The sequence below is a fragment of the Aplidium turbinatum genome, chromosome 10, assembly GCF_918807975.1.
Source record: "Aplidium turbinatum chromosome 10, kaAplTurb1.1, whole genome shotgun sequence".
NCBI classification, from domain to species: Eukaryota; Metazoa; Chordata; class Ascidiacea; order Aplousobranchia; family Polyclinidae; genus Aplidium; species Aplidium turbinatum.
Window position 1 is genome coordinate 8,605,347 of NC_137481.1, and position 144,179 is coordinate 8,749,525.

The 144,179-nt window shown below is 36.7% G+C and overlaps 8 protein-coding genes across 9 annotated transcripts; 6 read left to right on the forward strand and 2 right to left on the reverse strand.

The window, feature by feature from the left end:
• Positions 1–2,053: 2,053 nt before the first annotated feature.
• Positions 2,054–5,082, reverse strand: LOC145778680 (protein arginine N-methyltransferase 9-like). The gene has a single exon (XM_082590227.1). The coding sequence runs from the start codon at positions 5,001–5,003 to the stop codon at positions 2,583–2,585; it is 2,421 nt and encodes an 806-aa protein (XP_082446353.1). The 5' UTR covers positions 5,004–5,082; the 3' UTR covers positions 2,054–2,582.
• Positions 5,083–12,898: 7,816 nt separating this feature from the next.
• On the forward strand, positions 12,899–22,507 carry LOC145778319 (histone-binding protein RBBP4). Its single transcript, XM_082589784.1, has 3 exons — positions 12,899–13,494; positions 19,701–20,127; positions 20,866–22,507. Exons 1-3 carry the CDS (start codon positions 12,956–12,958, stop codon positions 21,199–21,201), a joined length of 1,302 nt encoding a protein of 433 aa, XP_082445910.1. The 5' UTR covers positions 12,899–12,955; the 3' UTR covers positions 21,202–22,507.
• Positions 22,508–22,879: 372 nt separating this feature from the next.
• LOC145778867 (uncharacterized) lies at positions 22,880–26,993 on the forward strand. The gene is made up of 3 exons (XM_082590458.1): positions 22,880–23,112; positions 24,554–24,643; positions 26,356–26,993. The coding sequence occupies exons 1-3, from the start codon at positions 22,880–22,882 to the stop codon at positions 26,633–26,635; spliced, it is 603 nt and encodes a 200-aa protein (XP_082446584.1). The 3' UTR covers positions 26,636–26,993.
• A 3,000-nt stretch (positions 26,994–29,993) lies between these two features.
• On the forward strand, positions 29,994–46,755 carry LOC145778831 (uncharacterized). The gene is made up of 10 exons (XM_082590416.1): positions 29,994–30,148; positions 30,706–30,880; positions 33,312–33,838; positions 34,544–34,806; positions 37,167–37,245; positions 40,599–40,771; positions 42,389–42,476; positions 42,932–43,111; positions 44,552–44,691; positions 44,903–46,755. Exons 1-10 carry the CDS (start codon positions 30,102–30,104, stop codon positions 45,106–45,108), a joined length of 1,878 nt encoding a protein of 625 aa, XP_082446542.1. The 5' UTR covers positions 29,994–30,101; the 3' UTR covers positions 45,109–46,755.
• A 9,233-nt stretch (positions 46,756–55,988) lies between these two features.
• Positions 55,989–83,263, forward strand: LOC145778927 (uncharacterized). Its single transcript, XM_082590516.1, has 24 exons — positions 55,989–56,297; positions 57,496–57,585; positions 57,678–57,859; positions 58,507–58,693; positions 59,452–59,536; positions 60,285–60,448; positions 60,893–61,054; positions 61,426–61,533; positions 62,190–62,277; positions 66,274–66,795; positions 67,968–68,114; positions 68,701–68,775; positions 69,895–70,052; positions 70,452–70,527; positions 71,383–71,563; positions 71,697–71,859; positions 72,438–72,526; positions 73,027–73,148; positions 73,610–73,757; positions 75,553–75,655; positions 76,561–76,634; positions 76,961–77,098; positions 77,609–77,711; positions 81,826–83,263. Exons 1-24 carry the CDS (start codon positions 55,989–55,991, stop codon positions 81,958–81,960), a joined length of 3,609 nt encoding a protein of 1,202 aa, XP_082446642.1. The 3' UTR covers positions 81,961–83,263.
• A 2,888-nt stretch (positions 83,264–86,151) lies between these two features.
• LOC145778634 (uncharacterized) lies at positions 86,152–93,544 on the forward strand. The gene is made up of 8 exons (XM_082590165.1): positions 86,152–86,287; positions 87,253–87,459; positions 88,241–88,446; positions 88,851–88,958; positions 89,339–89,458; positions 89,808–89,879; positions 90,187–90,246; positions 90,892–93,544. The coding sequence occupies exons 1-8, from the start codon at positions 86,269–86,271 to the stop codon at positions 93,364–93,366; spliced, it is 3,267 nt and encodes a 1,088-aa protein (XP_082446291.1). The 5' UTR covers positions 86,152–86,268; the 3' UTR covers positions 93,367–93,544.
• A 582-nt stretch (positions 93,545–94,126) lies between these two features.
• Positions 94,127–103,439, reverse strand: LOC145778740 (sperm microtubule associated protein 2-like). Of its 2 annotated transcripts, none has more exons than XM_082590301.1 (9): positions 103,300–103,439; positions 102,553–102,595; positions 101,640–101,726; positions 100,429–100,558; positions 99,439–99,584; positions 98,558–98,699; positions 96,538–96,669; positions 96,162–96,337; positions 94,127–94,363 (listed from the first exon to the last, which is right to left on the reverse strand). In XM_082590301.1, exons 1-9 carry the CDS (start codon positions 103,313–103,315, stop codon positions 94,249–94,251), a joined length of 987 nt encoding a protein of 328 aa, XP_082446427.1. In that variant the 5' UTR covers positions 103,316–103,439; the 3' UTR covers positions 94,127–94,248. The 2 variants fall into 2 exon arrangements, with proteins under 2 accessions (XP_082446427.1, XP_082446426.1); XM_082590300.1 differs by having other exon boundaries at positions 101,640–101,729.
• A 33,987-nt stretch (positions 103,440–137,426) lies between these two features.
• Positions 137,427–142,467, forward strand: LOC145778423 (dynein regulatory complex protein 12-like). Its single transcript, XM_082589904.1, has 4 exons — positions 137,427–137,622; positions 139,315–139,502; positions 139,670–139,801; positions 140,636–142,467. Exons 1-4 carry the CDS (start codon positions 137,496–137,498, stop codon positions 140,786–140,788), a joined length of 600 nt encoding a protein of 199 aa, XP_082446030.1. The 5' UTR covers positions 137,427–137,495; the 3' UTR covers positions 140,789–142,467.
• Positions 142,468–144,179: the final 1,712 nt, after the last annotated feature.

The window sequence follows — 144,179 nt, forward strand, 5'->3', positions numbered from 1 at the left end:
GAGATTGGCAAAGTGAAGTTTTCCGACTGTTGAAGTGTTCTTGCCGAGGAAATTATTCCATTCACTAGGTGCCGCTGAATGGAGAGCAGTCCTGAAATGCGTTGCTTAAGCGCACACCCCGAGAGTCGAACTTGCGCCGCGTGATCTTGAGCCAGGGCGGACTATTTTTTATCCAATTAATAAGCCAGTGTTTTTCACCATTTAACTTATTTTATTGTACCGGTGTTGTAACAGTCAATCTGTTTTTGGCAGTTTCGCATAGCCTACTTGTAGAAGCTTTAGACCACTGACGCAGGGTCAGTTCTTAGTTTGGCAGGGTGAAGTTTTCGCTAGGTGTTGAAGTGTAGTTGTCTATGAATTATTCTATCCGCTAGTAGCCGAGCCGCGGAATGGAGAGGAGTCCATTTCTGACATGGATGTAGCCTAATAAGTTAAGCAGATTACAGCCATCTACCATAACCTACAAGAGGAATTTAAAATTTTTTTGGCATGTTCTCATAACCAGAGTGCAAACACGATTAAACATGTCAGCTACACAAGGGAATGCATTAGGCACCGATGCCGAATCTACAATGTCTTATTTACAGTAGCGTTGGCAGAGGATAGCCTACTTTTGGAACCAGAATGATTTTAGGGGCTGGGAAACATAAAGAAACAATCTCGTCAGCTCAGTGGTTAACCGTGGGACTCAAGCTGCGCTGGTTCGGCTCTTGGGCAACGCATTTCAAGACTCTTCTCCATTCAGCGGCACCTAGTGAATGGAATAATTTTCTGGCAACAATCGGAAACTTCACTCTGCCAATCTCGATAACCGGCCCTTCGTCAAAAGCTTTTTACAATTATGCAAAACTACCAGGAATAACCTATCGAGGCTTTGTCACTGTCAGTCCGAGGATAAAGACTCAAACCCAAACCACCTCGTATAGGCCTACTTTGGATATAGATCTAATGCGTTTTTCTTAGACCTGTCTTGATTTGGGGTCTGAGGATCTCATTGGTAGCCTACCAGGCCCATATTATCCTCTCAACGCCCTGCTTCTTTGAATCATTTGTAAACTTATTATTTAAAAATGATGCTCATCAAAAACGTTCGTTTGCAGCAGAAACTTAATAAGTTTAGTGAAACTGTTGGTGAATCAACGTTGTTGGAGACCAAAATTCTAAATTCTTTTGAATTCTAAAACTTTTCAAATTCTAGAAAATTGTATTAGAAATTGAGCCGCGAAGAATCCAGTAGCGTTGACAGGGGCTTTTTTTAAATTCAAAGAAAATAAAGCGGTGTACAAGCAAACATCTATAGGATTGGCCCATGATACAAGAGAAAGGATCCACAGAGGATATAAACTGATATGCATAACTCAACTAGTGAATAAAATAATAACAGTAACCTCTCAAGTACATGTAGCTCCACACAAAGTGAAATTTGGATAACTTTTTTTTTATTACTTAACTAAGTATTAGGCTACAGTCTTCCGGGAGAGCTCAGTTGGATAGCGAGTGACTTCGTGAAATAAGCATCAAGATCAAGCAGCGCTGGTTCGATTCGATTTTCAGGGTGTGCGCTTGAGCAACGCATTCTAAGGACTGCTCTCCATTCAGCGGCACCTAATGGATGGAACAATTTCCTGGCAACAACACTTCAACAATCGAAAACTTCACTCTGCCAATCTCGGTAACCGGCCATGCGTCAAAAGCCTCTATAAGTGTGAGAAACTACCAGGAAGAACCTATCTAGGCTTTGTCAGTCCGAGGATAAACATTCAAAAACTAATAATAAGTGTAGTCGCAGTACATATTATAAAACAATAGTAAGTAATACAACATTAAGATGATACACTGAAGACTGCCGCTGCATGCTTTGGTGGAGCCACGGTGTAATTTCATGACAGTTAAAAACAAATTGATGTCTTCATTTTAATGCAAAAAATAAGTAAAAAAACAGTGACACTACAGCTCGATAGTAAACCAGAAACACTACCTTGCTGCAAAATAAGAAAATTCCAAACTTTATACAAAAGTTATCATACCACAAGGCTATTTCACAGTGACTGAAGTCGGCAGCCGTGGCCGAGTGGTTAGCGCGTTGGGCTCGCAGTCGAAAGCCTGCATGTTCGACTCCAGCCACCTGCACTTGCTGTTGTTTCTCTGGGCAAGAAACTTAACGATAATTGCCTCTACCTAGTGATCGATTTCGAGTAATGGGTAGTACCAAATTTAAGTCATAAGTAGAGTAGACAACCGGAAACAGACATGGCTGCAGCGTGGGTCAGGTGTATGTCGGAAGGCGTACACCGATGCATAGCGTTCAAGTCCGCTTTCCCGCAATGCAGGATAGAGATAAACAAACAAACAAACAAAACAAAAAACTGAACAGAGTGAAATCTCATGAAAGAAAAAAATTGAGAAAAATTAAGAATTATATTTGCTTTATTTCACAATCAATCTATTTCAAACGTAGTTGCACCTCAGAAGCATGAAAACGTACGGTACTTCAATTGCCTAAGTGGGAAAAAAATGGTTAGCATAACTGGAAAAACAGTAGTCTGGAAAAACATGTCACTTTTGCAATATCCGTGCTGGGATCAGTGCGATTTAACTTCACATTTAGATATAAAAAATAATTGTGAGTCGTTTGTGCTTGTAGCTTTCAATTCCACTTCTTCTCCAGCATTTAAAGCCAAATGTTTGCATGAAGGAAACATATAACACGCTTGCTTCCAATGGTTCGACGATTCGCTTGTGTTGATGGCAAAGTCATCATAAACATTTATTTTAAACCAAAATAACACCCCATGTGCAATTCCAGTATCAATAATTCTGATCTTGATTAATGTTTGCATGTTTAACAGATCGCTGTCTCTCGAATTAAAATTATAGTCAAAGACAAGTTGAGGGAGAGAAAGTTTTGTATGAGAAAGTGAATTTAAATCCAGGTCACTGTGAACCGACACTCGAAAATCATTTATTGCTTCAGCAATGTTTAGTCCAAGAGTATTTTCAGGGAGAACCATGCATTTCGAAACCAACTCATTGGAACAAATGACTTGGCATATCAACGATACACGATTGGGAATGACAATACCAGAAGATGAAAGACATGATGTGGCTTGTGTAAGATTGCTTATGGCTCTGGGTGACATAAGCCCACTAGGCTCAATAACATGTAAAAAAATTACGTCGAAATTAACTGTCTGAAAGCAAGGAATTTCAGAATGAAACGTAACATCAATGTGGCAAACTTCACAAATTTTTGACAGGGCTTTTTCGATAGCTGGAGTTTGACAATACTTGTGTACTTGGGCATTAAGTATTCGAGCAAACTTTACAGCTAACAAATCAAATTCATTAGAAATATCTAATACAATACATTTTTGAGATGACATCGACAAACTGGAACAAATTCCTTGAAAACACATGTTGGAAAAGGAAGAGTCGTTCATTCGTAAAACTTGTTCTTCACGTGCAGCAATATGCAAAATGTCATTTTTAGGTTCAAAAAGAAATGGAACAGCAAAGAGATTTGGGAATTTAGAAATTGTTTCACCCTTTGCAAAAACATTTTCAACAGAACTTAAAATCAAACAATCAGAATGAACAGCAAAGTTGGTTCTTACAACATCACCTTGATTTACATCTAAGCGTTTGAAAATTACTTTCGAAGTAGTTTTGTTAGAATTGTTTATGGGTTTGCAAACTATTTTTTTACACGCACGTACTGGATATACAGCTTGGTCCCAACAGTGTCTACTTTCAATTGAAGTATTAATAACAGTTGCATCTTTTCCACTATTTTCTAAGATAAGGTCAAACCACAATACTACTGCATCAATATGACCTGGCTGTGTGACACAATGCGTACATGTTACATTTCCAAATGCTTCAGCAAAAATGGTTTCAAGTGCTTTTGGATCATTAAAGCTTATGTGCAGTAATTCTTTGCTGTGTGATAATACTGTGTGATCAATTTTCTTGAGCTTTTCAGATGTGTATGGTTCTAAAGTACAAGTTGCAATGCTTTCAGATCTCACACTGAAATTTTTGTGCTTGTCTTTGCCAGCTAAACCCACCCCGCTTGTGATCACAATACCGGGTAAATTATTCACTTCCATAACTGAATGCTTTTTGGAAATTTCTTCACATTCTATCAAAGCACAGTAAAGGGTAGCAGAACATGGAATTACTTTACCACCAGAATCTGGAGGCAACAGCAAATGTTTCCAAGCATGGTTTAATGTTTCAACTATACCTTCTCCGAACAGACCCGCATCAACTGTTTCAGAAATAAGTAGAGAGCATTTTTCTGATATAGTTTCCTTATAGTTGACCTCACCAATGGACTGATTGATAGAAAGCTTTGTTGAATAACATGGTAATAAAGATATATCACTTTCCATTTTATTTAGTTTAATGCATTCATTAGCAATACTATGCATAACTGTTGACACTTCACAAGCAAAAACTTTATTGGGTTTTTGTCGCGCCGCCAGCATACTGAGAATACCAGTTCCTGTTCCAATATCCAATACAATGTCATTTTTCATAACAAGTTTTGAAATTGCTAAATTAAAATTGTTGTTTCTTTGAATATCATTCAGCATTGCAAAATGCCAGCTATCAACTGATCCTCGACATGCGTTTTCTAAACTGATTCTGGCTTCATGGCAGTGTCTATTAGCAACGAGTGCCTTACGAAACATTCCAATGGCTTCCATTTTCATGTTTAATTGGAATAAAGCATTTCCCATGTGATAATGCAACATTTCATTTTCAATAAAAACCTCACACCCTTGCTCATAAACAGTAAAAAGATCGGCAACTCTTCTAATCTGTAGCAGTTTAAAGCTCCATTCTTTCCAGGCCACAGAAAAGTCCTCTGCAAGTGTATGTTTCATTTGAGGACACAACTTTAAAATTAGCAGGTAAAATGCATATGCTTTGCCATAATCAAAACATAAAACAGAGCGTCTAGCTTCTTCAATATACTTTTTGATGACTCTTTCCATAAATATAGAAGATATTTGCAAGATTCACCTAATTAAAATTACTTAAATAGTTATATAGTTATGATATATGATAAAGAGAGAATACCAGCTAAACAAAAGTTAAGTAAGATTTAGCGTTCTACACAACACGAAATATCATGTTTCTTTTGAAACACAAAACATTTCTTAGGAATTTAAAATAATTTTCCAATTATTTTAAACTGAAAATTTTTATATGATTGATCGAATCTTTATCCTCAGACTGGGAAAGCTTCTTTGAGAACTTGATCCTGGTAGTTTCGCATACTTCAGTTCAGTTCAGTTGTTTTTTTATTTCTGACCATCATATCAAAACAATACACATCATCATAGCAAAGGTCAAGAAAAAGGTAGAAGCGACAAAACGCGAACGTTAAAACGTGCTTGTGATCGAAGTAAGTTATTGAGTTGAAAAAAATTTGGCACGGTTGCAACACCTTCAGAAAAATTTAAGATATAAAAGGAAAATAAAAAATGTTACAAAACAAATAAACATATATAGGCTATAACTTTATTAGCCTACATAACTTTAGCTGATATATTGAAGATTTGTATGGACAGTTGCTATGAAGATCGGCCATGGTGCGTTATCAAGAGTGCTGATGGTCGTAAGGGGAACACGTCTTGATGCGTTTACCTCATAGTAAAGAGCAAGGCAGGCAAAGAAAACCCCACAAAGAAATCCTACCACGGGCAAAGCCATTTCAAGCGCAACGCACCAGGCCTTGCACGACTCACAAAATAGATAGGCTATAACTTGACGACATGAAACAATGACAAAAAACAAATAAAACAAACTAGCAAAAATTAATTATAAAAGCTTTGAGCCGCTCACGCAGGCCCAGTAATCGAGATTGACAAAGTGAAGTTTCCGATTGTTGAAGTGAAAACAAGCGCCGCTTGATCTTGAAGCTTCTTCGTTCATAAAGTCATGTGCTAACCAACTGAGCTATCACTATCAGAGAGGCACAAAACCTACCGTATCAACTCCACACAAAATTTATTTTGTCATGTCTATCACGCTTTTAGAACTGTGAGAACTGTAAATGTAAATAATCTGTCCCTGTATTCTGTCCCAGGAAAAATTTCACACTGAAAATGTCTGCCCACTGCATTGTAAAAATTTGTTCATACCCTTAGATCTTTTTGCGCGATGCCTGCATGGCGCAGTTGACAACACTAGAGGAAATTAATCAGCATATTCGCATCCGCTTTGGCTTACAGACAAAAATTCAGGCTTTGGTTGAAAACAGCCGGACTCCGATTACTCCGGAAATCCATAATGACGCAGAACAGCAGAATCGGTACCGGTAGGCACTTTGACATAGGACAGTTTTCCTTGCAAATCAGCTGATTTCAGTCATATGCAACTCAGCACAGGATATTCTGACCGATCTACTCGAAAGCTTTTTGATACAAAGAAAATTAAGTGAATGTATCGCCACAAGCAGCGAGGCCTAATGGGTTAAGGTTAGGGCAAGGAAATAGTCATTTTGATTGCGAGGGTTTGATTACCAGATACCACCCTCTGCTAATGTTCTTTTTTCTTCTGCAACTGAACTGAGAGAGAGAAACCTTTTATTTCGTCTGTTGCGACAATAGTACGGTACAATTATAAACAATACGAATAAGATAGTACCATAGCTATCTAAATACCACAACAGACAGGAAGCAGCGAAAGACTATATCAGTCATCGAGTCAGCTGCTTCCCAGTTCTTAATGTGACAAATGTCAAGCATCGGCAAATTACGTTGAAACAAGATAGGCTGATGTTCAGTAATATTAATGAAAGAAAAAAAATCATGTGCTGCTGCGATCCGTAAGTGAAGTCCTGTGGTTTTATTCAAATATAAACTTTATTCCGGGTGATTAAAAATAGGAAAAACTTTTGAAATCAATAAACTCTTGTAGCAAGGGCGTTTAAACTTCAGTGCAACCAGGAAAAGTTCAAGCCAATAAATAGTTCAAGGCTACGAGTAAAAACATTTTCAGTAACAGTATTACAATACAAAAATAATCACAATTTAAAAAAAAGGTATAGCCTAGGCCTATTGTTCTGTCATAAAAGAAATGGCTGAGGTACTCTCAGTGGTACCTGTTAGGCTGCATGAAACTAGCGCAATGTGACCATATAATTTGACAAACAAATTGAATAGAATGTAAATGAGAAATAATTGAGTGTAACCGAATAACACAATAGGTCAATAATGTTTTCTTCAGACGAAGTTTAACAAAAAACAAATCCAGACGACGTATCATTACAAAGTTTGAGCCCAAAATAACAATTTATGACAATTTTTGTCACTTTTCCACTGACATAAAGCAACAAAATTTAAATTCAATTAAAAAAATCAAACACTTCGCATTGAAATAAAAGCAAAAAAAAAGCATTTTTGTCGATTTAGGCTAAGTGCGATTGATCCAAACTTGTCTGGCAGCCCTGCTTAAAAACTGACTAGGCTTGATTGCTGGCCAACGTTCGATTTTTATGTCAAAAACTAAGTAAATTATCATTAAAAACTCTTGCGCTGGTTTAATTAAATTGATTTATACCGATACAACACACACTAATCCAGAAAAGTTTAAAAAACAACTGAATTTAAAACAAAAAATTTTAGGACAAACTTTGAACCGATTTGATAATGGGCAGCAAACAAGATGTTACACAATAGAATGTAAAACAATTAATCCACATGGCTTACTAATGGTTGTTTGATAAATTTTCTACCGTACTGTACTTCAATTGCTTCACTGGATAATAATTTACTTTCCTCATCCCTATTCTTTCAAAGCTGAGGCTGGCGAGTCAATTGCTTGTTTGTTACATGCGGCAACCGCAGACTTGAATTCTTGATATGGGTTTCTTTGAATTGTTCTGTCTTTGCGAATTCTTTATCGATTTCGAAAATTTTTGGACTGAAATGACCACAATTAAATTCCTTTCTAAATTTGACTAAAATTTGCTATTCTCCAGGCCTAAGTTTTTCTTTAATCCAATTTATATACGGTATTTAGACCTGGAGAGCAAAATCTTTGCTGCTTACTTTGTAAAAGCGCGGGAAAAAAAAAAAAAAAAAAAAAAAAAAAAAAAAAAAAAGAAGTGAGTGCAAGAAGGATCTTAATGACTGTAATCAATTGAGTTTATAAGGAAAATTGTCCTACCTTTCCTAACCAATGCGCCGCGGCGCAATGGTGGTACCTGGTTTGCACGGAAAACTGTCCTATGTTGAAGTGCCTAGTTGCCTACCGGCAGAATCAGATATTGATAACTGAGATAAGGCATTTTTTCTGTGTAAGGTTGCCAACTTGCCATATACATTCTCTTTTTAAAGGACGTCTCTGAATGTCTTCTTTTTTGATGGAAATTATTTCATTTTTATGAAAGCATTCAAAAGTGCCAGTTTTTTCATCAAAATAAGATTTTCCTCAAAATATGATTGCAAGCCGTCCTGGGCAATATTCTGAAGAGGGGATTAGAGATCTGAAAGGGAGGGAAGAGAAGGGAGATTGTATATTTATCTTTTAATATCAGTCAATAGTCAAAGACAAACTGAGCATCAGTTAGTTAGTTAGTTTGTTTTTATTTCTGATCATCACAACGAAAAACAACATATGTCAAACATAGCATAAGTCTAGAAAAAGGTAGCAGCGACAAAAAAACGACGTTATGACATGCATGATAGGCCAACCAACGAGATATAATTGGTTAGCGCGTCACTTCTGGAACGAAGAAGCTTCAAGATCAAGCGGCGCTGGTTCGACTCTCAGGGTGTGCGCTTGAGCAACGCACGTTAAGGACTGCTCTCCATTCAGCGGCATCTAATGGATGGAATAGTTCCCCGGCAACAAGACTTCAACAATCGGAAACTTCACTCTGTCAATCTCGGTGACCGGGCCTGCGTCAGTGATTCAAAGCCTCTACAAGTATGCGAAACTGCCAGGATTAAGCTCTGCAAGAAGCTTTCCCAGTCCGAGGATAAAGATTCAATCAATCAATCAATCATATAACACAATGAGTGGAAACTCTTCTTTTTGCTCCGTTTTACATGTCGGCCGTCACGCTTCACTACAGACACTTGCGCAGTAGTTTAAACGGACATCACAAGAGTTTTAGATGGGATGTTCCTTCGATTTTATGTGCGTTGAGCTCTACCACTGAGCTATCTCACCGCCTAAGGTGCTTGGCTAATTAGTAATATAGTTTTGTACCATGGGTAAGGTGCTATCCACATGTTAGGCTATTTTCAACCTATTATTTAACATTATGTTATTGTCAGAAGCCTAAAATTAAACTCTAGTGCAGCCCTAACAAAATTCGACTGAGTATAGTTTGTTGCACAGTAGCCTTGATGTAAAATCACTGGTATTGCCCACAACACTAATTCGGCGCTCGCTAAAAGCGGCCACTCCATGAAAAGTACCTTATGAAAAATGACGTTCCATGAAAAAAACCGTAGTCTAAAGCAATGGGAAGGCGTGGCACTACAACATAAAGTACTTTCATTTACATTTTATTGTAAAACAACGAGCAATATTCCGTACATTAGTGTCTTTACTGTAACGCTTTACGCAGACTGATGTTGTTTTTCTGAACATCACCAATGACTTTGAGCTTTAAAATCTTCGTTTTTTGATAGGTACGAATTTTAAAATATAGCTTGCAAATGTGGTTTACAATATATGACACAATGTCCCAGTCGTTGGTTAATAAATACAAACTGTTTATATCAATCTCCTTAAACACAGTCTGCATTGTTTTACAAAAGCTGAAATGTTTTCGAAAATCCACTTCTAGCCTCAGCAAAATTTTCATCAGAGTAGGACTTGGCTTCAGTAATGTTCCGTATTTGTCGTTTTGTAGTGTGTCAATCATAGATGAACCCGCTGTGCAACTGGTGTCACTTTCTAGTTTAGACAAAATGCCTTGTTGTTCATCTGTGGCACTGCGCTTCAATTTTTGTAACACGTATCCCCCAATATATTCTATTATGTGTATTTCATCAGTTGTAAGCACCGTATTAGTCGTTTGTTGTTGTTGTGAAACTTTGCTATTTTCATCTCTGAAATGTAAATTTCAAAACGTTAATGTTTGTGTATTGAACATAGATGCTGGCAAGAGTATTTAATGGTATACAAATCGTAAATTCGTGCTATTTTTTACGGTAATGTAGGCAAAGTAAAAATATGCATCTTGCCCCGTTTTATGCATCTTGAGTATGTCTCATTTACTGGCTGGTATAGACAATTGCGTTATCTATTTGGCGACTTTATATGACGTTTTTGGATATCGACCAATAAATACAGACTGAATTAAGACAAGTTTCGTACTTGAAGATAAGACGGAAAGATTGGGATTGGCTCAGTCAACAGCAATCCCACGAGATCACTGGATAAGCTGGGTATGGGCCTCCGTTTCAAGAAATTAGGGGCCTCATTTTGCTATTTTGACGTCTGGAATGTGGTCTAACAATTTCCCCTTTTTACGTCGATTCGACGTAGGCAGGTGTTGAATAGATGCAATATTTGCGATATGTTTTAATTTGGCAGACTGGATATGCCTACCACAGCAATTGTTACACACAAGTGGCTGACTGCAGTCAGATTTTAACGTTGATCCGTCGTCGCTAGACGTAGAAACAATGTGTAAATGGACGATTCAGCCTATAAAGTTGTCTTGCCGGTCTACAGGCAGGAACTACAATAAGGAACTACAATATGCGGAACTGTAGTACCATACCTTTTCTGGTGTTATTACATGTGTTTCCAGCGTGCTTTGACTTGACATGAAAACGCAATCCCCCGTTGGTTTTGTAAGTTTTCGGACATAAGTGACATCTGCAAAAATACCGGATAATATATCCAAACAATTTTATTCAGCTTTCAACACACAACTGCACAATTTAATTAGAGGTGCGAGGTCCTTTGAAACGCTTTCTTACCCAAATTCACGTTGCACTGTAGACGCGCTCGTTGAAATGGGAATACTTTGAAATTCTTCATCTTCGATTATTTCCACAAGATACTCGACGGTTAAATTATCAGAACTGTTTTCCATTGCACTGTTATAAAAAGCCAAACTTCTTCTAGCCCTGTTGGTTGTTTATAGCTGGATAAGATAAACTTTGATAACCATATAGCCTACAGTCAGTCGTTTTGTATCGTATTTCGTAGATCTTTGCTACCCTATACTAATTTAATATTGTTGTTAGCAAGAGCCTATGTATTTACCCTGCTTATTGACCTGTAGCCTAACATCCTGATTAACCTACTTCAAAATTTCACACAATAATCTGAAAAGACAAGCGGTAACGAAAATAAACTTTTAAACCACCTAACAATAATACTATGGTCGGAACAGTCCAATTGCTTCGTGGTATTCGCCGTCACTTTAGCCTTGCTTTAGTGCATTCTTAGCACGCCGTACACCCGTACGGTCGCAGTCTGTAGCCTTCCATGTGCAAGCAGTGAACCATGAAACGAACGACGTAAGGAAACGAGAGAGATAAAAGAGAAACACTAAGAGAAGAATGAGTTTCCACTCATTGTGTTATATCTCGTTGGGCCAACCAAAGCAGAACAATCACTTTAAAATTATGTGATATAAACAGCTATTGAGCAAACTCCAAACCTAATGGTTTAAATGCGTTGGTTTAAACGTTTCTGAAAAAAAGTAAACACCCAAAAATTGATCACCGTACACCACTGATACTAAGCATATAGTATATACTCTGAAAGCATCAACAAACCTTGCGGTTTCTTCATTAATGTGCTTTTTCTTAACCTAGTTAAAGTGCTTCTTCTTCTTCTTCTTCGTAGCCCACTCTCACCGGAAACAAAATCACGCGCAACGACGCAAGTCAATGTTTTTGAGCATTATTATCACTTTTTACAGAAAAGGTTTTTCCAAATTCATGTTGTATTTTTTGCCATCCACGGGTAGATCACAGAATAAACAAAAAAGTGACAAGCGAAGAAGCGAGAATAAAATAGAAAAAGTTTATTGACATATTTCATTGAAGAAAGAAGCAATATGTTGAGTTAATTTTACCTTAATATTTGCAGGAAAAATAATTTTGACGTTTTGTTTTCAAGTTCAATTCTGAAACACAGTCAAAGTGTTTCTGACGCAATAACTAACAAGAATACACAGGATGGTAGATTTTTATATGATCCTTCCAAAAAACGGTTATGGTAAATGCATGAAGCGTTGTGTAAGCACTGTGCATTATTTCTGGTCGCGGGAAGGAACAGCGTTGCCAACTTCATAGCTTTTCAACAGAATTTATGAGATTAAAGTTCATACCGAAATCAATCTGTTCTAATTATTTCTTATCTTGTTGAATCAATTTCTTTTAGAATTTAAAGTATTTATTTAAAAAAAAAAACGTTGACTAAGATTTTCTTACTGTATGTTTAGTTTCAGAATATATCAAAAAGCGATTATTTTGGTTTGTAAACACCCACACCATTAGATTATTAAAAAGACAAAACAGTATATATGGGGAAGTTCCGAAGGGGAAGTTCCGAAGTTATGGGGAAGTTCCGAAGTTGCTTTGGTGAAGTTTTGAACGGTTTCTTCATGGTGTTAAATGAACTTTAAAAGATTTTAAGTTTTTTGATAGAACTGTGGTTGTCGTATGGCAATAAATGTTTGGCACAAGCTGGGCGAAATATTTTTAGAAATTCCACTTTGTGAAGTGCAGACATTGGTTTATGCCTGTTGTACTTCCAGCCATTTGTAACTATATTTTTTTGGCATTATCTTGTAATACTGTAGTTTTGCACAAAAAAGATTGAAAATGGGAGAAAAAGTGTGAAGTGCAAACATTAGTTAATTTAATTTATGTAATACCTGTTAGTTTCACTTCCAGACATTTGTAACCATAGTTTTTTAGCGTTGTTTTGCAATTATTTTGCCCCAAAAAAAAAAAAAATGGGAGAAAAAGATGGAAACTATGATGATGCAGTTGAAGAGCGTGTCATAAATGAAGAATACAAAATATGGAAGAAAAACACCCCATTTTTATATGATTTGGTTATGACTCATGCCCTTGAATGGCCAAGTTTAACATGTCAGTGGCTTCCAGATGTTACTAAGCCTGAAGGAAAAGATTACACTGTACATCGTCTTATTCTTGGAACGCATACTTCAGATGAACAAAATCATTTAATCATAGCCAGTGTTCAACTCCCCACTGATGATGCTCAGTTTGATGCATCACATTATGATGCTGAGAGAGGTGAATTTGGAGGATTTGGCTCAGTCAGTGGAAAAATTGAGATTGAAATCAAAATCAATCATGAAGGAGAAGTGAATAGGGCAAGATTTATGCCTCAGAATCCATACATTATTGGCACAAAAACACCATCAAGTGATGTGCTTGTCTTTGATTACACAAAACATCCAAGCAAACCTGATCCAAATGGTGAATGTAGTCCAGACTTGCGTTTGCGTGGTCATCAAAAAGAAGGGTATGGTTTTGTGTATTTTATTGAATGTTTGCGTTTTAATGTTACAGTGAAAATATTTTGACAATTTAAGTAATGTTAGTATGATGAAGTGATTTATAAAGTTATATTTTGGCCACAAGTCGAAAATGCTGTCATTTTGTGCTTTGCTTATGTATATATTGCTTTTATACCGTATATAATATCCCATGTAGCTACATAGAGTTATGGGGTTTCAATCGTTCGGCATCCATTAATACACAATCTTCAGGAAGTGCTTTAACCAGTTCATTTAGATTTATTTTGATGCTATAATGTTGGATTCTTGAATTTAATTTTAATTAGTTCATCTCACAATGCACTGTAGTATATATCTATAGCAAGGGTGACCAACTTTCCATTCATGGCAATTGACTAGAAAATTTCTAAATTGGTAGCGATCGACCAGTCGGTGATTAAGTCACTGAGCAACTTTTTTCCTGTGACACCTTTACTGCAAATTCATTTATATATATTTATCACTCGTCAGTCGGCGGCGGCTCAACCTCGTATCCAAGCATTATTTTTTTCTTCAAGCTGTCAGATGTAGTCGTGGATGGTGATGTCGGATGAGGCTTTATAAGCCTATTCTATAATTGAATAGACGTGAGCAAAAGTCACATTGTAGGTGGAGGTCAGGGGACGTGTTTTTTTTAGGTTTTTATTTGTAATGTTTTGTTTGTTCTGAAACTTTTGTTTCCTGCTTTTTTTTTTAAATTTTGTACCATCCTTAGTTTTCTTTGGCAAGTTGTCCCATGATTCCAGATCAATGTTAGCTTGGTTCAAGGGTACTTTTAGCTGAACAGCATTGAGCAGCTCAGGCTATAGCCTATTTAATATTCATGTTTCAGTAAATTTATTAGAAAAAATGGGTTAGGCTAGGGTTAGGCTGCAATAAATGCACGTAACAACCTGGAGGGTAACAGCCCTCGTATATCAGTGCATGTTCAATGTAGAAACAATAATATAGATATGTTATAGTAACAGGTGTGGCCAAATCTCAACTGGTAACCGGAATCGGAGTTCGTCTGTTTTCAACCAAAGCCTGAATTTTTGTCTGTAAACCAGAGCGGATGCGAATATGCTGATTAATTTCCTCTAGTGTTGTCAACCGCGCCATGCAGGCATCGCGCAAAAAGATCTATGGGTCATTCCATGCCAAGCGTCCTAGATCTATCAGTTTGACCCTCTTCGATTTTGCTCAAACTTTGTCAAAATGTTATTTGGCATGATTTAGCCATGCATTACACATTTTAGCTCAGTATCTATTATAGTTTTGGAAATATGATGCTTTAAAGTTTTAGGTACCCCCTAAACTTTTCCGCATTCGTTTTTTTGGACCATTTTCAATTAACCATATCTTTTTCTCCGAAGGTTGTATATCATAAAGTTTATTTTTGGTAAAATGATTCACTTTTAGCTATATTACATGATTGCATTGTCAAAATGCAATTAATTTGCAGCATAATGGAGTAATCAAGCCTCAGAGTAGCTCTTTTCTTCACCAAAAACAAATTTTGTGCCATACGGTATTTGGAAGTTTGTAACCTTTTTATGAAAAGTAGGATGGTTATTATATTTATCATGTATGCTCTTTCCCTACCAGGCAACAACTTCACCAAGTTTGATAAGTAACATTATATTTATTAGAAAGTTACAATGCATCAAAATATGTACCCCAAGCAAAAAAGCCAAAATAACGCCATCTTGTGGTATAAAAATACCCCTGTAGCAAGGTGTTTACAAAATAATCTTTTTAACCATTTGAAGAACATTACCTAAGGAACTTGTGTACAAAGTTTTGACTTTGTCACTCAACCATTTAAGCGGTTGAAGTGAAAGAGCAAAAAATAACTGTAGAGACAACTATTGCTCTGAGCCATTTGGAACTGTTTTTATTGAATACATTGCCCCTGAAAACCCCCAAATAGCAATTTTCCCCACTCCTCTACCATCTATATAAGAAATATACTTAAAATCACTCATGCGTAACCAGGATTTGCCCCTCGTGTGGCCAAATTGCAATCCTCAATATCTCGAGAACCGAAGGTTATTGAATGCTAATTTTTTTTTTAAAAGAGTTGTCTCAATGACCTCTATCTGAACACAATATATCATAAAATTCTGGAACCATGGGTGTACTAATATTTTTTTCCTTAAATTAAGCATGCAATGACTCCTCTGCAAATAAGCCAATTTTTTATTATGGGGAGTTAAAAATTGGCCCCCAACTTACCTCTTAATAGTTGAGTGACAAAGTCAAAACTCTGTACACAAGTTCCTTAGGTAATGTTCTTCAAATGGTTAAAAAGATTATTTTGTAAACACCTTGCTGCGGGGGTATTTTTATACCGCAAGATGGCGTTATTTTGGCTTTTTTGCTTGGGGTGCATATTTTAATGCATTGTGACTTTCTAATAAATATAATGTTACTTATCAAACTTGGTGAAGTTGTTGCCTGGTAGGGAAAGAGCATACATTATAAATATAATAACCATCCTACTTTTCATAAAAAAGTTACAGACTTCCAAATATGGCACAAAATTTGTTTTTGATGAAGAAAAGAGCTACTCTGAGGCTTGATTACTCGACTATGCTGCACATTAATTGCATTTTGACAAGGCAATCATGTAATGTAGCTAAAAGTGAATCATTTTACCAAAAATAAACTTTATATAACCTTCGGAGAAAATAATATGGTTAATTAAAAATGGTCCAAAAAAGTGAATGCGGAAAAGTTTAGGGGGTACCTAAAACTTTAAAGCATCATATTTCCAAAACTACAATAGATATTGAGCTAAAATTTGTAATGTATGGCTAAATCATGCCAAATAACATTTTGACAAAGTTTGAGCAAAATCGAAGAGGGTCAAACTGGGATCTTTATGATTTTCAGGACGTTTGGCATGGAATGACCCCTACGGATATGAACAAATTTTTACAGTGCAGTGGGCAGACGTTTCCAGTGTGAAATTTTTCCTGGGAATATAATTTATCGTATATTTACATCGTATATAATGTAGTGCATGCTTTCATATTTTTAACCACTTGCGGACAGATGCGGAATGGCCCGTTTCGGTGAGTCTGATTCGGTGAGTCCGATCCCTTAACGGGGGATTTTTTCAATTTTTTTTTTTAAATTATCGGGGTACCGTGACGTAGCTTAATTATCATTGTCGTTTTAGGGTTAGGGGTTAGAGGTTAGGAACTCACCGAATCGGACTCACCGAATAGTAGCAGACCCGGACAGATGGGCTCGGATGGCGTATATAATATATAATCATGAGAAAATTTTTACAATATGTCAGATGACGTAGTATTTTGACAAAAGGCAAGTGCCATCCATACTTTCAGAAATTCTTTATTTTAATACAACATTATTATGCTGTGCACTGGGGAAACCACCCAGCTAAAAAAACTATTCTAAAACAAAATTACAGTAAAAATAAAAACTTTCTCTGAAATTCATCCCGACTAGCAGGTTAAGAGAGATAAAAAGAAAATCACCCCTAAGCATAGGCGTCAAAATAGGGTGGGCCGAGTGGGCGGCGCCCACCCTGCCGTGAAACGAGGGTGGGCAAAATATGATTCGCCCACCCTGTTTTCATGGGGTCTGCTACTATTTGGTGAGTCCGATTCGGTGAGTCCGATTCGGTGAGTCTGATTCGGTGAGTTCCTAACCCCTAACCCCCAACCCCCTAACCCTAAAACGGCAATGATAATTAGGCTGCGGTACCCAATAATTTAAAAAAAAAATTGAAAAAATCCCCCGTTAAGGGATCGGACTCACCGAAACGGGCCATTTCCGTTTTCATGACACTTATGAAGTGTTCGTTGCAATTATTTCCGTTTTTGTTAAACACTGAATTATCCTATGAACTGCAGCGCAACTTCTTGTTTTACGCTATATCTCTCACTAGGTATCCGACAGAACAAAGCAATTCCGCAACAACGCTGCGTTGAAAAAAAGCGTTTGAGCACGATTTGATATCAAGCCCTGTAAATGTCGCTGTAAATACCCTGTAAATGTCGCTCTTAGGACGTCGCACGTTGAAAACCTGTCTGGAGCAGAAAGCCAAGACAATTAGAATCCGCGTGGCCTAGCTTTTGGGAGCAAGTCTTTTAGGCGCTGACAGTTAGGCGCTGGTCTAATAGGCGCGCACACTGTGGCGTCTGGATATTTAGGTGCGGAGCAATGTGGCGCCCGGTCATTTAAGTGCTATTCCTAGTGAAGTCTGTAGATTGTATCAGCTTGGCAGAAAATTATATCATGGCTGCCGTGTGTGAAGCTGCTTAAACCGGCAATGCTTTTCACACAAAATGTTATATTGAACAGAAAAATATATTGTTGTTTTATTGATTTATTATTGTTTTGTTTGTTGTTAGTCCAAGTTTGCGTTGGTGAAAGCTTTATCAATAAATTATTCAAGCTTCCGAACATTATTGAGTTCATTTTTAGTTAACTCTTTCGCGACCACGGACGTATACACACGCCTTGGGATTTTTGCCATGATGACCAAGGAAGTATCCCTACGTTCAAGGTTAAAAGGTAGCTTATTTCAAGCAAAAAAATGTAAATGATGGCAGATCCATAGTCTTTGCCTGTCCTTTTTTGGCTAATTAAAAAAAAGTATTTTGGCGGTGCAGTTATCAGATGAGGACTTCTTAAAGATGGGGACGCAGTAGATTTTTTTCTTTCACTCATTGGAATTGGCAGTCAAAACTGAGTAGGCAACCCCTTACTTTGGAATTTCTCGATGAAAAAGACTAGGCTAAATTACGTAAACTTTTTGCTTAAAATTATAATATAACGTTTTGTGTGAAAAAGCATTGCCGGTGTAAGCAGCTTCACTCACTGAAGCCATGACCAACAACGCACACGCATTAACAAAACAATATATTTTCCTGTTTAATATATATTTTGTGTGAAAAGCATTGCCCTACGCCCCTCCCTGCCAAGCTGATACAATCTACAGACTTCACTAGGAATAGCACTTAAATGACCGGGCGCCACAGTGCTCCGCACCTAAATATCCAGACGCCACAGTGTGCGCGCCTATTAGACCAGCGCCTAAAAGACGTGGACCCTAGCTTTTCGTGGTAATCGAAACTGCGCTGCAAGTGTGTCATCAAACTTCAGTTCCTGGTGAGCGTAAGGGAATATGAATATGACATCATAATAAACATGACAATAAAATAACCGATATCATACAAACTAAAGACGTATCGTACTGAAACAATCGCTTTTTACAAATCTTTCCTAACAAACTTGTTGTTGGATATAAATTGGGGCACCGCGCGATGTTGTCATTTCATGTGCTTTCGGGTATGTACGTCATTTCCAACAGGTTACATTTCTTTCCGTCGTGGTTACGTTTGCTTTTTTGTATAATGTCATGCTGCATCTTGTTTCCATTTCGGAAGTTTTGAATACATTTTCGCCAAACGTGCAGTAAGTAGCGTGATCAATTGAAAAATTATTTTGAATTTGAAAAAGTTGGTCGAATAAACCTTTTTCTGTTCAGGACTACTTTACACAACTGAACTCGTGCTGCGTGATTGAATGACCACATTGTACATAAGCTTGGTGCAGTACAAAACCGCAATATTCGCACAGTCAGCAGTCACCTGTCCGAACATTTTGAGTCAAATCCGAAGGCGTCACTTTAAAGATAACAGGTCACGAGTCACGCGCTTTTTAGGGTGCAAAGGAAAACATAAAAGAAGTTTGTTTAGTTTAGCAGCGCTCATAAGATCGCAAACGTCAAACCTATTAAAGCTTAATTACTGCAGCGACGCTAAACGCAGTCTTTGTGAGAAAGACTAACCATTGCGAATTTGCGAACATACACATTCAATGAAATCTGTTTCAAAACTCTCGCCCACCCAGAATTCCTCTCTTCTAAGAAAAAATCGACGCCTATGCCCCTAAGTGGTTGTCTGGTTAATTGTCAATCTGATCCCTTTGGTATACTTCCCAGGACATGTCTTTTCAGAGAAACACTAGATTATAGGATTTGTAATTTAGTAAGGAATATCTGACCTTTTGGTATACTTTTAGTTAGTTTGTGATTTGAACAAGCCATATTTCCATAAAATAATAATTTGAAATTTGTATGATGTCTGAATTTCCTCTATAAATTGTGAAACTACTTGTATGGTACTGGTAGTGTTAAAATTTTAATTTTTAGGTATGGTCTTTCATGGAATCCTAATCTGAGTGGCCACTTGCTCAGTGCTTCTGATGATCACACGATATGCCTTTGGGATGTTGGAGCTACACCAAGAGAAGGGAGAATTTTGGATGCAAAAACTGTTTATACTGGTCATACAGCTGTTGTTGAAGATGTTTCATGGCATTTGCTTCATGAAAGTTTGTTTGGATCAGTTGCTGATGATCAAAAATTAATGATTTGGGATACCAGGTCAAATGTGAGCACGAAACCAAGCCATGTGGTGGATGCTCATACAGCTGAAGTTAACTGCTTGTCTTTTAATCCCTACAGTGAATATATTTTAGCAACAGGTTCGGCAGACAAAACTGTTGCTCTATGGGATCTCAGAAACTTGAAATTGAAACTTCATTCCTTTGAATCTCACAAGGATGAAATTTTTCAGGTGAGAAAAACACCTAGGTATTTATATCACAAGGGTCACATTTTATACTACTATATTCCAATTTTTATGTTGCACCACAGCTGCAGTTCATCGCATAATGTTGTGGCAGTTCATAATTTTACTTAAAATGTTTTTGTAGCTGTTTTGGATATTTGTGAACATTTTTCAGGTAATAGAATACAAAATTGGATGGCAGAACATTTCACTAACAACAACTGGCAATTTAACTTTATGATTTCGCACAGATTGACAATTCTGCCTTCTCCAGTCATTGACACTATTATTTTATGTAGTTGTTTAATTATGTCCAAATTTCTTTGGTGTTTTATTTAATTTGTATTAACTTATAGATGTACAAAATGAATTTCACTACTCAATTTTACAATGTTGTGTTAGTATCAAAATCCAATCAATTAAAAACAGTATTCGATAGTAGTACTGACATACTTTGAAACTTTTCATTGTCAAGTAATATGTTACATGTTTAGAATATTTACTTTATATACTCAATATTCAAACATTGTGCAAGTTTTAGTCTAAGATTAGCAATACAAATATTTGAAAATCTTCCACTTCGCAACTTTTTACTTGCGTTGTATATAGTTGTTTTTACAAGCCAAATGTAACTGAGTTTTGAAGCAAAATTATCAATATCTAAACAAATGTCAGAAAATATAAGCACCGGTAAGTAAAGTGTTTGTATTCTCTTTTCAATTTTCTTTTTCCAATATTTTTCAGGTTCAATGGTCACCTCATAACGAAACGATTTTGGCTTCAAGTGGAACAGATAGACGATTAAATGTTTGGGATTTAAGTAAAATAGGCGAGGAACAAAGCGCTGAAGATGCTGAAGACGGTCCTCCTGAATTGCTTTTTGTGCACGGTGGTCATACCGCTAAGATTTCTGATTTTTCCTGGAATCCTAACGAGCCTTGGGTTGCTTGCTCGGTCTCGGAAGACAACATCATGCAAGTTTGGCAAATGGCTGAGAACATTTATAATGATGAAGAGCCAGAAACTGGAGGAGCCTCCACTCCTGCTGCCACAGCGGAGCTGGAACAGCCAGCATCTTAACTGGACTCTTTAGCATTGTAATTACCCGTTTCAAATTCTTTTCCGTGTTGATTTTAAATCGCATGAAACCTGCAACCATACATTGCACAGGTTTCTTTGATATCACCTACTTTTCTTGAGAGAATTAGTTGCAAAATAAGTTGAATCAAAGCACTGAAATGGGAGAAAAGGATCCGAGATGTCAATTATTATATTTTCGGTGGAGTTTGCATTGTCCACCATGGGTTGTTATTGAATGTCGTAATGCAAAAATCATCTTGGATAGAACTGCCCATTAGCCAATTGGCTTGAGTTTACTGTTTTCACATGTAAATGTCGTTAACGGATAGGTGCTTCCGAAGCTTGAATCTTTTTCTCATGCTTGCAATTACAAGTTCAATGTCAATTAGGAAAGCACTGTAATGCATCTCTTTTAAAGATAAAATATTTGGTTAAAAAAGTTAACACACACCACGTGGACAATAGATTTTTATGTCGTTCAACGGAAATTATAGGCCAAGTTATCATGATAGCAGAGAAATCGATACTATCTCCCATCATGTGAAGCCGTAAATCATGAGTCTTGCGGCACGTGCTTTCAATTCATGCTCTGCGATTCTGCGTGACCGGTTTGAAATAGTGATTTGTCTATCCTAACAATTGCAGTGAGGGATTTTTTTTTCAGTTGCTGTACGGAAAGACTTTGTAAAGTCGCAACGTGAAGACTTTCTCTTCAAATTTGGAAAGTTTTTAGATTTGATGTTTGTACGTTATTCATTATGTTTTGCTTCTGAATCGGTTTGCAAAAACTCTGTACTCCTGTTAAGCTTGTAAATAAACTTCAGTATAAAGTTAATTTTCTCATGTATTTTTTCTGATAAACTTTCACAAGAGAGAAATGCAAAGCTTTAAATGTTTTGTAAAATTCGTCTTGACTGAACGTCTGTAAGATTTAAGCAAAGCAAAACTTGAGACCAGCTAATGAATCAGGCAAAACCGTTACGAGGTGTGTGCTCAAACTTATCCTAAAAAAAAATCACGATTCCTTTCAAATTAACGTGTATTTTTGTAGAGCTTTTAATTCGTTTCTGCACTATTTTATTATACAGTATGATAATCACAGAACAGAAGCGCGAAAAGGTTATTTATATATCACTTTCCCGTCATAAAGTTAGTTGGACCAATCAAGGCTATTTGTTCGTGACCTGAGATATTTAGAAACTCATGGAGAGCAGTCCTTAAATGCATACCTCGAGAGTCAAATCAGTGCTGCCCTATCTTATGTTTTCTTCTTTAGCAAAATCTTGCGTTCAACAAACTGATCTATCAGGACTAACCAATTGAGCTATCTACGTTATGGCGGCTGCGTCGCCGAGTGGCAAGAAAGTCGGTATCATGGTTTGTACCTTGTAAACTGAACCTTTCTCATGCTTAATGATTATACTGTATTTAAAAAACAAGCACGATGGTTATAGCCTAACATTGCAGGCATATTTGTTTTCAAACCTTGCAGAAGAAATTAAAAGTGTTGATGTGTTAACGATGCAATTATTTTTGTTGGATTTCGTGATACTCCCATTTCTGTTAACTTTGCTGAAAGATCATTATCGCTACATACCAAATGAAACATGCGGTACCGTGGTTGAAAGGACCTTATCTCTCATGCAAGCTTACAAAGTCACACGCATGCTCAATAGCGATGATGTCGGGATTAAACTGTAGATCTCACGAAAGCTTTCATGAAAACATTCGTTACAAATTTGTTCAACTGTGGCCGAAGGAAGGTGCTTATTTTAAATCTGAAGCAAGTCCATTGGAGAGCAGAAAAACAATCAAGCAAGTTTTTTCTCACCCGAAGAGATGTAAATGTGTGAATCATGGCGATCGCTATGGTGTGAACAAAGAAAGCTTAAGAAAATTGGACACTTGGAGGTGTAGTAAATTAACCTACAGTAGGCTTAGATTAGATTTAAACATTAAAATTGAAGTTGAATTTTTAAAAGCAGCCTAAATAACACGCGGTATTAAATCAATTGTTCTATGTGAAGTCAGTAAATTTAGATCAGGTGTAATTTAAATCACTGATGAATTGCGTGATATTGACGCAAGTTTTGCAATGGGCTGCCCTTGCTTACTGAACAAGACTTGTAGTTGTAAGCACTGCCAGTAGGCTATACATAAAATGTAGCCTACACTTTATACTTTGTTTACTTGCAAAATTGAAGTGCATGCTACGTCACTTATAGAAGCAAATAAATTGCCCTAACTTTTAAGCTCAGCACTTCCAATGATAAATGTTTGGAAAACTCTATGGGAGATTAGCCTAGTCCGCCCCGATACCTCAGTTGGTTAGCGCGTGGCTTTGTGAACGAAGAAGCTTCAAGATGAAGTGGCGCTGGTGCGACTCTCGGGGTGTGCGCTTGAGCAAAGCATACTGAGGACTGATCTCCATTCACCGGCACCTATTGAATGGAATAATTCCCCGACAACAAGACTTCAACAATCGGAAACTTCACTTAGTCAATCTGGGTAACCGGTCCTGCGTCAAAACCATCTACAAGTGTGTGAAACTACCAGGAATAACCTATCAAAGCTTTGTCAGTCCTAGGATAAAGATTCAAAGCCAACCAAGCCTTTTAATGATAAAATCCGAAAGATAAAAGTTAACTACACTAGGCCTATGATAAAAAAGCGAAGTGTTGACAAAGAAAATTACAACCACATGCTGAAACTGCAGTATAGCCTATATAAGCAATATATTGCTAACGGAAACTTCAGCATATTTGTTCGATGGATTAATAAGATCGAGTCAAAGGCTGAGAAATAGCTCACACGCAAAGAAGATTAGAGAAGCTTGTTTGAGGCTGCTTCATGCTACTCACCCGAAGTAGGTTACTAATCGAAAGTCTATGATGCATGATGTGGGCTTAATAGGGTAGACTGTGGCCAGTTTGACGATAGAAATATAGTTTGAATACTGAATAGTTCCAGAGTTGAAACTTTTTTGCTTCCGAAAGAATTTAACGTTAGGGTATAGCAGGGGTCACTAAACTATAGCCTGCTTGTGATAAAATAAGCATTTTTTCCACAACCCATCCCTGCAATGACAATATGAGTCAATTAGTGTTTACAGCTGGATAAATCACATTCTCCCTTGAATCACCAGCACAAGTTGATGACTGTACTGAACAAAATGATTATCCAGCCCGAAAGCATTTCTTCATACAGTCACCTGGCTCTTTCTAAAAAAAAATTGGTGATCTCTGTTCTATAGGTCTATATCTTTGGTTAGCATATTACTTACGTAAGCTATAGGCTACCTGTTAGTAAAATCAAAGTACGGATCTACCTTCAACATGGTTTTGGTTTATAGGGAATCCAAATGCGAAAATTCATATTGGCCAAGTTTTGGTCAGTACTCGTCACAAGGGAATGGATTTTCGACAATAAATTACAATCGAAAGTAAAGTATTTTTGCTTTTTAACATAATTCGTTGTCGCAAAACTTTTTATAAAATATCTTCCATTGTGTTTATCCATGATTCAAAATAAATGGGTAGGCTACAACGTGATCCGAGATGGGCGTGATCTTGATCTTGAAGATCACTTTTAATTTGGTGATCTTGAACTGAGATCATGTTATATTTGTGTGATCTTGATCTTGAAAATCAATAAAATCAAGATCACTTGAAAATTTAAGGTGGCTTATTAAATAAAGGCATTTTTTAGAACTCGTACCGTGCAAAGCAGGGCTCTAGTAAGCCCTGGTGCAAAGTAATCAGTGACCACTAGGCCAACTAATATTAAACTACCGTTTATATGATGCGTGCCGAACAAAGGTCGATTTAATAAGGTCCCCAATTTATTTTTATCTGTGTTGCCATTTTAAAATTAAAAAAGCCTTCTGTGTTGTTAATTATAAAACATGTTTGTTTTCTTTGACCCAATTTTAGATGTTTTACAAGTTTAGCATGACAATAATAAAAAAATTGACTCAATTAAGTGGACTTTGGTCATGTAAAGTGGCATATTGCAGCAACTCAACCAGACCAAGAAATGTTTAGCATCTGAGTATAAATAAATCAATATAAATGTAAAAATATATGCTGCACATTTTTTGTCATTTCATTTCACACACAGTTTACACACAAACTAAAGTATTGTTTGACTTGACAAAAAAAAAAAAACATTTTGTACCGCTTCAACTTCGATCCTCTAATTACTGATTAAACTATATATGCGCACCATGAACTATTGGATGAGTAACTTGATATGATATAGGATGTTGGAGCATCCTAGACTAGCACTTTATCTGGTTCAGGTCCGCCCAGATAGCTCAGTTGGTTAGTGCCTGACTTCATGAACGAAGAAACTTCAACATCAAGCGGTTCTGGTCTGACTTTTGGGGTGTGCGCTTGAACATTGAACAAACTGTTCTCCATTCAGCGACACCTAATTGATGGAATAATTCCTCGGCAACAACATTTCAACAATCGGAAGCTTCACTCTGTCAATCTGGGTAACCGGCCCTGCGTCAAAACCCTCTATACAAGTATGCGAAACTGTCAGGAATAACCTATCAAAGCTTTGTCAGTCCTAAGATAAAGATTCAAAACCTACAAACCAACCAGATCGGGTACGCATTGGACCAGTTCTTTATCAGATCTGGACCACATAAAGTGGTTGTCTGCATAGTCTATCCGTAATTACATATTTTGATTAAGTTGATCATGGCCACCTAAAGATAAGGCCTGATTTGTCACATTTTGCATAAATTTCCAGGTTTTTCTAACTTTGGGCGAACGTTTAAATAAATTTTTCTAAAAATTATATTTTTACGCTTTTTTTTTTCCTTTCCCCAGATGACACAATAGCTTTTAACATCTTCACATGTCGAAAAACAAAGAAAATTTGATTTTGAAGATTTTAGTCAGACTGTTAATTTTCAATAACAGTCTGATTTTGCGTTTTTCGACTTAGGCTACTTTTTCTCATTTGCTACTGCTTCCCCAAGGCAAGGAAACCGCAAAAACTAAAAACATCTCAAAAAATGTCAGTCAAGCACCAATAGTAGCTGTAATCAAAATCTGCGAAATGTGACATATCAGGCCGCATCTCCAGGTGGCCATGAGTTGATGTAAAAAATAGCTCTCAATCGTGCATCTATGTTGTCAGATTGTCTCAAACCAAGCCCTTAACAACGAGTAGCCAGCATCAGTCAGAAGATGGGGAAGTTGAAGTTTATGTCCTTCCTCCAATGCTGCTACCGGCCATACGCAAATCAAAATCTTTTGATTTTAAGGCAATGAAAGCAAACGCTTCTCCTCATCCACCGGTTGACCCATTTTTCTACAGTTCTCAGTCCCGACGACGCAGAGCTCTGGCTCAAAAATTGGAAGCAGAAAACTACAACATTATGAAGTACTCCGGCATATCTGGTCGGAAAGAAATGTAATGAGCTTTTGGAGTTAAATCAAGCTGCATTCTACTCAATTAAATGTTTATTTTAGTCGATTTATCAGTGTATCATGTACATTACGTATTACCTTACGTATTTGATAAACTTACTCTTATGATAAACTCTTATGATAAACTTTCACAAAAAATTGTCTCTACGCCGGCAGTATCTGATACTTTCAAGAAACAATTTGTTGTACTCTCGTTGCTATCTCCGTCACAATGTTCTTTACATGTTCTTGTTATCGATTGATTTTTCATTCAACATTTTAATATACTGTGGGACTTAGGCTATGTGGAGGTAGAAATATAAAGTGTGAAAGAAAGGTGTGAAATAAAAGCAGATTGTCACTGTATACATCTTGTGATAGTTTAGCTTAATTTGCACCAGTAGAACGCCTCATATTATTTAAAGATGTTCATCATTAGCCTTGCTTTCCATCTTGACTTGTTGCAGTTCATGATGTAAGTGAAAATGTCTTTTCGCATATGCAGACTATGTGCTACCAAAAAGGGACAGCATTCTATTAGCATGCTTGCGCTTGCCCGGGTAAGTTGAAGCTGGAATGGAGTTTTCCTCATCATCTGGGAGTTTTCCTCATCATAAGCGATATACCTTGTAAGTTATGAGCCTTGACAGAAGCGCAGATATCGTTTCTGCAAGCCACACTTTGAGCACTCCTGAGATAGAATTTTAGCATAACAATTTTTTGAAACCTTAAATTTTGCTTTGATGCATTGACTTGAATATTGTAAAAATGCTAGGTAAGAAGTTGCTTTATGCATAAGATCAACAATTATAACAACAATATTTCTATATCGAAATAGACTTCGCTGATTTTCTGGTAAATCACTGATCGATTGAAACCTGTTTTTAAAATGTAGGCTATAACTTTCAAAAGCAAAACTTCCTATGATGTTATCATTATAGCGAAATCGATTCTGAATAAATTATGCCAAGAGGTCAGATTGCTGTGCAAACGCCAGCATGCCATGCAAAATCGAACTACCATCGTGACAATCGACACTAAAGTTTTTATCAATCTTCTTTTTGTGACTTTACCAATTTTACCACAAAAGAATGTGTATTACGATAAATTAGAGTATTTTTAAAAAGTAGACAGTATCACACTAAACCGGTAAATTCAATTTTACTCAGTTTCACTTAATGTAGGGGTAGGCAAACTACGGCCCGCGGGCCGCATGCGGCCCGCGAAACCATTTTATAAGGCCCGCCGGCACTTGCAGAAACTCCTACTCATCAGTTATTGTTTTAATTAAACAGGTTGCATGACAAAATATTATTCTCTTTACGAGTGTGTTTTTGTCTTCACTTTCAGTGCGTAAACACACACACGTCAGTCGCGCATGTATTACAACATACTCTCACGCATTGTTTGATTCAATTGTTTGATCATAAAATACAAATGCGGTAGCGGCTACCATAGGCCTACCAGTGTGGGAGCTAAGAGAAGAAATCGTGATGTTCCTGGAAATGAAAAGCATTCAATGTGATTTTAGTACCAACGTAGTTGATGAAGAGTGGAGGTTGGACTTTAGGTTTGCCATTGATATCATGGAAAAGTTGAACAAATTTAATGTAAAACTTCAGGGTAATGGTTCATTTGCACACGAGATGTACGTCCACGTTAAATCATTCCAAATGAAGCTTTCATTGTTCCTCAGACAAGCTGGTAACAATAGGTTTTGTCACTTTCCTTTGCTGAAAGAAGCAAACATTTCTGGTGAACTTGCAGCAAAGTATAAAGTTCAGTTGGATACCTTGGCTATCGAATTCGGCAGAAGGTTCCAAGACTTAAAAAACCTGGAACCGCAATTTAATATGCTCATTGCTCAGCTCTCCATTCACTACAGAAGTTTATTCGGCTCCTGAGGATTTACAGCTGGAACTGCTTTACTTGCAAGCAAATAATGACTTGAAAGAGAAGTTTAAGTCAAATTCACTGCCTGACTTTTACAAGTCATTGTCTGACGATTTGTTTCCAAACTTAAAAAACTTTGCTGCTAAGGTTTTGACACTGTTTGGGTCCACATACATATGCGAACAAGCATTTTCTTGTATAAAAATAAACAAGTCGAAGAACAGGTCTTTGCTGACAGACACCAACTTGCATGATGTTATGAGGATATCTACCAACAAACTTGCTCCCAATTTGCAGAAGATTGTGAAAAACTGAACAGTTGCACAAGTTTCATTAACTTTTGTAATGATGATTGCATAGCTTTAAACGTAACTGAGTGTGAAATACAAAAATTGTGTTTAATATGAATATGCGTTTATTTACACATCGGGTAAATTTTCCTACTTTGTAATGAGAGTGTGCGGCCCTCCGGCAGCAACATTTTTCAAATGTGGCCCTCAGTACAAAAAGTTTGCCCACCCCTGACTTAATGGATGGAATTACACCTAATGGATGGAATAATTTCCGGCAACAACACTTCAACTATCGGAAATTTCACTCTGTCAATCTCGGTAACCGGCCATGCCTCAAAAGCCTCTATACAAATATGCAAAACTACCAAGAATAACCTATCAAGGCTTTGTCAGTCCAAGGATAAAGATTCAAAACCAAACCAAACTCCATAGAGCTTTCGCCACACACGTGTGACTTGGTTTGGTTTTTGAATTTTTTATCCTCGGACTGACAAAATAGTTTTGCACACTTGTAGAGGCTTTTGACGCAAGACCGGTTACCGAGATTGGCAGTGACATTTCCGATTGTTGAAAATTGAAATGTTATTGCAGAGTACAGTAACTATTCTATCCACTAGGTGCCACTGAATGGAGAGCAGCCTGAAATGCGTTGCTCAAGCGCACACCCCAAGAGCCGAACCAGCACCGCGTGATATTCAGTCGAGTGCTTAATCACTGAGCTAATATGGCTTTTTCAGTATATAGTCTGCAACAAACAAATCGAATAATAGAATACAATTGAGATTATTATAAAATATAATATAACATTAAAACAATGAAAACTATTAATACTACAAAAAGTGCTCATTGCTAAGCAAAAATGCAAAGCAGAGCGAATTAAATAATATAACATTATGTGATAATCTCAATAGTGTTCTATTATTGAATTTTTTTTTTGCAGATGATACTGACGAAGTCACACGTGTGTGGCGGAAGCTCTGTTGAATAAAATTGAATTTACCGATTTCGTGTGCTACTGCACTGTCTACTTTTTTAGGTGCTAACTGATTACTGATGTCTAATTTGTCTATTTAGGCAAATTTATGCATGCATGCTGCGTAACAAAGCTTTTCATGACGCAACAGATAGTTTCCTTACTAAGTAAGGTTCGAAGCAAGTTGGTTCCTTAAAAATCAAGTTCAGGTTTTTTGGAAATTCTGCTTGATAAAGTAGTGAAGGAAGTCGAAAATGAGACATGCCGCAATGTCGTTTTGGAAAATAACGTTATTTTTGACATGAACAAGAAAAAATGAGTTTTCCTGAAGTCCAAAGAAGAGTATATAGAGACCGAATCGGGTATCGTAAAAATCAAAAAAAATTATTACTTAATGGTGACTGGGAATTATTATTATCATTGAATACATCTGTGCTGCTTAAAAATTATTGTAGCAATTTAAAACGAATGAATGATTAAATATTCTAGTTAGTTTGTCTATTCTATAAGATGTTTGAATTATTTAAATTTGTCTGAAGTATAAGCTGCGTTGGAAGAGTGCAGGATTTTTTTCTTTTACTTTTGCGTGTAGTGCGTTGGATGTAGAATGATATCATCTTTTTCCTTTTTCAACCTACAATATTTTGTGGGAAATAAATTTTTATTAAAGTAGAAAACTTCAAAACATTTAAACTGCATAAAACAATAAATTAGATGTGTAGTAGTCAGTGACCACAAACTTCGGAATATTTTATTGCGTGTAGTTCCATATTACAACAATTTATAAAATAAATGAGCACAGTAACTTCACCACTTTTTAAAGTTTTGATTTTCCATAAGCTATTGCTGCCACATTTGAATCAATTAAGTTAGTTGGCTAAAAGCATTACGGTACCAAAGCAAAGTAATTTTTTTATAGGCTTCTCAGACCAAGTAGGGGCAAAGCAGACACAGAATATAATTCAGCATACAAGAAATGGCCATTAAATCCTACTGCTCTGAAGACTTTTCGAGTAAAAGTGCTAAAATCTTGGAAATCAGATTCACGCCCAAAGTATGCAAGCTCTGGATATCAAGATTCCTGCTCAAGTGGAGTAAGTGTTTGTAATAATTTTGAATTAGACTATTGGGGCATTGGCTAAAACTAAAGTAAATTATTGGCCTACAGATGTTTTTGATTACAAAAATTGTGTTAGAGAAGCGAGAGTTAGTTTGTCTAAAGGAAATACCTATTGCAGTTCAGATATTTTTTTCAAAACATGATAGAATTTGTCAAAAAGATTTAGGGTTTGTTCATATAAAAATTCCTCGTACAAATGCAAAAATATTAACTCCCTACCCCCATTTCTACAAAATGTTCGCACAGTGTCAACCCTTCTCCCTTTTGTCCGTGCAAACAACATTTCCCATATTCCCGAAGTGTAAGTGGCCACGACCGTTCTATAAAATTGTGTTGCTTGCGTCAGACTACAAAATACAAATATGCTATTTCTACTGGAGTGGCGGTTTAGAAACCCTCTGTAGTTAATTATTTCAGATCCTCAATGAAATACAATAAAGCTTAAAAAACTTAATCATCATGGGAGCACACTCATCAATTTTCTTCAATTCAAATTCATCTTTTTTCCTCGATTTATGAGGCAGCATCTTCATTACAAATTACAATTGCGTATGATGTGTGTTGGCTGTCTATGCGTGACTTCGACAGCGATGGAAATTACACATGACATATGTAGAACAGATACGTAGCTTCAATTTTTCTGCTGGTGTCACAGGGTTGAGCAGGTCATATGGAATTTTTCCTTTTTCCAAATATGCCTCTGCTGCTTTTGGACAACTTTGCCTTCTTGGATAATTGCAAGAGTCTGAGACAAGGAATTAGTATCGTTTATAGAATTCATAGAATTAGTATCGTTTATTCTTGCTGGACTAGAAACATAAAGTTCACCTGAGGTATGAACTACATTATTATGGTACGTGCTGGGAGGATACGGCCTCCTAAAATTACTTTTTAGTTAAATGATCTTCTCAAGATCTACTAAGCTTGCAAGAGCCATCTACACATCGAACTAGGCCAGTCGCAGAAGATACTGACTCAATTAATGCCTTGTCCCTGCGTCCTGTTCAGTCAGCAAGAATGTCTCGGTTAGGCAGTCAACATGGGGTGTTGTGGAGGATGCCTTGATCGAATAGTATGCACAATCGTCTCTTACAAACCCGCATATTTAGCCTACGTATATGCTCTTTTCAAGCTTGATGTGCAATGGCTGCTGTGAGAATAAAAAACATTTTCGTCGTATAATTGAATTATTGTCGGCTGCATAGCCGAGTGGTGAGAACACTGGAACGGCAATCGAAAGGGCGCTGGTTTGACACCGCTCAAGAGCACGCGGCTGTGTCTGTGGCAGGACACTTAAAGGCGTGCTTGAAGGTGGACACGAAGATTGGCTTCCTTGCCTCCCTGTCCACTTAATCTAAATCTTTAACCACCAGGTGTAAGCCTGGATACGACAAACAAAAAATTGAGTGCTAAAAATAAACATCTTTCTCATACGACCTTCACATTGTGAGTTTTAACAAATTTGAGATACGCGGGAAGTGTTCTCTGACTTCGCACATCAGCATCGAATTTTCGCGCAAATGGATTGTGTTCTCAGAGTCAGAACGCGACAAAGATTTGGCGAGTATCTTATTCCTGTTCCATAATTTGGATCTATATCAAATTGGAACCGGTTCTAACGAATCCTATATTCTGAAATGGACATCCCTAGGCCAATTACTGTAGGCTACATTGTTATGTTTTTTTAATTGATTTTTCTCGGTATTTCAACCGCTCCACGTTTTGCAATCAGATGAGCAACCTGGTTATAAAATTGTTATGTCGGTGTGGGAACGTGGAAATGATTGGTAAAATGATTTTGTTGTTTGTAATATTAAAAGCATGTCCGCATCCAAACCCCATCTCCCCTTGTCCACAAAAGTCCGCAATTTCGACGCCCCTCTCCCCCTTGGCTGTGAACGTCTTTTGTGGACAGCTCTATTATGACAATTTTGTTTAAACAATTAGATTACAATTGTTGGCTCCACTTCAAAAAGTCCAGTATAGAAATGTACTTTGAGTTACCGTATTTTGTGCGATTTTAGAAATTTGCCAGATTCTAAGACTTAACGCTAAACATTTAAACACATGTCTATCCAACGGTCTATCGCTGTCAATTCTTGTTCACAATCGGCTGCTGATAAACACATAGGCCTACTGTAGTTGATTGGATGGTCTTAATAACTAGCATGGAAGCTATAGCCTACCGCTATGGTTAGTGAATCGCAATTGCTCGCTGTTCTAGTGAATATGCTACTCAGCCTTGTGTTGACTGCCAAAAAGAACGCTCCTTTCTACTGTACATTACCGTACGTTAGAGGAGTTTTGCAATAATTTCGTTTAAGCAGCTTTTTTCGTTCATGAGCAGATTGTGTAGATTTTGTCCAGCATTTCCATATTTCACATGAGTTAACCTTACATTGCAGAGCTCCTGTAGCGATCTGGCAAGTACAGTATGTTCTGCTCCAGTCGAACCACCAATGCTAAGTGAAGAATGGTTTGAAAGTAACAAAATAAATTCAGCTTTAAATACCAGAACTGCTCCCATACACGAAAGACCACAAAGAAAGAACAAGAAAAAACGTATGGATTGTTGCGAAGAATATAAATCAAAATTAATACCAAAACCTTCTAGACCTTGTAGTTATTCAAAAAACATTCGACATTTAAACGAACAGATAGCGATAGATTACAAAACGTGTAGACAAAAGCAGAACGAGGCTGATCGAAAAGAGGCTTGGGGTAAAAGTAGGATTACTGGAGCAGAGAATTCTGGAAGAAATTACGATGACACACATTCGGAAGGACCCACAAGTGACCGGGTCAAGATGGGAGACCTTTGTCTTGCGCTTGACCGTATGGATTGCTGGAACCATCCAGATGACATCTGTATAGCAGAGTGTGATTATATTGATGATCTTCCATCTCAGCACAGCCTACAACAAGTTAGAAGGTAAGAAAAATGGTAATGATAATAATGCAATTAAATTTGATAAACTGAAAGCTTTCAAACTTCGCAAGGTTTTTCTGATCAATGACAAATTATTATTTTTTTTTTTTGTAATAGTCTTTGCCAACCTTAGATGCCATAAACAGACCAAACTGAGCATAACGAGAGCTACTGAGCCATAAACAAACATAACAGAAGTTTTGACTATATTGAGTTTGACCTCAATGAGTCGAGACAGTCATGTGTCCTTAAACTGCGTTTTAAGGGATTGGAAAAGTCTTAAAATTATTTACATGTCTACGAATAGCCTACTATTTAAAAAGTTACAACCGAAAAACCTTTCAGGCATGCTTTTTGAAATCCCGTTATTTCTTGCATTTTGCTGCTGCATGAGAACAATTTTATTTACTTTTTTTTTGAAAGGAACATGATATGAAACGACATGAAATTGAACATGGGAATAAACTACATTTTTTTCTGAGGAAACTCTAAGTAACCTATACCAAACTGAAAAAGTTTCTCATTTTATTTTTCGTTAGTGCTCACTTTTTAGTTTGTAAACTCTTTTAGGTTGATTGCTTCGTACCCATTCAATTCTGGACGTATCGTTGTGAGGTAGCCTACTGCTACTAGCAAACATGTTTAAGAAAAGGCTAGAAGAGTAGCAGACTAGGTTTTAGCTTGTGTAACAAATGAATCAATGTTTAGCGAATCTGTAATTTCAATGAAACCCTTTGATCCGAAGATGGAAGGGAAACCAGCTGACAGACGTTCGGCTCCCGTTGTGCGACCTGGGTCAGCCAGATCAGCGCGGACAAAGTACCCCAAAACACCTCCACCATCCCCTAACAAAAAGAAAAAAAGTATGCGATCAACCGCCAAAACCACGGAATCCGATATAAAAAAGCTGTACCACAATCTTTCCCCCGAAGAAGTTTTGCAGTTACAAAATGCATACAATGGACTTGTAGGTGAGATACCATAACGGTGCAAAAATGTCACGATATTGTACAACACACAATTTCTCTACCTGTGATTAGTCGGATAATTTCAGCGATCGCAAATTACATTGCATTAAAAACACTACAAGAAATTGAAATTTGTTTCAACAGAAAAAAGTTCTGTAGGGGAAGATGAGGTAAGTTGAGCCACTTTTTACTTAAACGCGTCTACTAAGAAAACCGCTTGATTTTCAATAAAAGTGAAAGTGGCAGCATAATGGTTGATGCTTTGGCCTTAATTTAACAAAAATTTTTTTTCGTAACTCATAAGAATATTGAAAAAAACATGTTTTAAATATTACGTCATTTTGGCTCAACTTACCTACCCCACTTGGTAAGTTGAGCCGGGGTGTGAGGTAAGTTGAGCCACTCGTTTAAGTTTAATAACAAAAGCTGTAGCGATGGTAGCCTACATATAAAATGCTATGCAATACATGTGTTCACGAAATTATTGCCCAGCTATTTGTCCCGAATTGTAACATGGACTGTGAGTCTGTGACGCAATGGTGACGTGATCATTGCGATGCACTGTCATGCTTGAGTGACAATTTTTCATTAATCTTTTCTCTATTCACTAACTCGTGTTTTCGCTGCTTGGCGAAAACGTGGTTCGGTTTTTACGATGTGCAAATCTATCGGACGGACGTATTAAAGTGTGCAGTGACTATTCCACTTCACAATTGATCCCGTCTCTTGTTGACAATATATAATCTTCACGGAACTTGAGTCGAAAGCTAGGAAGAAGACAGGTTGGGTAGCAATTAATACATAGCTGCTACCAGGAAGAAAGAACAACATGTGAAAGGATACATTTATTTTGTTGTGACTGTACAACAGGGAAATTGCGCATTTCCCAGCCGACAAATCTGCCACTTTTTCGTTGATTAAACGTCAACAGACGTTGAATCAATGTAGTACTAGCAGATCGTGTTAACTGAAAACAGAAAATAAAACGATGAATTAATACAGCACAATCTTGATTAAATAAACCTCCAAATGTGAATATTCTAAATCAATTTCCGTTGTCTGTCAGATCTTAACTTATTCAATATGCCACTGATCAAGAGAGCATGGAAACCGGAATTTCTGCTGACGGCAGAAAGTTTCGCCAAGTGGTCGTGTGAGGAAGCTTTTTCACGACATCCTCTTTAAGAAAAGCACACTCATCGTCTGCTTTAAAGACAAAGGACAACTTTTCCTCGGACTTTCCAGGCACTTTTCTAAAAAACTTGACCTCAATTTCTCCATCTTTATTGAAGCATTCCATTTTACCAATTTAATGCACAGGTCGGGTTTTCCCTTGCATGTTGCTGGTAGGCTGTAGGTTACACTACAAATAAATTCAAACATCAATAGACCAATGGACAAATTATTTTTCAAAAGAGTTAGATTATTAAAGAGTAAAATACACTTTGTTAGCTATTTAATGACTACATATATCATCACTTAACACTGGCAGCTGAAGTGAGGTAAGTTGAGCCGGTGGCTCAACTTACCTGTACATCACTGGCTCAACTTACATCAAGGCCGCCATTAAAAGTTAAACAAAATTTTCTCCAGTCATATATGAGCTAGCAACCTCATTTTAATAGTTTCTGAATAAGCTAACATTAGTGATCACTGTTATACATATCAATACTGGTGAATGCCACAGACATTTTGTACAACCCAAAATTTTTTTGTTCAAAAAGTTCAAAAAACTGCCCAAAATCACTAAAAACAGTTTTTCTGTCTTTCTACAAGACCTATATAATCTTTGCAGAACAGCTCCATATAAGATAAACGGTCAGGTAGGTGGCAGTATAGCAAGTTGATGCGATTTTTATTAATTTGTTGAGTTACGGGGAATGGCTCAACTTGCCCACTGGCTCAACTTACCTCACCTTCCCCTACTTTTCCGTGGTTAAGGCATTGTAGTTTAAAATGCCACCTAATGATAATATTGACAAGATTATTAATGAAAGCATTTGTGTAATACCGTACTTAATGTATATTTAGGCCTTTTTTAAGTTTATATGAAAACCAAAGCTAGTTTCTAATAAATTAATTTATTATAATGTAGCGGACTTCGAATAGTCTGGAGCATCCGCCCATACCTAGCTGTAACTGCTACAGCAACATCCCGAGTACAAGCATGGTAGTGGAGATCTGAGAATGATACCTTGCTTTCAAATTCCTAACAAACACAGGTTTTACAACGGCAATAAGACGCAAGGAAGCATAAGAAAAACCGCAGGCGCTACAATAGCCTACAAAGCCCCATAGCCTAAAAGCGAAAATAGTTTGTTCGATGTCAAAATCATTGATGTCATAATTTTTTACATCCTCAGGAACAAAACGAGACAAAAGCAAAACTCCTTCCAAAACTACTATGGAAGACGTCGACACATTTCGTGAAACTGCAATAAGGTACAATCACATATCAAATATTGTAGTCTGGATATTTTGGCTACCGAAAATTTACAGTGATATAACTGACAGCACAAGTTATAAACAACAACATTTCAACAAACGTACGTCGGCTTGATTTGAACAAGTCATCCAAAGTCTCCACAAATACAGTCGATAAAACTGCCAGGACTAAATTTCCTACAAGTGGTTTTCAGGCTTATGTAAATTCTCTCAACCATCATTGACCTCAAAAAGTGCAATATTAAAAGTAAATAACTGATTCAACTTACTATCATTAATAACACTGGTCAACAAAAAATTTGTTGCATTTTCAAATTCATTTGGTCGTGGGTAATTTTGGGGTGCTGAATCCGAATATGACGTTATTTTTGGTCTAGAAGCTCTAGATTTTTTGCAAATTTTGATTTTTTTCCTTTTTTGAGTAAAAACTGAATATTTTTCAAAAAAATTATATTTTGATGAATAGGAAAATAAAACATCTTTTACGACTGAAATAACTGCTTGAATGTTTTGTCTATAGCTTAGATCTATACTTACAGATAGAAATGCACCGAAATATTTGAAAAAACATTACAAAATCATTTGAAAAGCGTCGTAAACAAAATTTCAAAAACTATATAGGCTATATACATAACAAACAAATCATTTTCACAACTACAGTAGTAACCATAGCACTGCATGCAGACCTATTGCAATTACAAGCATAAATAAGCTCCTTTAAAAGTTTGATGTTGTGAGAAAAGTTCACTGGCTGAAAGTAGAAAGCGAAACCTACACTACATGCTGGGCAAAAATTGGCGTTTGAGGCTCTTGCGTTTGTAAGCTTTTGGGGAGCAGTCTCGTTTAATGCTCCAGCAGTAAACTGCCATCATGTGTTGATTCCATCGGCCTTGGTAATGTTCTTCTACTTTCATAAGATCCTGGTGGAACCGCTCTCCTTGTTCGTCACTGACAGCTCCAAGGTTTTCTGGAAATTTGTCCAGATTACTGAATAAGAAATGAACTTTAATGCTCATTCTGCATCCTAAGTCGCGGAAAGCAAAGAGCATTTTGCTCACAGGAACCTCGTAATTGTGAGCCTTTTTGTTTCCAAGAAAGTTTTTAGTGACATCCACAAAGAACAACCATGCTGCTCTTTCTTTGGTTTTCATCTTATCGGTGAACTGTTGGTCTCGCACAAGGCTTCGAATTTGTGGTCCATTGAAGACACCAGCTTTAATCTTTTTGTATGAAATGGAGGGAAATGTGTAAACAATATATTGGAAGCTGTCGCTATCAGGGCTTAAAGCTTTCACAAACTGTTTCATCAACCCTAACTTGATATGAAGAGGGGGGAAAGCAATTTTGTATCTACTTACAATTGGATCGTTTGGCATGCCGGCTTCAAGTGTTTCACGTATGGGCCAATCCTTTTGGGTCCAATGCTTGTCATTAGCTCTGCTGTCCCACATGCAAAGATAACATGGAAACTTTGTGTATCCTTTTTGCTGACTAAGTAAGAAACCAATCATTTTCAGGTCAACACATAATATCCAATTGTACTGATGATATTTCAGCAAGTCAATGACTAGCTTAATATCATCATACGATTCTTTTAAGACAGTTGAATGACCAACTGGAACTCCTCCATATGCATTACCATTGTGCAAAAGAACACACTTTAAAAGCTGTCACAGCTTCGCCTGGAACTGTCTATAAATAAGTGCCATTCACTTGAATCATATGAAGAAACTCCTAGTTGGACGAGAAGGCCTGGAATATCATTGCAGTAAATTAACTGCTTTTCCTCTGAAAAAAAAAGTCATAAACATTTCATCTCGTTTCCTGAAAAACGAAACCTTTGTGGAACGGTCCAATCCGTGTTTTTCACTAAGCCTTGATGCTGAAAGCTCACCAGCTTGCTTGGATAAGTCCATGTCTCGTACCAAGTCATTTAGTTCTGACTGGTTAAATTTCTGAATGGTTTCAGAATTAGAGCCTTCTGAGTCTGCATCTGCTTCCTTAGTATACTTGCATTCCATACTACCGTGGTAAATCTCAGAGTCTGTTTCTTCATCATCAGAGGATGCAAAACCATTAAATACAGGAGGTGGAAACGTTTCAGAGTGAAGGACCGGTCGAATAGCGGAAGGAATATTTGGATAAGAAATATTTTGTCTGTTTTTCCTGCCAATACCCTTGGTGTTAATCAAACAAAAGTAACAATCAGTGCATTGGTCCTTCGGTTCACGCCACACAATAGGGACACCAAAAGGAAGTCCGTTACGTTTTTTCTTTGTTTAGTCTCTAAGCATTTCTTCGCAATTATGGCAGACAATATGTGAAGCCCATTTCTTCTCTTGATCTCCCAGAGGAACTTGAAAATAAGCTTTGTAGGCCCGCTTTACGAATGGCGTTATATTTCGTCTCTGACGAGGGAATGAGTATACGCCACAAATATAACAAAAAGAATCAACTTTTTTTGGCATTTGTAAAACTAATCATCGTATCGCTGTAAATCGAGGTTAACTGCCGTGGTAACTAGAAATAAATAGTTGGAATTTTGTTTTAAATTTCAGACCAAATGCTGCAAGCCTCAAAATATCCACTGGTGTATTGCATAAAAACTAGAGCTTGCAGAAAAAATCTGATTGCAGATTTGGAATCAGTGGCTAAAACACATTCAGAATCGATCAAAAAATCTCTTGCAACAAGAATTTTTTTTTTGTTCACCGGTGTAATTCTTAAGTGTGTCTTCTTAGATTACGGAAAGCTATAAATTAAAAAAAAAATGCCCCGATAGCTCAGTTGGTTAGCGCGTATAGCTTCTGGAAGGAAGAAGCTTCAAGATCAAGCGGCGCTGGTTCGACTCTCGGGGTGTGCGCTTGAGCAACGCACGTTAAGGATTGCTTTCCATTCAGAGGCATCTAATGGATGGAATAATTCCCCGGCAACAAGACTTCAACAATCGGAAACCTCACTTTGTCAATCTCGATGACCGGGCCTGCGTCAGTGATTCAAAGCCTCTACAAGTATGCGAAACTGCTGCAAGGATTAAGCTCTGCAAGAAGCTTTCCCAATCCGAGGATAAAGATTCAATCAATGCATCATACGCAACTACATCTGATTTGATAAACAATCAGTGCTTTATGTAGACTACTCGCTTGACGTTCCGTTAATCATCGGCCAACATACACAAACTTACCTTTATTTAGTTTACGTGGTTGGACAGTGGGTCTTGTTTTTTCACAACAATTCTAAAAAGCTATATTCAATTCTCCGTTATCTTAACATCGTCTATCTACAAGATAAGTCTATTCAGAATTGTTGTACTTTTGTAACAGGCCACTTTATAATTCTTTTTTTTTTAGGACGACCAACTATCCGTACATATGCAGAACAGGAAAAGATTGGAAAACGAGTTACAACAGCGATTATGGCAAGCGATCTACTGCACGTGAAATATTTCAAAACGTCAACACTTTGTACAAATCTAACTTTATCGACCCCAAGCCAAGGTCAGGATCTCCCGTACCAAAATTTGGCAAGTATATCTTTTTGTTCCACCCAGACCAGTAAGGGCCGTTTAGAAAGAGGTTAATTTTGGATAGGTACTGATGACATTTTTGGACTTTCAAAACAAAATATCCCAAAAAGTTGTTTCGGAAAATGCCTAAGTAGACCAGTGGCGTAGCTAGGAGGGCGGCACTTTCAGACTACGATGTTTGATTTTGAATATGATTTGATGAAAAAATGCATTTCATTTTCACATGCTTTTTCTTGAAGGGGTGGTAAAATCTGAATCCGCCCGGGCGGCACATTCCCTAGCTACGCCACTGAAGTAGACTACTGTCACAATTCTTTCTAGTTCTTGCCCGTTAAGAGACCTTGCAAAGATAGATGAAGTAGTTTATTGGGATACCAAACGTTAAACAATCAAATACATGGTTAGCCTAAATAGTTCTACTTGTGAGATGACAAATGAAAATTCTTGAACTGACGAATGGTTCACCACTTCCCGCACATAAAAAAATCAAATTCTGAACAGCAAACGTCTTTGTCGGTTTCAAAATGAATATACACTGGCCTACTACTTACAACAGCTAGCCTACTTTACATTTGACAATAACTTCCACATTTACAATCTATTCAATATTGGCTAGAACTTTACAATCGTTTTCAAAATACTTTTCATTCAACTTCCAATCGCCATAATACACAACTCTCAACACTTTAATAATAATAAAAATCAAATTACGCGGCTATTTATAACAGGTTTGCTTGGACCAGCAGCTTCCAGAGACTAGGGTAATATTACATCATAACAACTCATTCTTCTGGTCAACAAGTCAAAAAAGTTTTTATACTCTCACGTACACAAAAGCTCCTAGAAGCAGATTTCACAATAAAACACTGTGTAACTAAAGGTTACTATCCGTCAGTAATCGTCGAAACACCTTAACAGAATTACACAATAAAATAGTTCATATTCAAGAACATGAATGTAGTCTGCCGCCCGAGCTACAAATATTGATTGTAACAGAGCAAAACTTGTCTCCAAATAGAATAGATTTTGATGCAAAAGTAATATAATTATATTTTTCTGGAATTCGGGTCCTGAACCCTGCTCCAAAAATACACCCTGTAGGGCGTAGGCTCCCACTATTAACGATGATTAATCCAATGGTAACTTTCCCACAGTTTCAAAGTAAGTGTGCAGATCTACCTTGGCCAGATTTACCTTTTTTGTAACAACTTACCGTGGTAGTTTTAAACACATTATTATGTTTAATCGAAAAAGCTTTTGTTTTGAGCATCTCTGCTTTTACTGTTTACAGTATATTTGGCCGTATAGTGTATAGCCCACATTATACAGCGAATACGTATACCGGGGCTTTGCGAAATCGTAATTGTTTATATACATGTTTTTTATATTGCAACTTTGTAATTGCACACAATAATTGATCTTCTAGTCGTTATTTTATATAGGCCTACCACGAAGTGTAAACTTTGAGTCTATGAGACAGTTGTTCTACTGTACAGTGCAATAGGTGCCAGTGCCAGCCATTACCAGTCAAGCCTACAAGATGTAGCTCAGCGTTCGCTACTTTTAACAAATTTGGTAAATATGCAGATTTTAAAATATAATTGCTTTCATCAGAACAAGCAAAAAAAGAAACGACTACTAATGGTAAGAAAACTACATTTAACACAGAGGAGCCACATCTGACAAAAGACGAAAAAGAAAGGTATAATAACTTAATTGAGAAAAAACATGAACATTGACAGTTCCTTTTTCATATTGATTTGCCTTACCTTTTTCACGTTTTCGGCAAGCGGTAAGGAGCCGTGTTGAAAATTGCTAACCTAATCAAGAACACACAAACAAAATTAGAAAGAGATGTTGAAATGTACAAATGAAAGGAATTACAAAAACAAAATGCTCTTTAATCAAAAGTTTTGTGGCACTTTTAAACATAAGGTCAGGTATTGTCATATAAATGGCAGAAATGGTTTTTAGTGTGACGCAAACAGACAGTTGATTCAGGAGTAGCAAATATAGGCCTACTAAACAGGGCTCACCAAGTGGCATATACTACGAGCAAGTTATCTCAAGAGCCCAAGACTTGTGAAGAAATTTTCGCATTTATTTTTACTTTGAATTGTTTTAAGCTTTACGCAATAATACTATGTTACTCCTTAGAATCATACAAGAGGCTGCTAAAATAGTAGACCGTGAGTACAAAGCTTCGTTAAGCCTTGATGGAAGACCAAAATTGGCAAATGAAAAGACTTCGAGCAACTATGGCGGTCACAAGGCATGGGCTGTCAAAAAGCCTATCATTCCTATTTGGGCGGACAAGACGGTTAAATCCCTAGGAAGGTAAAATCAACAATCTATCATTAAAAAGTCGATTGTAGTCATGGTCATGGACTGTAGTAAAAGTGTATGATGTGTTACCCTAATCAGGGATTTCTAGAAGTACGGGATGCGAAACTAGCATCTCAGAGTAAGGTGCGTTAAACAATAATTGTCGAAAGTATTTTTGATTTGCTCAAAAGTAAATGAATGCGTATTTATTAATTGTAATCGAGGCTTGACTAGATATTATTGGCTGACTTTTGAGCTACTTGATTAAAAATAGCTTTTCGTTTATAAATGTGTAGAAAAATTTGGCAACATTTTTTTTAATAACTCACCCTACTCTCTGAACCAAGATAGCTTAGCTGCGCTTCCCGGTACGTTCTTGATTTCTCTGAGCCTAATCTGTAATTAAAAGATCTCTATAAATGTTAATAAACAGTAGATACCGTTAATTATTACACAATATAAGAACACGATTGACGTTGTCAACAGTTTGTAGATTCTTTTTTTTTCTGGTGACTTTTTATCCCTTTCGTGATCGCTGTGACAATTTTCCATCTCTAATCTTTTCAGTCACACACTATAGTTTGTCAGTCATACCGAGAATCGTCATATTATGCGGACACGGCCTCGCCATCTTCTTCTTGGCCGTGACAAGCTTCCTGTATCGAAACACTTAAAGATTGTGGGTTTGTTTTATTAGTTGGCTCTCTTCCTTTTATCAAAACCTTTCTATACCATTCGAACCTGCACCTACAATGTTACTAATACCCAGCCATTTTACTACAAGTTGATCTTGAATGTCTTCAATTTTGACATTGTCGAATTTTGTTAGTCCAGCCGTCCATTACATCATATTTACCTCGTTAGCTTGCAGTGTGTGTATTGATCGCTTGTTTGTGGACCATGTTTCCGGCCGATTAATAGAGATGTGCAAATCACTGCCTCATATAGGCTACAAGTCCTTTCAGTTTCGGTAAAATTCGCTTCTCACAAAGTAGTCAAGTTGTTCTTCTTCGGTAATTCCAAGAACCCACATTTTTAGCAGTAACTTCTGGCATTAGATCATTTGACATGTTAAGCGCAGCTCACCCTTTGTAGATTATAATTAGATTGTTTGTAAATTAGAATACATAAGAAATGGGTTCCACAAATGGGAAAACGTCACACGGAGGTATATATCTCCGTGGCCATGCCCAGTGTACCTACTGCATTGAGGAGGCTGGAAGGCCGAAACGGTGTACACTGTCTGCAGTTAAGAAGTTCATATTTAAACTTTAACAAAAACCAAGAGCAAAAATATTATTTTTTTGTTTCTAGCGCAAACACAGGCTTTATCTAATATTTTTTTTAATTTAGAAAATAGATTTTTTACAATACTCCAGATGACCGTGACTATAAACTTAGGCTGCATTGCGTAATGATGCAAACTTGCTCCATATTTACATTATTTTGCAGTGGACATTGGAATCTTCCCTTGAACAAAGAAGAAAATTGGAGGCTGAAAGCAGAACAGGCTGCTCAATGTAATGAAGATTTTGTACCAAGCGATCGTGTAAGGCCTGCTTTCAAACTGCATATTGGTGATCCAACAAAAGGTGATTTTGTGTTATTCTAGATGTATTATAATCTATTCTAAAACGTTGCATATTATTATATTAAAAATGTTTTGCACTTGATGGATGATGTTAAATTATATAATAGACTATTGAGGATTTACACTACTGTATGTGTGTAATATGATGCGTGGCAGAAGTTAAAACAACTTTACACTAAATTTATCTTTTTACAACTGATTTCTTCTTACAGACCAATTCGGAGAGGAAGCTGAGCACATAAAAGATCTTGATGGCTTCCAAGGCCGCCTAGAAACTTTGGACAGACCTTCACAATCAACTGACGACCCTTTTATCGCCCTTTACTATCCTGATAGAAAACTTCACTCTAATTATCTTTCGGAATATTTGCGAAAGTTTCACAGAATGCCACTGCCTAAAAGACGTGATCGTGTGTAGCATTGTTCCGTGTAAATACGTTTTGTCTTTGCTCTTTCGTTTGTTATTACGATGTACTCATTGTCCAATAAACAAAGATGGTGATACAAATTTGTAGTCTACCCTGGGTACGGGAACCACTACGAAAACTTATCTTCTCCCATACCTAGGTAGGTCTGTTGAAATAAACTTGCTAACATCCATGCATTTTAAAAATTACAAAAACAAACATTTTGATCACAAATGTTATGTTCTTTATTGAATTTGTGAAAAGAAGTTATAGATTTCTGTAAAAATAATTAAATTCTTAAGAAAATGTGGCCTGCCAAAAATGCATGCATTCTTGACACTTGAAGGAATGAAAGAGCTTAATTTTAGGCATGGCGTTTTCCTGTAAGTTTTTTTTATCACTTATCAGTATCTTTTTTACTTTTATCACTATCACTGAAACGCACTTACAGCTAAAAAGTACTGTATCCGTGTAGTAACCTATACATAGTATCGACACTTGGTGACACAAATGAGCTGTTTCCTGTGTAAATTACACCTTTAAATGTGTGGATATTTATTTGCTTATTATAAGCTGCGTCTTAATTCGAAAATGGCCTGCATTTATGTGTTTGCCACAATGTAGGCTGAGGGCAAGGCTGCACCTTGTCCGAATGATGGAATTTTGACAAAGATTTTAGTTGACTTACGATGTACGAATGCTCTATGCTCAGTATGAGGCCTGACAAGATGTCCCGTTGTACTTTGTTGATTTATTTTACGTTCCAGGTGATAAGTTACCGTACATCATGCTTTAGGAGAATTGGTTAGTAGCACAGAAATTGAACAATGAACATGAATTGGAAAAGGTGGTTTATTGCTATCAGTACGTTTCGTATGACTCTCTTCATGCGTTTGTCGTTAGAATGACTCTCTTCATATTTTGTTCTACCTTATTCTGACGACAAGTTCCTGAAGAAAGTCAGAAGAAAATCACTTGGCCCCTTTAATCTTCTCCTCACCATCATCTTATTACAAACCATCATTCAACGATCAACTACTTTGCACTACCGATTTTCTTCATTTGATTGATTTCAATGTGTATTCAGAGCAAAAACAAAACACGCAGCGAATGTGTTTAAAGTAAATTATCCTGAAATAAATAATTGATATGCAATGTGGACTATGTTCTTTAAAGATCAACATATCGAGCGAGGTAACATAATTTTTTACAGTACTTGTAAACCGCTTTTCATTTTCTTAATTGCCTTTGAACAAAAATTGATAAAAATATTGATGAAAACTTTAGTTTTGCTTATCCAATTGAACATTCCAAATTTCAAAGGATGATTTATAGGCTCTCTAGTCGGCAGGCGACGTACTTCATGCACATGGTGAAGCTTTCAATTATTTATTGCATATCGGTAATGTGCTTAGAACAAGAATTGCTCTTGCATTACCCGCTTGCGTACATTTTTTCTGAAAGTAAATTGTTGAATTATATAATTTTCACTGATGGTTGTTGTTAATCATGAGCCCAATAGATGCTTGTATTTATTTATTTATTTATTTTTATCATTTTAACTGCACTCATGTGCCGATTAAGAATTGTATATGACCGCAATAATATACTTTTGCTCTACTCTGTTGTGTTGCATGACCTAGCAAGCAACTACTGGTTTTGCCATATGACTAGTTTTGCCTAAAATAAAAGAACTCGCTGTTTATTCGTGTCAGGCAAATAGCCAAAGATATTTGGTGTAGTTGCAGTTGAAAAATTGAAAGTAAACAAAGTTCTTCAACATGCAGGCTACCACTTATGATGATAGAAATCAGCTGAGTAGCAAACTGGTGAGCGATCACACCATTTGTTCTAGATTCCATAACCTTGTAGTTTGCGTCCAAGTTAGGACAAATCAAGACTTCGTTTATTGCAGTGTACATAACGTTTACAAAAAAACTGAGAATATTATCCGAGTTATGACTCAAAGAAAATTTGCTAATATTGCCACAACTATTAGGTGGCCAACGTTAAAATAGTTTAACCATGTTTTTACTTGAATGTGCGTGCAACCTTTCTCATTTTTAAACTATTTATTCGCACTTTTCTATTTACAGAAGATTAATAAATTAATTATTGAAGAATTTACCTTTATTGAAATAAAAGCCGCAAGCCAAGAGCGGGTCCAGCAAGCTGCCTTAGGGGGGCAATCAGCAAAACACACCAATTAATACGTGTAATCCTATCTTGCAATTACAGGACACTATAAATACAGTTACTTTTTGTGTTTTAAGGGGAGGGCGATCGCCCCAATTTCCTCCCGGATCCGCCACTGCCACCAGCCTACCAACAAACAGTGAACGATTTTGTTGAATGAGAGCACAATTGTCAGCGCAAAACACCGGCTTCTAGAATTACGTTCTTTGGCGTGTGCTGCTGGGACTGTCATTGTTGGTGACACTGATAATATAATTTTTTTTTCACTTTATGCATAACTTGAGGTGAAGTTATGGCCGCTAAGCAAAGAAAGCGTGTGTGTTGCCAAAATTAGTTTCCTGATTGCTGAGCAAACACGATGATGTATTTGTCCTTATTCTTTGGAAGCTGGTGTTAAAATTTTAATTCATATTCGTTTGCTTTAGCTTTTATGAATGGCAAACACAAAAGGCGAAGGGCTAAGGTTTGTTAATGTTCTACGACCACACGTCACCGTTGCAGTTGTTTGCTTTAAACAAGAAAATGTATAGCCAGTAGGCCTAATTACAAATTCAATTTGCACTTTAGGGGTGGAAAACATCACTGAGTTTGAAGTGCAGTGGTTTAAAAGCTGAAGCGTACCAATGTATGCTGTGATAACAAAACTGTGGGGAGCTAGAATTCTGTTCAATGATACTTGAAACTTTAGTGTAGTCTACTGTACATTGATCTGGGTTTTACTAGTTGTCACAATGTAGAAAGCAAGCGTTTGGTACAAGAGCAGTCGCCAAGCTGACAGTTGGCACGTACTCAGTCATATAGCAATGTCAGGTGGTCGTTTTTAACAACTGTCGCAAAACAGTGTAAGTTTACGTAATTGTGACAGCTATTGAACTGCAGTTTTCACAACGAACTTTTTTTGGACAAAATGAAAATTTAGCATTAAACAGCTCAATTGAAATGAGAAGAAATAAAACTACATGTAAAGGAATTTTGCGAAAAAGTTTGTTTACAATGAAATTTCGTTTCGTTGTAATATGGTTTGCTGTCAAATAGCCTTCTAAAACAGATGAATTTGAGTTCATGGCTTGATGAGCACACAGAATGATTACTATTATATAAAGCATGTTTTTCGTGTTAGAATACGTGGATTAGTAGGCTAGGCTACATTATGGAAAATTATATTCCATGTAACAGAATAAATGTCGGTGGCGGATTGCAACGCAGTGTTAGCGACTGGTCCTGCATCGTCTGTTCAATGCCTCAACTAGAATGCGAAACTGCTATGAGATTACGCTTCACAAGAAGGTTTCTCAGTCTGAGAATAAAAAATGTTCAACGTCTATAAATAACCTTACTTCTTATGTGAATGGGGCATTACTTATGTTAGGCCTAAACATATTGTGCTTTGTATTTGTTAGCCTATCAAAGATATTTACCAATGCAAATGTAGTTCAATTGAAACAATTTTAAGCTGAAGAAGTCGTTCATTATGATGAAACTACTCTTTCTCGTGTATCTGATATGTTTTGGTATTGAAAGTTCATTAGGTAAGTAACTGTTTAAAACTTTCCAACTTGTTTTAATGTAGGCCAAATATATTTAACAATAAAATATTTAAGAATAAAATATTAACAATAGAATTTTTAACAAGAAAATCAAAAATTCTAAAACTTTTCGGCCATACAAAAAGATCAAAATACTGAGTCGGCAAAATCTGCATAGAAGGTAAAGTTAACGGAAAGAGAAAAAGAGGCGGACTACCAAGGCGATGGCATGATAACATCCAGGCAAGGACCGAATTCAATTTGATGACTTTGGGCGAGCTAGCTAAAAATCGTGGCTGAAGGAAACGATGGGCAATCTGCTACAAGCGGAGATGGCGATTGAATATATAAATGTGTTCAGTGAGGTGTTCGTTTTTTTTAGGTTACCGCCTAATTCACTAAGTCTATACGGTAACTGTGCTGTAATTTGTTTCGATATTCTAAGGCAATTACCCAACAAGTAAATTAGACCTTTTTCGCATTGATTCATCGCATGCAGACGACTGGTGTGTTGACTCAGTAGCGACCTATAGACGCTTGGTTAATTCTTTGACTGAACCGAACCAGCTTGCGCTGATTCACGTTAGGTGTAACGTCGAGCAACTAGGCCAATGGTTGCTGGTTCGATTCCAGGTGTCAACATATGATAGTGCTCTTTAACAAGACTAATAAAATATACTCTTTTGTACTGACGTTGTTAACTTTCCAAGATTTTCTTCAATATCGTAAAAGGATCAAGTTGACTATGAATAGGTATATTTCTTGTGTGGCTTGAGTTGAGTTGAGACTTAACCGAGAGACTTAAAAAGTAGCCTATAATACCGACTATTCTTTTTTTCACATTAAACAAGAAGCACTTAAAGCAAGTTACTTGCTTTGTCAAATTGACCGCAACCAAGACCGTACTGAGTCTAAGTGGTCATAACACATGAAGAGCCTAAGGGCCAGGTTTAATCTTTAGTTTAAAATAGCTCGACCGCATTTTAACAATAAAAATTTAAAAAAATCTTAATGTGTGTCCTTTTCTTTTATTTTTATAATAATTATATTTTTTCTAAGTGTTAATCATCCTCACTCACTCTGTTCCAACTTTTCACGTGATCTTTTTTTACAGGAGCTCTTTGTGATTTTGCGCAACCGCAAGTGTCATTATCGCTTCAAGTGCTGGAATATGCGCCTGTTGGCCAAGAAATTTATACTGTAGATGTTGTAGGAATCCCAGAAACTGAAATTAGATTAACTCTTGAAGGTCAAGTGTCGACATATTTCGAAATGCAAAATAAAACTTTGATAAAAAGCGAGGGTGAAAACTTAACTCGAAGCGATCCTTTAATTAGTGGAAACATAATTTGTACTACTGTTGTTGGCTCAATTACAGAGGTAAGTTTATTGTAATTCCATTATCTATTTATTTTTATGGAGTTTAGTTTTTATGGCTTGTTGGTTTACACAATCTAGTTTAACACTCGACTCGATCATGTCTATAGGAAGAATAAGTTTGGTGAGTCTACATTTTTAAAAAAATATCAATTTTTGGAAGTAGAATAGGTTTTACTTATATTGACATACACAGAGCCGTTGAGAGTATAATTTGGGCCAGGTAGCAATGATATCGACGCACCTCAAATCAAGACACATTCTAGAAAAAACATTACTCAAAAAGTACGTGGTGGCTCGTTCCAGTTCCCGGGCACCTTGGAAAGTTTACAGGCTCCTAAAATCCTTCCGAGCCCAAAAGTATCCCCTGGACTTCCCTATCACCGCCACTGATGACATACGTAGGTTACCAGTAGCCTAATGAAAACAAGGTTTTATAAAACGTTTTTCACAAAAAGATCAGATAAATGAGGACAAGTAAGCGCTGGCCGGTAATCGATTTCTTTACCGCAAACTTTCTGCGCATCGCGGTAGCTAAAGTCACTACCATGCTACCGCTCGGTAATTATACCCACTGCCGTTAATAACTCGTAAACGATACTTTAAAAGTGTAATTGAGCACTAAAAAGCACGAATATCTAAAACCACTTCATTATATAGGAATATCACTAGCAGGGCCGTGTGAACATCACCTCGAGCCCTTCCTCCAAAATCCAATTTTAAGCAATGGCGCTTTTAAAAATATGTTTCTCAAACCATGAGCCTGTTTATAAAATAAGACAAAAAAGCATTAAGTTAGGGCTGTAAACTCTTTCAAATCAAAAAAAATAAATTTTTTTAGCAGAAAACAAACTCTTTTACAATTTCTGAAAAAAAAAATAGTTAAAATGCCGACAATGCAGTATTTTGCATTACCCGTTTTGTTTTAATGCTTACGCTTCAATTTGCTTTTGTTTATCCATGGCGCTTATGTTGCTTTTTAAATATGAGTTCTAAAGTTAGAACGAAAACATTCAAATATGACACCACAATATACTAGGACTCCATACCGTCTTTTGACTCTATTACAATGCATTGCAAAGGGCCATGAAGTTCAACTAAAAAACAAACTATACGACCTTCTTTTGGTACTTCTATTTTGAATTCATCAAATGCTGGTATTTGAACACCAATCTACCCCCTTGGCCAATCTATCCCCATTTTTCATGGCCATGAAGAGTAATCTTAAAATGTCTAACATCAATTATACAAACTGGGAAGAAACCGCAGAGGATAGGCTGCTTTGGAGATCTGCCACTCGTTAAGGTGTTGCCACGTTTGAGAAGACCAGATCTAAAAGGTTAAAAGAAAAAAGAATACAAAGACAACCAACTCTCCCAAAGGATCTTAAATGTACCAAATGTAATCGAACTTTTAAAGCCAGGATTGGACTCATTAGCCATTTAAGAACTCACCGTTAGCTTTTATTTTATTGCGAAGGCCATCATCCTCGAAGACGAGGGATAGCCATCATCCCTTTAGCGTAATTTATTCAGAATCGATTTCGCTATAGCAATAGCATCTTCTGCTAGCACATGTTAATAAGAAAAATTGAAAAATACTTGAAACAAACAAATAAAGCAAACTCCAATATCAACACTCATAAAATTTCTATTTTTAATGGATGGCTACATAGCCTAATGTTAATATCAAAAGCTACAAAACCAAACCTTAATCTGGTGTTCTGCCACGATTTTCAACAATGTAGGCCTACTTGTACAAAAGTCAAGCATTGAGTCTTTAGTTCCATCCTTTAATTAATCAATGCATTGTGGAAACTTTTGTGTTTTCTTTCTTGGGCTTTTTGACTAATGCCAAACTTCGAGAGGTGACATTTTCTCAAATTATGAACTAAGAGTATGGAAATGAAGAAGTACCGTTCATAAATTAGCCCCTACTCAATATTTTCAAGTTTTTCTTGTAGTCTAATGTTTGGCATGTAAGCATTGTAAAAGCAATGTTTTCTGAACTTTCAAAAGATTTTATTGATTTAAAATTAATTTCAAAATATTATCCACATTATAGGTTTTGTCAAAACAATATAAATTTAAAAACATGTTGCTCATGAATTCTTTCGAAACACGATCAATCGATCATACCTTAGATTGTTTTCCTCTTTTTCATCAAACAATAACTCTTCTTCTATCGCTGGTTTCAGAAGGATGTTGTCGACAGGGCCATTTTCGGAAAATGATGTGTGCCTGATTCCAACAAAAAGCGCAATTTCCAGAACTTGTCACAGCATCACTTTTGAAATAATAATTAATAATAATAACAGCATTTTTATAGCGCTACATCCAAAGAGCAAACTGTGCTCCTGGGCGCTGTACATGACGAAATACAAAAACTAACACTAAAAGCAGGGACAGGAAGAGACGTAGTGTGTGTCTTTAAAAAAAAATAAGACACTGTAGTAAATGCAAAATACTTTAACATCACTGCAAGGTAGCTCCAAATTATTTGTTTTATGGAGTTTTTTTTCTCCAAATGTGATCTGTTGATACAGAGAATTTCCAAAAATCACAGGTTAAACATCCCAATTTTGAAACATCAAGTATTTCAATAAAACAATGCTCTTGAGTTATATCAAACCAACAATCTTATAAACTTTGATTACTACAGGGAGTGTAGACTAAAGGGCGCCCGGGCCTCCCCCGAAATTTTGTGAGGAATTGTTGAAATTGTAGGCTATGTCTCCTCATCAAATGGTTTGATATGCTTCTAAACAGCTGATATTTGTCCCACGGCGGAGCGGACTTAACTTATCCCTGGGGGGGGGGGGGGGGGAGATGTATTTTTGTTATTATTATATGGTTGACATTATCCATCGATCAAACTCCGTTATTTTCTTTCATACAACTTCAAATACATTTTAATAGCAACATTTGTTGGGGCTGTCTCAGCTGAAACCAACCTGAACCAAATGACGTCACTTGAAACAATCTGAAACCTTGAACGGCTGTTTTATAGTTATTAGTCTTCATCCTAATTTTAATCAATTACCGTATATGCCTGCAAGCATACAAAATATCCAATTGGTCATTAGGGTGGGGTGAAAAAGTACTAATTTTGGATTTGAGCATTCTCTCGCAGATATTTCTTGTGGAGGTTTGTGAAAACATCACACACAAAATTTCAGCGATTTTTGACAACAGAGGAACCTTCCCACTTTTTGAGTTGAAATTTCATAATATTTCAAAAAATCCCTAAAATTTCAAAGTTTTTTTCGCATTATTTAAAGTTGATATAATATTGTAATACTTCTTTTATACCTAAAACTATTAGTTTACTTATGTGTTTTTCCCAATATGGGGCCAATAGATGCAAATTAAAGTAGGGAAATGAATCATAAAAAGTGTAAAAATCTTGGATTTTTTCTAAAAATTTACCAAAGTCAAATATTACAAAATTACAGTATCTAGTTTTGTATAGGCCAATAGTTCCCGCATCCAATAGTTTCCGCGTCGAATAGGGCCTCGTCGAAAAGTGTCGGGTCGAATAGTCGTTTACCCTTTTGTGATTGTCTGACAATTTGATAGAGACGGTCTTCTTCTTTCGTTTGAGACTAGATCAAATTTCAGGGCAGGTGGTGGAGAGCCAGGTGAGTGTAGCTTCGTCCAGCGTTGCTATACCATGCGTTCCATTTGGTGCCTTGTAGATGGGACATTCGAGAACGACATGATCAGCAGTTTGTTCCTCCGCGCCACATTCGCAGGCCGATGAGGGAGCCAGACCCCACTTGTGCATGTTTGACTGGAAGCGACCGAATTCGGTTCGGATTTTGTTGAGCTTGGCCCAAGTCGGCCGAGGCAGGTCCATGCCAGGTCCAGGGGGACGCGCCACCGGGTGGGGTATAAAACCATGTAGTTTGGTGTCGGTGGCGCACCACGCTGCTTTCCAAGTATCTTTCATGAAGTGTGCTGCGCGGATGGCATGATCGCTGAATGGATGTAGTAATTCAACAGCAGCTGGCACAAATTGGTGTCTTGACTTTAGTTTCCGGGGGGACTCCTGAGGTGGGATGTTGAGTTTTGCATGGAGCAAGTGGTTAGGATTCCTCGCCCGGCGAGCCAGGTGTATGATGGCTCCCTTTCGGTGGAGCTCAGCAGGTTGGATGCCTGCAAGGATTGGTAAATACTCTGTTGGAGTTGGGCGCAGGCATCCAGTCACAGTTTGCAATGCGTCGTTAATTGGGCTGTCGATGAGGCGGGTGTGGGCACTGCAGCACCAGGCAGGGGCGCAGTATTCAGCAGTGGAGTGAACTAGAGCCAGGGTTGCAGTGCGCAAGGTGTCAACACCTGCACCCCAAGTTGTGCCTGCCAGACGTCTCAGCAGGGCGACGCGAGATGTCAGCTTTTTGCGTAGTGACTGTAAATGGTGACGGTATGTGAGTGACCTGTCAATTGTAACCCCAAGGTATGTTGGTTCTGGGCAGGGTGGCAGAATTTTGCCGTTAACGGTCACTTTCAGGTCACGTTTTGCCTCCCTGTTGTTGAGATGGAAGGCTGCCGTCACAGTTTTACTTTCGCTGAGCTTCAGTTTCCATTGGTGAAGGTATCCAGATATGGTCGTCATGTCTTGGCTCAACGTCGTTTGTAATAATTGCCAGTCTTTCGCAGAGTACAAGATGGCCAAGTCATCAGCATATGCATATTTGTCAGATGTTGTTGATGGTAGGTCGTGCGTATAGACGTTGAAAAGGAGGGGAGCCAAGACTGATCCCTGTGGGACACCGTTCTTGAGTCTACTTGGTTTTCCGCTTCCGGTGGTAAGGGTAAAACTCCTGTTGTGGATGAGTTCCATGATCATTTTGACCATGTACCTGTCAGGGAGTAGGCGGAGTAGCTTGTAGACTAGGCCACGGTGCCAAACAGTGTCATAGGCTGCTGTTAGGTCGATAAAAACAGCCCCCGCTTTCTTTTTTGCAGAGAAACTCTCCTCAATATCCTGAGTTAGTAGTGTGACTTGGTCTACAGTACAGTTGACCTCCCGTGTCAGAAACCAGCTTGTTCTTAGGGAAGCAGTGGGTCGATTATTGGTTCGACACGGGCGTAGATCAGTCTTTCAAGGATCTTGAAAGGGATGCAGAGCAAGGAGATGGGGCGATAGCTCTTTGCATCGTCTAGTGGATTGTTTGGTTTAGGGATCGCCACGACCAGAGATCTTCTCCATACTTTAGGAATCTTGAGGCGGCGCAGGCAGGACGACAGGAAATCGCATAACCAGGACTTTAGAACATAACCAGCGTGCATGATAAGCTCTGGACATATCCTATCTGGACCAGGGGCCTTACCAGGTTTTAGGTGCTTGCGGGCAGCATTGAATTCGCTCCGTGAGAAGGAGCTAGAAATGCTCTCCTGGTCGGGTGTGTTGATCTTCCAAAGCTTTGTCACTTCTTTGGTAACAAACCGATCGGAGGTACGGTCACACGTCTTATATATATCCCATTTTTTATTACCTGCAATGCGATATTATTAGCAGGAATGGGACATTGTCGGGGTGATTGTCTTGATCGTCCCGTAAGGTTATTGAGTGTGCTCCACGCTGTACGGCTTGAGTGCGAGAGATTGGATGGTCTCTGTCCAGCGTTCTTTTCTTTTTGCATCGAGTTTTTCCAGAAGAGCCTTGGCGGCTGAGGGTGTTGTTTGACCATCTGAAGAGCTAACAAAAGATTGGTAGAGGCGCTCGCACTCTGCATCCCAGCACGGAGTGTAGTTAATTCTACGACCGCAGCACACTATGAAAATGTGATAATGACAATGCTTGTGGATGACTCCAGAAAAGTTCGAGAAAATGCAGTCATGGCAATATTGAAAATTCGCAATGGGGCAAATATTGGTGATAGATCCGTTCGGAAGTTTGTTGTTCCAACGATAAATTATGAGGCCAACCATTATTCCGACATCACCGTAGATTTATGTTATGAACCTATCTTCACAACCACAATTACATCTGATGACATCATCTCATACCGTGAAAGCAAAATAGAAGTGAAATGCTATCCAAACCACTCCCAATCAGTAGAAAGAATTGTGAAATTGGTGACTGATGCATCGTACAAAGTGTGTGAGTTTGATAGAAGACATGGATTCATCCGTGCTGGTATAGCTTTCAGGAATCTGATTCCTGTTGCAGACACAAAGGCGCACTACAGCCAAGCACGTTTGTAGATACTGTTAACACTAAAATCAACTGCTAGTATATTCGTGTTACAATTGAATTAGTGACTGTTGAATCCAGTTGATTTTGCATGACTGTCATTTTGTATTCCCAAAACTGATTTTAAAATTTTTGGAAAAAATTGCATGTTTTTGCAAAAAAATTAAAGCAATCGAATCTCAAAACCTAAACAAAACTTGTATTAGAAGCTAGTCGAAGTCAGTATTAGCGCTATGTAAAATAGTATATTGAACATAGCCAAAAAAAGTGTCTTTAAAGTTCTATTTTCATAAGCATGTTTTGCATATTTTTCGAAAAAGGCAAAATTTTCAACCCAAAAAGTGGGTAGGTTCCCAAAGTCAAAATTTCCTCAAATTCGGTTTCTGGTCGTTTTATGTTGTTCCACAAGAAATATCAACGAGACAAAGCAAAATTTTTGGTTCACCCCACCCTATTGGTCATGGACACTGCATACACGGTTTTAAACCAGATTTCAAGTTTACTTTTGTATGCTTAGCAATTTTTATTCAAGCAAAATTTAGTTTTTAAACATTCACAATTGATAAAAATGGTTGTTTTAATGTCTATTTTCTAGCATATCGTATATGTCGTAGTATCATTGTTCACATCTGTTTTATATATTTTTCTTTTTAATTAATTTTCAAATTTCCCGGCCCCCCTCCCCGGAAAAAAATCCTAGATCCGCTCTTGCTACCGTGTGCAATTTTAAATGCAGCAGAGTCGTGTTTCGCTTAGTGCTCAACTAAATTTTTAAAGAACCGTTTACTAGCTTTTTCTATTTTTTTTTTATATCTGAAGTAGGCATAATTATTAGGCGGTGACCATCAGTGGCTGCAGTAACCGCAAAAAGTTTGTGGAAAGTGGCCATAAGACACACTTTTAGGTTGTTAAAACCATTCAGAAGAGTATCATAGTTAGATGTGCCTGCATCGAAAAAAACAGGTTTGCAGACAACAACTTGATGATGCTTGAGCGTTTATCTTCTTGACTTTCCTTTATCTTTGATCTTCTTGGTCTTCCTTAGCCTACGCCTTGTCTGTTCACATTGGTTAAGATTTAAATTGAGTTTTTACATTTCAGAACAAGGAAGTATTTATCGTTGTCAACAACATCAATAACGTCAACCCAGTGGAGTTTACGCAAAAAGTGTATAACGAGAGTCTTAGCGAGGTAGAGTATATGTTTCAATTTTCATTAATTGCTTACTAGGTCGATCAATAAATTGTTAATGTTTTATTTCATGAGTGAATTTGTATTTTCAGTTTTCGAGTGTCGATTCCGTGATAGAAGTTACTGCTCAAGATAATGATGTAGCCGATATTACATACAAAATAATCGACGAAACTCCACCGGGCTATTACGAGCTCGCTTTTTCCACGCAAGGGAGTCTACTCTTGATTCGAAAACTGGATTACGAAAAATATCCAAAAATCAGCTTAACCATGTAATTCATGCAAGCCTTTTTGTAAAGATAAGTATTTACTTTTAAACAGAATTATCATCTTCTGCTTTGTTAAATGTCTGAGGCCAAAGGCTGATCTTTTTTACCATCTAGGTTCTATAGTCTCTAGAGTAGACCAATGGAGAGCATCTATATAGTTTTTTAGCTTTGTCCTTCAAAGACAAGCACACCTGTTCTATTTGATAGACAAAAAATAGTCATTGATGATATGATCTGTGGTTTGTTAAACGAGTGTCTATTTTGTCTAACAAACTAAATTTGTAAAAGGGGAATATAGATTTAAATATCGACTAAAAGGGTCCACAGGATAAAAAAAGGTCAACAACCACTGATAGTGATAGTGTCTTTGTGCATGAAATTAATGCCGGTCATCTCATGTCTGCTACTGGTATTTAAAAATCTCCAATTATTCTATGTTTACTTCCTAAATGCAATGAGTTTGTTTCCTATCACGTCATAGCTTATTGCGCATGTTTTATTGTGCTCCTTCATTAGTCTAATTGTTGATTAAATCGAATTTACCTAAATTCATACAAAACCCTTTACTTCAGCTTTTTACCCATCTGGTGAGGCTATTTTTGCCTGACATTAAAGCAAATGCTTTCCTACGTTTAAAATATATTTTACAGTCAGGCAACGTCCAATGGCGTTGATGAAGAAAATAATCCCTGGCAAGACACCGCAAAAACTACAGTGGAAGTAAATGTGGTGGATGAAGATGACAATCCTCCCCAGTTTTCTCCATGTACCACGGTGATGGAGGGACTATGCGTTCCGCCTTTGTATACTTCTTCTGTGAACAAATCTGAAATGAATGTACGTATGTACAATACTAATGTGGCAGCATCTGTTATAAGATGTCGCACTGTTGTAGGCCCGCTGAAAAAAGTCTGATTGGTATGACTGCGATCACGTGCCTACACATTCTTTTTCGTGATTTTTTGTAGCAACGCCACTCGTCAAACCTTATGTTCTATTTGAATAAGTAGTGGCTTGCGGTCACGTGAAGATTGCCACATTTTTTCAGTGGCTTATTACGACTCATTAAAATACTGTATCCTAAAGTTTGGATTTTTTTTCGAGTTGACACCTTAAATATTAGAGCTGAGGGTGAAATGATTCTAGTCTTGCTTTTGTTTCTAGTGATATTGGATTTTAGTAATCGCTAATTTAGTCATACATTTGTTTACATATTTAAAATACATGACATCCTAAGACCTACTGTACAGTATTTTGTAAAAACTACTGAGTTGTTGACAGCAGGTAGGCTATAGTTGAGATACAACATTGCGTTAAAACTCTTAATTTTTAGTTTTTAAGAACGTTTCTTTGCAACTATTTAACATTTTCAAATTGACATTTTTTAGTTTGTAATGCCGTAATGCAGTGCAATAAGCTTTGATACGCCAAATATACTCTGTCTATTTTTAACATTTTAATTAAATATTTCCATTTTCTTGATTGTGTTAAATTAATATCCTTGCATTTTCTCTAAAACACTTTTTGTTTTAAAGTGTCTAACAAATAAAGTTATTTTTCACATTATATTATGAAACACACGATTGCGCTTTCAGGAGTTACATATAAAACCTGGGCCGATTTCAGCAAAAGATTTGGATACTGGTATAAACGCAGACATTGAATATACTTTTGCTAGTGGTGAGTATGATTTTAACCCATTAGTATGATTTTGTGTCGATTCTTCTTCTTCAACAGTTTGATCATGTTTGATCAGCTGTGACATCCTTATAAACTCTCTTCATTTTGTTCTGTTTTGTTTTCTCACCAATTCCGGCATGCTTTTCAGTCTCGTTATTTGCTTGATGTAGACAAAGTATTTCATTTTTGTCTTAATTTTGTTCGATTTCCTTGCTCCATCTGGTCAACATCACATTTTCTAATCAGTTTTTTCTTGCAATGTTTTCGAAATATTAAAGTTTTTTGAAGTTGACGTCGAATACCTATCAATAAACAACCAATGAAGTTTAAGTGTCAAATTGTTCCTTAAAAGTTATAATATATTTACTGTGACTGATCAATTCTGATATTCTATGTAGCCTAATGTTACCATTTCGATGCTTATTGGCGTCTGACTCTCTTGTCGCTTCTGCATCGAAGCTTTGATCAATTTCATCAAAAAGAGCTGCAAAGGCAAGGCTTGCCGTTGTGCTAGTAGAGATCTTCCAAAAAATCTTGTCTATGACAGAAAAATGATAAATTTTAAAATATGCCAACACTTAAAAATATTAATGTCGCTTTTCTGGAGTTGATGACTTTTAATAGTCTTTGGTTTGTTTTTGTCTAAACACCAAAACTTTTTCGTTTTTGTTTAGCATTCAGCATATAACAATTAATTTTTTGGTTGTTGCAATATTATTCTGTTAAATCAATGACTTTCTTCTACAAGGTATCCATGATGCATACTTTACGATTGATTTAAATGACGGGACAGTCACGATGATTAAAGAGGTGACGGATTCTTCTCTGAATCAGTTTACCATCCCTGTTGTTGCCACGGAGAAAGCCGCAGGTCCGGGGGAGACTGGAAGATCAATAATTACTTATCTAATAGTAAGAAAAAGTCCAGTAATCGGCCATCGGTATCCATAACAACCGCTAAGCATCTTCGAATCACCCACAAGTCTTGTTGAATTATCCAGTCGGGTAACTCAAAAAAACTTATGGGCAATTCGACGGCATTTTTCTATGCCTATGGGTAATTTAGGGAGACTTGATACTTATGGATTTTGCGACCTTACGCATAGGTAGTTGGAAATAAGTTGACAGGATTTACGAGTATTTATGATTGATTTAACAAGATTTAGGGGTAAATCTACTTACATGTAAGTACTAAGGTCATGAGTAGCCTAATTTGTGGCACTGAACCTCTTTTGTATTTGCTCCAATTGGTAAAAAGGAGTTTGGTTTCATGCTATAAAAAACTTAACCATGCAGGAAGCAATATTGTTCCACGACGTTTTTTCACTTTCTAAGCTGATAATAATTTTTTTAAAGGTGGACGTCATCACAGTCGACAGCTTTAAGCCAACTTTCTCCGAGTCAAGTTATAATGGATACATTCAACAAAGTTCTATTGGTTCTTTGTCGTACGTAACTGAAGATGAAAATGGAACTATTCCATTGCGCTTGAACGTCACTGATGAAGACGACCCAACAGTGAGCTGATTGTGTGTAGAAGGGAGCGTTCTTCCTCGCTATCAGCAAAAGGCTGAGTATAGGCCTAACTCACTTGAACACAGCGTCTATCGCTGTGAATTCTTGCTACAATCGGCTGCCGAAAAAACATAGAGCTGGTTGTACTGAAGTAAACGTCGAGATATCAGCTGTAGAATTCCATTGCCTTGCTTTGCCAAAACAAGAAAATCAAATATTAAAACAAACTGCTTGTGCAATTAGTTAAATTGCAGATTTTGTATTCATATACCGAGATCAAATTACTGGTAAAGTACTTCGTAAACACAAGTATTGCACAAGACCAACGAGAGAATTAAGAGTTTGTGCAGTGTATAAATCCAATTTATTTTTAGGCTCAGTTTGTATATGAAGTCAACTCGCCTTATCAAGTAAGCAGTGATGGGTTGGTATACTATTCTCCTACCAGCAGAAGCACATTTATTACCATATCAGACGCACAGGTAAATAGAGAGAATGCGATTCAGGAAAGCCAATTGGTCACGTGATCACGTGGTCCCGTTTTCTCAGTTTAAACTTTCAATATTTTTCCCGAAATAACAAAGATTACACAAAACGTGGTCAAAAAATAAATTCTTTAGTTACTTTAGTTGTCACTAAAGAAGTAGATTTAAACTTTATATTTGGTTTTAAACTAGGACTTTTAAATCCAACGTCTACAAAATCTAGGTTTGACAATAGAATAATGGTTGAACACCAAGTGTAGGCTACCGTCTTAAACAAAAAGCATTTTTGGAATTAAAACATACTTAAAAAACGATTAAAAAAGACAGATTTTGTTTATTTTTTCAGCGGGCATTCAGACCCCCATTGCATTTCTTTAAAGTTTTTTTTTTATACCTCGAATTATTATGTAGTAAATTTCAACTCAGACATTTGTCATTGACTGAGCTTCCTAGCCCAAAGTATTTTACCGGATCTTTTACTTAGTATCCGTAACCTAGAATTTGTGGTAGAGTCACTGTTTAAATCTCTAATTCGTCGATGTTTATTCTCAGTTTATATCACATTTATATCTTTAAAAGGTACATCATCCATAAATTTGTCCACCGCTGATGCTAATTGCATGATTTTACACCATTTTACGTTTGATTTTCAGATTACTGCTGTAAATCTGAATGCTGACCTAACATCAAAAAATAGAAAATCTGAACCTGTCACCCTAACTGTAAATGTTGTGATTCCAGGTAAGATTGTAAATATGCAAATACAGTTTAACGTAGTGTTTAGACAATGCACTAACTTCAACTCAGGGCTTCTCAACTAAGGGTATTTGGCTTGTCTAGGTCCAATTGGACCTATCAAAATTGTTGACAAGATTTTCCCACGCAACAATTATATCTGGAAGCAGATACTGTATATACTAAGGTAGTGTAGTAGCAATGGCTGATCCAGAGTGGCAACAAGACAGTATTTACCAAACTAATTCCAATTTCTTAAAAATCGAATGTTTTATCTAAATGAAACTTATTCAGCTGCAAGATTTCGTCCTCATCCTTATTTAGGCTTTTTCAAATTCATTTTACATAATCTTTGTAGGCTACTTTTGTAAATTAAAAGCCACAAGGACTTCCTTTCTGCGTTTCAACTTTTTCGTCTTTGCTCTACTTTACCTACTAGATTTGGATTCTGCATCATTCCCTGTTTGGGAAAACTGGATATGACATGCCCGCTTAGGCCTCCGAAGGCCAATAAAAATTCAAAATTGCCACAATAGACCCCTGATTCAAAAAAGTTGAGAAACCCTGCTATATTCTAGATGTAGTTGTAGAGATGAATCTTATTAGAGTCACAGCACAAGTTCGAGACTAGCACACATGTTTGATTTGATTTTTCTCATTATTTTTTTTCTTCTGGGGACTGCTTTTGATTGCAAATAAACATAATAATGAAAAAGTTACCTTTCATTTGATCCACTCAAATTGCTATTGTAGCAATAAGAAAATGCTTACGTAGTGATCCACTGTAGATTGTACTACCATAAACTTAAAAGAATTTTTTGAAAAAGCATACAACTTAACTGTGAGTAACTTTCTATTATATAAAAATTATTTGTTACAGCAACGAAAAACTTTTTATCATTTCCTCTATGTTCATCCCATAATTTTTAGCCGCCATGCTTTTTTATATTAACCTATTAGAACTATATTCACCTTGCGATGCAGTAACATACATAGTAAACATACTTTATGAATCAATTTTCTGTATAAAAAGATTAAACGTCTTTTTTGTTCAATTTTACTGTGCGTTTTATGCTGTCTACTGTAGGCTCTGTAAGTATAAACGAACATTAAGAATGATATTATTATTGTAACTGATTCAGAGATGGAGAAAATGCAATGTAATTAATCATGCTCACTTGGCCATTCTGCTACTATGATTAAGCCTGCTCAAAATAGCAAAGTCCTCAATTAAGCTTATGGTCACTTGCTCATTCCACAGCTGCAATACACTAAAAGCACTGGATTATGTCACTAACTTTGAAATGAATTCCTGATAGCTTTGCACAGCTGCCAATGTACGTTCTAGTTGTCATATGCAGACGTAGGTTACAGTAGCCTATTTATCGTGAGAAAAGGCAAAAAGAAATCTTTGTGTCACCTTCAAAGTTCAAACAGCTCTATAAGTGTCTTGCCAAAATGAAACATCATGCTTTTGACGGGTTGGAACCGAAGTCCTTTAAGCAGACGCACTTATCAATGCCTCATTGGTGTTTGTATTGCGTTTTTGTGAATACGCCAGTTGTAGGCTAGTTATATTCTTATATCTGAGATCTGCAAATAGAAAAGCCCTAATAGCTACACTTTATGGTTGGCACGTAGACATTGTAATCTTGCAACTTCTTCTTCTCAGAGCTAATAATTTAGCACGATCAAATGATAATCAACACAACACGTATTCATTCTCTTATCAATCCGTCACGAACTCATGCGTTTCTTGCAGTTTGTTGTGTTTTTAAATTAAGATTATTGAATAACTGAAAAGCATCAGTTCATGCACTGTGGTTATGATAGAAACTGTCGCCATGAACATGCTGGACTGCTGTCGCAATAAGGGTTTATAGTTTAAACAGTTTTTCCAAACTCTGACCAACAGAGGGCTAACCTTTTCATTTAATGCATGTTCGTTTTCATGGGTGACGTTACGAATTCTGAACTACAATTAATCGTGCAGTAGGCTGCGGGGGCACGTGGAGCATAAAAGCATGTTACTTTGTACATCATAGTGCATGTCAGCACTAACACAGCATTTTGCCCAATTAAAAATATTGATTTGCCAATAAAAGAGGTGTTATCTATAGAAGGACGGAGCGCGTCAGTTGACGTAAATCGTTTTTAAATTTGCCAAACACGATATTAGACACATGCTTGGATATTACATGATTAAACTTTTAGATTTTTAATATAATAATACAAACTATAACCGCCTCGATAGCTCAGTTGGTTAGCGCGTGACTTCATGAACAAAGAAGCTGTAAGATCAAGCGGCGCTGGTTCGACTCTCGGGGTGTGCTTTTGAGCAACGCACGTTAAGGACTGCTGTCCATTCAGCGGAACCTAATGGATGGAATAATTTCCTGACAACAACACTTCAACAATCGGAAATTTCGTCCTGTCAATCTCGATAACCGGCCCTGCGTCAAAAGCCTCTACAAATATGCGAAACTACCAGGAATAACCTATCAAGGCTTTGTCAGCTCGAGCATAAAGATTCAAAAAACAAACCAAACCAAAACCAGTAATCACTTGATATTAAAATTAGAAGAAAAATTGACTACACCACTATCTTGAAAGGCGGCCTCCGTCATTTGATGCGTCATATGGTTGTGAAGGGAAAGGCAATAGGATTGTCGTTTTATTCTATATATGGGTCAAGCACTTTTCATCCTGTGCCATAACTTCATGTTTATCATTTCTCTTACTTCGATTGTGTTAGCATTTACAATATTCCATGTCAGGCCTGATTATAAACTTTCTGTCTCCTCTCATGCATACAAAGCAAAAGCGTAAAAACACCTCCTCCAAAACAACTATTTTCCTTAAAATACGACAGCTGCAGCTGTCGCGTTAATTGATACGTTAATTGAGGCGTCCGGTTCTTCTAGGTAGTTGGAAATCCCCGTCTTTTCAATTTTTAATGGAGGCTTTCTTTGTTTTGAAATGGGAAAACAGAAACAATAATCTACTGTGGACAAAATGATGTTTGTTTATCTCAATTGTTTCAAATATTACCTTAAAGACTTAGCCCCATCAATCATTTCCACGTAGCTCCCCCCTTACTGTATTTGTCATGTATTTTAGGTTTTGCTTCTTCAGCCAGTGAATTGCTACTTTGGTCATTGCAAGAATGAGGATTTCACGTTTAATAAAACACTATTTTGCTTTAAACTAAAGTTTACATCATAACGGGGGTGTGCTACCTGTCAAGAAAATTGTACTGCCATCGCAAATATGCGGATGTTGGATAGTACACTGCTCGCGGCAAATTTGTATCGCAATATTTTTAATCCATTTCCACCTTATTGATATTCAGAGTATAGGAAGCAAGCATCTTCCAATTACGTATATGGTCCGAATGCCACTGAGGTTGTAAAGCAGACAACGCAATATTGCTTTTTTGTAATTTTACATTTGTACGATTCGCAAATGAAATTTGTGATAAAAATCCATCAAACTTCAATGCTTTTCGTTACCGTCGTTGTTGTATGGTAGTAAATATTAATCGAAAGGGAAAATTTAAGGATTTGGCTGTTCCGAAAGGCACAAAATGGTATCAACACGTTTAAATCCAGTGTAATTATCTGAGGATTATTAGATTATTAAGGGCTGGAGATTGCAAAGTGTTACTAACTATAAGATAAAATCAGTCTAACTGAACATAAAAGAGCAGCCAACGATTGAAATGGAAAACAAAAATTTGTTATTTAGTCTAGTTGTCTACATTGGAACAATGACTTTAGAAAACTAATTTGGCCATTTTCAATACAGTAAAACATTAACATAAAAAGAAGATCGTAGTTTCTCACCAAGTTAAAAAGCAATTCATAAATTTACTTGCTTTGCTTCAAAGACATTCAAATTGGTTTAACTTCTATTTAAGAATTTAAAGGCTGCACACTCCTGAATTGCATAATGAAAAATTTCTAGCTACAAGTTTAGCTTATCGTAATCAACCTATTTCAGCAACAACTCCTGAGCCAACGACGATGGAACCTACGACTTTAGAACCAACCACACTAGAACCAACTACACCAGAACCAACTACACCAGAACCAACTACACCAGAACCAACTACATTAGAACCAACCACACCAGAACGAACTACACCAGAACCTACTACACTAGAACCAACCACACTAGAACCAACTACACCAGAACCAACCACACTAGAATCAACCACACCAGAACTAACTACACTAGAATCAACCACACTAGAACCAACTACACCAGAACCAACCACACTAGAACCAACTACACCAGAACCAACTACACCAGAACCAACTACACCAGAACCAACTACACTAGAACCAACCACACTAGAACCAACTACACCAGAACCAACTACACTAGAACCAACCACACTAGAACCAACTACACCAGAACTAACTACACTAGAATCAACTACACCAGAACCAACTACATCAGGACCAACTACATCAGAATCGACTACACCAGGACCAACTACACTGGAATCGAGTACCACAGGTACATTTACAACAAATGAAATAACTTCTTCGCCTACACTGGCATCAACACCACAAACAAACATACCATCAGAACCATCCACACCACAGACAATAACAACAACAGCAACAACATTGTCAGCGCTTAACACTACTTCAACTTCAACAAGTAAGTACAATTAACAGCAAGGCTGCTTGAAGGTGGGAATACAAAAACTTGTTTGGCGAGTACGGTTAATTATTATTGTTGATTGAGTATAAGTCCGTCTTAAATATTGCAGAGATGAAATAAACGATATAGCGTTTTAACGTTTTAAAACGTCAAGAAAACAAAAACTAAACATCAAAACAACAATGTCCATTTCCAAATTTAAAAACTAAAATAGCAAGAAGCAACAGCCTACGATTAGGCTTGTTTTACACCCAGATAAAAAGTATTTGTAGCGAAAAGCCTACGCATTTTAGGCTCATTACAATCATATCAACTTGTAAACGTTCGGTTGTTGGTAAAATAAACACTTCTGTTGATAACTGCTGTAAAATGTTTTTATTCATCCGAAAAACTCATGAATTTGTTTTTATTTTAAAATGAAAAAGTTACAAGACTCGGCCCCTTTCATTTTATTGAAAATTTTAGTTTTTGTACAGTTGTGATGGTTTATTTGTTTTTCCCATAAATATTCATTCTGATCGAAGAGAGCAACGGTTTCTTTTGTGATTGAGGAAGAGTATTTCAAAAACATTTGCATGCAAATGATAGTCTTTTGTTCAAACGCATGCTGCTTGAAAGGACCATTTATGTCAATGACTTTTGATTGATTGTCAATGAAAATAATCCCTAGAGTTAGACAATTAGCGCATGCTTCTTTTGAGCCGTTTTTTCGAGCGCATGAAAAAAAATGGTCGATGACATCTTTTGCTAACCAATCAAATAAGGAGCTTAGATGACAGTTGTTATTTCTAACCACTTGTAAGAATAATTATGAGGGTTAATTTAAAACACAACTTTGAGATCACACTTTTTAATTCTTTTGTGAATAATTCTATGTGTATTCATTGCTTATACAAGGGGACCTAAAAAGATAAAATCAACAGAAATTATTGATTTATTGATCTATGTGTTTTTGGTTTCGTTTTGTGTAACTTAAAGGGCATCTTTCAGCGCAGTTTGTGCATTACATGTATTTTATGCAGCAAACACACAACCGTTTACATCCACTACTGACAGTGGAAGTTCTGTAGCTTTCACTGAGGATGTATCTCAAAGTATTACTACCCCTTCGACCATTTACGCAGATATAAGTACTGTAGCATACAGCCCAACATCGAGTATAATGCAAGGTAAAATGAAATATCATAATTTGACAAAAAAAAATTGTGTGTTAACCATTTCTCGTTCAAGTTCAAGCAATTAAATCATTCAGGTTGTGCTATCTTATTATCACATTAAAAAGGTATTATTGGCGTAATTTCTGGATGTAGGCCTCTGTTCGTTTAATGAGAAATTTTCCCTGTAGCTCGGATTTATTTATTCTGCATTTTCTTACGTTTGGCTGCAATCTTGGAATGCACGATTAATTTATCTTTCAGTATCTCAATTTTTCTATGCAAACGTTTGACATTGCAATAGGCTACAGCCCATTTAAAGACTGCAATGCTGTAATTGGTTTGTTTGTTTTGAAGAAGGACCTTCAATTGGCTTAATGGTGTTTATGCAAAATCATCACACACTTTCTCGTTTTTGCATTTAAATGTCATTCTATCATTTTTGTGTTGCCGTAGAAAGCGAAATTGGCATCTAAACCTGTCATTGTAATTTTCCGAGATCGTAGCTGATAGTATTATACGTTTATTTATCCGAGATGTCTGTTTTTCTGCACATTGGTTCTTCTTTCATTGTTTAACCAGCGCAGCTTCGTTATTGCAGACACTAGTCCAACGTCAACCAATAGTGTCCCCACCGATGGTTGTCCAACTTGCACAGAATCCACAACACCTGAAGGTTTTCATTAAATAACTTAACAATATTTAAGTGACTCCAGCTGTGGTGGTCAAAATTCGGAATTTAACTTCAATATGACGAGAAGAAAGTGTATCATTGCACGAAGCGGCACTACTTTTTGTTTTGTACAAATGTACTGCTGCTTCAAATGAGAACATTTTTTCTCGGCGTATTCACTTTCTGTACCACAAATCAACACGTTAACTTCAATTTAGAACAGACTTTAATTTTAGATTTTACAACTAATATCTGTGAACATTTTTGTGAAACGTATGTCGTTTAGTACAATAAGATGTCTTTCCAGAAAAGTTTTACATGTCAATGCTTAAAGTTTTAAATTTTAGCGATAAAGTATTCTTCAATAAGTTGGATCATAAGTAAAGCCATTTTGTAGCTACGTATACAGGCTGTCGGAGATATGAAAGTAAAGACTTTTAAATATGGTTGGTCAGAAATTCCCCTAAAACATTTTAAAAGAATAGCCTTTTGCACTATTTCGCTTACAAGGTAGCTTAGATGGCATAGAGTGGACCTAATTGTAGCAATTTTAGTTAAAACATTTTTTAGATCAAAAAATGTCGCATTTTCTGACTTGATCAACTGTTATCACCGCAAAACTTTAGGTTACAGTGTTCACATAGTCACTTCTTGGTCATTCCTGTTGATTGCTTGGATCATTAACACTGCTGTCTTAAAAATACATCATGTTCTTATATCGTACACCGTAGTTTAGTTCGTAGCAAACTTTAATTACGTGTACGCTTTTCAAACAAGTCATATGCTAGGCTTAAAATGTTAGACGTTGTATGAGAGCTGTTAGTATAAAAATTTGATATTATTCTTTTGCCATTTCCAATGATTGAACCAGGACGACATGAAATCACAAATTAACACCTCCACAAACACTGAACAATGTTTTAATGAATGATTTAGTTTGATAACTTTTGCACTTCAAATATCTCAACAATAAACAACTTGAAGTCATAAATACATTGCTAATTTTAACTTGAAGAAAGTAGTTACTAAACAGTAGTTCTTTTTTAAACATGTTTTGCTGATTTTAAATTTAATTATATTTCTTATTGATAAAAACTGCTGATGTACAAATCCATGTTTTAGGTGTTGTTATTTTGCCCCCTGGCACCTATGTGGCTTCATCGCTGTTATACGGAGTTGCCGGCGGTTTGGGAGCCGCTTTGCTCATATGCTTGCTGATTATTGCTTTTTTGCTGTACAAAAGATACACAGCAACCAAACATGTGAAACCTGATTCATCTGTGAGTATATTCGGGTCACGTTTCGTGTAGTTGAGTTTAATTCTGGATTACTCTAATCAGCCTATATTGTGTTGGAAATTGTAGTATTTATTTTAGCTAATGTTTAGGCTATGTGTTAGCTTTTTTCAATTTTTTCCTTTTTTGTTTTGCTTACCCAAGCGTTGCATTTTTTTTTCAAACCAGAGTAGCCTACTGTTTATTTTTGGAAAAGTTCTATCTTACTTGTGGCTGTATTTCTTGCCACAAGATGTGTAAAAGATTTTTCTGTGGTATCTGCTCCACCACAAAAATGTAGTTGTGAAATTGAGTACTTGATGAGGTAATTATTCTTCGATGTAAAATGTGAAAGCAGAGCTTATTAACTTCCAATAAAGAAAACTATTTCGTTTGTTTTTACAGCCATCTGTAACACATCATGACAACGGTGCGTTTGAAGATGAAGTCAGCACAAGTGGTCAAATTGTTCCTCAACAAGGTGACTCATATAGTCCGCTGTACTTATGACTTGCTATTCTGAACTTAACTTGTTATGTTGACGATTCTGCAACGGTTAGGCCTACTGAAGAAATTGTTATTTTTCTGATTTTGCTTGTCACATTACTTTTAGGCCAATAACATTCCGAAGGTTAATAAAAATAAAGTACGCACTGCACAGATCGACATTATATCATACAAAATATAGCAGCTATACTTGAATGAACCAGGAATGGGACAAAACTTGACACAAGTGATTCAAGCTAAATTCTTAGTCTACATTGAAACTGCGTCTGACTGTTTGCTGCATTTTCGACTTCAATGCAGGTCATGCTGACATTGGAGACAACTGGGCTCTATAGTTTGATATAAAATGTTTCTTGGTCGTTTGTAAACCCGCCTAACAACATCAATCGTTTTTGCGTTGGGGCAGATATGAATCAATCAGGGTGTAAAAAGGACTGGTTTGGTTTGCTTGGAATGCTTTCTGGACAATGTAGGCTACATGTGCTTCAAAGTGAATTTCAATTCAGAAACTAGACGTAAATGGCTTATCCAGCGGTGTCTTATCTAACAGCTGCATAGGAACAAAATTAATTACATAACATTACAAACATCATGTTTACAAGTTAATTGAATTGCTCAAAAAAAGAAAAAGTTTTATTTTATAATAGCCTACCTATTATTCTGCAAAGGAAGCTATTCCTGCTGATGCCAAGCAAAACAAATGGCACAAAAAGCAGCAAAATAACAATGCTAACTTTTGTTTCTAACCACCATTTTTATTTTGAGTATTTTGTAGACAAACTCGAAGGCTTTAATTTATGAACTTGCTGATTTGATTCATTATTGTCAGATTCTACTTATGCTATGGCAAATGACGTAGAGCCGAAGGTTGTGACGTTTCAAGATGACGACAGCGGTACTGAAGTAAATGAATATGAAAAGACAGATTCTCTCAGTGAGTCGGAAAAGGACGAAGTTGCTGACGAATCGGAAACTGAAGAAACAGAACCTTCTCCTTTCGCTATTGAAATGTAAGAAATAAAATCAAACATAAAAAATTTAGGATGTCTTTGCATCTATCTTGCGCGAGATCATTTAATCAAATTTTCATTTCTTGAAAAGAGGTTTAGATAGAATCCTTCCTTGACTGTTTTTTTTTTGCAGCAAACAAAGTGCGGCATCATTGGCAGCAACAGCTGCTGTGGCCGCGGCAACTACAGACAACGAATTGAAAGTTGCCGCAGTGCCCGCTATCGATGAAGATGCTTTACAAGATTACGGTTCAGCATACAAAAAGAAGCAAGTTCGCATTGAAAAAATTCTGACGGTACGTTTTTGGTTTAGTCTACTGACGTACGTAAGTGAACGCATTAGGTTTGGTGTGGTTACAGCGATTGTTTTCTTTCTCAAAGAAGAGAAAATCATAACTGTTGAACGTCTCGGTTGACGATGGTCTGTAAAGAATACATATGATACATGATATGATGATACCAATAACGCTCATTTAGAGGTGGAACAAAATAAAAAATAGTGTAAGCCGAAATACCGCTGTCTACCGCCTGATCCCTGCGACAGCTGACGACTGATATGTTAAAAGCCGAGTAGTGAGAGCCCTGGTACGACGCTCGAAGGGCCGTCGGTTCGACACCGCTCAAGAGCACACTTAAACACATGCCTAAAAGTGGACAGGAAGATTGGCTTCCTTACCTTTCCGTCCGCTTAATATAAATCTTCAACTACCGGGCGTAAGCCTGGATACGACAAAAATGCCGTTTTCATACAAACCAATCAATGGTAGCCTACACTCTGATGAAGCTTTATGTGCGTGAGCATGACATTAGCTCACTTTCCTCACAAGGCAAATGATCCATGCAGTTATATATTAATAACGTCGCTTTGTTTCAGGAAGGTCATTATGGACAAACAAGATTAGTCACCATTGAAAACTACGGTCTGGAAAGGCATGACGTTAAAGCGGTCGCAAGGACGATAAAGTAAATAAAAAATTATTTTTGTGAACACACAAGAACATTATTGCCTACTTAAACTCCAAACAAAGCTCTCGACCTATTCATGCAAAATAACGATGCTTCACATGTCACATTCCTAAGAGTCCAGACTCCAGACCATGGTGTTCTGTATCTCAGATCTGAGTTTTGTATGTGTCTTCGCATACTGATAAAAAAATGTAGGCTACAGTAGACTAACATTTTTCAAATTTACAAATGTGCAAATATTTTTATTTGTTATACGCCAATGATCAAGTTCTAAAACTTTCATTTAATATTTTTGGAAAACGAGATGACAAACCCTAAGATTTCCAGCCACTTAAACGCATTCGTTTCATTTGGTTGTGAAGTATCTACTGTAGTGTTGCAGTGCTTGATGAAATAAAGAAAATCGGTAGCTCTGTCGTGAAACAATTTTCACAGCAAGCCTTTCAGCAAATAGGTCAATGCCATCTCAATAGTCAACAAGAATGCTTTCTCCGTAGGATTGACCTTGCTCCTGGTACTTATACTAGCAGTTGCCAAGCACAGATTAGATTGATGATGAAAGCATGCGAGCAAGAGCATGAAAATATACTGCAATACTGTGGCATGCATGAAGACTCAAGTAACTATTTCTACATTCAGTCGCATGTGTCTTTTTTAAATTTGCATTCAGTGATTGGTCCAAATGTTGTATTAAAATTTTTGCAGTCCTAAATTACAATATTTCTTAGCATCACAATGTAAATTGCATTCTCATTAGCCTACTTACATATTCCTTTAATTTTCTTATCAACTGAAGATATACCTTCCGACGATTTGACATCATATTGAAATGACATTAAAATAGTTACTTTAGGGTTTTTGCTGATTGTTTGTTTAAGCTTATAGGAAGCTCTGACATACAGTAATTAACAATCTCAATTCTGAATGCATTACAGGTTAGGCTATTATTATAAAGATATACTCAATAACACTTAATGTTGTGTTTGTTGAAAATATTTTGAACAAACACTGATAGTGACCAAGTGCAAAGTCCACTATCATTGCCATTGAAGTGAAAAGTTACATTGCCGTATTTTTAAGGTGAACTACACTGTGCTTTGACATACGCATCTAATGGCAGCCTGGAAAATTACTTCAAGACTGGTCTTGGAAAACCTAAACTGGATGCTTTTCAAATGATGAACATTCTTTCAGGAGTTGGAAAAGGATTGCAATATCTACATGCCAAGTATGCCTTTACCTTCTGGCTTTGTAGATGATAAAACTAAAGCAAAACGCTGTTTTTACTTCACAAGAAAAGTAATTTTGTTGTGCAATATAGAAATGAGCATCAACAAATTGGTTAAGATGAAAAACATTACTTTAATCGAGAAGAAGCTAAAAACAACTCATTTAAACGCTTTCTACATAAAAGTTTTATTTCTTGTTATGAAAGAATCAATAACGATAACTTTGAGTGAGTTTTGTCATGAGTTTTGAATTTTTGTCTTGATTCTTTGAGTTTTGTCTGAGTTTTGTCAGTTGCATAATAAACAGGACTGTCGTAGAAACCTGCTGTAATAAGCGACAAACCATACTGAAATAGAAAAAATGATGAAAAAGACAACAGATTTGGACGTTGGATACAAAGCAGTCAATGAACGTAAAGAATCAATGATGATATCACATAAATAGCTTAGAATCAGTAACTCTGAGTGCGTTTTGTCTTCACTTTTATCGACTGCTTTGTATATCCAGCATCCAAATCTGTTACATTTTTTATCATTTTTTTCTCTTTCAGTACATGGTTTGTCGCCTATTACAGTAATTTTTTACAAAAGTTCTTTTTTTATGCAACTAACAGTTAAAGCCAGATAAAAAATGGTTTATTAGTCCTTGTGAAAGTTTGGTACCACTTTGTACTGTTAAATTTATTTTATTATTTTTTTAAATAAGTGGATTGTCCTTGCAGCGTTTTATTATTATTTGTTATTTGACCAAAAGGTGATATAACAGGAATTTGGTAAACTAGATGGTGTTTTAACACTTTGGATTAATGCGATAATAAAATAAAGGTATTGTAAGCTTCCCAATGTTACTGTTATCCGTGCCTTTACAAAAGTTTGTTAATCATTCATTGAGCTGGAACGTTGAGTATTAAATAAAATAGTTACTTTTTTGTAAAACTCTTGTATTTTCAAGCTCTTGCTTGTCATATCACGGTAACATTGTTAGTCTATTTAAGAAACTAAGCGTTCACCTCAAACAGGCTTTGATCTGGCTTTGATACAATAGAAATAGACTAAACAAGGAAAACATAACAAGTAAATAAAGTCAGCCACATTCGGAAACTGGTGAAGGAAAGATTTTATTTGTTGATGCGCAAAAACGCAAATGACAACAAAACAAAATACAAAATAATTGCAAAAATTACTTATTAAAATGATAATGCAATGATACAAATTGAAATAACAGCATAGAAGCAACAAGAATAGAATGAAAAACAACAACAATAAAATGCTATGACACGCAATTTAACTCCAATTGATGTGACTACGTTTCTGCTGATACGCCATCTTTGGGCATGAGCATTGGGCATGTGTGACATTTTCAAAGCAGTTAATGATTATGAAAACAAACTCATTCACTTGGTTTAGACAGAGAATATGTAGGCCTATCTCTAAATGCGCCACTGTCTGCAGTTACATATCTCCAAATAAATGGTTAGGTTCAAGTTCAATATTCTCCTTTGAAATGGATTCAATGCTTCTTGGTTGGAAAAATTTAAACTTTTAAAACGATTGTAACGCCGAAGTTTGGAGTGCTGAGTGCTGCAACTGTTTTTTGTTTTGTTTTTGTGGAAAAGGTGATTGCCGTGCTACTGGATAACCTACTATATTATAGTAGCCTATACTAACACCTATAATACAAAAAACATAGTACCACAAAAAAGTATTGTTTTTGATTCATGCATTGCTGTGCTCATCACATTTTCATTGTTTTTTAATGGTAAATTTCACTTACAATCGTTTATTTTTATATAGAAACATAGTTCACTGCAATTTGCAACCTCGTTCTGTTATGTTGGACGAGGATCTTACTCCCAAACTTCGAGACTACGAAAACAATGAAGTTTCCTTTTTGAAGGTAAACACCAGGAAAAGCCATAAATATCTTATGTTGGCAAGCAGTCGTTTCAAATAGCTAAAACAATCTCAGATTTACTTTGTCTATTATCCTGTTTAGAGTAATGGAATTCTTATCGCAATTGGTTTGTTAAATTGTTTTGTTGTTCCTCAAGTGAGAAGTGCACTTGAGCCACTTGAGTGTTGGGAAAAATACAAAGAGAGTATTGTTCTGACAAGTTTTCTATCTAGAAAAACATTTCAAGTCCTCGGAGACTTGTAGAAGCACACATGGGTCTGCCAAACATAAACGAACTACTTTTTCTATTTTCAATGATCATCAAAATTACATAGACTGACTATGTGATAAATGAATGCCGAAGGTGAATGCTAAAGGTTTAGGCTCAATCAGATAGTCACCAAAAATGTAGCTCTTTCCACGCTATCTAATGCAGGTGCGCTTCCCGTCGAAAAGATATTAGCCTACACACGTTTTTTAGGGATGATTTTTGTAGTCCTCTTTTTGCCGAGAAAATAAAACTTATTTTGTTCTTAAGGTATTAATAACCTGGTGGTGGATTCCAATCAAAAACACTCCACTCCATTACTTTTCAAGGACATTTATTCTGGTTCCAAAATTTAAAAAAGATTGTCTTATTAGCCTATAACTCCACAATCAAAAAAGATTCTATAGGATCAGACTGGGGATATCTAAACATTGGATTAGACCAAAAATATCTGACAATTTGTTTTCAAAAACTGACTCCTGAAACTCTAAATTTTTCTAATACGACTCCATGGCTCCATAAAAATATTTATTTTTAGGAATATCTTTCCGAAAAAACGTGACTTTTTATGGTAACGTGATTTTACTTTTGATTTTTAAAACTAAAAGTTTATTTGTTGCTTTTAATGTTTATTTTGTAGGATGGTGACAGCCGAGTGAGATGGCAAGCATTGGAAGTTTTAAATGGTGATCTGAGCAATGCAGCATCTGACATGTAAGTGCTTTGACCTTAGATTTAATGACAGTCTTACTAAGAATAAGCTTTGTGATATCCTAACTATTCTAAAACTGTCTGCACTTGTACTTGCATGCCAATGCTAGCCAAAATATACTTTTATTTGTTATATGAACAGTCCAGCCTCCTACGCATGTGGCTTAAAGCGTTAAAATAAACTTCAAATGCAGTAAGCTTTATGGTAGACTACAACGGTGTAATATGTATTTTCCTTTCATTAACAAGTGAAACAGAGTGATTTTATATTGCTGTAGTATCCCATACGTTCCGACCAGCAAGTCAATGTGTGCTTAATATTCTTTTAGTTGGTCGTATGGCGTTGTGATGTGGCACGTTGCTTCGAGAGGTGCAATGCCGTACAGTCACTTATCTGAAAAAGACATCATGGACCACTTAAACCAAAATTATCGACCAATCAAACCAAACGGATGTTCGCAATCATTGTAAGTAAACTTAAATGTTCTTGTTTAAAATAATACAAAAAGCTCTTACTTACTTAATACAAAGTATAGATTACAATAATCGGCAACGAATTTCGTTTAAGTTTTGGATGGTTTTTTGTGCATGTTTTGATATCGTTTTTGGTCAAGCTGCAGTCACATATTGTGGCCATGTGTGCATGATGCAGACAATGCTGCGCCTTGGTAAATATACGCCCTACTAAGAGCGACCAGGTCAATACCATTTTTGTGGATAGCACTTCAGCTTGTCACGCAAAACCAACAAGATTGTGTTTGTTGTGAGGTCACCAACTAACACTGTGCTAACAAGGTGTGTTCTCCCTTGTCATAATGTAGTTATTGCCCAATTTATTTGCCCTGCCTATAGCAAACACCGTACAGTCTGGAACGGTAGCCTTTAGCATTACAAAAATTCCACAGCATATTTAATAGGCTTAACCTGCAGAACTTTGAACAATCCCAAAACGTTTTTCTGATTAATCTGTATTGCAGGTTCTCCGTTATGGAAAGCTGCTGGAACACTGAACCTCGCTCACGTCCTGACATCTACGTCATCGTCGCAAACTTAGACGAAAAGTTAACTGAAGACGCAAATGTAAGTAATCAATCATTATGGTCTCCAATATTGAACTGTCCTACTCAATTCAGTTCAATATAATTCACCCAAAGGCCGTAGCGAACAAAATCACAGGAAATCTGCTGTCAGTTAATTATGTTTAAATTTAGACTGGAAACGCTTATTTTTCTGCTTTTATCAAAGTTATTAATTTGTCAAGTTATTGACAATTTAATAAGTGGTTGAATGTTTCTGTTTACTGAAGAATGCCCTAATTTCCGCTTAAAGTAATCGAATGCTTGGACTCTGCAACTACTGTCTTTCCTGGGCACTATCTGGAGCAAACCCCTCAGCTAACAAGCATGTGACTTGTAAACATTGCAAGAGTAAATAGCTACTTGTGCTTCTTCCAATTAAGTTTTCTATTCAAAACGTTTCGTTTGATCATCACTATACACAATCTTTAAAGCCAGATTTGTTTTCTAAACTAAAGCATAAAGACTCTAACAACTAATTGTTTTAAAAACACCCGTTTTTCAGCTACATGTTTTGCCCCCCTCTCACCCAATCTTTTTGGGTCGCACTTCTTCCAGAATAAAACCCTTACCTCCTATCAATTTGAAGAGCTCAGACATGTTAGACGTTCAGAGGTATCTTTGCACCCCGTGTGGTCACATGACTTGCACACTTACTTTTAGTGAAATATGTGTTAGCACCTTTGCATGATCAATTCCATCACCAAGCACTGCAATTGAATCCCTGCTGAGGTTTATGAAACAAAAAGCTTTTCATTAAATTACTTCATGATATGCTGTAAAGTGCAAACAAATCAAAAGAAAGACAGAAAGAATGTTAGCCATTGCTTTGTTCTCAAATTTTTTCGTGCGGTGTTGTTAGCCTAAGAGTTATTGGGTATTGTTTTAGAGCAGAGGTTGAGAAACTAATATAAGTTATTTCAATTTGGTAAAGTGGTAATTTTCTTGAACCATAGACAAATAAAACCTAACAACCAGACGGCAATTAACAGCCGTGTGGTTGTTAGGTTTTGTTTGCCTGCCCCAAACTGATATAGGCTATATTACACCATGGCCACCTAAAGATACGGCCTGATTTGTCACGTTTTGCAGAAATTTCTAAGTTTTTCTAACTTTGGGCGAACGTTTAAATATATTTTTCAAAAAATTAGATTTTTACGCTTTCTTTATTCTTTTCCCCAGATGACACAATAGGTTTTAACATCCTCACATGTTGAAAAACAATGAAAATTTGATTTTGTAGATTTTAGTCAGATTGTTAATTTTCAATAACAGTCTGATTTTGCGTTTTTCAACTTACTTTTTCTCATTTGCTACTGCTTCCCCAAGGCAACAAAAAAGTTTTTTGTCATTAGGAAACCGCAAAAAGTAAAAACATTTCAAAAAATGTCAGTTAAGCACTAGCAGTAGCTATAATCAAAATCTGCAAAATGTGACAAATCAGGCCGCATCTCCAGGTGGCCATGACTACACAAATCGAGAAGTTGAAAAATGTGGGGTAGACTATTATCACAAGTTTTTTTTATGATTGACATTTTTAAGGTTTGTATTAAATATAAAACAACAACATTTTTTTAAAAGAAAACAGTAAAATAATAGAAGAAAAAATATCTCAATTAGTCTACTTTAATTTTTGAGCATTGGATTTCTCTGTCAATAACATTGTATGTAATGTTTTAATTACCGGTATGGTAAATTTTGTGGTGCAATTCTTTATCGCAAAATCAAATTTCGATCAAAATCTTTTGCACGTTGTGCTCTAAGTTTTGCCCGACTATTCACTTGGAGAATGACTGCTTGCGAGGTAATTTTGTTTTGTTAAATGATATTCAATTTCAAGTAATATCCAAAACAGTTTCTCTTCCTCTGAGTAGATACGGGTGTCTCTAACCTTGTTTTGATGTCTCGTTTTGTGGTTTTGTTGATGTTTTGAGAATAGCAATACGAATGAGAGTTTATAGATAGCCTACCTGAATGCAACGAACGAATGTAGAATAAACAAAAGTAGTGGGGTTTAGAAATTTAAATTCTTTATTCCATGTCTGCCGGCCATATTTATCTTAGTCAAAGGTTTTACAAAAAAAACTATTCCTTAGAGTCAATCGTATTTCTTGAAATGAGCTTTGTTTTTATTTTTGTTTAAGCCATAGATCAAAAACTATTTTACTGACTTTGTATTCCATGAGAACACCACTTTTTCTAATTACATACGAAACTGGTTTCACCTGCCAGATCAAGTTACTATCAAGACCTAATAACAAGTGTTTTAGTCAGTTTTGATTTCGTCTTATGTACAATATTTAGCTTCCATAAATAACGTTGATAGGCGGGAAGTTAAAAGAAAATATGTTGGACCATATTATTTCAAGAACCTAGACGCGATCACAAGCAAATATGCAGCCCATTTTGACAAAAAAACCATGCACATCCAGGGATATCTATAACTACGGGATTGGAAACTCTGTGGAACTGAAAACCATTTTATACACCAGTAGGGTCATTTTTCTTTGTGCGCTGCTGTGATAAATAATCACATAAATTGACCTCAAAGGGTAGCAAGTAGTAGGCTAAACGAACAACCAAAAGTGTAATCATCAATTCACCTGCTGTAAATTGTAAGGTCTATGCTTGCCTGGTTTGTTTATATTCCATTAGTGCGATCATGTTGTATTTTGTTTGCTGCTTAAAGAATTTCCAGAATGACTATTGGTTATAGTTCTGATGACATCGTAAACGTATTGGTTTCGTATTGGATCGATCAGTGAACAAGTTGATGATACAACAGCATATTCACTGATTGCTGAACACTCCTCATTTACTTCTGATCCGATTTGCAGCACGCAAAATGCTAAAGAACAACAGTAGGCGGTTTTTGGACTCGTTGCATTCATTCATTTTTTGGATTCATCGTTTTTTTTTTCTAGCAGCGTAAATGTACTTTTATACATCAATTAAGTTTCATATGAGTGTACATTTTGTATTATTATTGCAAAATCTAACTTTGTATATCTTTTAGTCGGTATTCTATTTTGTTAATCTTTCTGTAGTCCTAGTAATGTGATGACCCTACTGATGTATAGCACTGGATAGAGTTTCCAATCCCGTAGTTATAGATATCCCTGGCACATCCAACACAAAAGTTATTTCAAGTAGAAAGTAGGTGCTTTTCTCATAATGAAGGACATCGGAGCTATGGAGGACAAGAACGCCATTCTTTCATTGCATTTCGGGACCTTTAAAGAGTTCTCGGGCCCATAAAAAGATCCTTAGTTCTGGTCTAAAATTATTTCAAACTCTCTTGTCAACGCCATAATAGTGTCAATAACCTACACAATGCTGACAACCTTTAATGCATCACCTGAAAGTATTGACTTTGCCATCTTTGCCCAAGGTGATTTTATTCACTTTGGCGGCATTACATCGTTTCAACAACTTTATTAAAGTAATTTATTCTTTAGGCCGATGCAATTCAAACACCTCTCCGGGTGGTTTGCTTATGTTAATGCAATCTTTCGTTGAACACGGGCTCAGGGCAATTATTGTAACTGACTTCATTGCATGCATGGCAAAAATTGTCGTTTTTGACACTGTGATAAAATTTTTGTTAGCCCAATTGTGTTTTTTTTTTACCGGTACTGACACCGGTACTACCGGTACTGACACCGGTACTGACACGACCAGCATCACGGACAAAACGCCGATGTCTAACACTGTCAATTCTGGCTACATTTTACGACAGAAATAAAATGAATATAGCACTTAATTTTTCGGCTAATAAAACAAATCAATCAAACAACGATTAGTCATTAACAATACAGCCCATTGTACTGTAAGTTAGGTTACTAGGCTATCACTTCATTGCAGTTTACAAACTTTACACTTGTGTATGTTTTAGCCGGCAATTGCAGTAGGAAGACGGTTTAATCAATAAACGACACGTTTAAAACTTTGCCTCCCAGAAGGATTCAAGATTTTTCTGTAACTTGCATTAATTTATCACAAAAAAATAAAAATGCTTTTGTCCATAAATTACGATAGACTGCCGTGAAATTACAACGCTGTGAGTAAAATGAATAATTTTTGCAGATAATTTTTAATTCGGATGTTTTTCTCTTCAGGACCTCATCGGCTTGGGAGTAGACCTTGCACCAAGTGACGTTCAAATTACTGTTGAAGATTCAAATTCATCCAGCTTATATCCTGTTCTTCCAAATCCTTTAGAAAACGTTGAAGAAGATTATACTATGTTTTAAGTCTAAACCTGTGTGGCCCACAAAGACAAAGTCAAATCTTATTTTTGGAAAGATACTTTAAAACTCATTAAATTGTTTGTTTTTTTGTTCTACAGTTTGTACAGTAAATCAATCGCGTAAATCAATCGCGTTAAATCCGCACGAATTTATCATGCGTAGCAGCTGTAGAAGCAGCACAGAGCAGTAGGAAATACAACTCCTGTTTGCAATAGGGATGGAATGCGCACTGCACTTGTACGCATGTGAATATTCCACGATTCATATCCAAATTTTCATCTGCTACCTGTTAATAGGCGATTTATTATAAATGCGTTGTCTCATTGTGAACGTTTTGACAATTCAAAGATATTTGTCGATTTTTGTAACATTATAATTACTTTCTTTCAAGAAAAAGGGTATTTTTCTCGTCATTTCATTGTATCTGCTGTTGATGATTTGTCAGGATATTTTTCTCATCATTTCATTGTATCTGCTGTTGACGATTTGTCATGATCACTCAATCAACAGTTTTTTGAAGATAAACAATTGGACGTCTTAGTCTGTTCTCTACCGCCACCGTACGTTAAAATCGACACAAGATTTCAGGATTGCTTGTTGAGGGAATCTTTGATATCAAACTGAGAAAACGCTTGTGAAAACTTAATTTTGGCAGATTTTTAAACGTGTAAAGGCTTTCGACTGCTGACACAAGACAAGATCAAGCACGTATGTGGATAAAGCGCTTATCCATCTTTATCTATGCTATCGACTTTGCAAACGAAAAAACGGCAAAATAAAGCGGCATAGATTTAGCTCTCGGGTGCGCGCTTAAGCAACACAGCTTTTCATATCGTGGCAGTTCGTGGGATGGAATAATTTGTAGACAACAGCAAGCAGAAGCTTCACTCTGTTCTGCGTTAGTAGTATAGAGCCTCTACTAGCATGCAAAACGAAAGCATTAAGCTTCCTAAAAAGCTTTCTCAGTACGATAAACATTCCTCCAATCAACCTCAATCAACCATTTTTTTGTTGGGACTGTAGTTGAAACATGTAATGCTTTTGCATCGCAAATTCAAGACTTAACAATTTTATGCTGTATTTGTTATCTCGTTCGCTGTTGCTTTGCGAAACGTACAATGCATGGAACTTGTGCTACAATCGAGAGTAGACTATAGGCTATACCGCTATAGCCAACATGGTAAGTTTTGTTTGTTTTTCTTATGCGGTCCCGTTAACACCATGTGCTATATCAGTCTCGTAGTTATATTTGTTTTGTATAATTTAGTGCAATTTTTGCAGTAGAAATAAACGTTTTGGGCTGTAACCGATTCAGTATGTACCTTTGCGGAAGCTTTTCTTGTAAAAGTAGTGAAACTGAAACCTATGATGCTATGTCAAGGCTGGAACAATTGAAAGTAAACTCCATACTAATAAATTTTAAACTGTTGGATCCTGGTTTCAAAGTGCCCGGAACCTAAGGACAGGAACGTGGCCCAGAAATTGTGTTTTATACAATATTTGTCTGTGCTCAATACCTGTCTTGCTCACTATTAAGTTAATCAGTTCCTGATTAGTACGAGTGTGATCGTCGCTTGGTTCTGTTTGATTCGTTGTCAGAATCTTTATCCTTAGACTAAAAAAACTTTGCAAAATTAATCATCCTAGTTCACCAAGATTGACAGAGTCAGGTTTGCGCTTGTTGTTAAAGTGTTGTTGTATGTAGATTATTCCATCCGCTAGGTGCCGCTCAATGGAAAGCTGTCTTTTCATGTGCTGCTCAAGCACCCGAGAGTCGAAGTCTAATCCAGGGGCGCCGGAAGCGGGGGGGCAGGGGGGGCAATGGTGCCCTTTTAAAGTCATGTAAGCTACTACACATTTTGCAATATAACAATTTCTGCTATTCGCTTTTAGCCTAATTATAATCCTTCATTTTTGCCTCAAAATAATATTTAGGCCTACGGCACAAAATTTTGCAACACAGTACAGGCCTTAAAACTCGTTTTTTTTCCGGCAGCCATCGTGGCCTACCGGGAGCTCCTTCTCGGCGGCCAAATCTGCGTGCTTGGAGACCAAAATACAAAATAAAAATAACGATAGCACAAGTAAATAGAATTAAACTTGCAACAATGCAAAAATGATTACTTAGCGTTGTTGAAGTCTGGGCCTGGGCGACGTCCTACAATAGAATCGTTGCACCACGCAATAACTGCTTAATCGGGATTGTAATCCAGTACTGCGGGACTATCAAACGACACTCGCACGAGTGTCTCCAATGTGGCTGATTTTAAAGAAGTTCGCCACTCCCCTAGAATTCTTTTTAGCAACGAAAAACAACTTTCGACATGTGTTGACGATGACAGCAAGGTAATAAAATAAGTATTTTAATGATATGAAGGACATTACTAAAAGAAGCATAATTTTTGCATAATATGATCAAAAAATGTTTTCCCCTCGGATGTCAACTAACCTAGTTCTCCTTTTTAACAACGATTCAATGTCCGACAACATCTAATCGACATAAAAACGACAATATTGCCAGCCGATGTAAATTAGCAATTCGGATTAAGACTTTGTTAAAATAAACGTCGGGAATTACAAACAAGACTTACAGCGCTGGTGATCGCAGATGGATATATTCCATCAATATTCCCGCACAATGCAACAGTGGCGATTATGACGCGCTGACATAATTTTGCGCCACTCTTTGATACTACATATTTTCCACAGTTAATCCACGATCATTCTATTGCGAAATTAAATAATTGGCTAGAAGAGACCGGCAGCCAAACTTGGCCGATTGAGGAGGTAGCACCGGCGGTCATTCAAGCACTACTTAGCGGCCATGGCTGCAGGCTGCTTTAAGGCTTGACAGTAGGTTACATCATGATAAACATAGCATAATGCCCTTCTTTGTATACCGGACACAAGTAGGCTATCATTACTCAATACATAGTGAGTTAATAGATTAGCATTATCGCTATGTCTTATCTTAAAACTTGAAAAAAATTGGCCTTTTAGTAAACAAAAGTGCCCTTTTTTCGTAATCTTGCCCCCCCAGTCAAAAATCGCTCCGGCGCCCCTGGCCTAATCACTTGATATTGGCATTGCCATATCTTTGTAATAAGTCGAAGGTTTAACGTTTAAACTGAGCTCTCTGAGCAGTCTTTTAAGTGTTTGGTTAACACAAGACTTGCTTAAGTGCAAGTTGCAACAGAGTTTAACTTCTTGAAGTGACAGAACTTCTCTTGTCTGCAAACATTGAAACAATGCAAAAAAGTAAGCTTTGCTCGGTGAGCTAAATGGCATCACGCAATGTGCAAAAAGTTTAAAACCAACCCAGTTTACTGCGAGAGATAAACTCCTTGTTGCTAGTGGGTGATGAAGCCCACACAGCTTTAATAAAAGCCATGATAAATGAAAGTTAACAGTGAAACAACGTTACAGAGATGAGAAAAGTAAACAACAGACCAATAGGGAGCATGTTTGGTCAGTCTGCTTCAAAACATTTTTACAATAGGCTTTTTCAACTAGTGATTCTCAAAGTATCAACGGATCTAAAAAGCTAGTTTTTGTTGCACAGATTGTGTAAAAGGAACCATAGAAAAGTTTAGCATGCCTCTGTGTTGTTGACTGCAAAGAATATGTTTTTTATAAAATGCAGTCAACTTTTTCAGAAGTCATATAATAAAGTCTTTTACTCAGCTGGCAAGTCAGGGCTAGTAGAAATAAGATCCTCATGTTATTTCTGTGTATTGTTTTGGACAATAAACCACTCCAAGCGTATTGAGATGGGACAATCCTATTGTTCTGATTGAAAACGCTCAGGCACAAAATAATACAATCTGATATTCACGAGCTATACTGGAAAGAAAGTTAGTTTTTGAAATGCGTTGCTGTTGAAGCTTTAGTTGAAAAACATGGCTGTTTGAAACAAAACGTTTCATTATTGAGGCTTTTGATTAAAAAAAATGGAAGTATGTCGTTTCGACACAAAGTTGCTTGTGTTTCGAAGTAAACTTCTTAAAAATGTTTTTTTTTTTTGCAAACGGTCTTACGCTGGTCCTATCAAATCAGATTGAATTATTTAACACTAAGGGTACTATAGAATATGATTGGCAAATAGAGTTATTTTTTACCTTTTACCTTTCATAACAGAAAACTGACAAAAAAACTGCTTCAGCTAAGTAAAATCAAAATCAGCTAAGCAGAACCTACTTATCAATAGTGATATCATAATTAATTTGTTACGTCACTTGAATATAACTGTGATATAAATCGTTGCCATGACAATTTTGCAAGGGAACAAAAAATGAACAAAAAAATGGCATAATGGTTGAATCGAATACTGGTAAGTCAAACTATTTGATTATACTGTAAATATTCTAGAATCTAGTGCTTCTAACTGTTTACCGATAGAACAGCTTGTCTGTGTTGGTTGTATGCTGTTCAAACAAACCTTATTTTACGTGTTTGTCTCAGCCTTGAGGCCAAGGTAACAATTGGCGATGGATAAAGCTAGGAATAATTTTCGTCGAGAGAAACATATTATACTTGCACTGAACTTTAATTTTTAATACACATGATCACATTTCAAAAATAATTCAATGTTTTTTATCAATCTTCCAAATTCTTTGCAAGAATATTGAAACAATTTAAAAAAAACAAATAAATCGGTTTTCGCAAGAGTCAATCCAACCATGAACAGCTAAAAAGTAATTTCGATTTGGTCGTTGTCAGATCATCTTTAGTGAAACTTATTTCAATTGGATCAAAATTAAAGAACCAGTGAAAATTTTATTTGAATAAGATTAAATAAAGATAATCCAACTGCTGGCAGACCGAAATCTTTTTTTATATCTGTTTATGACTGAGCTGAGTCGTGTGAAAAGTATTCGTTTGTATTACCGTACCGTACCAGATATGTAACCGAGTCATAGCCTATACAATATACATATCAAGCATTGTTGTTGGTTTGACATCTGTCAAAAGATATTTCTTTCATTTTCTTGATGAAAGACACTTGCACATAAAATTTTAAATATACGTATATATAATTTCCCGCTTTTCTACTTCATATAATGCATTATCTTTCTTAGCAAAGCATCTGTGTTTGAAACGTTCTTCTGGTTAATCATTGGCATCTGTCATAAATTCCATTCTGTGTTTAGTGTTTACTCAAATGTAAAGCAAAGAATTGGTTTCATGTGACCAGCTTTCGGCGGTTTTCCAACAACAAATAATTTTTTCAATACGAGTTAGATTGTGTTCGTTTATGACAGCGATAGCTTTATCAGCCTCTTGTTGCCTCATCAGGTTGGGAAGATGAGTATTTTAGCGATCTTTCCATCGAACCTACAGTCTTTACTGATTGGTGTGAAATATCTTTGAGCTCTGAAGAAGGGCAAGACTTGAGAGGAACATTAAGATTTAGAAAAGACAGCAGAAGTTCAGAAGAAATGCCTTGTGTAACGGCAAAAAATCAAATGGAAATTTCACCGAACTCCATAAAACACCGCCAAGGTAAGTGATCTACAGGGTTAGATCAGCAGTTTTCAAATCGTGATTGTGGGATCTCATAAGACGCCAGGGCAAGTTGCCAAGTGGGCTACACCGCAAAATCTTTGTAGGTTTACTGCTTTCGATGAATCAAAGATAGATTATGTTTTATTGTTTGAACTACTTCAATACTTGTTTGATATCACAACCCAACTCGTAAATTTCGTCCTTTTCATGATTTAAAGCGTTGAATCGATGTAACAAGGACTGGCTTAGCCAGTTGAGAAATGTGCTTGTAGCTAAAAGCCTACACGAGTATTAACGCATAAGAATACGATGCACAAGCATCATTTTGTAGTTGTTAGTTGTTTTTTGCACTGTTTTCTTGTCGCTATTACAGTTTCACTTGGTATGGATCTCGAGCGTTTTGTCCACTATGAAAGGCGCGCAACTAAATTATTTCGTAATGCAACGTTTGAACAAAATAAGATCATCTTTCACCAATGGTATCGAGGCAACCTTTTTCAACAGACGTTGATTCCCAAGTATTTTGCTTTGCGTTGATTTGACGTATATGTCTGATGTTGTGACAGAAAAAACTTTCGTCTTTGTGAAAGGTTGGTTCTAGGTCTCCTTCAATTAAACCGTTGGATCGTTTCTCAGCTGCTGATCAATACTCACAAATGATTTTCGAGATGAGTGAGTTATTCCCAAGGTTATGTTTAAATATTACCCTAACTTTAATCTAATTGTAACAGACGTTGATTAGATATAAAGGTATACTAATTAACTGATTGACTTGCAGAGTGTTTTCAAAACAGCGAAGACAAACCCCAAGAGTCCTTAGCTTATCATCTAGGTATGATGGTTGTGCAGAAAGCAGCCACCGTCGTCAACAATGTTGCTGATGGGGGCAAAAGGAATAGAGATGTCATCAAGCAACTTCGATCAGATTTAGAGAGCGTGACACAGAGACATGAAGAACTTCAGAAAGAGTTCGAGAATTCAAAGGTAGCCTAAAAACTTTTTTAAAAACATATTGTAACTTAGAGTAAATAGAGTTTACTTTGTAACTCAAACATAAAACAACAAATGACAGTTCAAGGTTAAAATATTAGCTAACATGAGGTTTTGGGAGGCCTCCTCTCTCACAAAATGTTCGTAATTACTTCCAAAACCTCCGAATAAGTTCTGCTTCATCAACAATTGCGTAGAACATTAAAATAGAGTAGGCTACTATACGTTTTTAAGTTTGAAAGTGTTCTGTATTTTGTTAATTCTTGAAAGAACATGATCTTTTCTAATTAGAGAATCGTGTGCTAAATGCTTGACAAGCTCAAGCACATCTGATAGCAACCCACTCAATAAAAAAGCAAATAAATGTCTTCACGATGTTTTTTATGATTTGATTTCAGCAATGGATTGTGTACTATGAAAAACTAAAAGGTGCCATGGAAAATCAAGTGGTTGAAATAAGTGAAAGATTTACTGAGCAAAACAAGTCGATGCAAGAAAATTTGTTGGTAGATTGCATTTCAAATTCTTAAACTGATTAGCTTTGCTAAAGTGTGCAATAGTTTAATAGTGTTAATTTTGTGATGCAAAGATAATGTTATATTTTTATTTTTCCATGCTATGATTGTATTGTAGATACTGTTTTGTGGTTGTGGACCTTGATCCATTGCCTACGTATCATGTGAACATGCTTTTCCAATAATTTTGCTGACATCCAACTTCTTGAGCTTCCTACTTGTGACGTAGCCAACCAATGAAGTAAACAAAAACCTTTTGGAAACATAAGGCAAACAATTTAAATAATGTGTTGCCAAAAGCATTGCATTTTAACTCAAACATAATCAATATTTGATTTTTGATTTCAACTAATCGAATGCTTTTTTTTCAGAAATCAGAAAGAGAAGTTGAACGTTGTAGACGTGAAGTGCATAACGCGTCCATAGTGAAGAAAAATATGGACACAGAATTAAAAGATGCACGGCGTGCGATTGAAGATCTCACGTTTCAGGTAAGCTAAAGAACTTTAGACCTATAGCAAATTAATAGCGCATTGAACATTTTTTTTTCAAAAGTCGTTTGCATGTATAGAAAGATAAACTTCATTTTAACATGGTTTCAACCACTTTTCTTTTTTTCGAATAGCGGAGAAAATGAGTACCACAGGATCCCGTACGCCTTTACCACCGTCCTCAGATTTTGACGAAGAGTATCCAACTGACATTGTTTTATTTGACCTTTTCTTCGCTTGTCACCTAATGTGGAGCCAAGATGTTTTGGGCTACTAGAGTGTTTACTTTTACATTTTTCAAAATCTCTTGAAAGATTGCTGTAGTCTCATCGTTCTTTTCTCTTTGTAGGTAGAAGAAGCACATAAGCAATCTCTTCATCCTAAACTTTTATCATCGAGCCAGTCAACGCAAACACTCGAGGTAGGTAGTCAAGGCTTGTGTTCAATTATATTGAAAAGTTTACATTATTTCAATTTTGTTAAGGAAGCATATTTGTAGAAATTATTGCAAAGAAAACTTTTTTTTCTGATATTGTTGTGAAAGCAATTTTGTGTTGGTTGTTTATTACACAAATTCTTTCTCAACTAGTTTTGTTTAAAAGAATCAAAAATACTTGTTGCGTTCAAAAAACGTATTGTTGGAACCAAAACCCTTCAATTGTTTGCTACGACCGTCAAATTTACGCAGCATAATGAAGTCGTATAGCAAAAATGCCTGTGTTTTGTAGGAGAGGGAGACACCAAAAGAAATCTCATTGCTTAATTGCAACTCAACACAGAAAACTGTGGTAAGTTGATAGCAATAAGTTTAATCCTGTACTCAAAATGCTTGGCAGTGCTTCATAAAGCACATTTATGGTAACAGGTTAGCCTTGTAGTAAGTATAGCGCATTTTATTCTAAATTTAAAATACAAGTCGATTTTTACCTTTCAATTTGTTTAATGATTTTAGTCCAGATGGAAATAATTAAATTCTTGAACCTTAACCACGGCTGGTTAGACAAACTTTAAAAAGAACATCAACCCTTGGTAAATTACTATGTAACTCTCGTGCACAAAACAGAGATCCTGCAATAAAAAAATGGCAAGCTATTTATAACTAAACTTGCAGATATTTTAGTGATATAAAATTATAGGAAAATGGTACTAAGCAGGGTAGTTCAATAATGATGGTATTCATCATCATCATCATCAAGTGCCGTCTCCGATCCGAAGGTTGGCTGTCATTTTCTTCCACAAGTCACGTTCTTCCGCTACTCTACCGTATTCGGTTCCACAAAATAATCGATCTCTCAAAGTTTTCAGTATATCTTGTAGAATTATTCTCTGAACAGGCAGCTCAAATCATTTACAGTTATTAGCTTGTGCTACTCTTCTGTCAGCATCAAACTAACAAACTTTGTTTTTAACGTTTTTGCCGCTGTGCTTTTCAGATAAACAACGATGCTTGTACAAATACACCACCATTGTCCAACCCTCCTCACCAGCAAAACTCGACAGCTGTGTTACGTTACAAACAACGACAACTTTGTGATGCAACAAAGGCATTGCAAATTGCACATGCGCGTGGTGATAAATTACGTCAGCAACTGCTCACATCAGCCGAAGCAATGAAATCTCAAACCTACCAGATGAAAACATGCAGAGCAGCATTAGAAGCAGCATTGAACGAATCGTACAATTTAAAACAGTTGTTGAAAGAAGAAAAGAAAAAGCATCAAGATGCTGAAATGAGTTTGCAAGAAGAAGTCAGAAAACATCAATCGACCACGACAGAACTAGAAGAACAAAAGTCGCTGGTATGTAAGATCAAAACTGACACAACTGCAAATGAAAACAAGCTACTTCAACAGCATGAAAGAATGTGCATAGAAGTGGCAAGAACTGACCGGTTGCTTCAAGAGAATATCATACATCGAATCGTAGATGAACTTGTCTCCAATGCCACAAACGCAGCTTTCCAAACACGCTTGCACAGGATATTTCTTGATCGAGAAAAAGTTTTGAAAAATGAGTCCCGTAAAAATTCTGATCGTTTAAAGCTCTCTGATTTCACTTTGGTCAAACTGCAAAAACAAGTGAAGCTGTTAGAAGAGCAACTGAAGCAGAAAGAAGAAGATTTGACTCAATACAAGTCACAGATCTGCGCTTTGTTGAAAGAGGCTGACGGTCAGAGAGCTTTCGAAGTAGAAACAGAAAAAAAGGAAAGAAATCTACAAAAGGCGATTTCCGCTTCCGAGAAGAAGTTTTCTAATCTAAAAGAGAGACTAGAAAAAGTCTTAAATGAGAAATCAGTAAAGATTTCTCAAATTTGTTGTCAGATTAAAACATTGAAAAGCGAAAATCTGGAGCTTAAATTAAGTACCAACCCGAAACAAGACTTAAAATCTTTTTCGACACAAACGGATTTGCTTGGATCTGATGTCAGCAGAATGCGGAGAGATGTTAAAGCAGCTGGAACTAATGCTCAGGAACTATCCCATCACTTTCAAATCACAAAAGAAGAAAACCTGAAGTTACGCAAGGAATTAATTCAAATAAAGTCTGAGCTGAAGGAAAACCAAGTTCAGTTCACTCAAACGAAAAACGTAAATCAGAATCTTCGAAGTGCATTAGAAAGTGAAAGACAGAATTTGTACCAAAAAGAGTATTTTCGGTCTCAAGCTGAAGACGAATGCAACAGATTAAACTGGACATGTCGAAAACAATACGCAGAGCTTTCTAGGTTACAACAAGAAAATGCGCAACTGCGAAAAAGTCGTTCTCCTGGTCAAACTCAATATATGGATTCTAAAGTAGGCCTATCTTCCCAACCTGTCACAGACAAGGTTTTAGCGTACCAATCCGAAAAGGTTGAACACAATCGTGAAGTTTTGCTAGCTCATGTTTATGAGCAAGGAGATGCTAATGAAAGTCGAAGAAGTTCTCTATCTCGACTGGACACAATTCCAGAATCTGACGAAATATCAGCAGTGTCAAATAATTGCAAGCCAATGGTTCAAGCCAAAACAGAGAAGACTCACATTATTGGAAGCACAGCAGATGAGAAGAACTATGCATTGTCCAGTGATTCTCATGAAGATGATGTTGATGCAAGTACTGTTTCCCTAACTGAATCTAGTATTTGTGATAAGACTAACCTACTTACTTCCTCAAAGACAAAACAAGCGCATGGACTCAAAACGCGTTCAAAAGAGGCTTTGAAAGATGTCGCTGAAAAAGTCGTTCCTTTGTTTCCTATTTGGAGAAGAGACAAAGCAATAAACTCCAATCTAAGGGGTGCATCAACTGCCTCCACATCTTATGATTCGCTTCTTGAAGTCAGCGGAATGAAAGATGACAATAACGAATTTTTTTCGGGCTTTCAAAGTTCTTTGGATGCGATTGCTCCTCGTCAAATCGGAATTCCCATGTCAGACGAAGCTTTTCAGCGACTTTTAAATGATTCTTCAACAACTGATTGTCACAGTCATACAGAGCAGTCACACGACGACGGTTATTCGACATCTTCCAATTCAGTGCTGGATGAAACGCAACAACAGCAGTACCTGATTTGGGAAAATGTGGAACCGGCTGATTCGCGTAAAGTAGAACCACTATGTGACTCTTCCCAAGTCAGCAATACGGAATGTGAAAGCTTGTCAAAAACTGACAATGATGAAGAAGATGATCGTCATTATTTCGTCACATATGCAGGCGTTACATTTGACCTGGCCAATTTTTCTATGGCTCGAATGCGGGAAATCACCTCATCCTGCGAAGCAACTTCCACCCCAGAAGGTGTAAACGCGTTTTTTGAATTTTTAGCGGTTCAAGTTGCAGGACTTGATCAGGACCCGTACTGGTGTAAGCATCACAACTTAGGACGGCCTGATGATTGGCTAAGCCTTAAAAACTGTTACCTGTGATCGTATGATCTTAAATTATATTTTTATCATTATCTTTACCAGTTTATGAAGATGTTCATCTTGTTGGACATTGTTTTGCTTTTTCTAGAGTAGTTGCGTCTAGGCCTAAATACTGCACTTACATACTTCTTGTTCATTTTATTAAGGCAAAATTTATAATAAACGTTGATGTATTGAAGTTTTGGATGATTAATCCGATGTATTAGAGTTTTTATATGCTAAATGCGCACAGTCATTCGTCTTCTGCAAGGAGCAGAGGTCTGAGTGTATTTGATAAGATAAGTTGGCTAATTTCGACAACTTGAAGTGGATGATGTGACAACAACAGACCCTGGGTCGGAAAGACTCAAACAACGGCAACTAATCTGTCCTTATTACTTTATTGTAAAATCCTTGCCATGGTCTTTACAAGCAAGCTAATCAATCTAAACTGCCTGCTGTCACATGCCATCTGGATTTTTACGAAAGTTGACTCTTTTGTCCTACGGTAATCACTCCCACGATGCTCATGATGTCGATTTGACACCAATCCAGAGCACGTGGGTGGGTCTTGGCAATATAGTTAATGGCATGGTTAAAAAGGCACACTAAAACTTTTTGCGTTCCTTTTAGTTGTTGAAAAAACAAAAACGTTATCTAATTTTGATGTAGACTACTTTTTGTCATATTTTTTTCTCTGTGAGATTAAAGGAGTAGGCTATCTTGTTTTACATCGGCAATATCCAGAGACCTTTGAAAGTTAAACAAAAACTGAAGCAAATCACAGGAATTACGCGTCTTTATTGTCGGTTACACAGAATAACATCAGAAATATTGCGAAGGTTGGACGAAGACAAAATGTCATTCTTTCCTGCAGATAAAAAAAAGAAGGCATTGTGTCGCCTATCTTCGAATTGGCTGTGCAAGTTCTTCGATTCTTGGAGAACATATTGCTTTCATAGCTTTCGGGCTGACCAAGAACGCATCGGGATTAAACTGAACATGATCCATTGGCGCCCTAAATATGCAAAATAATAATTAATCTCGACAATATGTAGTCTACTGCAACCAACAGCACCGCATATAGGCCTGCCTTGATGTAATAAAATGCAGACGTTTTCGACTATGTGTGTAGCCTTCGGTAATAATTTAAAAGTGATTCACATTGCATTGAGCATATAGATTTAACATATAACATATAATGTATTAACATATATTAACATTAACTACACCCACGACCTGCCAACCACGGTCTCCGCAAAATACGCTTATGCGGACGATCTGGCAATTCTCCACTCCACAAAGTCGTGGGAAAATTTAGAAGACACCTTGAGCCAGGACATGCAAACCATCTCAGCTTATCTCCAGAACTGGCGACTGAAACTCAGCGAAACCAAAACTGTGGCGGCAGCTTTCCACCTACACAATCGGGAAGCTGATCGTGAGCTACATGTCCACAACAACGGAAAACCTCTGTCCTTCTGCCCCGAGCCAAGGTACCTTGGGGTGACACTAGACAGATCGCTCACATACCGCCACCATTTGGTGTCACTGCGCAAGAAACTGACATCCCGCGCTGCATTACTGAAGCGCCTGGCAGGCTCTAGCTGGGGGGCGAGGGCTGACACTTTGCGAATAGCAGCCTTAGCCCTTGTCTACTCTTCAGCAGAGTACTGTGCACCTGTCTGGTGCCGCAGTGCTCACTGCCACAACATCGACACTGCCATAAACAGCGCCCTGCGCACAGTGACCGGATGCCTGCGTCCCACACCATTGGACAATCTCCCCATTCTCGCTGGCATCTAACCTGCTGAGCTTCGTCGCGAAGAAGCCACTCTGTCCCTCGGTCGACGGGCACTGGAGCCTAATCATCTTCTCCACCACAAGATCTCTGCCTTCCCAAACGGGCACCCCCGCCGACTGAAATCAAGACACCCATTCGTGCCAGCCGCTCAACTTCTGATCAACGAAGCTGATGAACAAGACATCTCTGCGGCTACTTGGGCGGACCATAAATGGAATTCTGAATGGAGGTCAAGCACCACCAGACTCCATTCATTCATCCCCGACGCCGACACACGCCCAATCGGCCTGACACTACAGAGACAGGCGTGGGTGCGCCTCAACCGTCTCCGTACGGGCGTCGGCCTTTTCCGCTCAACCATGCACCAATGGGGAGTGGCTTCTTCCTCCTCCTGTGAATGTGGTGCCGAGGAACAGACCGCAGACCACATCATCAATGACTGTACCATCTTCAAGCCACCTAACGGAGTGGAAGGTCTGCGCGTCATGGATGATGAAACTAAAGACTGGCTGCTCTCTAGCAGCCTTCCAGTGTAGTCCGGGAACATCGTGAATCTGGGGTGGTAAAAGGATAGACCCTCGGCCCCAGAAGCTCAGACGACGACGACGACGACGACGACGAACATATAACATAGATTTAACATATATTTTAACATATAGATTTAAAATGGATAGAAGAATAAACGCTTTATGTATACCATGGTATAAATGAGTATTTACAAAATTTCTAGATTTTACAGCATGATAAACAAATCCAGGAATTTGTTGCTTGAATTTGTCTACTTATCCCAGACAGCATATCAACCGTTTTTTACATTGATTCAACGTCTGCACACGAATCGATGTAAAAAGCGGTTGATTTGCTGTCTGGGATGGTTGATCAATGTTACTGTTGATCTACAGGCCCATTTCTTGTGTTCGATACCTTATCTCTACTGACTCAAAGTGTACAAAGCAAAAACAAAAATAGTTCTTTAGGTGGCACTCTGCAGCAAGAAGTAATTAAAACTTGCCTGATGATCGGCTTGGCGAGTTCTTCACTTCTCGGTGTGGCAATTCCTCTTTTTGCCAACCGGGACACTGGCCACTGCACAGGTCTGTTCGCGACGTATCCTTCGGCATGAGTTTTATATTTGGCTAGCTCTAAAATTCGTGGAGATGCGGTCGCGGCTCGTGCAGGTTGGCTGACCTGAACAATATAATCAATATCTTAAAAATACCTTCAAATCAAATTCAAAACCCAAAAAATAAAAAGTGATCAGCACCTTTATACTGTTTTAAGAATGCAAAGTTTGATAGAAAGATCATTAATTACATTATGATTTTACAGAAATAATTTCAATATTGAGACATTATAGTACATTAAAAAAAGCAAATTTGTCGGCTTACTTTCCAAATGGAATTTTCTGGTGATCGTGAATCAATAAAAACACCATCATTGCCAGTCTTTGGCCTTGCAAGTTCAGATATTCTTTCTGAAGTTGCTGCTCGCAAAGCGATTGGATTTATTAGGGTTTCCACCTGCAAACCAACCAGTACAATAAACATATAGTACACTGTGTTGTGCTTAGTGCTGTAGATTTAAATAAAAATGAAGCATTTTAAGAAGTAATCTTTAATGACCTTCTTCGAAATCGCATAAACCCATCCTACTAAACAGTATTCAAAATTTGGATCAAAAGCACGAAAGTCCTGCTACAACTCTGTATTATCTAACTTGATTGACTTCGGGTTCAGACCCGTCAAAGTATCTCTGGATTTATAACCCCAACAGCAACCTCAAAAAACATTTATATTTGCGATAACATGCGAAAAAACTTTGATAGAAGTTAGATAATTTGGTTTGTTGCAGACCACGAAATAGATTTTTGAAGCCAAGTTACACAACTAGATTTAGCATTATTCTGATTATATTCAATTACAACAGGGGTTTTCAACCTGGGGATCGCAATCCCTGTGGAGGTCACGAGCCGTTTTTTTGAAGGGTCGCAAGGCGCCTGAAAATTCAGTGCATTGTTTTCAATTGTTTTTTGCCAGAAAAGATTCAAAACTGTGTTTTTTTCAATGGACCATTCCTCGACCTGAGATTATTCTCTTGTTCAAGCTTTCAGAGGTTACAAGGTTTTAACAATAGGAAAGCATTCGATATTTTTCACTAAGTTCTTGTGGGCTACGTTGCTTTATGCAAACTAAAACCAGTAACCACGCTATAGCACAAAAAGCAAGATTATTAGAATCCTCTGCAAAGTATATATTTCTCAGTATTGTTTCCAATGGCATTGAAAAAATATAGTGTCGGCTATTTTGTTTGAAAGTTCTTTCAGCAACAGGTGCATGCATTGACAAACTTACAGTAGGCCTAATAGTTAAAAATATGCAGCACCAACCATCTCACTGAAACTGATTTGAATAAATCCATAAAGGATTGCAATAAATTAAACCGCCGAAAATGTAGATTATTTTTATTACTTTTATCTCCTGTAATCTAACTAAGCTTAATAGAAAATGGAAATAACAATCGGAAGAAATGTAATAAAAGCCATAATAACATCGCAAAAAACGTTTTTTGCTTTTAGAAGTTTACATTGGAACAGAAAAACTAAACATAACTGGATGTCGTCATGAACCAAATTTGGCTAAATTTTGCAGTAAATACGCTTTTGTTAAATATTTTTATGGGAAGTCGCGAGGCTACTTTGATTGCTCTGAGGGGGTCGCGGTGGAAAAAACGCTGAAAACCCTGAATTACAGCCTATATTTTATTACCGTGCATAAAATATTAAAAAAAGAAAAAGTAAAAGAACTTTTTTTGTTGAAATCATGAAAAAGAGTTTTAAAAGTCATGTAGTTTTCATTTCGTGAGAGCTACATGTGCTTGATCTAATATGTTTGTTTTCACTTACTGCATATCGTACAGAAAATTAACTCGAAAGTTTTGTTTTTCATACAGCCCTCATGGGCAAACTAAATTTGCGCTGTAAGTTATATAGGCTACTCATTGGTAAAGTGCTATAGAGCAAACCATCAATTAGCCTACACAACCTTCTATCTTAGTTTGAAACCCGAGAGTCTCATTGGTACCGGGCCCAAATTGTCCTCTCAACGGTCCTGGTTACTGGCGACATAAAGTAGGTTATAATGCATTTGATAATGGCATAAAAGAAATGTAAATTTTTTTTAGGGATTTAACGACCTTCGAGATCATAGACTACTACTGAAAAAAGTCAAACTTTTGAAATTTTGTCATAAAGCTAATTAGTTCTCAATAGAAAAATTGTTACTTCATTGCCTGCTTGTTTTCCCAACTATGGCTCCATTGAAACAAAAATGCTTAATTTGTATGGCATGAAATTTATCCTAAACCATTTAGCACTAGGCTATTTAGTTTTGCATTAAAGGATTTACTCACTACTCGATTAGGTTGATAGTCCCTGTGTGGTTCTCTTGGTTTCGCCAGTTGAGCTGTTCTTGGTCTTTCAGTACATTCTTTTGCTCCTTTGTGTACACTCCATATGGAAGATACACGACCACAGCTATACTGATGTTCATGTCTGGGAAAAATAACGTTTTCCAACATAAACTTGAACTGAAACTAAGTGATTTAAATATACAGTTTTGCTGCAGTCGTGAAGGGTTGCATCATCTTAACAATACTGGTGTTATCTCTAAACATAGTTTTCTTTAGGGGTAACATGGTAGGCTTATTCTTCTATCTACTGTGGCTTATATTTCTTTTGCTGAAAAATAGGACATCCAAAAAGGGGATTATCCGCTGTGTCATTAGCACTATCACGCCTCCATTATAACAGGCGATTGTTGAATCCTCGTTGGTACATATTATTTATGTTGTAATCATTATTTCCAATAAAAATAAATAAAATACAGGAAAACTATATGATTTATTGTCTTTGTAAAGCATTTCTTAGCATGGTGAAAGTTCCAGCTGTCTCAAGGCACTGTTAAATTGAATGGAATATCATCTGCGTAGAGTTTGTTAGTCCGAGGTATCGCATTTCTTGAGTCACGCTTGGTAAGCGTAAAGTCATTTTTAACTCATATTTTAAAGCTTTTCTTCTCTCAATTTACACATACAGGCAGTTACTTGTTCAGTAGGCTAGTATACATTAAAGAAAGGCTATTTTTCCCTTGGTAGCTGATTTGTGTGATGTGATGTCAAACTTCTTAACATTTCATATGCTGGCAACTGTTGCATTATCAATATAGAAACAGCCATTTTAACTCTAAAAAGCAATCATTTGAAAAATGTTAATTTAAATTAGGCCTACCTACCTATGCTCTTTATATCGGTGGTGGGTGTTCTTGGGTGTTGCCAATCTTATAATGCGCTCTGTCGGTGCAGCTTTTATGGCAACTTTACTAACCTCCCATATTCCTGATGTTCGGCCAGCGCTGTATACAAACTCCGGAAGATTGACCTTGGAACAAAAGATTTAGGATGGAAACATTTTGGAAGTACGACACCGATACTCAATTAAGCTTCGGTAAAGTACCAACCCAGACAGCCGTTTTATTTGGTCCAGATCTGATAAAGATCAGGTCAGATTTGTACCAGATCTGGTAAAAATCTGGACCAGAAAATATAGTTATCTTGGAACCTAAGCCCGCTAAGCTACACACTACGCAGCTGCAGTTTATCACTATTGTTTAAGTCCAACTCGGCAGCAGTGGCCGAGTGGTTAGCGCATTGGGCTCGCAGTCGAGAGCCTACGCCCTACATGTTCGACTCCAGCCACCCGCACATGCTGTTGTTTCTCTGGGCAAGAAACGTTACGATAATTGCCTCTACCCAGTGGTCGATTTCGAGTAATGGGTAGTACCAAATTTAAGTCATAAGTAGAGCAGACAACCGGAAACAGACATTGCAGTCGGCTGCAGCGTGGGTCGGTGTACGTCCGAAGGCGTACACCGATGCATAGCGCTCAAGTCCGCTTTCCCGCAATGCAGGATAAAGATAATAAAACAAAAACAATTCAACAAAATTTCTAAAAGCTGTAAAGTCGCTTATTGTTTTTAGTTTCTTTAGAAAAGAATCATTTAATCTTTTTGAGAGACTCGCTAATCTTTCATTATACATTGGATCTGCAGATGAACGATGGTTTGCGCTCGACTTTTATGCTGAAGATTTCAGTTCGATTCTAAGTTGCACATGCAGTGATAATTCAGCAACAGACCAGGTAAATTGTAAAAGAGCTGATCTATACATGGCGCCATCCATTCATGACAAGAGTTAATAAAAAAGTATTTGTAAAAGTAACGTACTTTGTTGGCTTCATGTTGAAAGTTCTTCTTTGCGGTAGCCAGTTGCATAAGCCGCTGTGTCGGTCTTGCTTTGAGCGTAGCTTCGGAAACTGGCCACATCATGTCTTGGTCTCCCCAATACATTTTGGGGCTAAAAATGAAAAACGTGTTAATGAATTGGTCTTGGAAACAAATTGAAAAAAAAAATGAATCAAAACTGTGAACTATTTTACGTAATGTTTGACAGACTTAATCTAGTGTCATGTATAAATGTTACCAAACAAGGTCTGATGACAAAGATAGCTTTATCTTTAATGATTCATAGAGATTTGTTAGAAAGTTTGTCTTGTTGAACCATTAGCATACGAAATCAAGTAACTTAATCAGATTTAACATACTTAAGTTTATTACAACATTTATAGAAAATAAAACAAACTATGTTGAAATAAATTTCGAGGTTTGTTTAAAAAAAGTTTTTATTCTTAAGAAACCCAGCCCCCACTCTTGCTGTTACGTTTTTTTGTTTTAATCGGTTTTTATTTAAATGCGTGAAGGTCTAAAACAAATCTGACAAAAAAAGTTTGCAAATACAGAATTAACCAAAGCAATCGTCTTTTAAAAATAGATTAATGTTCTTATGTTTGTTTATCTTCTTTGAATATTCATTAGCCTGCTTTCATACTCGATGACTAACGCGAATATATTTTCATGTAGCACAAGAAAAGATTGTCTATTGAGAGTTATCATTCACTTATACAACACAAGTTAGTAAGTTACACTTGGGTTGTGTAATGATGAGAAATATTTTAACTTGGGACTATATCGTTGAAGGGATTGTGTAATTATGCATTGACATTTGGACAATCACTTTTGTGGGTTGGTAGTGAGCAGTGAGCACATTGAAATTATAGAATGTTGAATCATGTACAGACAACACAATTATATTTGATCAAAGATTTTACTCTGCAAAGCTACCCACTACTGCTTTGGTCACAGTAGATGATCGATAGTACACCCTTTGTCAACAATTTCTTTCTAAATTGATCTACATGTAACTTAACTTAGCTTCTATCTTTTTCTAGACCTTTGCCATGTTCATTATTTCATTGCTGTGGTATTCAGAAATACAAACTGATGAGAAACAAAAACATTTTAGACAAAATCATAGCATAGCACAAACAGAGTGAGACACATTTCCATAATGAAGTTTTAAAACAGCATTAGATACTAACCCAAAACTTGTCATCCATATTTTTTTATCTTCCTTTGGTTGAGAAAGGTTTTCCGCTCGTTGTTTGGAATACCCCCGAGACCTTGATCTTCTGCGCACAAAATTCAAACAAACACATCTAGTTTTATTTTATTTAGGCATTTTTCTTGATCCTGATACTGGGATTAGCTGTCTTCTTATAATCTCATAAATTTGAATGGAATTAGAAACCTTAGAATTTGAAATTTTTTATCGAAGTAAAAACATTATCCAAACAACATCAGACAAAGCCCATAGTTTTTCTCAACTCTTTTTCAATAAATTCAGTAATCGCTTTTGTAATGACACTTAACAGCACTTTCTTAATAAGCGTTTGACGGAAAACATGATTATAGCCTATTAAACTGTTCAAAACATTTTTTTGTCAAAACGAAGCGAATTTCAAGACAAAACAAATAAATTTTGCGTTGAACCACAATGTTCGAACAATTGGAAGTAAGACCACTCAGCATACGATAACTCAATAAGTGCTTTTTTAGCTAAAAATAAGATCAGGTGTGATGGGAGTATCCAAACATTTTGAAAGGATAAGTATTTAAGTAATGTATTTATTTCTAATAGGTTTAGTGAGTTGTCTATGGTCCACGAATGCAGTCTGTCTTGAAGAAAGGCATAAAGTTTTCTGTGAACATACACATACAGTTCAAGCAATGCTGTGGGTTATCATAGTAAGTGACCCTCTTTGAATGGACCATAGCCTTGTTTTAACATTACAGTCCAGTAAACTCATCATGATCAAACGCCAGAATGCTTCCAAACAACAGAATTAAGTTAAAAAAAGGTGAAAAAGCACTACTGTGCTTGCAACACCATTATTATTATTATTATCCCAATATCTTATCCCAAGAGTCTGAAACTTAATTCATTTCCCTTACCTGTGAATGGTTGGTAAAATGTTGGTATCATATGAAACGGAACCTGAAAAACATCAATGAAATTATTTTAAACATTTCAAGTTTGCGATTACAAGCTATTCGCTATCAAGCTTGGTTTTATACGAATATGAGTTTCAACAACAAACTAACACAATGTAGCAAATTAGGTTCATGCTGCTTTTACGAGACCAATCATATTGACCACTCAATGAATAGTTTCTAGGCTATAGCTTATACCTTAAGGCTTACAGCAAAATTTCCTAACGCTGAGAAGTTAGTAAGAAAAGTTTGATAACTAGAACTAAGCTGAATATTTTCAATGCGATAAAATTGTGTGACTCAAGAAATCAAACCATTGAACATTGATCTAAGTTGACACTTGCGATGCACTAGAGTCCGCAGGACAGTATTTCAGTCTTTTTTCACACAGATTCAACTTCTTCATACGTTGAATATAAACAAATTATAAAACAACTGATTTACTGACTGCAGTCGCCACAAGTTGGGTTGTGAACTCCACTCCCCTTGGTACGTGTGTGACGTCACGGAAATATATCAACAATTATATTAGTTGTTGATATTGATTTTACTATTGTGGCATCACGCACGCGCGAGTTCACAACCCAAGGGGGTTACACCTGTGTTACGATAGAGCTTTAGCATTTTTTATGGTAGCTTAAGGATGGTGAGTGTCAAAATGACACAAAGTGCACCACTGCAGTATCGGTAGCTAATATACCAGCTCACCTTGAATATCTAGCATCTTGGATGTGTGAGTAGTGCTGCATCCAACGTTAAATAATAAACTTTTGTACTTTAATGATTGTATGCAACATATTCAGCATACACGAAACCAAGAATTACCTTCCTGATAGTGATATAATAAGCTAGTTGCAAGAAAAAAAATTACGCTTTGTAGTACTGTATTGAGTGCAATGCACTACTGCAACGAGTTTTGCAACAACGACTACAAGTTGGCATTCGTATCAGAGAATCTGAGACCTGAGATCCTGAGAATCTGCTGAAGTTTCTCCGCAGGCGAGTGTAGCAAGAATTGACAGCGATTGATATAATTGTTTTGTCCCATTAGGCTGAGATCAGTATCGCATCACTAATTCGTGCCACAGACTCTCGTCTCAAATGCTTCACCGACAATCTCAATGGCTATAGCTTGAAGGCTTGCGATTAGCTAAATGCAATGCTTTCTGTGCAGCTTTGACCCGACTGTCAGGTAGATCCCTCCTTCTACATAACCCTCTGCATGTTGGTTACATAGTATGTAAAAGTACATGTCGCTACTTTCAGTGGTATTTGCAATAAAAAAATATAGGGTTCGGTGAGGTGTATGTACTAGTAGAAAAGAAATGGCATTTCATCCTACTTTTATGCTTTAGTGACGGCAGAACTTTTTAAATCTTTACAATGTTCAGATCAAACTCAGCAAAAAGGACAAACACAGCAACACACAAAGCATAAATGGGAATAATGGAGCCTGTGCCTGAGTTTAAAATGCAACGCTGACCTTAGTTGATGAATTTAACTTGCATAAAAAAGTAACAAATACGGTATACTGTATTTAACAAATAATTTTTTATGTTTTTACTACTTGCCTTGTTATTGTAATTTCATCTGAGCTCGCCTTTCTTGCTGTTTTAAAATTGCTTTGTTATGATCTGCAAATTGGAAAGTTATTTTTGCATATTGTTCCTGACATTTTGTTCTTTCTTACAGTTAGACTGCGCTAGCATATTTGTTTGAATTGAACCTTTAGTTTATCTCACTACATGCTCAACCCACAGTGTGTTACTTTTTGGCGGGCACTTGCTGTCATATTTTATGTCTTCTGACGTATTGAAACGAATCGATATTTTGTTTGAACCAAAGCATTGTTTATAATGTAAACGCTAATGAAAAGTAGATATGTCAAAGTTGGCATCAAATCTCAACCTAAACAGTTTAAATGGCTCACAGTGGACACGATTTGAAACACAAGACTTTGATAGCAACCACCTTCGCAACGAACCAACGAACAAAAGCTTGTTCTAAGCGCATAATATTTCCTCTTTGAAAATTAAGCAAACGTTCAGCAACGTTGAGAATACGTTAAAACGTTTATGTAGATTGATTTAAAGAGACTCTGAGTGCCATCAACTGCAAAAATTTCACAATGGGAGTTTAAAATAATAAGCGCAATGGAGCTTGGAGGAGGGCCTGAAAGCTTGTCAAAAATTCCGCAAGCACTTCATTTCATCTTGTCTGCCTCTTTTTCTCAGTAATTGTTTACGGTTTATACTGAAACAATGTTCGCCCCCCACTGACCGCATAGTGCAGGCACCTCATGTTTCGCACAACACGGTCGCGACATAATTTCAATTAATCTACTATCATGGAGTGAATAAGTTCAAAACCTATTTTGTTTTCTGTAGCAAAGTTAGAGGTCTGACTCTGACGTAACAAATGGGAATTGCATTATACAATCCATAATAATGGCTCTTATTCGTTGATGGCTTTGTGAGAAGCCTTAAATATGTTCATTCCATAATTACAATAAGTAGGTTACGTCTTGATACAAGTAATTTAAAAATATGAAACTTTGAATCTGCTGATGCGAATTTGGAAAGATCGTTCAAGAATAGATCAGGGGTGCCCAGGTGCAACCCACGCCTGTATGTAAGCCGCAGTTCGCTGGTCTCTTCTAATCCGTTCCAAACCTAAAAAAAACTTAGCACACAAAAATGGATGCTATGTTGTCAACCAGGTGAGAAGAAGTTTTTATGATTACCTAACGCATTGTAAAGCTACGTATTTATGCAAAACAAAACAACTAATAAAAGGTTAGAGACAATCTAAATTGCAACGTAATCTGGTCGTATACTTCGTTTTGTGCTTTCTAACATACATCATTTGAAAGAAATATCAAGGTATTTCTTTTACATTTATCACCTAACAAGATTTTCTTCTCCTTGATGTTTAGAATCATCAGTGCATCTTTTCGATGACAATCAACCTGAAGATGAAAATCCTGAAAGTTTGGATTCGGATTTGTGCATCCGCTGGTCTCCTGTTATTCTTTGTCATCTTGGGATGCAGTGTGTTGTCAATCTAAGTAATGAACGGTTTTGAACATACGCGAACAAGACACTAATTAATTTTGGTGCGGCTACAATTTAAAAGTCGTACAGACCCATGCAGCAAATCAGTCGTTTTTTTTTTCTTGAATCAACGTCTGCAGACGTAGGCAAATCACTCCCACGTTAAAAAGTTGCCTTGTTCTGTAAAGTCGCTGCCTGAAACCAAATGCGTAAGTCTGAGTTCTTTGTTGTTTCTACGGTATAAGCAAAAACAAACTTTCCTCACGTCATTATTCACGACACATTACAATAACTCCATGGCCATCTGAAAATGGAGTCTAGTTTGGTAACCACCATTCAGACTGAAATTGACTTTATCCTCGGACTGGAAAAGCTTCTTGCAGAGCTTAATCCTGGTAATTTCGCATGCTTGTAGTCTGTAGAGGCTTTGAATCACTGACGCAGGCCGGTCACCGAGATTGACAGAGACAAGTTTCCGATTGTTGAAGTCTTGTTGTCCGGAATTATTCCATCCACCAGACGCCGCTGAGTGGCAAGCAGTCCTTAACGTGCGTTGCTGAAGCGCACGCCGAGAGTCGAACTAGCGCCGCCTGATCTTGAAGCTTTTAAAATACTCATTTTAATCTTTCTCACTGTTTGATGAAGTTATTACAGGTTATATTGCTTGCTGAAAATGTGATGTTCAAAAGATTTTATTAAGATTGTTAGCAATAGTCGGCAAAATCTGTAAAAATCAGTAAAATATGACAAATCACAGCGTATGTTCAAATAGCCGCGGACACGGTAATACATGGAAATTTGTTAAAACAGAAAGAACCTGGAAAGCAACAACGAGAACGCGGCAGATGCAATGCGGAGGGCTCATCCATAGACAAGTGTATCCGGAGATAATAGCATTACGAGGCACGATAATGATGCAACAAAAACATAACAAAGATCAACAACGAACAACAAGTTTAAAGCATAGTCTGAATAAATGCTCCACAGACATAACTGCAGAAACCAATAACTATAGCCCACTCAATACGCATGTCAAATGACCGAGAAGCTTTTAAGACCATAAAGTTACAAAAATAACCATCTTTTTTTTCAAAGAACACAGTAGCCTAATTTTCAACAGATTCACCTCTAGCCTACTATTGAATGGAGAACACATTTCAAAAAAGTGTTAAATTTATGTTTTCTTGTCTCAGCTTTGATTTTATGGCATGGCATTAACTTTTTCGCTCTTTAAAAGATGTTTTAAAAACACAAACGGATAAAACACAACAAAAACGTTTTGCTTTTGTATTGTTGAACAATGTAACCCCTGAAATAGTATAATCAAACATCTCATTAATTATGTTTATTACAAGTTTGTGATATTGTAAAACAGTTACTTCTCTCCTAAATTTTAAGAATCAAATAACGAATACAAAATATATTTTGCAATATATAATGATTACATCGATGTTTGATTAACAATGTATAAACAGGTTGTCTTGCAATATATTGATAAAAAATAATTTAACACTAATATGCAAAATCTGCGATGCACGAGACAAAATGACTCTTTTTTACTATAATGATGTAAAAACATCTTGCAACTCGGATTTGCGTTGACCAGAAAATCAGATAAGCAAAAAAAACTATAACGTTAAATAGGCGTTTTGATAAAAATGGTCACTTTATCAAAGGCCTAACAACATCAATAAAGACTGAAGTGCAGTGAAGTGAAACTGTGACGGCACAATTCCACTACAACCACACAAGCCTCAGAATGTGAGTTAAAACTCAAAAGTGATTGTCACCGACAAACCGTTGTTGCTAAATCCCTCATAACTTAAATCAACACTGGAAAATCATTCACACCACGTCCCAATTTAGAACTAGAATCTTGTGTCGCTTCATTATGCCCTCTGGTGTAGATGTTAATGCCAACTTTCTTTGCAAATCGGACACTAGTGCCTGACTTGTACCACGGACATCTTGTTGGCCATCAAATAACTCCAAAGAATTGCACTGGAAGAAGCTTTATGTATGTCGTGACAGTCTGGTGACGTAATACACAAACCCAAACTGGTGGAACTGCTTTATGTTGAAAAACTGTTAGGCTATCGAAACTAAGCTTACTAATTATGTGGTAGGCTATGATTAAAACGGCGTTTTTTATGAAAACAAATGGTTGGTTTTTGTATGTTTATCCTCGAACTGACAAAGCCTTTGATAGATTATTTCTGGGAGATTTACATACTTGTAAATTTGTAGAACCACTGACGCAGGGTTATTTACCGAGATTGGCAGAGTGAAGTTTTTATAGTTGTTTGAAGTGTTTTTGTCTGTGAGTTATTCCATCCACGAGGTGCCGCTGAATGGAGAGCAGTCCTGAAATGCGTTGCTCAAGCGCACACCCCGAGAGCCGAACCAGCGCCCCGTGATCTTGAATCTGGCCATTGGCTATTGTTTAAACTTTTCCCCAAAAGCTTGTTAAAGATATTAGATAAAAATAAATAAGTGTCTGTAAAACCATCGGCTGTGTGGGATGAAAATTCATATGTCGTTCGCGTAGGTGAGTAGTCAGAGTACCCCACGATGCTCAAAAGACAGTTGGCCCAGCCCTTATATAGAGAGCACATGACTACATGTATCTTAGCAAAAAACTTAATTACTGACATTCTTAAACGTGGACACAAAGATGGACTTTCCTGACTTCCCGTCCAGTTAATCGAAACTAGGGATGGAATCGAAACGAAACATTAACCTGGATACGAAAACAAAAATAAGCGAATTAAATTCAAATTTAACGAGTCGTATGTGAAAAATTACATTTTGGCAAATTTTTACAAACATAAACGAATTTTAGCCTTGCGGTGAAGCGTCATGACAGAATTACAAGTGGTGGAAGTATGAATTGAAAGCGTTACATATGTGCTATTTATTGGCTTAACTAACCCCGTCTTTATTTCACAAAAGAGTAATTCAAGTAAACTGAACCGTTGGAAAGTAATTTTTGTTCTTTAGATTTCAGTGTCGTAATTTAGATACGATTCAAATCGAAGAATTCCATATACAAGCATGGTGGCATTAGTCAGTTAAATTTAAAGTTGAGTAGTCATTCTGAAAGAATTTCGATGTCTTAATTTTAGACTACAGTAAATAGGCCAAAAACTTTAATTTCAATTTTTGTTGTATGTCGAGATGTTTCATAGGTATATTCAGGGCCGTGTTAAGCGCCCCCCGTACCCTCCAGCCTGGGGGTGGGCACGGATGATTAGGAACCCACTCATTTTAGTCTGTCTAATGTCTTTTGAATGTTTAAAAAAATATACCACAGAAGCTAGATAAACAATAACTAATTAAATCATGCAAGGCTATATTTATTGCTTTTCATCCCCCCCCCCCCCCCCCGACTGGGGGCCTACCTCTAACTCGGAGCCCACTCATGTTTACTGTAGTTCGTGCAGCGTTTGGCTTGTAATTTTATAATTTTGTTTTCGTTTTTGTAAAAATTTGTTCGCTCGCTCAATCACATTTCGTTCGTCTGGGCGATATTGGGCAAGCACAGTTGAGGATTAAGAGAGTGAAAAGTTTTTTGTGTCTAAAGAAAAACTAACAAATTGAAGCAATATTTCGAAGTAAACACTGCTCACTCAAATAGCCTAGTTAGTAAATTAATCAATTTCAATGTGCATCGAGATACTTTATGAAGTGAAAATGTTATTTGTAATGGTGGGGACACCTCAGGTAAAATTTTTAAAGCTCTAGTCTGGTTAAAGACTACAACACACTAAGCTATAGGTTACAACCTTTTCTATATCTCCTGCTGCGTTGTCGGTATTCCATATGCGAAGCCTCTCGACAGGCTACATTATGTGTCTTGACTAAGCGTACTGTTGCAATTGTATAATTCTTACGAAATGTTAATAGTGACCTTTGATTGCAAAATCCTTATTATGCAATGTATTTCTAGAAGATTTTGTATATGTGCAAGACTAGCAGGTTCTCCAATTAGATTAGATCGAACAATTTGCCGGGTAGTAAGTTGTTATGACGTCACAAAGATGTTCACGAGTAGTAAAACTGGACCAGAACAATGAGTTCTTATGACGTAACATCATTGTACCTTCTGGAAGTTACTGGTCAAAACAAACCTTCTATAAATATTGCCGTAATTTGCGTAATTCATATAGAAATGGAGATTATTGTTGAGATTGATTGAAAGTTGAATTGAAGTTCAAGTTATTGAATACCAGTAGATGAAAGTTGGTGCTATTAGAAGTTGTGATCAAGATTAGAGTTATATGAGAAGCTGTGAGTGAAGTACGTTAAAGTCGATTATAAGAGTTACAGGTGTTGGAATCTATTGCTATTCCCCGTTAACTTTGATTATTTGTTGGAAGTGTTGCGCCATTCGTTAAAGTGATGAAGAATTTTCATTTATCATCTCACTAGTAGAACTATTCGACCATTTAACTGCTTTTACGTTGATATCCCAATAAACTACGTCATTAATCTTTCCAAAGTCTCTTTCTTGGTAAGAGATAGAAAGCACCGTGACACCTATTAACTTTTTTTTTTTTTCTATAAAATCTTAAAAGTTGTTTACTCTTTGTTAAAATGATGAATGTAAATTTTTTCCTAACATTGAAAGAGTTTTCCACCCTAAACGCTTTCTGGTCCTACCTTTAAGGGTGATCACTAAACACAGGGGCCCACTAGTGGATTTCGGGGGGAGGGGGCGAGATGGTGCTCACAAGGCCCTGAGTATATTCATAACCTAAAGATGCGAGCATATTTAAGCAAAGCTTCAAAGTACACCAATAGGCAAAGTTGAAAAAATTATGTTGTTGCCTTTTCAGTTATCGCAATAGGTTAACTGTAAACACACAGGTTAACTTTGTAGTCAGCTTAAATCAATGTTGCAAAGCACTATAGGCTACTCAGGGCAAAAATAACGACATACAAATTTGAAAAACAAAATACAAAATTACTAGTTGTGTAAATTTTGTTAAAAATATGAATTCGCAATACTTTGAATATTTTTTTCACTTTCAACCTATATTATTAGGTAACACGTAAAACTCGACTGTTTAGACTGTGAAGCAAATACGTATGTAAAATATAAGTCAAAGTCGTCCCAGCATTAAGCTTCGTTTTTAAGAATCTTTAAATGTTTTATTATTTATTTTTTGAAAAATGTTTTATAATTTCGAAAAATGTATTCGAAGCTCAGTTAAGTTTAATTGTTGTTTATTTGAAGTGTCCCCACCTTGTTCAATACAATATTGTACAAGGCATACTTCACCTCAAAGACGATAGTTATTGACACTATTTGAGTTGATTAACTTAGTACAGTATAGTTAATTCTTTCAACGCATTACTTTGCATTTTGTAGGCCAGCAGAAGAGTTTTTTGTTTCATAGTTTGACCATGGTCGTGGCAACTCCGACCAACGCAGTGCATAGGCCTACTACAAATGATTTGCTAGGTGGCAACAAGACAAGGAAAAGACAATCTTCCAATGAATGACTTGAACCAGACAAATGAGCAACTATTGAAGTCAATTGTTTTGTATACATGTGCCTTTTTATCGCTATTCGAGGACATGTATACTCAAAATCTCACTGCCGACTTGCCGAGTGTAGGTACTTGTCTGAGAATGAAATATTTTCAAGTTTAGAAAAGTGGTTTATATTCATCTGACTACATAACTTCGTGAAAGAATACCAAGTTAAAAGTAAACATAGTTATCAAGAGAGCTGTGTATTGAAAAAAGATACATTATTTTAAACCGCCAATCTTCGGTTTACATTTAGCAGTCGGATGTTTTCTGTTTGCATGTGTTTTTCTTTGTTAAGACTTTTCTAAGAACGTTTAAAGCATTGCAGTGTTGTTATTTAACTTTTAATAACAACAAATTATTTTGATTGTTCCTTTTATTGTTTCGGATGTGATGATACATTCCCTGTTTACAAAACATTAGACTAACCGATAAGTGACGTGACATAACATGCATTGGTTAATTTAACTATAATAGGGTAGGTATACCCTGTGCTTACCACCTGAGGTTTTTTGAATGTGTTTATTTCACTTAAAACTACCTTCGAGATTGGTGTTTGAAGTATTTGGTTATTTTATTGAAGTTTTCAGAATGTGCAGCTTCTAAACGTATTCATTACTAAACTTATCCCATAGCTTGCATAGGCTACGCCGCTACATCAACCAGTTCCAAGAGCCATCTGCCATACTTATCGCATACGCGGTCAAAATAATTACCAGGGCTGTAGAGTCGGAAGGATTTTGGCGTGTGCGAATTCGGCCGGTTATACACCGAGGGCGAAGGGTTAGAATCGTATTCTTCGTCGCTCCACTCCGAAGTTCAGAATAGCCTACATGCGTCAAAATACTAATAAAGGGTAGGCTATAGTCTGTTTTTTGGTTAAAAAGTAACATAAAAATCGTATTTTTCTTGGTGCAATGCTTGACATCACATTTACACATTTGAAACGGTATGTCTTACTCTTTTAGAAGTGTATATTTCATCCTTTTGTACGTTTTTACTGTTATTTAAAAAAAAAATTGTTTTCTTGGCACAACTTTCAGTATCAAACTAAATAATTAAGATATAACTTTAAAAATTACTGGGTAAAGGAAAGAAAAGTTGTGACAAAAAGTAATATCTACATGTCGTAGACACTAGACAGCCTACATTTTTTAACTTTTGAAACTGATGCTGGACGAGGCATAATCGCTTGATTTGATAGCTACAAGTTTAATTCTGTTTTGGGTCAGATGTGATTTTATTGGAAGTTCTTGTACCGTGCTTTGTTTGTCACCATCAAAAGTGGTGTTCAAAACCGTCAACAGAAAAATATTCTTGATTTCCATCTTAGGCTATGTAGTCGGAATGTTCTGGATATCTTTACTCGGATAATAGATGAGTAGCCATAAAAAGCGGTTATTTTCGTTTAGATGAACAATCAAATTACAAACTTTATGCAGCAACAGTACAATTTTCAGCAAAAAAGCTCTACATTGTTTTGTTGTAAGCTAACGAACAGGCTTAAGTCCTTCAGTGTTCTAAAAATGTTTGTAAAAGCTATACAAAGCTGGTTTATCCAACACTTCAAACCTGAACATACGTGATAGGTTACATGCATCAGAATAACCTTCAAATATACAAAACTGTAACTTAATGCATCAAGCTTAATATGCACACAAATTTATGTGATCTATTGAATTTAGATTTAAATTATAAACACTAATTGGCCATTAACGTAACAGCATAAAGGCTATAGGTAAGTGGTGTTTCAGTTATAGAAGGCAGGAAGTAGCGTTTATTCATTTCCTGATGGTTTATTAGTACTTCGCTATCCAGGCATGCTAGTTTAGTTTTTATGGGACCAATGAAGCCAACAATACTGACAAGAATCTTTATCCTAAACACAGCGTTGATCTACCGTAAATCTCGGTACGTTAAAACAGAGAAAAATGAACCCGTCAGAACAGAAAAAAGAAAATTTAGGAAGGAGACAGTTCAGACAAATTCTTTGAATCTTGCAAGATGGTTAAACCATCTATGGTTAAACTCAGTAACTGGCATTAACAGCAAGAATGATGTAATTCACAAAAAAATGGGCCAATAGCATTACAGAGAAGCTTAATAGTTATTCAATGTTTTACTCAAAACGTCATCTAACGGCGTCTTGTGGCATCATAGATAGTATAGAAAACAAAACTTTAGTCTTATGATTCTTCTGGTTGTTGTAGGTGGCCTAAAGGTTTCTTTATTAACGAAGTAGGATTGTTAATGAAGTTAGAAAGAAACAAGCTACTCATTCATGATTTATAGATACGAATATTTTGATTGTGACAAGTCGACAATGCTTATACGACACTACTTTGAAAAAGATGTAGGATGATGACGTTTACATATCTCTTATTTTCCTGGTTTGCTGTAATAAAGTGTTATAAGCGCTTCACCATTCTGCGGAAATATGTAGGCTAGTGTAGGGTTACCATATTTGAAAAAGCAAAATTCCGGACAGAGCATGACTATTTTCATGAGACCATGCACTATCGAAATGCTAAAGCTGCAAAAGTTGTACGATACTCATGCTAAAGCGCCGGCTACCGAAATGAAAAGTATTGTCTTCTGTCACGAGCAGAATCTCACACCAGGCAGGGTAAGCACTTTCTAAATATAGCTACGGACCATCACTGAAAAAAATCTCAAGTTCAGAGTGAAAAATAATAATGAGAATTAGGTTGTGCCGAAAAAGGAAGAACAGCAATTACATGCTTAAAACAAATTAAAGTCACGCTTGTAAGTCAAGTCACTACAAATTTACTCTTCCGACGATGCATATTTTTCTGAAAATCTAATTCTTTTCTATAGGGCCTTATGTGATTTCAAAATGAGAAAAATTCATTACAGCACATATCTGTGAAATTATATTGAAGAGTCAATATGCCTTTCATAGTCGCAACTTGTTTCTTTCTTTAGTCCACTGACTTTGCATCAGTGAAAAGACTCTCTCTACATTGGCGTTGTGAGATGTAACAGCAAAGAAAAACTGTACAATCCTTAAAATTTCTGAGTGACATGTGATGTTCGTAGACTGATCAAAATATTTGCACCATGTCTTATGCGTTGGCAATTTAATAAATTCTTCGTCCTGTAGGTAACTTTCCACAAACTGCTTCAAGTTACAGATTTGGTCAAAGCACTTTGCATCGTCCACATCAACCCCCTTACCAATCAGATATCCAAGATTCCAAGGCAAGGCTCTACATCCTCCCAACTTGGTATTTCGTTCAAGGTCATCCATTTAAAACAAGCAAACTTTTCCATTGGTTTCATCCATTTGCACAGGTACTCCAAGCATCTCTCATAGAGGTTTGCAACTTCGGAAAGAAAATTGTTACATTCATCTTCATATCCCTCTTCTCTTTTTTCAACTAAAAGCGTTTTAACTTTCAAAGACATAAAGTTTTCATTCTTCCTTTCCACAAGCACATTATGAACCAGCTCCAAATTTTCTAGCACTTCTGCAACGGAATTGTTTTCTCTCTCAACTACTTGAATACGTCCATGAAACACGGACATTAGTGAGTGCATATGCCAAAGGTATAACTCGATCATTTCATTCTCAAAGAACCGTTTAATAACTATTGGTGGATGTTCTTGTGACAAAAAGTAGGACTTCAGGGGTGAAAACATTTCTAACAATCTTGAAATTCCAAGAAACAAGGAGAGCCAGCGAGTCTTGCTATGAGAGAGAAGTCTCTTGTATTCACAATTTGCAAATTCACAGCATTCTTTCTGTTGTTCAGTTTTAATTGTGTAAATAGAAAAATATTGATATATCTTATATTCCCCCAAAACGCCCATCATAAAATTCCGGACATTTGAGCATTTTTTAAAATTCCTCCCGGACGCAAAATTTAACCCTAAATTCCGGACATGTCCGGAATTTTCCGGACGGTATGGCAACCCTAGGCTAGTGGCTCTTCTTATTTGATAAGCTAAAATAATTAGCAGAGTGCTATGACATCCTGTGACCTGTGTTCCGGTCCTGCTTACTAAAGCGCGGAAGAACAGTTTATCTAACAGTTTGTTCATTAGGAAGTATTTGTTTGAATGAAATGGCAATGGAGGTAAAACAGAGATTTTCCAGACAGCAAATTAATCGTTTTTTACATTGATTCAACGTCTGTAGACGTTCGATAGATCCTGATGGATCCTGGGTTACAAATCCAGAGCAATGTTTATCAACTACTGTATTTATGTTTTAAAATTTTGTGGTTGACTTTACGATTAATCTGTAAAGAAAAGAAGTTTCGTCATTATCATCTGCAGAACTGAACAAAAAAATCTTCATCTGTCTTCTAAAAGGCATCTTTAGGGCGTGTCCCCAGCCTAGCTCTTATCAGCAGTAACGTACCCTCTTGCGTAACGGAAGTTAGAAGTCAGGTGATGAAAACCAGCCAATAAGATAGAACGTCATATTTTTATAACTCAGTGAAAGGACCTCATTTCTTCAATTACATTTAGACTATTCTTTATGAAGGGTGATAGAAACATTGTTAAAGTAAACTCAAAGTTAATTGCAACGGGAAAAAGTATGTGTCGGAACGCTGCCGATGGGGTCTTTGCAGAGTAGTTTCCTCAAGTACAGCATAACAAACGGAAAATAGAACATTTTGGATCAGTTTTGCTACTAGCCTACTTTCCAATCAAAATTTTCCAACTAGACACACAGTAAAGACAAGGTTGTATTGAATCATTTGCAAATCGTTTCACAAAGTGATTTAGTTTTTAACATATTTTTCGTAAGGGATTGATAAACTATCTTGATGACGATGTTACTGGAGACTGGTTGAAAATTTAAAATTGCTTGATGATTGAGGTGAGGGAACCTTCCTCTTGGGACTATCTGCTAGAAACCAAAGGACATCAATTCGATAATTGGAATTTTCATCTAAGAACTTACGTTTGCTGATTTCCAATTTGTTTCAGTTATTAGGCTATACTGTAGAAAGCATCAAGAAGCAAACATAGCCCGTTGTACAGGTTAGTTGTGGTAAACACTAAACAGTTAGGCCTATGGCTTTTAATTGCAAAATTGTTCCAACGATATTTAAGTATAAAACGATAAAGGCATTTTAAACCAAACTTGTTCTTGTTCTATCCAGTTGGAACTAGCTGAGCGTTCAAAGTATTTAGTTTGAGAACAATTCTTTTTTATATTAGCACTTGCTGTGGCGAAGATCAAAACTATTAAACAAAGTGTTACTTAGTGAACTAGATTATCATGTTAAGATAGCTTATTGTTTGTCAACCAAAGTTGTCAATTCTGTTTTGTCATCTTTATTTATGACCGTTATGACAGCAACGATTGCAACAGAAACATTTTATGACGACTTAATTTTAACAAGGGATAATTATTTGAGCGCATGAACCAATTTACCCTCAAAGAACTTCATCGTTCTGCTTCTAATGTTTGGGTCTGCAACAGCAATTAGTGATTCGCAATGACGTGTATTACAATGCATTCAGTGGCTATGAAACAGCTAAACGTAAGATGGCTGGCCGAAATGAACTGGTTTCAGGTGGTCGTTAGCAAAGCAAACGTTTTAATTGCAAATTTCTGCAAGATACTTGTGGGCATTAACTCGCACAGCAAAACAGAATAAAACTTGGAGCTCGTTGAGCGACGATTGATTGAAAAATAGTAGAATATACGTTAGAGAACGTTGTTTTGATTACTATTCATTTTAGGGTTTTGTCTTTGTCAACCGACCACCAGCAATACATACACAAATCAGTCATTTTTACATTGATTCAATGTCTGTACACATTAAACTGTAAATTACTGATTTGCTAGCTGGGAACTACCAACAATGATAATGTTATGATTTATTTATTGTCGCTCTACAACAGCTAAGGTCTTTTAGCGATAGGGCTTATATTTAGTTTTATATCAGATTTACGATATCACATTATTACCCGATTCATCCTCACTGCGTTATACAAGAAAGAATACAATCGGTACCGTTTCCTTTAAGTCTTCAATTTGACCTAACCTGGCATCGATCCCAGATCAACCAGCACCAGTTTGAGAACTGGTAGGTGCCTATTTGCCAAAATTAATATATTCTATTTCTACTACTGTGTATGCTATGCACAAACCAGCACAGAATCAAAGCAGTTGGTTTGGACTCAGAATTAATTTCGGTGATAATTTTGAAGCGCCAGCTGTGCACTTTCGTCGAAAGTGATAGGGTCTGCTTGAAATGTCGTATTCAAACAAACTTGCAACTTGGCAGCAAAATGAATGTGCTTATCACTATCACGAGATTTAGCTTCAATACTTATAAGCCATGTTCTGATTTCAAAAGACCGGCTTACGCTGATGAACACGAACAATGGCACTGGTAGAATTTACTGCAGTTGTGAAACAGTGATTCAATCAGTGCTTATGACTCGTGTCAATCCTTATCGTCTCCGAATGAACTTTGAGAAATCATTCAACGGTTTCAACTCCATGCTCAAAAACGGTGGCTCTCCGTCTGTGCAATAAATTGACATAAACTAACGTTGAATGGATGAATTACAGCTAGTTTACCGTCTGACGACTTTTCAATGTCATCCGACAAAGCTGCTGATCACAAATTTTCAACCAAACACGGAAAATGCACTGTTACTGAAATGTGACGACAACAATGCACAGATTTAATTTTTTTTTTTTGTTAGACTTTGTTGCAGTTTGAATGACATCACTCAATCCAAATGCGTTCAGTTGTTCATCTGTTCAACGTTTCAACTTTATGTTTTCTAAATTTAAGTTTTTCTTAGTATGCCTCCCTTTTATGAAAGAGGCTTTTTTGATGTCTTGCCAAAACTACTAAAAAGCTTCAAACAAAAAAAGAATTTAAATACTGCCAAAGGTCAAATTATCAATATTTTGTCTTGCATAATAGCGCTTGTGCGAGATTCTAGTAAACTCAAGCAAGCAGGCATACGAACGAAAGTTAAATTTTTACAATTTAAAAAAAAGATTTAAGATTAAAATATATTTTCGAAACAATTAAAGGCATGTATTTGTTATTTTAATATTTGTGTTGGACTAACCGTACAAAAGCTTCCAGTACAAAAGGCACGAGTTCGCTTTTGCAGCTCGTAATACCACCGAGAATGGAATTCGTTTCAATGCATCATGCAAAGCGCTCAAAGAAAAAAAGAGTGTTTCCATATAAGTATGAGATCTTCAACTTTCCTATGAGTTCAATCAAACCGTTGTCAATAACGTGTAGACTTATATCTTACGTTTGCGTCGATGTAACATCAGTGGAATGCAATTTCTCTACCGCAGAAAACACATGGCTTTCAGAGGTGCTGCATTATTTACAAGCCATATGTTAAGCAGCCGTACATGGAAAAGGTGGCTAACGCCAAAATGACTGAGCAGTTGCATCGGTAGCATACGCGAGGCTATTTTGTCAGAACGCAGAAGGTTAGTTTATGTTTTCTGTTTGATTCAATGAACAGAAAATATTGGTAAAAAGTTTAGTCTTTTTCTTTAAAACTTTCTTGATTTATACTCATATGAACATAGACAATTCATGACTCGATTTTGTATCGTAGGAAGTTTCAATAAAGCAAATACCTTACCAACATAAAGGTTGTTGCAAGGAAAAGTGTGCATGTATGCATCAGCTCTAGGCCGTTGGAAGTAAACGAACAGATTTCACTTTGATCGTTTAATGCATTCATCATAAAATTTAATGAGTATACCAAATGCAACTAACAATTGGCCGGTACTGTCTGCTATATTTACACACAACGTGCAAAGGTAAGCTCAACAACCTTGTCAACAATAGAATGGATAGCACAGTTGCTGTTTCTGCGTACAAAGAGAAAGATAGAATACTGAACAATTGTGCCATTTTTCGTTTGGCACTTGCACATGTTGATCACACAATTTATCAACTATGGACTGGTGCCAAACACAAAGTGACAAACTCACTTCCTTGAGCTTAAGTGTTTCCATCACAGGAATGTTGTTTTGCAGCGATTCAAAGCGTAGTCATAAAAGGTTGAAAACTTTTGATCCCGACTAGATATTTCAAGACAGTTTTATCACTGGTTTCTGACAAAGACACTTAGCAGGAGATGGAGCTTGGCAAAATATAGAACTCACGTTGGACTAACAGAGATGTCCAGTGGTTTATATGTTGCCGAACACTAAGATCTTGCCCTATCCGCTCTTTACTGAAACTCTGTTGCAGCACAAAAAATCTAGTTCCAGATTGAACATATAAATGAAAGATGAAGAATGTGAGAAATATCCGGATGGTTAAGTCAAAAAAGTTATTTTCTGGTATTATACAGTCAACAGCATGTGATAGAATTCAATTACTCAGCAATGAATAAGCTTTTTCCAAGAACCTTGTTTAAGTCACATAGTAGGGGTTAGAAAAAGCTTATAAAATATTGATGCTCAACGTAGTTGTAGAGCAAGTCTTTAGTTTTCGTATACTTCAGAATCGCGTTATTTTTTATCAGTCAAACGTAGTAGATATTGCATAACCGATAACATTGGATTTTAATGTGTGACGGTTGACTGCAGGCCACAGCATAACATTCAGTCAGGACGAAGCCAAAAAAAAAATTAAGATTCAAAGTATCAAAAAATCTGCACGTTTGATGAAATCCTGTTGCCATACTTAGGCTGGATCATGCTACCTTGATTTTTGTTAAAATAAGACAAGCAAGCGTCCAGTTTTTAAAAGGTGGTCACAAATCGGTCAGCTGTGGGAACCTTACGTTATTTGACAAGAAATTAATTGTCATAGAATGTAAGCGGCTTCTCGTTGAAGGTTAGAGATGCTATGAACTGTTTGCCAAGTACAAAAACGACAAAATTAGAAGTTATACCGAGTAGCTGTTAGCAAATACAAGAGATGTTTGAACATAAGGGATTGAAAAATGATACTCTTTGGCTTACTATTTAAAAGGGATACTAAGCATATACCTAAAAGGGCCACCAAGCATATGCTGAAGCAAATTTGATGAAAACCTGGCTTATATCTGATGATGGAAATTTTAAAATGAAATGGGCGGGAAGAAGGGCAGATCCTTTTCGCGTTCACTTTCCAGGAAATCAGGTTCTTCTTGTTAAAAAGACAGAGCCGGGTACGCTTAGTGAGAGTTGCGTCGAAGTCCTTTCGAAAGCACGTCAAGCGCAAAATCCATGCGCTTAAGATGCAAATGCATCTGCAACAACACGATTACAAGACAACTACCAAAAACGACATTTTTCTCGCATTGGCGTAGAATGTATACCACTACCACATCTGAATGCCTCCAGTTGAAAAAAAAATTGATGCATGTGCACACTTTCGCAAAGCATAAAAAGAGATCTGCCAAATACTAATGAAAAATTCAGTTTAAATCTAAACTCGGAGCTTCAGCCGGTCACCAAAATTGTTTTGCACCTTAGACAAAAACAACTGTCCATTCCAGATCGATAGGCCATCTGTGCTGTGATATGCATTATTTATTTTATCTGATACTGTAGACTACAACGCTAACACAATAAAGAATCATCAAAAACCTACATAAAAAAGGAAAACTTGTTTTTTATAGCCTATATCTCACCAAATTCCATACTAAAGCATGGTCACTCAGGTACAAACGCAATACTTGTGTCCTGTAGCGTTGATAGGCAGGGTCCAGGGGATACGTTTGGACCCGGGTCTGGGAATCTAAAGAAGCCACCGCGTATTCTTTAGATAAGTGCGTTTTTCTTGAAAGTGTGTTGATTGAGGTCCCGAGGATCTCATTGTTATTGGTCCGAACTTGTCCTCTCAACGGCCCTGCTTGTGTCCACTCTAGAGTTCAGTTATACTTCAGAGGACTTCAACCAGTGGTTTGCAAGTCACTGGTGATCCGTGCACAACTTTGATAAACCGTAGAAAGTTTGGGACATCATTTCAATTTTTATGAAGATTCAGATTAAAAAATGACGAGTAATAAAATGTATTCAGGGTGGTATAATTATGTTTGTATGTTTAAGATATGTAATCCCGAAATAAACACGGGTGCACAAGCACACAAATGTGACGTCGTCCACCCGTAGTATAACAATAATCGTGTTTTTATTTGCGCCCATTGCGATAACATGCAGTACACTGCGATCACAGATGCGATACAACAGACGAAAGGAAGCAGCGAAGTGCCATAGTCTTCGAGTCAGCTGCTCCCATTATTTTGGCTTGCCATTAAGTGTCTTTGCTGAGACACAGCCGCGTGCTCTTGAGCGGTGTCGAACCCACGTCCTTTCGAAAGTTGCGCAGACGTTCTAACCACTCGGCTACGCAGCCGACAACCTAACCTATAACCTAATAAGACTTTTTGCATCCACGTGCATCTGATGACTTTTGAGAATGAGAGTTTGCAACCATGGTTTCGATCCATGATGCTTCGATTTGTTGCAAAGACGAGCACAAACCGGAGCGGATCAGGATCCGGAGTTTTGGTGTTTTAGAAAAACAGGATCCGAATCAGGATTTTTTTCCAACAACTTTGTAAGTGAAATTAAATATAAAACAGCTAAAAGAAATCATGCATGGAATAAATCTTAATAATAAATAAATTGAATTTCAGATTAGCAACTCTACTTTGACAATTTTCAGTTGGCTTTCTCATATTAATATCATTATGAGACATATTTCGGTAGACAAAACATCGTTCAGGTATTACAAAACTTGCAAAAATGTTATTTTACTTCAATTGTTGATATTGTAAATTTCATTTTACTGCATTTTCCTCGAAATTAGGTTATCTATGTTTTTAACTAAACCAATTTCGTATCTTTAGTAGCCAGCTTTTTAATAGATCTAGAAGAGAAACAGTATGTAAGTTACTTAGCCGATCACCTGGATGTCAGTAACAAGCAACAAGCAATGTTCGACCAGACGGGCAGCACGTCAATATGAAGAAGTGCTGTCGTTGGCCATAATGATGGGAAAAAATTCCTTGCTAAAATGCTCTCTCTAGAGAGTCTAGACGATGATGGTGCTTTTGTCTCGCCCGAGAAAGAGCAAAAATGCTGGTTAAAAGTGTATTTGGCTATGAGTTGGTAAATTTTCTTTAATGCAAAATTGAGGCCATTTCAATGAACAATCGTGGCTACTTTCGATTTCCTGACTTGAGGAGGAATGGAGAGAGTAGGCCTAGGCTGAACCACTGGTGGTATTAAGCTACTATAATGTGTTTATTGCTAGATTTTGAAAAAAAAACCGGGTTAAGAATGAAAGATTCTGTTCATATTGGACGGACGAAAATTGATCGCAGTATAAAACATATATACCTGTTCAAAGGAACCCTGAAAATGCGAAGTTACTTTGACAACAAAATAATAATAATAAAACAGTATAATCTATGATCCTACAAGTTTGATTTCATTTATTTCGAAAGACTTACATTACGCCTCAAATGTCTCAAAAAAATTGGTTTGATAACTTTGATTGTATCAGAATTGGAAAAGTTATTGCATAAGTGCAAATAACTTTTCCAAAATATCCGGTAAAATCGTGTATTGTTGTTGTTTTATGACAAATGGTTTGGTTGATATGGTTTTGAATATTTATCCTCGGACTGACAAGCCTTTGATAGACTATTCTTGGCAATTTTGTATACTTGTAGAGGCCTTGAACCACTGACACAAGGCCGGTTACCGAGATTCACTGAGTGAAGTTTCCATAGTTGTTCGAAGTGCTGTTTTCTGTGAGCTATTTTACACACTAGGTTCCGCTGAATGGAAAGCTGTCCTGAACGCATTGCTCAAGCGCACACCCTAAGAGCCGAACCAGCGCCGCTTGATCCTGAACCAAATAAAAATATTGATTGGTTGATTGACATTGTTGTATTTGCGACAAGCAAGAAGCTGACTTAATAGTCTGCCTGACAATAGAATAAAGAACCAATCGAATTGCCCAAGCTCGTTCTCCTTCTCCACATTTTTTCCAACAACACACTTCTTCCAACTTCAACACTTACTACATCACCTTCTCGGTGGATTGTATTCAGAATGCCTGCTTTTGAGTTGGTAGTTGTGGGTTCATTACCCCGCCGGGTTATACCAAAGACCTTTTAAAATGAAATTTAAATGTAAAATTTCTCAGTTTGGTTTTTGTATATTTGGTTCTGTTAGCGAAAAACTATAAATTCATCACAAATACAAACGAGTAGTTCGCTCAAGAAGGATGGCAGTGAAAAAGTCACCAAAGTCAGTGCACTGAACTAAATTTTATGTCGCTACGAAAAAGCTTTGTTTCAAGCACCTGTAGGCCAATCTAAGAGAACGAAAGTGCTTGGATTTCAAAACGAAAATATCAAGACAAACAAAGGTTAAAATTTAACATTATTTTTTTCCATGACAAATTTAGGACGAAAACAAAAGCTCTCATTACAAGAAGCAAATAGAGATGAACATAATCTCCGTTAATTGACTTATCTCTTAGCCTAATTGGCTAACAGGCTGAAAACCATACGAAGTCTTTAAACAAGCACTTTAAATACTACACAAGAAAATGTTTCCATTTCGTTGCTACTGAAAGACCTTCAGCAACGAGAAATATAACACTGGCTCTAAAGACAACTTCTTGACCTAGAAAATCTTTCCTTGAGTCAGTAAAGCAGGCACAGAAAGGTTGAGAGTCATAACACCTCCACTTGATGGAGTAAGACAAGGTGTTCCGTTTTAGTATACGAAAAGGTGAAGTAGTCAACAGAAGAATTGAACATAGGCCAATATGACTCGTCCAGCAGCCGTTTCAATGTGATGATGATGCGTATTGCGTAGATAAAAAAAAGTATGTTTTCACAAAAAAATAATAATTGCAGGCTCTCCAAAATAATTTTATGGATCACCCACTGACAAAGATTGTGACAAATATTTTTCGATAGACTTTGCTCATGTACGTCCTCTAGCGACAACTGTACAAAAAGATATGTTTCAGTTAGGCAACTCACACTCTCCAATAATTTTTTTTCACTCTTGGTAAGTTTCCTACCGGACGCAGTAGATCAAATAATAGATGTAACACTTTTCTAATCAATCAAATCAACAATCAACCGTCAGTTCATTGCCAATCAAAGTATTTTTCAAAGACATAAAATTATTAAATAACGTTTTCATTATTTCACTTTCTTGTTACACATTCAAAATGGTGTGCAAATCAAACTGTGATGCCTGTACGTTAAATTTACCGCATTCATCTCTTTTCCTGCATTTTCTCTTCTTCGAAATTAAGCACTTGACTGGGTAAGCTACTTGAACTATGATCACGTAATAGCCTACAAAGTTAGGATTACAATATTACATCTTAGTTGCATTGCTACATGGCACAGTTGCACCCATTCAACCAACCGGCTATTCAACAATCAAAATAGTGCAATAGCCTACAATCCCTACATGATAAATCAAAGACTAATCAACTTTACAAATCACAACAACTGATAATGACAATTGCCATTATTTAACGCCAACCAGTCGATCTAAAGTTATCACTAATGAAGTTAAAAAAAGTTTTAGGCTAATTGGTGAAGTTCTTACTGATTCTATCTATTTTTGAAGATAAGCGTTTAGTTTTCCCCCGGCAAACACTTTTTCTGGAAACATTTTTAAGGTAATATTTATATGAAATTTATTATCAGATAAACAGCTGTACCTACTTGTAGGGACCCGTGATGAATTGAATATCCATTGTTTTTAACCTTGTGCAAAATGTTTTTCTCCTGTAATATTTGCATTCTCTGGAAACTCACTAGTTGTGAGCAGGAGTGGTTGATGGATTGTTCTCCCGCAGCTTTCACCAGTGATTCTATTTGCGTTCTTTAAAAAACTCACTTGTTGTAAACAAAAATAATGATAAATCGTTTTTCATTCAATAACCTTTCCACTCGCAGCTTTCATAAGTGATTCTGTTCAATGTTGCCACTCTCTTGTCATGGAAAAGTACTATATTTGACTGAAAAAAACACTAGATTTACAAAAAACACTAGTATCATAAATACACGATCATTTACAAGCATAATGTACAAAAATGACAGCCAGTGGCGTTAGTGAGTGTTAAAAGTCCTTAAAATTTCAAAATATAACTGAATTTCCTTGAAAGTGAGAGCCCTGAAGTCATAGGCGTAAGAGATTAAAACATTTTGGGGGAGCAAACAAAATTTGCCCAAATTTTTCAAATTTTCCTCAAATTTGGCTTTTGCAAATATATTGTCAAAAACGCAATATTACTCATAATCTTTGAGGTAGTGTAGTCTAAGAACTCCACACTCATCAACTTGGCAGTGCACGAGATTAAGAGTAGCCTACACTCTTTGACTTAGCTATAGCCTATGGTACTGCAGGCTATATTGTAATAAACAAGTGTAAATTGGTGCCTCGTCTTCTACCATTATAATCCACAGCCGAAGCGTAAGTGCAGTGATGTACGCGCATACAAAAAATATTGACGCCATCAGCGTAAACGCAAACGTTCGAAAAACCATGCGCCGTATGCGTCAAAGCAACTTGTAAAAAAAGTTGGCGGCGTCAGCGCATACATTAACGTAAACTCATTTTGTTTGCTAGGTGCCAAACATTCACACAGTAGGCTATAAACCAGTAACCACTCGAAACAAACAAGTTTTATTTTGAATTTCCACGAAGGAACACAAGCATCTGAAAGTGTTCATCTGACATTTTGCTGCGTTTTGGTTTCAATATGTCTTTGCCCATTGAAACATTCTTTCAACTTATTCAAAACTTGGAAAGTTTGATAAAAAAAAATGCAAACAACAGCTAAGACATTGAAAAGTATGCGTTGACACTATGCGCTAAAAAACCCCGAAAACTTTAAGGCGTAAGCCTACCACAAGGTAGGTTAAGCCTACCAGTGTAAGCCTACCACAAGGTAGGTTACGCTACCTACATTCAGTGGCGTACGCAGGATTTTCTCAAGGGGGGGGGGGGGGCAGGGGCGGCGCCAGCCAAAAATGAGTGGGGTGGACAAAAATATTTTGAGGTAATATGAACAAAAGAATAGAATGGGGCCAAACGCTCCCATACATTTCCTCTGCGGTCCACAGAATTGCCAACTACGATCTTTATGTTAGCAAGCTTGTCGTTATTTTATGTCATGGAGCTGCTGCAATAATAGGCGGCCTCATAAAAATTTATTGGGTGGCCCCTTAAACAGAATTTTAAAAAACCTGGCTATTCCCGGTACCTAATAATACCCATTGCCATAGGTTAAGAACAGAGATGTAGCCTACGTATACGCCGCAAGTATGCGGCGTAGACTTTTTGTTTACGCTAACGCTTGCGGCCACATTTTTTTGGATAGTTTGCGCTTGAGGCTACGCCGTAAAGTTTTCGCGGTTTTTTAGCGCATAATAGCGTCAACGCATAGGCTACTTTTTAATGTATTTTTTTCGCTACAACACGCCAATACCTTCCAGCGCTGCAGTTGAAAGAACGTTTTCAATGGGCAAAGACATATTGGAACCAAAACACGTCAATATTTTTTGTATGCGCGTACATTGGGAGGGTGGGGTAAGATGAGCACCTTTTTGCTTAAGTCGCTTTTACAAAAGAACGGTTTGTTTTGAAAAATTTTAATAGGGTGAACTTAAAGCACTAGTGAATCAGCTACATTTTAGATTGAGTTTTATCACCTTGCAATTTTTATATATTTTTATATTGATACTTATTCGCGTGTTGCTCAACTTACCCCGGCATAAATTGTTTGGGGTAAATTGAGCAATGGCCTGGGGTAAGTTGAGCAATTCGATTAAGTTGAAGCATTCCCCTGTCAGTTTGTGTGTATAATTGCGAGGCATTATGCTTCATAATACAACACTGTTTTTTTATCCAATACGAACCTAAAAAGACACAAATTCAACAGTTCAAACATTAAATAAGCTAAGGCTATTTCTTTTGTGGTAAGTTGAGCAACTGCTCCAACATACAGTACTTCAACTAGCATTGCACACTTTACCCCATCCTGATTTTTGTGACAAAATTACAAATATTTAAAAAACTACAAGACTAACCAACCTGAACGTTTTATTGAATATCGTCACACTTTATGCTTACCAATACAAAAAAAACAGATTTGATTTACATAGTGTAACAATAAAGTTATTCAGTTTTTGGCAAAAAAATACAAATTTTGAATTTTCGACATAAACAATATAATCTGATATAATTGCATGCCATTGTAAAATGCAATTCTCAGTGGACATAACAAATACATTGAATGAAGTGGCATTATGAGTGATACATCCAGAATAAAAATAAAAAAATTCCGCCGACTCGTTTTTCCATAAACAGAGGTTGCTCATCTTACCCCATTGCACACTTTACCCCAGTCTCCCCCTGGTTAAGAATCACTGCACTAAAGTTTTATTTTGCGCTCGCAGGTCAGTTGAAAAGCTTTCACCATTTTTGAGGACCAGTGTTGTCGGCAATGTCTCGCTTACTGCTGATCTGCACCAGATGTTCAAGTCTTTGTAATGATGGCAGGTCGCAGATAATAGTTTATTGTTTTATTTTGCTGTGGATACGTTCACAAGATGCCACAGTCATGGGCAAAGTAGCAACAGTAGCAATAATTTGAAACAAATCGCTGTACAAATGATTTAAGATTGTTTTGTCAACACAATTTCAAAAGTGAAGACAGACACAACCACACGGTCCACTTTGGTGCTTTTCAATTTCTAGTTTCCATTTGTGACAATTAGCTGACCCCATAAAAGAAGATCTTATTGCTGCCCAACCTGATTTTCATGAAAATTATAGAATTTGACTAAATATTCAACTTTAGGCAAATTTGATGGAGACATGTGCGTGTAATAAAATGCAGCTGCATTTGACATTAATTCACATGTTTGATCCGAGTAGCCTAACGCTTTTTAAGTTCATTCAGCATTCTGTCAAAGGATAAAGAAAAATCTCGTCTTAACTATTCTGTAATGGATTCAGATTCACTCCACGGAAGACTGTTGCAACCTATCAATAATATCTGACCATCTCGGAAATGGCTTGGTGGGTAGCGGCATCGCTTAGCCGGCGTAGTGGTTTCACTGGTAATTTGATTTCTATCCGCAAACAGCGATGTGTTGAAAACCAATTTGGTAAAATCTTCCTCTGAACGCAGTGAGTCAAATGCTCTTGTCAAGTCGTTGATAGCAGCAACCCCAGTGGTGAGATCCATTTCTTCACTTTTTAAATAATCTGAAGCCTGTTTACTTAACGAAAAGCATTTATGAAGAATTAGACTAGCAGTAACAAATTCAGTTTGCTTGATGCGGAACAAACATCCAGTAGATACACCATTACCTTCGTTTGACATTTGTTGGAACATTGACAGCAGTGCTGGATATAGGCTACATTAATAACAACATCCAGATCATCTGAACGTGCAGACCAATGAGACCATATAGTAGCCTAGCAGATAACGAGTGCAATGCAATTTTTCCAGACGTGATTCCATCCTTTTTAAAATGCTCTTTATACAAAAAAATGTATCTTGGGAGAACAGTCCATAAAGTTGTAGATGTTACCAATTGTTTTGACTGTCGCTACGTTTTCAACACTGTGCCCAAGCGCAAGATTTAGTCGGTGTGCAAAACAATGAAAATATACCGACGGTTTGGCACCCGCTGCAATTAGGTGTTGCTGTGCACCTTTATCCTTGCCTGACAGGTTGGTGGCCCCATCAAATCCTTTGCCTATTAGGTCTTACAAAGCTTGTGTCTCAGCTGTGATAAAAGCCATCACCTCAAAATGATAAAATTAGACTACAATCAATCGATACAATAGAGCGATAACCATGAAGATTCTTTATTTCTTCGTATGTCAATGTTGCAACAGTAATTCATAAGTAAGAAGTTGAAATTAATTTATGACGCAGTCACTAGGCCCCCCTAACCCCCTGCATACACCCCCCCAGTTTTCTCATCGGATCTCGACGAATTACAAAATTGACCATAAATAGAAGTGGGGTGGACATGTCCACCCCAGTCCCCCCCGTGGCGCCGCTACTGGGGGGGGGGGCCATTGAAAGTAGCGTAGCTATGAATTTTGAAAGGGGGTTTGACGACCGGCGGGCGAAGCCCGACGGCCTTTTCGCGTAAGTCGACACCCAGCGGCGGGGGTCTGGGGGGCTTCCCCCAGAAAATTTTGAAAAATTACTTTGAATTTGGTGCATTCTGAGAGCATTTTCAACAAAAATGTGGGTATGAATATTCCTGTAAAATGGTGCTGTCAGGTGGCATAGCAAAAGGATAAGATCATGTTTTCTTCGACATTTTTCGGAAATAAAGCTAAGTCTCTATGTTTTCTTGTTGTTAATTCCTGGCTGAGATGTTTGAATGTTTGGTATTGGCAAAACTCGCTCTGTTAATGCAGTTTTGTTTAAAATTAGGCAAGTTTTTTTTAGACTGAAAGCATCACTCTCAATATCGTGACGTCACACGCGTGCCAAAGAGGGTTGTAACCCCCACCCCCCCCCCCCTTGGCTACGCCACTGGTCATTGATATCCCAGACGTCTTCATGATATCCCAGTATGGTTTTAATTTAGACTTTATCCATTTCTGTCTCACTATACTAGGCTTTCAGAACACTATGCTATAGGTGGATTGGGCCTTGTATTTCGTATTGGCTTAGTCTATATATTGTTAATTGCTTTGACAGAGCAATGCAAAACATATTAAATGCCTTAATCTACGTCGTTAACTACTAAAACATTTTTAAGGGGGGGGGGGGGGGGGGCATGGCCCAATGGCCCCCCCCCCTGCGTACGCTAGTGCCTACATTAATCTACTTTCAACACTTTCCACAGTTATTTGAGTGTATTTTTTAAAGTATTTATGCTAAATATCTCAAATTTGGTCATCATTGGGTGTAACCAAACAAAAAACTCGCTGTCGACTTTGAAAAGCACTACAAACACATTGATGCAGCCAAACAAAAAATAGGTAGGCTACTTTGAACACTGTCCAAACTTATGCACACCAACACAACGCTAAATCACTAAAAAAACACTAGATAGCAAAAAAAAACACTAGATGCAATCCAAAAACACTAGATCTAGTGGAAAAACACTAGGAGTGGCAGTAGCACCACTGATTCTGTTCAATAGCGATTGATCAACCCTAACCCCTGCGAACTTATTAAAGGTAGCTCTTACACAAGAATGAGCAAAACTGCGGCTAAAATTTGAGAACACCAAAAACCCAGCTAAACTGCTCAGCTACAGCAGGTCAGCAGCTATAGGCTACCTAAACTTACTGCTGTAGTAGCTTAAGTCAGTATTCACTTCAGTCAAGTTTAGCCAAAACCTCACATATCCTGTCTTATGCAAAAGTCTATCCAGCCAGGACAACAGTGTTAAGCTAACATTAGGCTCCAACTTTTTCTTACGAAGTCGATAGACTAACCCTTACAGCGAGTCTATAACTCATTACGTAGCCTACCAGTAGCCTACATTACCCAGCAGAGTGAGCGATTCATAAATAGCTTCCACAGATTAGTTAAAAGAAACGTAAATCGCGTTCACTTTGCGATGCTTTTTTCCTTTGTTTCTTCGTATAGCAAGAACGAGAGCAAGGGATGCGGTACGAATCTCTGCTTCCATAAGCTTCCAACTTTTTTAAAATTAAAACCGAGCTGAAATTATACGGGGACACTAGCATACGCAGGGGGGGGGGGGGCATTGGGCCATGCCCCCCCCCCCCTTCCTTAAAAATGTTTTAGTAGTTAACGACGTAGATTAAAGCATTTAATATGTGTTGGATTGCACTGTCCAAGCAATTAACAATGTTGTTCTATAGACTAAGCCAATACGAAATACATATAGCCCAATCCACCTACCCCACCGCAGGTAGGCTATGCCAATGTAGCATAGTGTTCTGTAAGCCTATTATAGTGAGAAAGAAATGGATAAAGTTTAAACTAAAACCATACTGGGATATCATGAAGACGTCTGGGATATCAATGGCCAGTGGCATAGCCAGGGGGGGTTACAACCCCCCCCCCTTTGGCACGCGTGTGACGTCACGATATTGAGAATGATGCTTTCAGTCTCTTTATGCTTGGGAATGATGCTTTCAGTCTAAAAAAAACTTGCCTAATTTTAAACAAAACTGCATTAAAAAAGCGAGTTTTGCCAATACCAAACATTCAAACATCTCAGCCAGAAATTAGCAACAAGAAAACATAGAGACTTAGTTTTACTTCCGAAAAATGCCGAAGAAAACATGATCTTATCCTTTTGCTATGCCACCTGACAGCACCATTTTACAGCAATATTCATACCCACATTTTTGTTGAAAATGCTCTCAGAATGCACCAAATTCAAAGCAATTTTTCAAAATTTTCTGGGGGAGGCCCCCCAGACCCCCGCCGCTGGATGTCGTCTTAGGCGAAACGCCCCCCCTTTTAAAATTTCTGGCTACGCTACTGTCAATGCCCCCCCCCTTGAGAAAATCCTGCGTACGCCACTGTACGGAAACATGAGTTAAAAGCTGCTTTAGTTCGTATTCAGGTAAAAAAAATTGCGAAACCGTTTTGCTGAAAAATATCATCTTCTTTTTTTTAAATTTTAACAGGGGAAGCAATGTTTCCCTTACTTCCATTGAGGATACGCCTCTGTTGCACACATTGATATCATCTTGTCTAGAGGTTATGGGCAGCAGAAAAAAAGAACTTCAGCCACAAAAAAGGTTTGGCCAAAAATCTGCGATCACTCTCCTTGCTGAGCAGATTATATTCAACTAAGCTACTCATTATAGAACAGAGAACATTGGGTTTTCCTAGCAGTATCAGTTCAGTTGTTTTTTATATTTGACCATCATATCAAAAACAATACACGTCAACACAGAAAAAGTCGAGAAAAAGGTAAAAGCGACAAAACGCGAACGTTAAAAACGTGCTTGTGACCGAAGTAAGTTATTGAGTTGAGAAACTTGGCACGGTCGCAACACCTTCAGAAAAATTTAAGATATAAAGGGGAAAAAAGAAAAGAAACTGTTACAAACAAAAAAATAGACAACATATATTTAGGCTATAGCTTTATTAGCCCAAATAGCTTTAGCTGATATATTTAAGATTTGTATGGACAGTTGCTATGAAGATCGGCCATGGTGGGTTATCAAGAGTGCTGATGGTCGTGAGGAAAGCTGTATGAACAACAACAACTTGAAGTCAAGTTTTCGAATTTGTTTATATCCAATTTGTTGTAGAAGCTAGTTTGTTATAGTGCTATTTTATTTGCGTTTTTTATAATTGTATCGTACCATTCTCGCAACGGACAAAATAAAAACTTTTCTCTCTCTCAACTTGTACCTTCGCAATTCATTTTTTATTATTCATAAACTGGCAACACTGGTTGTTATGGATACATGGTAGCACAGCTGTGTGAAATGAAACAAGTTTTATGATAATGCTGATTTTTTGCTGAAATTTGGCTATTTTATCCAGATGATCTGGTCTAAATGTGTTGAAATACCCAATAGCTTATCGAGTTGAATTGAAAAAAATGTTACTCATTTAGATTTGTAGGGATACCCAACGCAGAATTTAACTATTCCTACATAGACTATATCATCCCAAAAGTGATTTTGTATTTTCATGAAGTCCTGTATCTGACCTTAAGCTAAAGCACACTTGCCACTCAGTTACGTTTCATTTATATATCAATTATCTCACAATGAAGAAATACCAAATTTTGCAAATAGAAAGAAAACCCATGAATTTGCAGTCAGTAGCACCTGCTAGGCTTGTAAACGACAAGCTTTCCGCAACCAACACAAGCTAAGTGTAATTATGTTTTATTTGTTGTCCTTTAATATCTGCGAATCATGTATATGCAACGCAGCAGGCAGTTTGGAGCAGCAAAGGGACATGCAGTCATGAAGCCAGCTGCTTAGCTTATAATGATTTGTAAGGATGTTAAGTGCCATGTCCAGACAAATATAGCCTAGCCTACTTGCTTGAACCAATGTCTGTCTTCACATCATGCAGTTGCAACAAGAATGCATGCAGCCAATAAGAGAACTGACGAGAGAATTTGGCTATTGAAAAGAAATAGTGATCATAGAAATGCTGATTGAGGTAGCCTGTCTTTTTATTTAGTTATTTTTTTAATTTTGATACTGGCAGACCTATCGTATCTCACTTCACTGTAAAATGTTTTATTCCGGCCTATAGCCTACTGGACAGGGGAGGATCTAGCAAGTAGTTTTAAGGGGGGCAGCGATTTCAACAAAACACAATGATCTATGATAGATTTACATAAAGTTAATCTGGTCCAAAACAACCATGAGTACAGTTACTTTTCTGTGTTTTAAGAAGCAATTCCCCTTGGATCTACTACTGGGCCTGCACATGTTTTGTTGCAGAACATCATAATCATTTTACTGTACTGCAAAGTTTGTACTTTTTTTAAACAAGTTATCATTGTTGTTATTTACATTAGTTTCATTAAATTGAAAAGAAAAAAATTAACTCACCTGGCTTGATCAGTAACCTTAAATCCAGTGATGTACGCGCATACAAAAAATATTGACGCCATCAGCGTAAACGCAAACGTTCGAAAAACCATAGGCCGTATGCGTCAACATAACTTGTAAAAAAAGTTGGCGGCGTCAGCGCATACACTAGCGTAAACTCATTTTGTTTGCTAGGTGCCAAACATTCACACGGTATAAACCACTCAAAACAAACAAGTTTTATTTTGAATTTCTACAAAGAAACACAAACATCTGAAAGTGTGCATCTGACATTTTGCTGCGTTTTGGTTTCAACATATCTTTGCCCATTGAAAACATTCTTTCAACTGCAGCGCTGGAAGGTATTGGCGTGTTGTAGTGAAAAAAGACATTGAAAAGTATGCGTTGACGCTATGCGCTAAAAAACCACGAAAACTTAACGGTGTAGCCTCAAGCGACAACTATCCAAAAAAATGTGGCCGTAAGCGTTAGCGTAAACAAAAAGTATATGCCGCAAGTCTACGGCATAGAATTTGCGGCGTATACATACATCTCTACTTAAATCATGCTTTATATGCTTATCTATACATAACAGCAGGCATACTATTTTTTACAGTGCTTTACTAAGTTATATTTTTAATTATCATCTTGGTAATAAAGTACTGTTATTGGTTTATTTTAGGTTTTAGAATGTGCTATGTGATGTTTTCCTCATTATTACTGTCTTGGTCAAAAATTCTTGCTCTTTTGCTTGTTTTTATGATAAACCAGGCTATATGTAGCCTGTATATAAAGAGAGATTGTTTATTTCATTATCCAAATTTAGTTCTGTCCCCACTAGTGAGGATGGCTGATTCTTTTCTTGAAGCAATTGTCTTCACTCCTATTCTTCATCTCATTCTGTTTCTTGCATCGTCTTTGTTTAGTCCAACTTTGTCTGCCTCCTTCTTCACCTGTTCCTTCCGTATTCTTTTTGGACATCCTCATTTCCTCTTCCCATTCAATCTTCAAAGTCAATACCTTTTGAAGAAAGCTTCCTCCTTCCTTAGTACATGTCCATACCATCTTACTCCGTTTGCCCTTGTAAGTTGTTCAATAGTCTCTCTCATCTCAAGCCCTTCTTATCAGGTAGGCACTTTAACAAGCAGGTTTCTAATAAACCACGAACCAATCAGAAGCTATGCTGTTCATGACGTCATCAAGGTTGTGTCTAGGAAGAATAAAGGAAAAACGCAAATTCTAGCTAAATTGAATCAATGCTTTGCCATCGGTTGACTTGGCGCATTGGGTTAGGGCGGTGGTAGTCATTACATTGACGTGGGTTTGATTCTCACCTCTGCTATAGCTCTTTTTTCTTCTGTAATTACCAAACGAAGTTCAAAGTACAGTAATAATTAATTCTCTGGCTGAATGCTGGAATGGTCACAATTGGACAGATAACGTAGCATCTCATTGGTTCGTGGTTGAATTGGACAGAAGTTCATGGATTGGATATCTGCATGTTAAAGTGCCTTCCTTCTTATCACAGCTGCTTCACATCCACCACTTTCATTTATTTGATCACCCAAATAACAGAAGTTGGTCACTGTTTCAATTCCATCACAGAAATTTTCTTTGCAATCCTCAACTAAATCTTTTTCTTTATCACATTTCTCACAAATAAAACAATTTGCCAATCTTGCTGTAGCTCTCCTCGTATTGACACATCTTGCATGTACCCACTTACTACATACTTTGCATTGTCTCAAATTTCTCATCACTCTCTTTCCACATATTGTGCATGGGTTGACTTTGCTCCGTATAGCTATACCTTCTACTCCACTCACCATCACTTTTGTTTTTTCTAAATTTACCTTCATACCTTTTGTCTCAAATGCTTCTTTCCATTTCCCAAACTATTTGCCTTTCAATATTGCAAGTGAAATACATAGGAGAAGGCAGAGACACTTCGGACAGATTTTTGAATTTTAGTTGCAACATGAAAAATACAGAAAGTGGAGATAAACTTTATGTTCACTGTACTATTCCAAAATTCTTGTGAAAAAAGGATAGCAAATTGAAATACCGGTAGGCTAACTACAGTCTTTGTAACAAATTTTATTTAAAGAAACACATGTTATGTGTTCAAAGTCACCCTATTAGAGAGGTGACATCGGACATGTGTTGGGGTAACTTTAGACATATATTTTTTGCACTTAAGAGAATAGCTTTTTTTCAAATAAGACCATTATAAACGTAGCTTATCACCACAAAAAGTTACAAATTGATTGAATAAAATTATTTCGGTTACAGCTCATCATCATAAAATAATATTTTGGAGCATAGATTTTCCAGCCGGATGCCCTTCCTGACGCTAACCACAGTTATTGGCGGTGGGCCTAGCCTTTACTTAAAAAGTATTTCCTGCAAGGCAGCAGGATTTCTAACAAGTTTTAGCCAACCAGTCGAGGTTGTTGCCCATGAGGTGGGACGTGGACCCACTTGTTAGTTTGGTGTGTGATCAAGACCAGTGTTCCCCGAGACCCATGGTGTAACAATCCATGGTGACTGCCCAGGGTTCAAAGGTGCTACTTGTACCTCACAATACTTGTACCTCTGTACTTGTACTTGCTACTTGTACCTCGTTTCTTAAAAATCATTATTTGTAAGATATGTAACCTATGCATTCAACCTGTGAAGACTGAAAATCGATGCAGGTTTTCATAGAACCATACAGCTTGTCTTTGCCGGCCTTGTTATGTTCTGACCACGACATTACCATTGAGAGAAAATTTACAAATGCTAGTCTTCTTGTGTTTTTTAGCATTTAAGCCGTAAAGAATTTTGCAATATGTAAGCCTACTTGCAAAGAAAAGAGATAGTTCTATTTCATCATCAAACTTTTTTTTTTAAATTTCTTTAAATTTCCTGTTACTGTATCTCAAGTTTTGTTGTAGCAGTGTTGAACATAATCAGCAAGTGTACATCATTTTTGCATTGTAATGCAACACACAATGTCAAATACCAAACTTTTTTTAAAGACTTTTTGAACTGCCTTCTTCATTGTTTCAGATTGAGGAAAAATAATTTTTTGATTTTGTTTAAGAGATCAAGTCAATAGTCATGTTTGTTTGTAACACATAATCTCCTTACTGACATGTTTTAAATTAAATGACTTCTTTCACTAATTAGGCTCACATTTTTAGTCAAATCTTTCACTGACTATAATCTACAATTGCCAGTGCCATAGCATGCTAAATTTTAGCTCAATTTCTAGACTACACCCCACTTGAGAGCTTATGTTTACAGCAAAATTTTTGGCTTCACAACAAAAAATATAAATGTTTATTTCTTTTCTGTCTTTGTTTATCAATCACGCCTAACTATGTGGCTGTTGAACAAGGTCATATTCATGATCACAAAATGCATCATGACGTCTACAGAAAAAAATGCATGGGATTAGTGCGAGCAGTTTATTAACTTGATGTATCATTAAAACCTACTTTGTTTGACAGGTAGTATAGTAAAATATATGGTCTATAATGTAGATAAAGTAATAAAAAGTTGTATTTTAAAGGATGACTTGACATTTCAAATACTTGGTATGTCTTCAATTTGATTTCATATCATTCTTTATTTTTGCTGCCAGAGGGTTTACTTTTAGCAGAAAAACACTTGGATGTCTTAAAATCAGTTTTTTAAAAGCTTTTGCTTAGTGTACGGTTACGGTTTTTTACTGATCAAACCAAGCTTTTTTATGTTGTAAAATTTTATTTTTCTTATAGCCTACAAATATTGGTTTAAGTTTCACTAATTGTGTAAATCACAAACAAACATGCCTCCTAAGAAAAAGAAAGGAAAAGGGAAGAAAAAAGGAAAGAAAGGCAAAAAAGATGAAAACAAGGAAGAAGATAAATACAAAAAAACTGTTCGAGAAATTGAAATTTTGAAAGATCATTTAGGTATGTAATGTGAAGGCCGCATGTTGCTTTAATTGATTTGATAAGATACTCTGTGAGAGAAAGCACCATAATCATGGAGAGTGCTGTAGGCTATAGACAGATAATATGATTGCACTAAGAACTCATAACTTTTTATGCACAAAATGCTTGATAGTACATAACCAATTTAAAATCACTTATTTAATGTAAGCTGCTACTGAGGCAAGTCATTTAAATTTTGTGGCCTATTTCAATGCTGTAAGTTGAGGCCAAACTTACAGTCCAGAAGTTACCCAGGTTTCACAATAATTTCTTCATCAATTTTTTAAAAAAGTCATCAGCGTTTAAATATGTAAGGAGATCAGTTGAATATTTGTGCTTATTTAACAATGTGTAAAACTGTCAAAATGTGTAATAATAATTGAAAAGAAAGTATCAATCATAGGCTATAAAATTGAACATGGCAGACTTTTTGATCCAAGTTTAAGAACATCTTTGAGCTTTTTGCTCTAGTATCAAGCTCCTTTGTTCTTGTGGTAGCCTGACATGACTGTCAGGCGCTTGCACTAAAATTCAAGTGGCATGATCTTTTTAAACTGGTAGTTAATCTTATCACTTTCAATGCAATACATGCTTTTTTATGGCAAAGTAATAAATAGTTGTGCTTTTTTGTTGTTGATAATTCTGGTAGATTACAACTCAAATAAGGGATGTCTTTTTATAGACATAAATAAATTAATTGTAGTGGATTCTACTAAATTCTCAACCATTACACCTGTGTGATCTATCTTTTCAATAGAAAGATCAATAAGTGTGTAATCTATTTCAAAGTAAAAGTGATAGGATGATCTGTTTAGTCCGACAGGGTACCAGCACAGCTGCTATTTTTAAGTTTTACCAGTTTTTTTTTGTCAATAAATTACTGTTCTTTTAAAAAAATAGATCATCATCAGTCGTCATCTCCGCCTGCTGCAGATTGTGCATCAACATGGCTTATTTGCTTCCAAAAGTGGCGATTTTGAGCCAACACGCCCAGTGTCGTCAAGTTGAGTCCGGTCCATGATTGAATGTTGTCTTGCCATCGTTTTGGTTGTCTGCCACGTTTTCTTTTTCCTTCTACTTTGCCTTCTGTGCAAACTTTACTGATTCCGAATTTTGATCTTTTAGTGTGGCCGAACAGTTTTAAAACTTTTGATTTTATTATTGCTGCAATTGGATGTAGTTTTGTCATAGTTAGAAGATCTTCTATCTTCTATTGTTATTAAAAATAGATATCCTAACTTTAATTTGTTTGAACAACTTTATAAACCTAACATCAACCATTCAAGTAAACTCAGTTGCTCTCGGTTTTCTCTTTTGTTACCCTTTCCAAATGCATGCTGAAGTTGTTATGTTATGTCATACTTTGAGCGTAGAAACTTCTGTACAATTTAATCACAATACTTGTTTTTATATAGCGCTGTACCTATTATTATACCAGAATGCGTTGCTCCTCAGCGCTTTACAAAGCAGACAGTGTCAATGCAGCCGTATAGAGGCGCAACTGAGTTCGTTATTACCCGAATCCATTCTGTTGCTCAGTGCCAAGCAGGAATTAGATTCAGTAGGCTACCATTTTAAAAAAAATCTTTGGTATGACCCGACAGGGCATCGAACCCATGCCTACCGCTTCAGAGGCGGCGCACTAACCACTTTCTATTATTTTTATTTCAGCTCACAGAAATGAGATCGCTCGAAGGTCACAAAATACTGCTGCCAAATGCAGAGAGAAAGTGGAAAAAGTTGAAGCTAAACTAGCAGAGCAGACTAGTGATCAAAAGGATGTCAGTGCTGATTTGACAAGACAATACAAAACCATGCAAACTGAAATGGGAATACGCAATCGTCAGCTAGAAACTGAAGTAAGCTCTTTTTGATGCACGAAAATACGTCGTGGTTAATCACGTGCATATTTTCGATTTGAAAAATCTCGTCGAAAACTACATCCTGATGGATTCTAATCATAGAGTTTCAAGATATTTTTATAATTGTGCAATCATCTTCATCAAATACTTCGCTTGTCAAACAGGTCAGTCATTTGCGGCAGCAGCTTTCTCAAGCACAACATGAATTGGAAGCTACAAAGAATGCAAAAGAAAAAATGGAAATAGAAAAGAACAAAACAATAGCCGACTTGCAAATGAGGATTGACGGAATGGAAGTATGTTGGTTTGCTTTTTTAGGCTAGGCGTTATGAATAAGTAGTGCATTAGTCATTAGCACATAGTCCACCTTAGTCGCCCTTACCTCGACTGTCCTACCCTTTAATTTGCAAATTTTGTTTATACAGAATAATTGAAGTGCATTGGGTCAATAGATTAACTGGCTATTCTTGGTCTCAGATAGCCTAACAACTAAACTTGACTTCCTGTAAATTTAAAAGTAAAGCTTTGAAAGTCAAGCTATCTAAGATGATGCTGGTTTGCATGATAGGAACTGTATGGAGGCTTAACCCAACCTAACACATCATGCATACAAAACAAACAACGATGCTTCTCAATAACGAAGTGATTACGTGCAAAAGCACAAAAACATGTTAATAGGATTGTTATAGTTTTATTTCTTGTTGCTCTACAACAGCTAAGGTCTTTTAGCGTCAAGGCTTATTTAAATTTTATATCAGCTTTATGATGTCATCACATTATCACGCGCTCTGCAAGAGAGAACACAATCTGTACCATAATAAAAGTCTTTGGTTTGACCCGATCTAGAATCGATCTCTGATCTACCAGAACCGAAGGCAAAACCGCTCGGCCACTGGGCTGGTACAAAAACATCTTAACTTAAGGTTGGGTATCAGGCTACTGACGTAAACGTATTGTGTGCTGGAGCAGTGAGCTAGCAGCTACAGGCAAGACTAGCTTGCAGGTCGCATAATAAACTATTCCATCGAAACGGATCAAGTAACAACAAAGACACAGTAGGCTGACCAATGTAAAAAGTACGATGTTAACAAATATGGTGAAAATTGATTGATTGTTTATGCACTTACCAGGGTGCATACGAACGCGTGTTGTTGGAAGCCTTGGATTCGCTTGTGTCCAAAATTGAGACGACGAAAACCAAGTGGGAGGATGAGAGTGTATCGATACAAGAGAAAAATAAGAAAACTCTTTTAGAATTCGGTTTAAACCATTTGGACATTTAAATATCAGATGGTTTTGACCAAAAATAAAACAATTGTATTTTCTCTTGTCACTAACTTCTATATCGAGGTGTGCTTTCTCATGTTACTAGCCAATTATGCTCTATTTTACTTTTATTGCTGAAGGGGTGACCTGTGCACTGTCCGAATCATATTCACAGTTACCTATTATGTAATGTCGTTTGCTGAAAATTCTTTTATTTTTTTTGCTTTAAAATTTGATCGCATTAGTTGACTGAGCTACCGCCGAAATGGTATTGGGAAAAACGTTCGGATATGTTTGATATTTTCATACAGAATACTTTGCGAATATAATTCTCTAAAACGTATTAATGCGTTCTCGCAACAATTTAAATTTTTTTATGCGATCTACTCATTTTGCTGCTGAAGCTCTGCTCTACAATGTGTAAACTACGTTGTAAAAATTTACTCGAAATGCACAAATCATTACATTTTTTATACTTTATTGCAACAAATTTCCAGACAGCAAATCAATCGTTTCTTGCATTGATTCAACGTTTGCAGACGTTGAATCAATGTAAAAAGCTGTTGATTTGCTGTCTGGGTAGTGCATAAATAGTGAACTTTCTTTTGTTCAATTCATCAGTTACATTCACTTTGCAACGTAAGTTGATAGTTTTTTTTTTTTTCTTATTGTTTTTAATGTCGTAGCATTACCTTACCATATCAATCCAAAGTCTTGTGGGTCAAAGAGATTTGACGTAAAAAATGTTAAATATCACATTTGTCCATAATTTTTGTGAAAAAAATGTTATGAGCCGATCATTGCAAGTAATGTGAAGATACTTTACCTTTATCCTACCTTTGTACCCGATTTGCACAAAGTGGGTTTACAATCCATCGTTACTGGTTTTCTTTTGTTGTGTCAATCGACGTCAATTGTGAGTGGCAACTTTTATAGCCTAAATCTTTTTTATCAATTTATCACCTTACCCATTGTAAGGTCATATGAACTTTACAGGATTTTCGTTGCCCATATTTTCATTAACATTTCTGAAAATCTTTCTATTTTACAGCCAGAAAATAAAGGCTACAATCTTGTTGCACGTTTTTACAGAACACACTCTAATCTTACTTTTTTATTTAGTGACTTTAATGTGACGTATGCGGGATAACTTGCTTCAAGTGACTAAAAATTATTTTGTAAGCTATGTTTGCTAATAATATGACTTATGAATGACGGTGAGCCTATGAATGACGATGAAGTGACCTAGGACAGCTGCTATCTGATGGCAAAGTTTAGGCCACGCCGGTTGTTGAGATCTATTTCTAAATTATTATTCAACGTTTTAGCTGCGAAGCTTATATGCTTTGCATGTTGAAATTTCTGACACCTGAAGGGAAGTTTTCATCTTAATCTGAGGCTACTTAATGTTCACTGTGTTGCTTTTAATTCTCGTAAAAGGGACAGTTTGAAGCGGAGATTCAATTTGTTTACCGACTGGTATTAACTCACCACGCTTGCTGGAGCATCGATTTAAATCTATCCACTTAAAAAAAAAAAAAAAAAAACTTATGGTCTTTTGATCTTCCACCAGGCGTTATCGAACTACTGTACGTAACTTCAGCAGACTGCAATACTTAAATTTAAAGACATCACAAGATGGAAATCTTCGGCAAGTTAAAGGTTTTTTGAGAGAATACTCGACTTAGGCTATGCCTCATCTTCTCAAAACCACAGACAAGATTTAAGGATCATTCACTTGGAAGAATAAACCGGACAACAGTTGTTTTGCACGGTCGTTTAATCATTAGTTTGGATTATCTTGGTTCATATTGGGTGAGAGATGAACTACACGCGAAAGGTCGTGTTGGCGTCAGTGCATCAAAAATTGTGCGAAGAAGCATTTCGGCGTTCTAAAGTTTTCCTCTAAATATCTATAGCATTTAAAATATGTTTCACAGGGCATTAACTTTGGGTCAGTGATGTGTCATTCTCATAAACAATAATGTTGATATACAATTCCAACGAAGCTGATAGGAAACCAAAGTGGTGTCATGCAACAGGCTACGAAATAACATGTCAACCGCAAACTTTTGAAGGCTGTGATGGGATTTAGATAAGTAATCTACCGATATTCTTGTCGTTGACTTATATTAGAAAAGACGTAGCCAAAAGCGTAGACTACAATAACTTATAAATAATACATTGGTTTGTAGCCGAGTTGATTTAATATCTTCGCTTTTTGATCGAAGACAAAAGCTATGAGTTCATGAGCATACTAAACATCTACGGTATATAGGCTTCTACAAGTTCTGTTGAAAAATAGATTCACAGAAAAAGATAAAAGTTGAGACCTGAAATTTCAAAATAAATTAATATTTCGCTTTTTCTCTTGCAGACCTTAACAAGTTTATAAAAAAGCAATATAGACCTATGAGGTTAGATAGATCTTCTTTTCGTTAAAATTCCTCTTTTCTCGATAAACTTTTACCATAAAGAAAAATAGCTGCAGCAACTTTTCCTTCCTGGCCTTGAAGTGAAGTTTTTTTTATTTTAGAGGCGTCTTGTTTGAGGATCTTGGCAGAGGCACCGGAACGATTTTTGTCCGGGGAGCAGGATTATGAAAAAAAGGCACTTTTGTTTACTGAAAGGCCAATTTTTTTAAAAGTTGTAAGATAAGATATAGCGATAATGCTTATCTATCAGCTCACTATTGAGTAATGATAGCCTACAAGTGTCCGGTATACAAAGTAGGGCATCATGCTATGACTATGTTATAATGATGTAACCTACTGTGTTGCAGAATTTTGTGCTGTGAATATTATTTTGAGGCAAAAATTCCCCCCCTATAAATTTAGTTTGTTAAAAACTCGTTTTCATTAATATTTTAATCAAAGTCTTGTAAGATAAACTAAACTTTCACTAGTAATAAGCTTTTTAGCCTGTAATATTTCTTTTCATATTAAAATAATTTAATTAATGAAGAATGTTGCTGAAAAGTAAAATGAGATACAAAAACCAGCTGAAAGTCTCCCCCTCAACCATGCAAACATTGATCTAGATTCATGGGAACAACTTGCTAGTGACAGATCACTTTGGAGAAAAAGAACTAGGGAAGGCACAAAAAATTTCGAAAAAAAATAGGATACAAAAAGTCCAAGAAAAACGAAACACTAGAAAAGAAAACCTAAAACTACCACGCCCCCACCCCTCCATACAATGTAACTTTTTCCCATTTCTTTTCCATCATAGACTGAGCCTCCAAAGCCACATACGACATCACCAGCCAAAGCCAAATTCGATCGTACACGAGCTGGAGCCATCGACATTCAAAATATAAGAGTCAATGCATTTAACAGTCTGTGTGAAGCTTGTGATTTTTTTTGTTTCGACAACTCATGAATGTGATGGAAGAGCATTGGAACGAAC

What these genes read in the sequence shown, in the direction of transcription:
- LOC145778680 (XM_082590227.1), bottom strand. Translation starts at nt 5,003, where the DNA reads ATGGAAAGAGTCATCAAAAAGTATATTGAAGAAGCTAGACGCTCTGTT.
- LOC145778319 (XM_082589784.1), top strand. Translation starts at nt 12,956, where the DNA reads ATGGGAGAAAAAGATGGAAACTATGATGATGCAGTTGAAGAGCGTGTC. An exon ending in CGTGGTCATCAAAAAGAAGG is followed by an intron (nt 13,495 to 19,700) that starts GTATGGTTTTGT and finishes TTTAATTTTTAG; the next exon opens with GTATGGTCTTTCATGGAATC. An exon ending in ACAAGGATGAAATTTTTCAG is followed by an intron (nt 20,128 to 20,865) that starts GTGAGAAAAACA and finishes AATATTTTTCAG; the next exon opens with GTTCAATGGTCACCTCATAA.
- LOC145778867 (XM_082590458.1), top strand. Translation starts at nt 22,880, where the DNA reads ATGATGTCGGGATTAAACTGTAGATCTCACGAAAGCTTTCATGAAAAC. An exon ending in AGAAAATTGGACACTTGGAG is followed by an intron (nt 23,113 to 24,553) that starts GTGTAGTAAATT and finishes TTTGGTTTATAG; the next exon opens with GGAATCCAAATGCGAAAATT. An exon ending in ACAATAAATTACAATCGAAA is followed by an intron (nt 24,644 to 26,355) that starts GTAAAGTATTTT and finishes CTATGTTGTCAG; the next exon opens with ATTGTCTCAAACCAAGCCCT.
- LOC145778831 (XM_082590416.1), top strand. Translation starts at nt 30,102, where the DNA reads ATGAGTTTTCCTGAAGTCCAAAGAAGAGTATATAGAGACCGAATCGG. An exon ending in AGCCTACAACAAGTTAGAAG is followed by an intron (nt 33,839 to 34,543) that starts GTAAGAAAAATG and finishes ATCAATGTTTAG; the next exon opens with CGAATCTGTAATTTCAATGA. An exon ending in TGCATACAATGGACTTGTAG is followed by an intron (nt 34,807 to 37,166) that starts GTGAGATACCAT and finishes TTACATCCTCAG; the next exon opens with GAACAAAACGAGACAAAAGC.
- LOC145778927 (XM_082590516.1), top strand. Translation starts at nt 55,989, where the DNA reads ATGACAATGCTTGTGGATGACTCCAGAAAAGTTCGAGAAAATGCAGTC. An exon ending in ATGAAGTTTCCTTTTTGAAG is followed by an intron (nt 75,656 to 76,560) that starts GTAAACACCAGG and finishes TTTATTTTGTAG; the next exon opens with GATGGTGACAGCCGAGTGAG. An exon ending in AACGGATGTTCGCAATCATT is followed by an intron (nt 77,099 to 77,608) that starts GTAAGTAAACTT and finishes TCTGTATTGCAG; the next exon opens with GTTCTCCGTTATGGAAAGCT.
- LOC145778634 (XM_082590165.1), top strand. An exon ending in CTCCATAAAACACCGCCAAG is followed by an intron (nt 87,460 to 88,240) that starts GTAAGTGATCTA and finishes ATTGACTTGCAG; the next exon opens with AGTGTTTTCAAAACAGCGAA. An exon ending in AGTCAACGCAAACACTCGAG is followed by an intron (nt 89,880 to 90,186) that starts GTAGGTAGTCAA and finishes TGTGTTTTGTAG; the next exon opens with GAGAGGGAGACACCAAAAGA.
- LOC145778740 (XM_082590300.1), bottom strand. An exon ending in ATTTTACCAACCATTCACAG is followed by an intron (nt 101,730 to 102,552) that starts GTAAGGGAAATG and finishes TTTTGTGCGCAG; the next exon opens with AAGATCAAGGTCTCGGGGGT. An exon ending in CACCGATATAAAGAGCATAG is followed by an intron (nt 98,700 to 99,438) that starts GTAGGTAGGCCT and finishes TATTTTTCCCAG; the next exon opens with ACATGAACATCAGTATAGCT.
- LOC145778423 (XM_082589904.1), top strand. Translation starts at nt 137,496, where the DNA reads ATGCCTCCTAAGAAAAAGAAAGGAAAAGGGAAGAAAAAAGGAAAGAAA. An exon ending in AATTTTGAAAGATCATTTAG is followed by an intron (nt 137,623 to 139,314) that starts GTATGTAATGTG and finishes TTTTTATTTCAG; the next exon opens with CTCACAGAAATGAGATCGCT. An exon ending in TGAGGATTGACGGAATGGAA is followed by an intron (nt 139,802 to 140,635) that starts GTATGTTGGTTT and finishes TGCACTTACCAG; the next exon opens with GGTGCATACGAACGCGTGTT.